This window comes from Schistocerca americana, chromosome 11, assembly GCF_021461395.2.
Source record: "Schistocerca americana isolate TAMUIC-IGC-003095 chromosome 11, iqSchAmer2.1, whole genome shotgun sequence".
Lineage (NCBI taxonomy): Eukaryota > Metazoa > Arthropoda > Insecta > Orthoptera > Acrididae > Schistocerca > Schistocerca americana.
In genome coordinates, this window is record NC_060129.1 from 156,018,477 (window position 1) to 156,162,655 (window position 144,179).

Genomic DNA, 144,179 nt, shown 5'->3' on the forward strand with positions numbered 1-144,179 from the left:
CACACGATGAGGGGTAAATGTGTGTCGTGCTCAGTGTAACTTATTTTAAGTTACAGTAGTACGTGAGCCCAGGCACCGATGACCTCAGCATTGATATCCCTGTAACGTTCTTTAACGAAAACTTGTCACACTCGTCTGTCGTTTCTGGAGTAGCAAATGATCGATACGAATCGCGAAGCTCGCGCGTAAGTCACTGGCACTCAGCACGATGACGGAAGATGTTGTGTTCACACCTCTCCTCATCCCGTGACCAAAATGCAGCGTCTTTGTTTCATCTTCGCGTTCACCAAAAGCGGTACTGGGGAATCGGTTTACGAAATCCGGTCTTTGGGGTGCCAGGCGAAGGGGGTGTGTGTTGGCAGCTGTATAGCGCGGTTCGAGATAAGACTGTGGCGTGGGTGGGACGCAGGCGGTCCGGCAGTGCCGACACAGACGTAGACGCCCTGCTGCAGCCGTTCCCTCGCCTGCCGCGCGAGCTGGCAACGCCGCCCCGTGACGTCAGCGCTGGGTGGTGGGGGGGGGGGGGGGGGCAGCCGGCTGTCTGTGCGGTCCAGTTGAGACGCAGCAGCCTGGAGGGAAGCGGCGTGCGACGTTGTCCTGCCTACCCAGACAGAGCTTGTGTATCTTGTGTCTGCACGGGAATACCTCAGAAAGGTGAGGCAGGAATTTATGGGAGCGGCGGATGTTCTGCACGCTTTTGTGTGGTTTTTGTCGCGTAACTCACTTACTGCTCTTGTCTTATACTTTGTCTTACTTTGAAAAATTACGACCGCTACGAACAAAGGGGGTGGCTAACAGTGTGTTAAATTACCGTCTTGAGTGTTCAGTGATTTATTGGTCGTTACGTGTGGCCTTGCTCCAGTCTGTGAAAACTTGAGCGAGAATAACGTGGAACGAATGGAAAATAACGCCACATTCAGTCGGCTAGTGTTTCGATGTGCCAGTGTAGATTTTCACGGAATTCACGTACAACAGGCATTTAAAATGAAAACCTCGCGTTCTTGATTATGTTCGTAGGACGCAAGTCTACGAAAACCATGAAATGCAGAACTTTGTAGTAAGCGTGTTTTAGTGCGACAAGGCGTGTAGCGGCTTGCAGGCGTGGCAGAAATTTTTTAATGTTTCGCGTAATGCGACCAAATTCAGACATCTGAAATGTTGTCAAGATGTACTCATTCAGAGGTATAATCTTAAATTGCAGTCGTCACGCAGTAAGAGGAGTACCGCAGTTGGAAAAATGGCGCGTCGCGAGGTAACGTGACTAAGGGCGCCGAAATACGCGGACGTTATTCAGCCAGTATTTCAGAATAAGGGCAGTTACCGACTTCCAAGAAACTGCACGCGAGACTAAGAGCACTGGAGAGATTTTTCCGCTACCCCCCTACTCCGGCCACGTTGTCGCTGTTCATGGAGTCAACTTAGGCATCTGACGTATCGTTGTAATTTATCAGTACCTACCTATTCGCGACGCAGTTTACAGACAGTATCCCCACACCCCGTAGCGTATCTGCAAAAATTACATCGTCGTACGGCCCACACATCAGTAGACATGACGTGTCAAAAATTTAGACGCTCGATAAACGGGCTTTTCTTTAAAAAGCAGCGCAAATTAAGCAGACCGTGTTTATCCAGTATTTCAGAATGAGCACTTGCTTTCGAACACACATTAAGAACAATTTCAAACCGTTTGTAAACTTTTATCTCGTTTACATGCTTAACGTCAGATGTTACACACGTAAACTCGTCCGCAAAGTAATCAGACGTCGGAAGCTGTTTCGTGCGTGGGCGTTGCGGATCCTGAAATCCGTTCGCGAATCACAACTCGTGGCGTGACGCCGACACGCTTGTGGCGATGAGACGCAGCACTCGCGTTCATTTCAGTATTTTCACAATTTTCTGGAATTAAGGTTATGCTCAACGAGCAATCTGTAGCTTTCCCCAACACCCTCATTACACAGAGGCGACCATTTGCGTAGTAGTTGGCGAATTCTTGAGAATTTATCGTAATGTTTGTGCTTCACGAAATAAACATTTCGTATTTTTTATCGCTCTGTCACGTCTCCTCGTTTGTGATTTGCTGATGAAATTTTTTTTAGCACTCTACAACGCTGCATCGCTTTGTTGGGCTGTTCTCGTGTTACTATTTGTCTGATGAGAGAGCCCAGTGTGTCGACAAAGGAACGCGTCAGCGATCTGTGAGACGCGCCGTGTTCTGTGCGGCCTGCGCTTCAGTCGTGTATTATGTGAGGGAAGGATGAATGTCGGTGATTCTGACGCCGTCATTTACCAGCTTCTTCATTTCACGTTCAAATTACACTATTGAAGTGCAGTGTAGATTTCTATGTGCAGGCACTAATGTCGGCAGAACCTAGATTTAATTTGTGCCATTTCCAGTGCAACAGTTGCGAGAATAGAGATAGATTTGTTGTTAGTTTCCGTCAGAGGGCTGAATCACGTCAAAATTATAACATTTGTGGGGGCATTTTCTAATTATGTTTGACAGAAACCTACAGTAAACATTATTTCGTTTAGCGAGATACTGTTACAGAAGCCTTACCCGTTATTCATGGTAAGTCAGTTTCGTAATCGTTGGTGGCCACTGACGTCGCATTTACAGACACTTCGGCGTGACAAAATACTGAAGACGACCCGTCTTGAAGAGTTCAGAAATGCCATGTGTCAGTTAGACTGCACATCGTCGTAAAACGCAAATTTGAATACCAAAACCATAAAATTGACAATTTTATCTCCGGAAACAGGTACATCAACACGACTGTTCAGTGTGCTCCCCTCATCCACTGCCAGCAAAGAAAGCGTGACGTCACGGAAAAGTGACTGTCGTCACACGTGAGGGACACGATTATTTGATAAAAGTTGCGCGAATTTTATGTATAAAAAGCAACCCGGAATCGGTGCTCTAAATGCCCTTCACTTTCGTGACATGGAACTATGTGTGGTGGTTTTCGTATTTATACTCGCCTATCACAAAATATACAACGCAATTGATGCACGCCGTATTAAAGACCTGTTCAAAGCGTATCGTGTGTAGCGAGATAAGATTTGCTGAATTGTATAAAACTGTGGCGTTCACGGATGAACAGCAGCGGCAGCCAAAACAGTTTCCTAAAAAGGTCTCCATTTAATCGCGATTGTGTGGAATCAGCTCTTTAGGTCACACATAGATATCCAATAATAAGGGAGTAAGGTCACTCGTGACTTGGGAATGTGTACAGTGTTTCCGGGTGCTTTCAATTCATTGGGTGTTCTGTCCACCAGTAAAATGTGATAGCCGCATAAAATTTCACATTGTGGTGTCTCACATGATACTTCGGCCGGCAGTAAACGTGACTCAGCGTGGAGACGGCGGCGAGGTGTCGCCCTGACACGTGGCTGAGGGTAGCCGTGCCCTACAACTGGCTGCTTGTAGTCTCAAGTTGAGCCACTCTGAGGTCCATCGTGGGCTGTGACTGCTGTATGGCAGCGAAACTTGGTATGCTAATGCGCCCTTGCGGAACCGATTTACACTGGAAAGAAATGTTCCCATATGTAATGCATTGGGAACGGAACGTGCACAGGAAGGGACAAAGAAGTGAGAAAGGCAGAATGTCGATATTATTAACCGCAACTTGCAGAACTTGTTCAGTATGAGCATCGGAGACTTCCGCGAGGTGTTGCACAGTGACAGATTCGCACCTGGTATTGGAATTGATTTCCTCCGGCGCCAACTGGTTTCGCGTTAACGCATTAGCATGTCTACAGTGTTTCGCTGCCTTACCATACTCACAGACCACAGTGGACTTCGGTCAGTAGCTGCATTTTACTTACGAGCACCCGGTACTTGAATGTCTCAGACGGAGAAAAAAAAAAGTTCGTGAAAATTTCGCTGTCACCTTGGTGGCCCATGTGGTCATAAACCATTTAGTAGTTAATCAGTGAAAAAAATCTGCAGTTTTCTCAGACTTCCGTCGTGTGTTTCACTTTCCTCAAAGCATCAAGGCTCTGCCAGTACCCGTATTTTTAGTACAGGCGGCTGCCTAAACTGGAGCAGCTCGCAGCTGCTGATAGCGGCCGTCGACATTGACCCGTGGCGTAATGGTGTGCTGCGTGACGTCACACACACTCACGGATACAACAGAACGCGTGGCTGCTATATTATTTTCTGTAAAGAGTGTTGTGGAGAAGTGATCCGTTGCTTGGCCAGAGTTCTGGTACAGGTTGTCAGGTTACAGTATGGTTGTCACTCAGCGGAGCCAAAGAAACGGAATGCTACAGTAACAATTTTTGTGTGGCACGTATTTCACGCATGTTGGATTTCGAAGAGTGTTGTATGTCCGTTTTGGTGATGCACAGTTGGAATCGGCAGGTTCAGTGCTGGGCCCGCTTGTCCCTGGTGTGGAGGCAGGTCCACACCTGTGCAGCCGGCCGGCCAGCACGGCGCCCCGCGGCACCCCCCACTCTCCGGACGAGTACAGACCGCGCTCTCCCGTCCACCGTTTTTTTTGTCTGTTTTCTGTACTGCGTCTCACGGTTACGTTGCTGTGTTTCGCGCCCTTTCAAATTTTCGCAAGCCCATTGGCCGAGTGGTCTAAAAAGATACAAAATGGCTCTGAAGATCATCGTGCATACATACCTGTGGCGCGAGTTCTCGGTAACATCCAGTATGGCCTCTATTTTGTGTAATCAGTGATCGAGTGGTCTTCTGCTAATATTTCAAGTTCATTTGAGTCAGCCACAGTGCAATGAAACCCTATTTTAATCGCTAGATTTTCGAAAATAAACATTAACAGAAACAGGGCTGTAGTACAATTATAAACATTGACTTAAATATAGGAGACAACCGCAATTACGACACACACACACACACACACACAGTTTAATTACACAAACCCGTGACCAGTTTCAGATTTTCAAGCATCCATTGTTAAGTGCTTTTGCAAGCTGATCAGTACTTGCGTTAACCGCCTACGGCCAATCCAGCGATGCGAAATTTCGTCGTTTAGGTAGCAACAAACATCGATGCTCCCTGAAGGAATGAGTAGTCCAAACAACCACAACATATCGAGGTAAGATGTACCCGGAACAGTTGTCTCACAGTATTAAAACGGCCCATTCAGCTTCGCCTGTCACACAGCACAGGATACATTAACCCTCGGCGAATCTCCTTCATGCGCCGAAATTACGTGAGGTTTTTCAGTACGGCACACTCTCACATTGCGGAGATAAACTTTTTCAGTAAAGTGTTAGTTGCTTTGTCGCTGAATGTCAGCGTGGGGGCGAAATGTCCATCCTCAATTGATCCCTGCAATGTGGCGCAAATGTGGAGGCGCCGGCCGTAACTGTCCGCTTTTAATTGTTGTAAGGGATCCAGACGGTACGGTTTGGAGTGTAACCGCCGACGCACTGTCTTCCACACACTTTGCTGCGGTGTTCAGAGTTCGTGGCATTTACGTGCTGTTGACTTGTGTTCACTGCGTACATAAATCTCGTTCAGCCCCCCCCCCCCTCCCCACCCCTTACACGGTTTTTTGCACCTGCCACATTTGGTCAAATACCTCGCATGTTACAACACACGAAAAGTCTTCCCTTGCCTTGTCGGCATTTTGGCAAGGCGCTGAATTCGTAATGGCATGCAATCATATTCGTACATCTAATACTTCGGAAAAATGCGAATTGTGGAATTCTGGAAACGAGTGAATCGTTGATGGTAGCCTTCTGTCTCGCCTTTTACCCGTCGTCTTTAGTTTCTACACCAGTACGGTGCTGAGCAGCCCAACTCATGGTCTCGATCCCCTTGCTCATTTTACACAAGGCCAAGATGTCTTTAAATTCTTAGTCTGGTTGACAACATTGCATTTACGAATTATTTCAATAACGTACGTAATATCTGTACACGTAATGTGCCTCCAGGAACACCCGCGAAATGTTAACCATCAAAGTACTTCTGTGCCCTAACAATGAATCACTGCAGCGCCTAATATTTAATTCACAGAATCTGGTACTTTCTGAACGCGCTTGGTTACACTTCACGTGCTGACTTTAATCCCAGTACATACACTGTGTACCTTAGTGTCGGGAATCGTTCCGTAAGCAATGAAAGATAATGTACGTAAGTGATGAGTATATGCCTACTTCTACTGAACCCATATTACTCCTCTGTGGTACACAAGTTAATTATGTACGTACATGTAACCGATGCAGTTCCGCGTGTAACTGACGTATACGAAGACGCAGGTATCGTTAATACGTCGAGTGTAAGTGTTTGAATTCTAAAATTGGATGTAGAAGTTCGTTATGTGGAGAGCCAAGTACGGAAACCACTGCATCAGTGGCTTTATTCTTCTTTCAAAATAATGCTGAGAAATTTATACACAAGTGCTTTCTAACGCGTAAATACCTAGTGTATGGTGAGCTGTCAGTGTTGCTGTTCATTAACTTGTAATTCACGCCCTACCTACCCTTAGTTCACTTAGTGTCACTGAAGCGTCGTTCCTTTCCGTACGTAAAACTGCGATTACAAGTTACGAAATGCCACAGTAGGTGAAGTAACGCCCTCTATAAAGCACTGCAGCACCTTTGCTTGTCTCTGAGTTGCACAGCTGATACAATGAATTTTCGTTACCACTCACGAATAATTCCGTCTCTCGTTTACTGACGATTAAAATGCTTAATACTTGGGCAGATCTGCTGATAGCAAATATCGTTCTCCTTACTGTTCATCAAAATATGTCCCCGACGTTCCATGCCTTCTTTCTTTTGTCGTGTAAATTTTGCCAACTCCAAGGAAACAAGACGACCGGCAAGTCAGGGATTTTTGTCTCCTTATCTGAGTTTCAAACAGCTGTTTCTCTTTCTTTTTCTCTTACAGAAATTAGTATTGCGTATTTCTTTATACTTACCGCGTGTACAAACTATTTCCTCTTTTTTACTTATTTACTTAAAAATATGCGAATAATCGTTACCACCTAGATGGACGTAAAACATGAAAAATATATCTATGGACGGTTAGTCTCTAAATTGGCTAAAAGAGAATTACTACCATCTTTGTAGCCTCTTTCATGTAGGTGCTTTAAAAATATATTCATTACATGATGAACGGTGCAGTTTTTTATAAACTCACGCAAAGATTTATTAACGTGACTTTTCTCGACCGAAATATTTCAGACAGGACTAAAGAAAACGATGGCGTCCACTCTTGGCAGTTTTTGTGTGGTGATCCACAGTGCGGACCTTACTGTAGTTAGTTTCTTACTGTGCTTAGTTTGAAGCGTCAGAAATTAAACTTGGTATTTGAACCTAAAGTAATTGCAGCTTGCGGGGATGACGTCATATAGCGATATTTTGCGCGGTTAGATTGTAAGAATTCGTATATTTAACTAAGGGATTCCGAGGGATTTTTTTCCTTGCTCTTTCTTCAGTACAAAGCCACTAAATGTGGCACCAGTGCTCCGGTAGTATAAAACCGAATACGGCGACCGGTCAGTCTCCTCTGCATCAACGAATCAGAGCGCAGACAACAGCCACTTACTGGGAACTGTTGAAAGTGACCAGCGCAAATATATAAGGGTTACTGCAAAAAACAGCCGCCATAAAATAAGTTCCGGCCAGCGTACTCGGCGCAGCACAAGGGAACAGACAGGAAAAATTTAGGTTCCTCTTTTGCCCACGAATGGCGCGTGGGTAGGGTGATCCTCGGTAAGGCGTCTTTATTGGCAGCAGTTTCTCGATTTTTCTCGTCGTCGTCGTCGTCATTTCGCTGCAAGCCTGGAAGCTTCGAGGAGACGCGCTGGCGCTGCGGAACAGCGGTTTGTGGGCGGGAAGCGGGCGTCCGCGCAGTGCAGACAACTGCGGGTCGCCAGTCCAGGGTCAGCGGGTGACGTCACGCGGCGAGGCTGGTGGAAACCGGCTGCAGTGAGAAACACGGTGGCAGGAAGGGCGGGGGGGGGGGGGGCAGCAGCGAGACTGACGTCACGGCGCAGCGAAGAACGGCTTCGGTGAACAAAGTACCTTCCTCCATATTCCGCAAAGTCGTGTGAGGTTTGAATCTCTAGGTGGTTACTTAGTTTTACTGCATGCCCCATCAAGACATTAATTTTGTGGTGCTTATGTTTAGATTTCATTCATACATGAGAAGTGTGTTGGAAAAGAGCACTATAACGTATTACGGTTATGCACATGAGGGTATACAGGTACATTCATGGCGGTGCATTTTGTGTGGTTCATATCGTTTGAAAGATGTTTCACGCTGATACGGAAAACACTGGGGCGTAAAATGTGTACGCCACAGGAATTTTTCAGGCAGAAGAACGTTTCCTTCAGCTTGTATAAATCATACAGAAGTGTACATGTTGGCATAATTTGACAACAGTAATTGTATAAATTTTTCGTTCCTGTTTAGATATAGTAAAAGTTGTCTGTGGACTGGCGCGTACACACACACACACACACACACACACACACACACACGAGTGGTCCTACAAGAGTTTAGTTTGTACCGACTGAGCTGCGGAGCCATGGAAACAGAATGAGGTGGCGGTGTTGGCCGGGAGATTTGCTCCCGGGGTTGCTCGGCCGGTAGGAGAAAGCCGTCCCGTTTCACTCGACTTGGCCCATCTGCTCGGCGGTGAGATGAGCTGAAGTTACGGGGGCGGCGCAAACACCCAGACCCCGAGAGAAGGAAATTAGCGGCTCTGTCGGGAATCGAACCTGGGACGCTAACCACGGACTGCGGACACTGCTGCACCGACCGTGAACACGACTGGGTCTGGGATACGCTGTGTGGGGCTCACCACCTCTCTTTCCTGCTAGAAGTAGTCAGTGTTTCGAAATTCTTCCGTTCATTACCGCCTTAACAACGTCGCGTTTTGTCTCTGTGTGGGGGGGGGGGGGGGGCGCCCAGGGGGGGGATGTGAAGATGTTCTACAAAACAAAAATCTACTCGCATTTTGACCTAGAACATGCGAATTTCTTCTCAGATGGGTCTCTGATAAGAGCCGTGCTGTCCGTTCACCGGAAAGAACGATTGTGTTTTGCGGCATCGAATATCCGCTGACAAACTTTAGGGTCACGTTATTCTGTTTACACTTGTTAATAAATGAAATGGCCATGCTAGTACTCGCAATTATGTAGGAAAATTATATTGCAAATCGCCTACTTTCAAAAAGAAATTCATAGCTCAGATCCTCAATAACAGAATTGTGGTTGTGGAATTGCATACAAAGAAAGATTAATTAAACGAGAAAGCTTATTCGTTGTATCGTGAAATATTGATGCACTATTCGAAGTCTTCCAATTATCAAATGGATGATTTTTGGGCACAGGCCACTGATGTCATTGCCAAACAGAAAGAAGAAACACGCTGCAAGTCATGCGAAAAAGCGTCAAATTTGTGTAAGGGTGTTATCAGAGGTAACCAACAAGGATGTTCGAATAATAAAGTTTTAAACCCACGTTCTGTGAACGTGTTATTAGTAAAACTTATATTTCCAACAGCTAAGACCCAGTTACTGTCCAAAGGGCTGAAATTCAATATCGCACCTGCGATTAAAGAACCACACGTGGTAGACAATTTCATAGCAGGCCTTAAATTAGGTTTGGAGTGTACCAAAACGCCAAAGAATGTTCAAACGCGGTTAGGCTAAGAATTCTGTGAAATCTTAGGAAATGAATTGTCTGTCGCTCAATCAAAGCATTACGTTATAGAACCGTGAAAAGTTTTAATCGTAAACTGGAGAATAATGGCGCCCTAGTTACGAAAGCTGATAACGGGAACTCGTTAATTACAGCTTCCGTATTTCGGTTACTTCGGCCGGCTTTAAACATCTAAAATGTTGTAATGTACTGATTAAGAGGTATAATCTGACACGCAGTAAGGAAAGTATCACATAATCGTCTTGTGGTGCAGCCCTTCTTGTTGTCTCCGTGCTTGCTAAGAAAATGGGATGAGAAGCTCGGCCTTATGCAAGACACCTTTTTTCTTTATTTCACACATACATGTTTCAGCACTTTTGTGCTTTAGTCAGTGGGTTCTATGTCTGTTTTTAACTGTAAATTTGTAGTGGTTCTAGGCGCGCAGTCCGGAACCGCGGGACTGCTACGGTCGCAGGTTCGAATCCTGCCTCGGGCATGGATGTGTGTGATGTTCTTAGGTTAGTTAGGTTTAAGTAGTTCTAAGTTCTAGGGGACTGATGACCACAGAAGTTAAGTCCCATAGTGCTCAGAGCCATTTGAACCATTTTGAACTGTAAATTTGTTCTTAACATATTAACATTTGTGTCGTTTACAACATTATGTAAAAGTTGCATTTATAACTTAATTGGCGAAAAGTGGGTGTAATCATGAGTAACATGCGTTACATGATATTATTGTCCACTTATTTTGGTAGCTGTTTTGCTACACAATATACAACTTGTCATCTGCAAACAGCAAAACGTAATTCATTTTAAATGCGAACATTTTTAGGTTAGGCATTACCGTGACTGTTACTGACATTAAATGAAACAACAAGTTCACTGTTACCAGTCACCGTTTTATTTATTTCCACGACGCGTTTCGAAGGTTTAAACCTCCGTCATCGGGTGGATTTATATTAGTAAGTATTACATTTGTGTGTTGTCTTACGATTTTTTGTTTGTTATGCATTTACGAACGGAAATAAGATTGTGTCGCGTTTTCTTTCCGTAACTTACAGTTTTGAAGTTGTGGTACGTTTCCCTGTATTGTTGGAGAAGTAAATAGGCTTACTTCTGTGCCTTTGTTCGCGTGGCAATGCAGTTTGTCAAAACAGGGGCGGAGTTTTCGCTGCCATTACGTGTTGTTGTGGCTCTGTGGCGTTCATTTGTTTCGTAGCGTGTTCTGCTGGGTGAGGCGCGCGAGCTTCAATTACATTTGGCGTTAGTGGTGTGTGTGTTTGTGTGTGTGTGTGTGTGTGTGTGTGTGTGTGTGTGAGAGAGAGAGAGATGAGTACTGGGGCAGAGAGAGATAGATAGAGAGAGAGAGAGAGAGAGAGAGAGAGATAGAGAGAGAGAGAGGATTTTGTGTGTGTGTGTGTGTGTGTGTGTGTGTGTGTGTGTGTGTGTGTGTGTGTTACTTGTATAGTTCTTCTATTGTAGCGAAGAGGGTTTTGTTGCACAGTGATGTGTATTCATTGAGTACTTTGCTTCCTTGGGCTCTTGATTTTTGGATGTGGTAGTTTTCCTCTGTAGCTAATTTTTGGTGTAGGCTGCTGCTAGTTTTTAGGATGTGAAGGTCAGTTGTTGGGTGGTGGTTGTGTGCTACCAGGTGGTCTGCAAATGTTGAGTGTGTGCTATTGCTTTTCAGTGCTCTGAGGTGTTCATTACATCTGGTTCTGAAGGTCCTGCATGTTTGGCCCACATATACAGATTGACAGCAGTTGCAAGTAAGTTGGTAGATGTCGGACTGGCTGTATTTGTCAGTGTTGGTGGTATTTCTTCAGAGTCTGCTCTGTATTGTGTTGTTGGTTCTGTATGCTATGTTGAGTCCTTGTTTCTTTAGTATATTACCCACCCTGTGTGTGATCTTGTTGTTGCAAGTCATTATGTGCCATTTGTTGCTTACTGCCTGCTGATTTGTTGTGTGATGTGTGTGTTTGATGGTTATGTGCTGTTTGCTTCTGTATTTTCTGGTTTATTTAGTCTCTCTTTGCGTCATATCCATTCTCCTTTGCAATTTGCTTTATCGTGTTCAGTTCTTGTGTGTAGTCATGCTTGTTTGTGGGTATTTTGTTCAGCCTGTGAAGTAAATATCTGAAGCTGGCTTGTTCGTGAGATATGGGGTGATTGGATTGGTTATGAATAATGGTGCTGGTGGGTGTGGGTTTTCTTTAGATTGTGAATTCATGTTTGTTGTTTCTCTTGTGTATAGTGAGATCTAAGAAATGAAGTTTTTCATCTGTTTGTGTTTCTATGGTGAATTGTATTTGTGGGTGGATGGAGTTTATCATGAAGTTCTTTTATGCGAGACAGTGGTTCATCTATTAAGCAAATTATGTCATCTATGTATCTGTACCAATATACACTCCTGGAAATGGAAAAAAGAACACATTGACACCGGTGTGTCAGACCCACCATACTTGATCCGGACACTGCGAGAGGGCTGTACAAGCAATGATCACACGCACGGCACAGCGGACACACCAGGAACCGCGGTGTTGACCGTCGAATGGCGCTAGCTGCGCAGCATTTGTGCACCGCCGCCGTCAGTGTCAGCCAGTTTGCCGTGGCATACGGAGCTCCATCGCAGTCTTTAACACTGGTAGCATGCCGCGACAGCGTGGACGTGAACCGTATGTGCAGTTGACGGACTTTGAGCGAGGGCGTATAGTGGGCATGCGGGAGGCCGGGTGGACGTACCGCCGAATTGCTCAACACGTGGGGCGTGAGGTCTCCACAGTACATCGATGTTGTCGCCAGTGGTCGGCGGAACGTGCACGTGCCCGTCGACCTGGGACCGGACCGCAGCGACGCACGGATGCACGCCAAGACCGTAGGATCCTACGCAGTGCCGTAGGGGACCGCACCGCCACTTCCCAGCAAATTAGGGACACTGTTGCCCCTGGGGTATCGGCGAGGACCATTCGCAACCGTCTCCATGAAGCTGGGCTACGGTCCCGCACACCGTTAGGCCGTCTTCCGCTCACGCCCCAACATCGTGCAGCCCGCCTCCAGTGGTGTCGCGACAGGCGTGAATGGAGGGACGAATGGAGACGTGTCGTCTTCAGCGATGAGAGTCGCTTCTGGCTTGGTGCCAATGATGGTCGTATGCGTGTTTGGCGCCGTGCAGGTGAGCGCCACAATCAGGACTGCATACGACCGAGGCACACAGGGCCAACACCCGGCATCATGGTGTGGGGAGCGATCTCCTACACTGGCCGTACACCACTGGTGATCGTCGAGGGGACACTGAATAGTGCACGGTACATCCAAACCGTCATCGAACCCATCGTTCTACCATTCCTAGACCGGCAAGGGAACTTGCTGTTCCAACAGGACAATGCACGTCCGCATGTATCCCGTGCCACCCAACGTGCTCTAGAAGGTGTAAGTCAACTACCCTGGCCAGCGAGATCTCCGGATCTGTCCCCCATTGAGCATGTTTGGGACTGGATTAAGCGTCGTCTCACGCGGTCTGCACGTCCAGCACGAACGCTGGTCCAACTGAGGAGCCAGGTGGAAATGGCATGGCAAGCCGTTCCACAGGACTACATCCAGCATCTCTACGATCGTCTCCATGGGAGAATAGTAGCCTGCATTGCTGCGAAAGGTGGATATACACTGTACTAGTGCCGACATTGTGCATGCTCTGTTGCCTGTGTCTATGTGCCTGTGGGTCTGTCAGTGTGATCATGTGATGTATCTGACCCCAGGCATGTGTCAATAAAGTTTCCCCTTCCTGGGACAATGAATTCACGGTGTTCTTATTTCAATTTCCAGGAGTGTATTATTTTGTACTGTTTTGGTATTACTATTTTGTCAAAGATTTGTTTTTCCATCTGACTGAGGAAAATGTCAGGTAGGAGGCCACTGATTGGGGATCCCATGGGTAGTCCATCTTGTTGAGAGTAAAATCTGTCGTTGAATGTGAAGTAGTTTCGTTCTGTGATGAGCCTGAGTAGGGATAATATTTCTTGTATGTTTGTTGTGGGTATGTTTCCTTGCAGTTGGAGGTTTCTTTCTATTATGTTGATGGTTTCTTCTGTTGGGGGGTGTGTGTGTACATTGAAATTATATCAAATGAAACCAATGTTGCTGTGTTTGGTATGTTTTCATTTCTTACTTTGTCTAAGACTTCTGTTGTCAGTGTATTTGTATATTGTCTGTAGCAGAGTGTGTTTGGTGAAGTGGTATTTTGTGGTTTTGGTGAAGTTTATTCAAACATATGGGTATTCTGGGTTTGTGAACTTAAGGCAATGATTTTAGGGTGGGGGCCTTGGGATTTTACTGTATCATTTTTTAATCTGTGTTTCTGTGAAAATTGTTTCTGTTTCTCAGGGTTTTCTGTAACTCACTTTGGTATCGGTTTGTTGGGTCACTGGTTAATTCTGTGATGTTGTTGCTTTGGATGAGTTCTAATATTTTGTGAATGTATTCCTGTTTGTTTATGACTATTATTGAATTACCTTTGTCAGATTTTGTGATGATGGCATTTTCTTGTGTTAATTTATTCTGTAGCATTCTGTAGGTTTTTTCTTCAGGAGTCCTAGTGTTTTCTTTTATGGTGGTTTCGTTCTCTTTGATTATGTTTCTTATTTCTTCAGCAATTAGTTCTCTTGTTAGGTTTGCATTGAATACAGGTGTGTTTAGCCTTTCTTGTTGCTTTATGATGTTTTCAGTTGCTGTTATGATATTTTCTACTGTCCTGTGTTATGTTTGGGACTCTTTTCAAGTAGGCTGCTTTCTTGTTCAGATAATGTTATGTCCATTAGATTAATCACTGTTTTGTGAAAGGTGTGTTTGTTGTATTGGTGGTGGTATTGGTGGGTGTTTGTGTGATGTAACATTCTTGTGAGTTTCTTTTGTTGGATTGTCTGTTTCCTGCCTATTATGGTATCTGTGTATGCTCTAACCCTGTACATTAGTTCATTATGTGATTAGCTAGTTCTATATGCAATCTGTATAATTCAATATTCAGAGTCAGTTTTTGGAATACAGAGACCGTATTTCTTGCTTTATTCACATGATTTCTGCTTTACGTTTTGTCTGCTGTGCTGCTGGTGACATGTTGTTTACAGTTATTGTTATATAGTTAGGTACAATTTTATAAGCCAAACATAGTTTATTGAACTTAATGTTGAGTATGGTTTTATGAAATCTGATGGTTGTTCTGATATATGTTGAAGAGCTGCGATGGAAATACCTGGCTTGGTGTAGAAATAATCATCTTGTGGTGCAGTTCTTCTTGTGGTCTCCATGATTGCTAAGAAAATGGGATGTATCACAGCTGGAAACTTGGCGTGTCTCGATATGACGTAACTCACAGTTCTGAAATACATGGTCGTCATTCACCCAGTACTTCAGAATGATGGCAGTTAGCGACCCGGAACCAACTTCAGACAACATTTCAAACACTTGAGATAATTTCCTCTAATGTCACCCCGCCCCACACACATACACATACACACACGCACATAAACATGCGCGCGCACTGGGAGATCGGCATGTCGAACATTTAGTCGCGTGAGAGACTTCCTTTTGTTTAAAAAGGAGTGTCAACTAGCCACACTGTAATCCAACTGTGTTTCAGAATGAGAGCACTTGTCCACATCGAACACACGTTAAGAATAATTTCAAACCGTTCCCAAACTCCTCTCATACATCCGTAACGTAGGATATCTCACGCGTTAACTCATTTATAAAGCAACCAGTCGTCGGGCGCTATTTTGTGTGTCGGCATTGCGTGTCCTGTAATCCACTCGCGAATCAGAACCCGTGACGTCATCCCGACATGGTTGTGGCGATGAAACGCAGCACTTGCGTTCATTTCAGTTTGTTGTTGTTGTGGTCTTCAGTCCTGTGACTGGTTTGATGCAGCTCTTCATGCTACCCTATCCTGTGCAAGCTTCATCTCCCACTACCTACTGCAGCCTACATACTTCTGAATCTGCTCAGTGTATTCACCTCTTGGTCTCCCTCTACGATTTTTACTCTCCATGCTGCCCACCAATACTAAATTTGTGATACCTCGATGCCTCAGAACATGTCCTACCAACCGATCCCTTCTTCTGGTCAAGTTGTACCACAAACTCCTCTTCTCCCCAAATCTATTAAATACCTCCTCATTAGTTATGTGATCTACCCATCTAATCTTCAGCATTCTTCTGTAGCACCACATTTCGAAAGCTTCTATTCTTGACTAAACTATGTATCGTCCACGTTTGACTTCCATACATGGCTACACTCCATACAAATACTTTCAGAAACGACTTCCTGGCATTTAAATCTATACTCGATGTTAACAAATTTCTTTTCTTCAGAAACGCTTTCCTCTCTACTTCGACATTCATCAGTTATTTTTCTCCCCAAATCGCAAAACTCCTTTACTACTTTGTCTCATTTCCTAATCTAATTCCCTCGGCATCACCCGACTTATTCGGCTACATTCCATTATCCTCGTTTTGCTTTTGTTGATGTTCATCTTATATCCTCCTTTCAAGACACTGTCCATTCCATTCAACTGCTCTTCCAAGGCCTTTGCTGTCTCTGACAGATTTACTATGTCATCGGCGAACCTCAAAGATTTTGTTTATTATCCATGGATTTTAATACCTACTCCGAATTTTCCTTTTGTTTCCTTTACTGCTTGCTCAATATACAGATTGAATAACATCGAGGAGAGGCTACAACCCTGTCTCACTCCGTTCCCAACCACTGATTCCCTTTCATACCCCTCGACTATAAGAGCCATCTGATTTCTGTATAAATTGTAAATAGCCTTTCGCTCCCTGTATTTTACCCCTGCCACATTTAGAATTTGAGAGAGAGTATACCAGCCAACATTGTCAAAGACTTTCTCTAAGTCTACAAATGCTAGAAACGTAGGTTTGCCTTTTCTTAATCTAGCTTCTAAAATAAGTCATAAGGTCAGTATTGCCTCACGTGTTCCAACATTTCTACGGAATCCAAACTGATCTTCCCCGAGGTCGGCCTCTACCAGTTTTTCCATTCGTCTGTAAAGAATTCGCGTTAGTATTTTGCAGCTGTGACTTAAACCTGATAGTTCGGTAATTTTCACATCTGTTAACACCTGCTTTCTTTGGAATTGGAATTATTATATTCTTCTTGCTCACCAGATGGTAGAGTTTTGTCAAGACTGGCTCTCCCAAGGCCGTCAATAGTTCAAATGGAATGTTGTCTACTCCCGGGGCCTTGTTTCAACTTAGGTCTTTCAGTGCTCTGTCAAACTCTTCACGCAGTATTGTATCTCGCATTTCGTCTTCATCTACATTCTCTTCTATTTCCAGAATATTGTCCTTAAGTACGTATAGACCCTCTATATACTCCTTCCACCTTCCTGCTTTCACCTCTTTGCTTAGAACTGGGTTTTCATCTGAGCTCTTGATGTTCATACAAGTGGTTTTCTTCTCTCCAAAGGTCTCTTTAACTGTCCTGTAGGCAGTATCTATCTTACCCCTGGTGAGATAAGCCTCTAAATCGTTACATTTGTCCTCTAGCCATCCCTGCTTAGCCATTTTGCACTTCCTGTCGATCTCATTTTTGAGACATTTTTATTCCTTTTTGCCTGCTTCATTTACTGCATTTTATATTTTCTCCTTTCATCAATTAAATTCAATATTTCTTCTGTTACCCAAGGATTTCCACTAACCCTCGTCTTTTTACCTGCTTGGTCCTCTGATACCTTCACTACTTCATCCCTGAGAGCTACCCATTCTTCTTCTACTGTATATCTTTCCCCCATTCCTGTCAATTGTTCCCTCACGCTCTCCCTGAAACTCTGTACAACGTCTGGTTTAGTCAGTTTATCCAGGTCGCATCTCCTTAAATTCCCACCTTTTTGCGGTTTCTTCAGTTTTTAATCTACAGTTCATAACCAATAGCTTACGGTCAGAGTCCACATCTGCTCCTGGAAATGTCTTACAATTTAAAACATGGTTCCTAAATCTCTCTTACCATTATATAATCTATCTGATACCTTCTAGTATCTCCAGGATTCTTCTATGTATACAACCTTCTTCATTTCGGTATTTTCACAATTTTATGGAACTAAGGCTGTGGTGAGCGAGAGACCTGCTGCGCTCCCCTGCACCTCGGTTAGACTGAGGCGAAGGCTGGATTAGCAGCGGGCGAATTCTCGAAGTGTTGTGATGTTTTGCTTCGTGAAATCAAATATTGCATATTTCTCTTTTCATCTGTGACGTCACGTCTCCTGCTTTGAGATTAGCTGATGAAAGGGAAGCTATCAGACACAACACTTTTTTTTGTACTATGCAACGCTGCAGTGCTTTGTTTGGCTGTTCTTGTGTTAAAATTTGCGTGAGAAGTCCATGGCGTGCTGACAAAGCAAAGCACAAGGGATCTCTCCGAAACGCCTCGAGTTCTGTGTGGCTTTTTGTGCAAAACATTTGCCGCAGTCGTGCTTGGGCGTTAATAGCATCCTTTGTTACGAAAGAATGGACGACTGACGCTGTCACTTAAAAACTTATTTACTTGAGGTTCAAATGACACGATTAAAGAGTAGTGTAAATTTTCACGTCCAGCCTACAACGACGGTAGAATTTTGTCATTTCCAGTGCAATAACGGCAAGATTAGGCGTAGACTACTCTGTTATTAGTTTTCCTGAAGGGACTGCTCCCCACATCCAATCGTGGCAATATTCAGAACTTGGTACCTCTACTTCAGCAAAAGCACCTTCCTCCGGGTTTTGTGCGTAAAACGTGCTTGGTGCTGCGTAGAGCTGGCCGCATCTTCGTCGTAAGTAGTTACAGAGTACACAGCAGGCAGGCACCGCATTCTGCATATTTTCTTACCAATTTTTAAAGGACTGGAATGTGGAAGACAGAGTCGGAAACACGTTCTCCACAGTTCTTCGACAACGGGATTGGGGATAATAGCAAACCACCTTCTCAGAATTTAGTACCTTGAGACTATAGGGATCAATAAAATCGTGCCTTACGCAGAAGGCATCTCTCCTGCAAAAACATACGGCAGTTTGTGACCTATGACACAACATTCATACGGTATTCTTAACTTACTTTTCTTCGGTTTGTTGCAAAATACTGTGTTTCGCACAACGCCACCATCAGGTATCCCGTCATTGGTTCCAAAGCCTCCATAGTGAACTCGTAATTTGCGTTCACTGTTGCAAGGAGCACCATGTTGCAGTAGCCATGTAGTTACCACTCTCCAGGAGGAGGGACGATTAATGCGCACGTGTTCGCCGTCGATATGATCAAGACATTTCGGAACTCTTTTGCATTGTAAATCCATCCATCCTGAGACGTTGGGAACTGTAACATAGGAAGGAAAAACACAGCTACATGTAACGTCAACCTTTTTTTTTTTAATTTACACATACCTCCATGTGTTCATTTATCAAAGCATAGAAAATTGCGGCACAAGTAACTGGCATAATTTTCGAGAGACCCAGTTGTGAAATAGCAACACAGTGGTGCAGATGACGGTATGTAGGGCCAGTAGCTAAGTACCTTAATGTTGGTGCTGATTTCTCATGCGGTGCCGCAGCTCTCCCCATCTGTGTCTCCCGTCTTTGTAGTAAAGGGCTCACGAAGGGGGAGCAAGTGCTGGTAAGTTTCTCCATCCATTCTTAGGTAATTGTCGAAATCACCACACTCTAAAACTGGCAACATTACTAGGTGAGAGACTCTCCTCTCTTCTTTGCAGCCATTTCTTCGTCGAAAATTTTGGTGTCCTTCTCCTCTTCTTGCTCAAGCAGCCATATAGTTTCAGAACCGGAAGTGCGCACAGCGACAGCCAAACGACGTCGTCGTCCACCCTGTCCCGCTCCACACAGCAGACTGACAGTCGGTTCTGCCACCGAAAATCCGCGCGTTTTCTGCCGGGAGAAAGTGTCCTGTGGAACAGCGCTTCGTACCAACAATTTACCCGCGGCGGGAAATGCGCGCGCTCCCGCCTACGCCCTGACAGCTTCCCCTGCCGGCAAACCGCGCATTTTCCCCCGCGGTAAAACGCCGTGTCGCATAGCGCCGACGCGTCGTGGAAACTGCCCGGGACGCTGAGCGCAGAGACGTGCTGTGGGAGGGAGGGAGTGGGAGCCGCTCCACGCCCTCAGGAGTGGAGGGACGGCAGTCGGGCTGGCAGAGGCCGAACCACGCAGTGGGGTCGCGAGTGCCAGTTTCTTCAGCTCTTCCAGGCGAATTGCGCTGGTCAACTCACGGATAGTAATATTCCCGTGTCACGACAGGGTGGCGAGCGACAATGTTACCGGATCGCTGTTGAGTGGCTGTTTCTGAGACACTCGCCACTGGCCAATCTCTATTCTCAGAGTGCGTGTGTCCGTGACGTCCACAAATGCGCTAATACTTTGTCAGTTGATTTTGATTCATATATTCTGCTAGGAAAACATTATCTCATTCTCTTCTTCAGTAGCGTTCGTATATAAGCAACTTACTTTCTGGAGTGCAGGTTTAAGAGTGCCGTTGGCGGCTGCTCCACAGGTGGTACAGGGCGGCGCGAGGCGCACACAGACTGTTTCTGCAGCGTCGTGGCGTGTCCCCAGTCCAGACCAAATGCTGCCGAAGCTGCCGACACAGGCAGCTTGTAACACTGCAACCGGTTGTACGTAGCGTGTGCAATCAGATACCAAATTTGGTATATTACGTACTATTCCCCAAAAGAGCAAATAGTCCTGTCCCGGAAAAGCCACGTATAACACTTCTGTCAAATACAGCTACTGTTATACCATAACCTCAAAACTGGAGGCAGTTCGTATAATGAAATTATTTGTATTCAAGCAATTATAGTATAAAGCAACGGAGCAATGTTACCCTCTGAGAGGAATTTCGTTATGTTGACCGTGTTGTACCTAACGGAGGTGGTTTATCGGAAGTGAAACACAAAATTACGTAAATATTTAAACAGTAACAAACAATATCTTACCTATCTACACTGTTCAAAGAATAAAGAAAACGGTCGCCAGCCTAATTAGGCAAGAGAATGATTGACATTCTTGTTCAACAAAATAGGTATGAGTAACTGTAATGGACCAACACAACATATACTTTGCCACACGCGAGTGCAATGAACTCTGGCACCTGAATATAGCATGTTAACGTTAAGGTTGGAGCTACCAAATAAGAACAAACTATTTGCATAGATATAACACATAACAAAACACACTATTACCTTGAAGATTTAGTGCTCTCAATATCGTTACTACTAATATTCACTGTAGAATCATAAATTGGACATAGGTTTTATATTACTTTTCAAACAAATTCCTATCCGACATGAAATATGGATATGGTCCACAGCAAATTTAGTTACTCTGTGTAGATTAAGTCTTTCGCTACTAAGCACCTTTCTACTTAAAATGAAAATTAAATGGAATTAACTAACAGATTACTCCTCACTATCTTTTGAACAAAGAAATTGTTGTAAGTGGACTTTCTATGAATTGTTATCTAGCATGAGCACAATAGACAAACTGTTGCTCCTGTTACACCATTAACGGTCACCTTTAATACACAAGAGGAACCCAGTATTGTACAGAATTTCACTTGAATAGCAAGAATAGTAGAAACTACTTTGAGTGGAGAGGGGCCCTTAATCATGACCACTGTAGCAGAGCATACTAAACACAATTTCAATACACTAAAGAAACAAGGCCTTAACAAGTATGAACATGTAACCTTCAATAGTATTAGTTCTCAACTCTTACTGCAGTAGAACACAACTCGATGTGGTTATAAGACAATAGCTCGTCTTTGATTGATTTTCAACAGACTGCACTGTCATCATTTACTAAGCAAACTTCATAAGCCTCAGTTTTGAGGACTTTCACTTTAGAAGTTGGCAATAAAATTTTAATAAGCAGTTTTAATAGAGAAATTATTTTCAGCAAGCATTATTTACTGTATTACTCAGTTCTGCTCAAACACTGAGCTTTAAATGTTCTTTCAATAAAGACACTCGGTAATCACTTTAGAATGGGAAGGACCCTAAGAGGTTGTGTGACTAAGGATAAAAAAATCAAGGTAGGTATAAGAGTTAGAGTATAAGTTACCTTGTATTTGTCCGCACTAAAACATCCAATGAGCTGATCCTTCACCGTACACTTCTACTATTCCTTGGTTCCTTTTCAGTGGCTGCGCAATGTGGTGGCGATTGCATGTAGGTAGGTGGATTTGCAGGTAGAATTGCTGGACCCTGTCATTTCTAGGTGGCGATGATAGATAACAATTCAAGAATAGTTCCAGCTCTTTATCCATCCATCCGAGGCATTGGAAGGCGCCATGGAAAGCCTCTCTCGGTACCAGCACAATACACAACTTTTACGTGAGCAGTTGACAGTTTGGTAGCTCGGCCCCGACTGACTCTTGGTTCCACCTTTCTGTCCATGCCCACCACGTTTAGCGCGTGCTACGGAGTTCCGTTCCCGAGGGGAACCACAACACCTGTTACATATGAAATAACTTAAGAACCCTAAGTGAAGGTCAGCAGTTAACATAACAGCAAACAAACGTTTAAAAAAACAGAACATTAGCATATATTGACATTTCTACAAAAAATTATTTAAACAAAATTACAATTATGTACATTAAGTTTTGTCTCCCTCCGAATGAGACAAATAATTTAAATGATAGATACACTACATTGCATAGAATCAAACCATGACATCAGAGTTTTTACAAAGAAAGGACTACACAATTTTGTCATCGATTCAATCAAACATCATTTACAGAAACTCAACGATCTGACATTAAATAAAAGAAAAGGCAAAATGAATCAGTAGAGCATTAGAGCTATGGTGTTACATGCTGCATATCGGCGGGCACATTTCTCTGTACGACATGCAGCCCGTCTTGTTCTCTCTAGTGTGTTAACTTTATTCACAAAAACGTGATTCCTGTTTTCGGTAGTTACATGCAGACATCAGTTTAAATACGTACAAGCAGAGACGAATTTCAAAATTATCGACATGTGCTGTGTTTTACCTGTAAGGAAGACGCCGTTTTCACATCGTTTAAGTGACATCAGAAGACATCAGTGTGTACGACACCGTCCTGCTAGCGTCATTCACGAGTGCAGTTTGCTACTGAGCTCGGAATGGAAATGAAATCTGCGTCCTTCTGTGCAAGAAATGAGAGTTGAAACTACCGCACGTGAAGCAGACAGCGTAATTTCGAAGTAGAGACAAATCGCTATCAAAGTACAAGTGGGCCACGTCACAGACGTATGCGCTTGTTCGCGCCCTGACAAGACTGCTGTGGGAAATCTTAACACAATAGTCTCCGTCTCCGTCAGTGCACGATAGTTCCAACTGCATATTCCAGTGTATTCAACTAGGTCCTTAATCGAGCTACAGTAACGCCTAGATACTCTGGAACAAATAGAACTCGATGGTTACAATGGCTGTGTCAATACCATCTCTGTATCACATTACACTGCCCTTGGGAGATGCATTCACTCTCGTCTCACGATTACAGCTGCGTAAATAAAGCGAAATGGATTCGCATTTCACGAATCTGGATTTACGTGAGCCGTTTGTGGCACATGGAAGTTTGTGCGGGATTTGGGTTAGTCCCGCTCCGGCAAAGCGTTTCATGTTTCGCAAATAGCGGACGTCAATTCGGATTCGCGAAATGGGAATAAATTTCACAATAAATGTAAAACTCTTTCCGAGCTAGATGAACCACAGATCGGTGGTAACGTTTCTACTGAGGTTATGTTTCTCACACGCAAACTGATTGTCTATCGGAAAAACATCACAAATTGCAATTTTGTAAGTTTTTTTAGTGTGTCAGATGTGACGCTTGCATATCTTCCGTATAAAGGAGGTAACAGAATGAACCGTGAACGCTGCAGGGTAGCGTATACTGTTGTAAAACTTGCTGACATTTTAATTTTGTGACGCACGACAGATGAAGCTTGCGTATCTGGACATGTTTAAAGTTGTGTCGTAAGGCGTGGGCGGCTAGCTCAGCTGGCAAGAGTGAAGGTTCCGCGCTGGAAGCCTCTTCCGGGGCACAAACGACACAACTCGGGTGCGGCTGGCGTCCTGTTGACAGACAGGCGCGGAAGTAAACACTGTGTCTGCAAGCCTGGACACTGGGGAGACACACAGCCGCCGGGAGAGAGCGGTCTGCCGCCAGGGAGCGGCCGTCCGCCGATGGAGACATCTGCGCCCGCTGCGGCCAGCCCGGGCTGCACAGAGGCCGGGACTTCCCCGAGCAGCTGACGCAATGCAGCCACACCCGCGGAAAACTACTGGCAGTAGTGGGTGAAGGAGGGGGGTAGGGGGGGGGGGGAAGGGAATGTGCGGCAGACAAGGCGGCGCGCCGGCGGAGCGCAGAAAGGCCCTGGTGCTGAAAGTACCCTCCACCACACACCGTAAAGCGGCTGGAAGTAGGTTACTTTCTCCTTTTGGATCGCACCCCAGCTGTGCCGTGGGATTAGAATTTTCTCAGGTACTTGGCAAAGTGAGTTATGACATGGAAGTTGTATGCTTTGGATTTTCCGCAATTTTGTGATTAAACTGCCCTTAATCCACTCACTCGGCTCGTACTGCTTCAGAGAGCAATTTCCAATTATTTTACACCTTGTCCATAATTCCTTCACGTCCATCATATCGAAATTAAATGATGCCTATTCATTGTCTTAAGATACTAATACCTGGTTATCTACTATATCCATCATAGATATTCTCCTAGGCTTCGTGAAGCATGTATTAGCTTCAGTAAGCATCGTCCCTACGTTGAAACAGAGATCATGAATTCCTGTCCATATAGTTGCAATATGTATAAAGTCAGGTCACTTTGTAGTTTCATCGTCTAAAACATTCCCAATGTGTGTGGGTTCCCGAAATAGCGGCTCAAGACAGTTCTCAGAAAAAGCGCAGTAGCACTTTCTCTTGCGATTCCACTCGGTTTTCTATCACATGGTTGCATCTTTCGATATCTGCTATTTTGACGTTTGTGCGATTATTAAAGGTGGAACTACGGACCAATATTCGTCAGTGAAACAGTTTTGGGAAAAGACGTTTAGTATTTTGGGCTTTTCTCTGTAATCCAAGGTTTTGAGGTTTTCTGAAGAATTGGAAGAGAAGTTAAACGTAATGGACAGTGTCGTGGAAGGAAGATACAAGATCAACAACAAAAGCGATACAATGTAGCCAGATCATATTAGGCGATCCTGAGGAAATTAGATTATGAAAAGAGACGCTAAAAGTAGCAGGTGACCTTTCCTAGTTATGCTTAACTGATGGTAGACAGAGTAGAGAAGATATAAAATGCACACTGGTAAGGGCGAGAAAAGCGTTTCCGAAGAAGAGAAATGTTTAAAATTCGAATATAAATTTAAATATTATGAAGTCTTTCCTGACAGCATTAGTGTGTAGCCTTTTCTGGAAGTGAAATGTCGACGATAAAAAGTTCAGACAGGAAAGGAACAAAGGTTTTAGATTGCAGCACTACAGAAGAATGCACAAGAATTGATGTGTAGATCACGTAAGTAATGAGATACTGAATAGAATTGCCGCGGAAAGAAATTTGTGACACAACCTGACTAGAAGAAGGCATCAGTTGACAGGACACATTCTCAGACAGCAAGGGATCCCCAATTTAGTAGTGGAGGGAAGTGTAAAAACGGGGTTTGGGGTGGATAGATGGTTTCGACCTATTTATTCACTTAAAGTGGGACTAAAACTTCCTGGTACCAGTACATCCTGTCAAGTTGGTAGACAGGATTTGCCTTCTAAATTCGTTGAATGCTGCACATAAGGCTCTCCTTACTGTAATTTAGTTCTGCTGTGGGGTTTTGGCCGCGCGTAGTTTCGCAGTGGAACTGTGTTTGCCTGCTAACGCTGGTGCGGAACCACGGCGGGTGTCGGCCCTCCGTCACCACTCTGGCCGGCGCACCCGTGCCGGAAGCGTGTCGCACAGTACTGCCGAACTCTGCCCACTGGTGCTCAAGACAGCCGCTGGTGATATTTTCATGCTGAGCCCTCACATAACCTGCCGGCCTCTGTATGCGTATTTACAGCCGTCCTGAGTGATGCTGAAGGGTACAGTTACCAGTTTGATCTCTTGCTTCAGACGTTGTTGTGGAACACAACAGTGCAGTGATACTTTAGAGGTGATTAATCTTCTACTTGTTGAATATTCTACTTTTGTAAAGTAAATAGCATCAAGGCTCGTCTGATGGACCCCGTACAACCACTCACACGAAGAAACATCCGTACCTAAAGACAGGAAAGTCGCACGGGTCACACCAATACTCAAGAAAGGAAATGGCAGTAATGGGATGAAAGACAGCCTCGTATCACTGGAATCATTCTGCAGAATAATTTTGAAAATGAGTTACCTCAAAGAAAGCGATTTGTTCAGAATAAATTTCTTGTAAAGCACAACTAGCTCTTTTTTTCACACCAAATAATGAGCGTTGTCGACAGAGGAGCTCAAATCTATTCCATATTTATGAATTTCGAGAAAGCTCTTGACAGCGGTCCTCACATGCAACTTGTAATCGAACTGCGTGTCGCCGGCCGCTGTGGCCGATCGGTTCTAGGCACTTCAGTCCGGAACCGCGTTGCTGCTACGGTCGCAGGTTCGAATCCTGCATCGGGCACGGATGTGTGTGATGGCCTTAGGTTAGTTAGGTTTAAGTAGTTCTAACTCTAGGGAACTGATGACCTCCGATGGTAAGTCCCATAGTGCTTAGAGGCATTTGAACCATTTGAAACGGCGTGTCCAGGGAGTGCCTTCCCAGTTGTGCGACTGGATTCGTCATTTCCTAGCAGAAAGGACGCAGTTCGTAGTCATTCGAGGAAAGTCATCGAGTAAAACAGAAGGTGCATCTATGGTGCTCCGAGGAAGTGTTGAAGGTCCTCTGCCGTTCCTGACGTACGTAATTGCTTTACTAGATAATATGAGCAGCCATTTTAGACTGTATAAAATGATGACATTTACCGTCCGGTAAGGTCAGCAGAACATCGAAACCAAATGCAAAATGATTTGGAGACGGTAACTTGTTTGTACGAATACTGGCAACTGATCCTACATAATGATGTGTTAAGCTATATGCAAAACCGACTGAAATTACCATTACGGACAACTTAAATTTGAAAGAACACATAGAAAATCTTGTTGTGAAGGCGAACCAAAGAGCGCATTTTATTGGCAAAACACTTATTAGATACAATAGAGCTACTGGAGAGACGGCCGACACCACGCTACTAAATTGGTGATCCCTTGACGTCTCCTCGTTCGGAATGTTTGCTGTGGAGAAGGCATGCTTACCAGATCCGATTGACTGAGAACATCGAAAAAGTCCAAAGGAGGACAGTTAGTTTTGTTTTATTACTAAGTAGGGGAGAAAGTGCCACGGATATGACACGCGAGTTGCGATGACAATAAGTGAAAGGCCATTTCGTCGGGGCGAGATCTTTTCACGAAATTTCAGTCACCAGTTTTGTCCTGCCAATACCGGAATATTTCGCTGCATAGAGTGAAAAGACCATCGCAATAAAACAAGAGAATTAAAGTTGTCGTGGAACGTCTTGAAGTGTGCATTTCTCTCGCGCGCTCTTGGGAAAGTATAACGGGAAAGAATTAGTCGCAGGGTAATTCGATGAACCTTCTGCCAGGCTCTTAAGAGTGAATCGCGCCGTAATCATGTACACGGTGAAAACGTTGTGTGGCATTAATTATATGAATGATTCATCTGGAAAACTTTGTTGCATATTGCATGGTGAAATGTAAGTAAGTTCTTGATGCGAAATTGGACGAGAAGCGTATCTATATTTTAGGGGTATCTTCGATGTACATGACCTGCGGAAGTACGCAGTCTTACCTGTCGTCTCAGAATTAATTGGGGTGAAAGTCTGTCTACTTGATATGAGAATAAGGAGCTGATTTTTTATCTTTTTATTAATCAAATTTTTATTTGATGTTTATTATCTTTGTAGCAGTTTATCGTCGGCCGAGAACGAGTGGCAGCAAAGCTAAATACTCGAACCAACAACGATAGTGAATAATAATGAAAAATGCAAAAATAATTCCCAGGCCCGTCCTGTGTGGCCGCGGTCCAGCAGATACCGCCACGTTCTGACACACCACGGCGGGGCGCGGATTTCTGAGCAGGAAAGCAACTGCTGGGAGGGAACCCACGACCCCTTACGTCGGTCCAGTAGTCAGGACTCAGTAGAGGACACGGCAGTCAAATACTGTCTCAACATGAGCAGAGGTCACTGAGGAGGTCTTTAAAAAAGTGTAGTAATTGGTGTGGTAGGCTCTGTTCTCACAGTATGAGATGCAACACCTAGTCTTTACATGACGAATAGTACAGTGTTTCCAGTTGATGCAAAAGTTTATGAACGTGGCTTTTCTGGAACGAAATTTTTCAGACAGGAGTATAGAAAACTACTATGACGTCAACAGTTTTGTGCGGTGATCCACAGTGTTGGCCTTACACTGAAGCGGCGGAAACTAAAATTTGTATTTGACCCTAAAGTAACTGCAGCTTACGGGGATGACGTTTTGGTGTTCGGTTATTTTGCGCCGTTGTATTGTAAGAAATTGCGCAGGTATATCGAGTGTTCGGTGGACTTTTTTGCTTTGGACGTAAGTTTCAATACAAAGTGAGCAAATGTGGCACCAAAGCGCGGATAGTATGAAACCGGATACGGCGACTGCTCAGTGTGTTCTGCCTCAGCCAATCACAGCACGGATGACACCCTCTTATTACGAACTGTTAAAAATTACTACCGCTTACTGCAAAAACTGCTGCTGCAAAATAAACATTTCGACCGTCTTACTTTGCGCAGTACATAGGAGCAGACAGAAAATTTTAAGCTCTTGCATGGACACCAGGGCAGCAGGCAGTCAACTGAATCGCTATAAGATGAATGGCCAGATCATGCGAAATAATTACGTTATGTACTTGTGACCTATGAGCTTCTCGGTTAAGACTGAAATCAAAATAACTACTGAAAATACAGGCGATGACGTAGGGAGAAGCGAGCGACGGAGATGTTTATTCGTTAGGCAGCGTTCTGTCGCAGTAAGCGTTGCGTGTGCTCGCTTCTCGGAAAAAGCAATGAAACGCTGCACGAAGCGCCAAGGTCGTGGCTTGCGGCGGAGGGGGTCACGTGACCCGAGAGCCGCTGCCCCGGCCCGGCCCACCGCTTGTGGGACAGCGAGGCGGCGCTCAGTCGCTTTCCTACGGCAGGACGGGCGGGTGTGCGTGTGGGCGCAGCAGCAGGCGGGGGCGGCGCGCAGTCGCCCCGTGCTGTCTGAAGAGTGCGAGATTTGTTTGCAAAAAATGTTGCAACTGATGCCGGTACTAATAGTTGAATTCAGTGTAGAGAGCGGCAAAGTACAGACAGCTGTTATAATTGACAGCATGTACTCAGTTTAATCTCAAAACAAACAAATTTTTTCGTTGTAGTGATCTGAAAAGGCAGCAACATGCATTTCACATCTCATTTAGGTGCAATAAAGTCAGCTTGCTACTAAGTGACAGAATAGAAATGAAAGAAAATTACTTGCTCCCTCAGACACGGCCTCTCGCGAAACAAACTTTATTGCACGCAACTTCCTGGCAGATTAAAACTGTGTGCCGGTCCGAGAGTCCAGAACTCGGGTCATTTGCCTTTCGCGGGCAAGTGCTCTGCTGCGGAAGTACAGCTATGAGGAGGTGTTTTGAGTTGTGCTTCGGTAGCTCAGGTAAGCCGGCACGGTAGCTCAGCGTGTTCGGTCAGAGAGGTGTTTGGCCTCTGTAATAAAAAAACTGAGTCCAAGGATCAACAAACGAGTGCACACTCCGCTGAAGAGCGAAAATTTCACTCTGGAAATTTTATTCCATGTTTAGAAGTGAAACTGTGACTGAAAGTACTCTGGTGAAGTAAGTAGGATACTTCGGACTCCGTCTTGGCTAAATAAAATTCGTTTATATCGACAAGCCTACATCAAACTAGAAATGGCCCACGTCGTCTGTACAAGCCTCTTACAAATAGTTACGTAGGTGAACCTATGCCGTTAAATAAGGCGCCTCAAACGACTTCTGGAGGCAACAAAAATTTTATTCTCAGTATTTCACTGTTATCCGGCGAATTTAAAAGTTATGTCGTAAACTGCTCGCTAATACGTCCAAACTTGTGTTTAAAGCCCTCTTACAGCGAGACAAGTATTACGCTGAACGAGACAGATACGGAGACTGTCATCGCATGTCGTGGAGCCCAAATAACCCACGATACGTTCATCCATCGTCTGGGAATGACAGCACTGGGCAACTTGCAACAAAGTTTGAACATTATCTCAAACCTCCTCAAAAGTTTCTCTCGCTTCCATGCATAACGTCAAATATTAGAGACAGTGGCGCATTTGTAAAGTAATAGATTACACGTGTAGTATAAGTGCGAGTTGTAGTCTTGACAGAATCGGGCGTGGGGTGGGGTGTATACTGGTTGTGACTTGTGAGACCTCTGCACTGTACCTCATGCCGCTGTAGGACTTTCAGCAAACTTGCAAGTCCAACACCTAAGTCTGTATGTACGTGCCGGCAAGCCGCGTGGCAGTGTGTGGCAGAGGGTATCACTGACTGCTCCCATCCGCCTTGGATGTGCCGCTCGCGAGTGGTACGTGCCTGGCGTCTTCGTCGGTAAGCCCGTGTGTAGGCTGCAGTTTCTCGAATTTTCTCGTCTCGCTCATTTCGCCGCAGGCCTGAAAGCGTCGAGGAGACACGCTTGCACTGCGGCACTGCGGTTTGTCGGCAGGAAGCGGGCGTCCGCGCGGCGGGTGCAGATAAGTGCGTGTCGCCAGTCCAGGGTCGGCAGCGGCGGGAGGTGACGTCACGCGGCCACGCTGGTGATAGTCGGCGGGGGTGGGCGGGAAGCCAGCGAGGCGCAGAGTAGAATGGCCTCGGTGCACGAAATACCCTCCACCACACACCGTAAAGTGCAGGTGGTAACTCATTTCTGCTACATTATGCATCACAATATTAGTTTTCAGTACTTCATGTTGAGATTTGATTGCTACGCGTAAGGGGCGATGTAACGAATTAACAATTATGCAGATGAGAGTATACCGGTACATTCGTAACAGGAAACACTGGGACCACTTAAAATTTACGGTTTACAGGTGGAAGAACAGTTTCCTTCAGATGGTATAAATAATGTAATTGTTGACATGCTGGCGTACTTTGACAACACAAATTGTACGGTTTTGTGGTGAGTGTGGTTCGTCGATTGGCGGCCAGCGTCCTCTTTCCTGCTCCACGCTTCCGCAGAGCGTTCCTGCCGCCACTGAGTCCACGACACTCCCACCAGAGCCCCGCTGGTGCCAGCCCGCCCGTTGCTGAGGAAGGGCCGTCTTTAGGCCTGGGCGCGACACGAGGCTACAGCGCGACGCGCACGAATCACGCGTGGCGCGCGTGACCAACGCATGTCGAGACGCGTGCACGTGTTTTGCACGCGCCGGCTGACGGCGCTCTCCGCTCACAGAAACGAAGCGCGCGCACACTGTACTCTTTCTCAAACGATTTTACAGAAACTACTCAGTAAAAATATTTAATTTTTTACTTGCTTGTAGCGTTATATGGCAGCTTCCTGGCCAAGTGCCCATCATCTCGCTAATTGTCATACTTATTTCGATATACACATTATAGTAAGACGCTACGCAAAATTCGAAAAGCCTGCAATGAAAAATAAGGGTCGCTACGATTTTGCGTTTGGTTACACTATATGTTGTTGCGTTTGAAATTTAGCCAACATGTTGAATTTTTGTGTAGACTTGGGAGGAGGTCTCCATCTGCCTCCGATCTCGAGAAAACGGATCCTATGTAGCGCGCTCACTTCCAGTCTCACGCCCGCGAGAATGAAATACGCGCAACATCTCTCGTATCTCCTAAACCGCTCGAGACATCGAAACGAAAGATTGGCGAATGATAGCACACAAGGAGAGTATTTTGCTAATTCGTAAACACAGGGAACTTTATCTTTGGCGATATATCAGTACTTATACTTCCCTTCTTATTTTTTTGACTCCATTGGTACTAATTTCTTCAGTTACCGACAGCTAGCGAAACAAGATTTTGCTAGTTGTTGTTGTTGTGGTGGTGGTGGTGGTCTTCAGTCCTGAGACGGGTTTGATGCAGCTCTCCATGCTACTCTATCCTGTGCAAGCTTCATCTCCCAGTACCTACTGCAACCTACATCCTTCTGAATCTCCTTAGTGTATTCATCTCTTGGTCTCTCTACGATTTTTACTCTCCACGCTGCCCTCCAATACTAAATTGCTGATCCCTCGATGTCTCAGAACATGTCCTACCAACCGATCCCTTCTTCTAGTCAAGTTGTGCCACAAACTCCACTTCTCCCCTATTCTATTCAATACGTCCTCATTAGTTACGTGATCTACCCATCTAATCTTCAGCATTCTTCTGTAGCACCACATGTCGAAAGCTTCTATTCTCTTCTTGTCTAAACTATTTATCGTCCACGTTTCACTTCCATACATGGCTACACTCCATACAAATACTTTGAGAAACGACTTCCTGACACTTAAATCTATACTCGATGTTAACAGATTTCTCTTCTTCAGAAACACTTTCCTTGCCATTGCCAGTCTACATTTTATACCCTCTCTACTTCGACCATAATCAGTTATTTTGCTCCCCAAATAGCAAAACTCCTTTACTACTTTAAGTGTCTCATTTGCTAATCTAATTCCCTCAGCATCACCCGACTTGATTCGGCTACACTCCATTATCCTCGTCTTATACCCCTCCTTTCAAGACACTCTCCATTCCGTTCAACTGCTCTTCCAAGTCCTTTGCTGTCTCTGACAGAATTACAATGTCATCAGCGAACCTCAAAGTTTTTATTTCTTCTCCATGGATTTTAATACCTACTCCTAACTTTTCTTTTGTTTCATTTATTGCTTGCTCAATATACAGATTGAATAACATCGGGGATAGGCTACAACCGTGTCTCATTTTATTTTCCTAGTATGAAAATAAAGATGAAATTTCTTGTCTTATGTTACTACAAACCGACACTGAGGTTTTCGTAAGCTATTGACCTCTGTGATTGCCAGTTACTTGTTATCTGAGTCACTCTGTTTCAGGATTCTGCCGCAGTAGCTGCTGTGAGATGAGTTTGCGCAAATTACACTGTGTTTTGACAAAGTACAATTAAAATTGTCAACAGAAGTGTGTCCGTTACACACAAATGGTGACGCTTCTTCGAATGAGAAAAGGTTAACTCACACAAAAATTAATTACCACTTATGTCGGAGTTTTGGTCGAATGCCCGTAACCCATTGGTGTCTAACACTGAGGGACTGGAATGGAAGCTTACCAAAGGATTTTATTGCTTCTCTTGTCTGTGCAGTATTAAAATAATGACGAGCGTTCCTTCAGGCGGAATAATACGCACCTGCCGGATGCTGGTTACTCACCTACGGCTGCGCAAACTGTGTGATGGCGAACGAAATAGTTGTTACTGAGAAAAGGAAACAATTGATCTGTCGCACAACACACTGGTCAGTGGATTGTCAGCAGCAGAGGATAATACGCGCGACAGGAATGCAGACGCTGGCCATGTGTGCCTTGTGAGCTGCAGTTCGAAGAACATTGTCATGAAAGTAGATCTCCCTTTGTCAGCAGTACATTTCAACAAATTAAATATATCTAAGCACCACACTCTTTTAGGATATTCCTACTTTCGTAATAATACCGACCATTTTTTTTCATTTGTATAATTAGTTTATTAATGCTAAATAATGTGCATGCAACAATTGAAATGCTGTTTCTCATCTTGGCGAGCCAATTGAAACACTATTTCTGACTGCTTTTCGAGTGTTTCTAGCTTGCAGTGGAAATGTAATGTCCACAGGTACATACTATAATGTCTCTTATTACACCTATATCCAAGTAACGACAGTGAAAGCTATGTACTTCATATCTTCGACGTTTATCAGAAGCAGAAAGAGGTCATACCTGTGGAAATAACGCCTCTTCGACTTCTTGCAGCAGATCGTAGAGATACGTCAGCATTACAGGCAGCAAGTAGATATCCTTATTTTAATTTCCTGCCTCGTTTCTAAATCACTTGATTTTATAATTATTCCTTAGTTCCTTATTCACTACCCTCAGGATGAATCGTCTATCCCTTCTTACGATCTGAAAACATGGCGGAGGCAGAAGATAATAATGCCAGTGGATAAGGGCTCACCAGTTACTGAACTGTCCATTGTTCTTGACAAAAGAAGAAACAAACCAAAAGAACTGTAGAGATATTTGCAACTGAAAACTATTATGTAGTAATGTAAATAGATGGAGCGCTTGAACGGCGAAAGACGAAACACTACTCAGTGTTAATAAAATTCGGTATACCATAAGGCTGTATTTTTCGGACGGGCAATACTTCCACTGCCCATACGCGCCATGCCGGGGTGAGCATACGGCAGGTCTGCCTTCCTCCTGCCCCCCCACCCCCCCCCCCTCACCACCTCCCGCTGTGCTCGCGTGACGCGCGGCGCGAGAAACTGTGCCGCAACCACAACGCCGCGCGACCTGGCGCAGGCGCGCGTCGCGTCCCAGTCGCGTCACGTCGCAGTTTGCGCCGCGGCCCCATTTGAACCTGAAGTTAGGAAAACGCGCGCTGCGCTGCGTCGCGCCACACGCGCTATATGCGTCTCAATTTGCGCCTCAATTTGCGCCTAGCCTGGAACCCTAAAAATGAAGTGAACTGACCGGGAGATGATCCCGTTTGGGGTTGCTCGGCCGGTAGGAGAAAGACCTCCTGTTTCACTCGAATTTGTCGGTTTGCGCGGCGGTGAAACCGACCGGCAATGATGGTGGCTGAACAAACACCGAGACCCGTAGAGAGGGAAAACACCGACTCGGCCGGGAATCGAACTTGGGACACTAACCACGAGACCATGGACTGCGGAAACTGCTGCACAAATCCTGAATGCCAGTCTCTGTAGGACACGCTGTGTCACATGCTGTGTGTTAGAGTGGTAACGGACGGCAGAATTTCGAAATATTGACAACGTGTAGCAGATATGAGATGAACTACAGTGTCGCATTTTGTCTGTGTGTGTGTGTGTGTGTGTGTGTGTGTGTGTGTGTGTGTGTGTGTGTGTGGGGGGGGGGGGGGGGGGACTGAAGATGATGTAAAAAAAAAAAAAAAAACAGTGCATCAAGTAACGCAGACAAGTAGGAACAGAACGCCCATGCTGCTGCCTTTACTTGTCTAATGTCGCACCCAACATGCGTATCTGGTTCGGGAGCTTTCCTGCATAACAACAAATAATAAAATGAGAAATAAAATCTATGTAGCCAACGTCGAATTTTCTACCCAAATTGGAAGTTACTAAAAGTCCATGTCGAGGAAAATTCTTTTCGTGTCGTCTGTGGCTGAAATAAATCCGATCCGATCCGTGAGCGGTACGTGATGCCTGACTCTTTTCTTGGCGAGCCAGCTGACCGGCGCTGCGCATGCGCACACACTCCGCTCCCAGCACAGCCGGCTGCCCTGCCGCTCCCTCTGGGCTGACGCGGTGCACACCGTCTGACACTACCGGAAAACCGTAACAGCAGTGCAGCGACATTTTAGAGATCGTTAATCCCTGAAAGTTCTCTTGAGAAATGCTTGAAAAACTTGTTCTCTGCTCCAGATGCCACACACAGTTCGGTTACGGTTCTTCACAGCGGTTGAATAACTGTGTTAGGTCACCCGAAATATACGCAGAATGACTGAACATGTGTCGAGGTGCGGCTTGCGCTAAACTGTAACTACGCAAGTTATAACGCAGCTGGACTTCCGTTTAATTAGGATGTTTACATGAGGCGTGCGCCTAATTTTCCCAGTTACTTTGGAAACGCGTATGTTCCGAGGAATAATGAAAATACGAAAAAATCTAGATAGACTTGTAAACGAATTGTTACTGTGCGACTGCTTTTACACAGTAACGAAAGATAAACGTATGGAATAAATAAACGTTATCAGCCATAAGCTTAGACGGAAAATAACTCGAGAACGGTCACCAGGTCAGTTCGTGAGCAAAAATTACTGTACGATTATTAATTAATAATCTCTCTGCATAAAAGGGAATGTCCTGCCTGTCTGACCCATCATGTCCCAGCCCAAACCGAAACTGGAAATCTCCAGGAGGTGCGTGTAAGAAGATTGCGCGAAATTTCAACCCTAAGGGGGTGAAATTGGGATGAAGGGCCGACCGTGGTGACCTCGCAGTTCTAGGCGCTGCAGTCCGGAACCGCGCGACTGCGACGGTCGCAGGTTCGAATCCTGCCTCGGGCATGGATGTGTGTGATGTCCTTAGGTTAGTTAGGTTTAAGTAGTTCTAAGTTCTAGGGGACTGATGACCTCAGATGTTAAGTCCCATAGTGCTCAGAGCCATTTGAACCATTTGGGACGAAGGATTTTTGAGAAATGTCTCTATTAAGGTAATTTTGGAGCTAGAACTACGAAAACTAGTGTTTGCTTTCTCTGTCAGAAAATAAAAAAATACGTGTTTGAGTGTTTCTGGAAATTCAACCCCTAAGGGAGTGGAATAGGGGATGAACATTTTTAAGAAAATATTTCGTTGCATTAAAAAGTTTCAAAGCTGCATTTATGAAAGTTGCTGTTTCACCTCTGGGTTAGGTATAAAGAAATATTTGTCACGGTATGGAACTTGCTATGGAAATATCTGCAGAGCAACGCAAAAGGCACGATAAAGAAAAACTCTGGACTCCAGCTACCGGCTACCGGAATCGCATTTTGGTCAAAACTACATTCGGAAGAGACCATGCTTACACGGCCTTAATTAGCGTGAAAACCTGTAACGGTGTTGCAGTTTGTGCAGAACGTAAAAATCTGATTAAGTTAGAACAAAAAGGTTTCTGCCGGCCGTACAGACCACGCGATCGAAGCGGCAGTCGTTTCTGGACTGCAGTCACGAACCAATCAGGCGAGAACCGAACCAGGAGCTCAGACGTCGAAACACGATTAGTACCACGAGAGAGAAAGTCGGTCGTCAGAAAACCAGGAGAACAGTTTGTGCCGAACATGCGTGTAAAAGTCGACGGTTTGCGAAACTGTTAGCGCATTGAACAACTTTGCGTTACCCACTGTGATAATAGGTGCTACCGATGTCATACATGAAAATGTTCAGAAGTACTCGTTTTCTGTTACAGTAAGTTATTTGTGGAAAGCTCGTAATGTTTCCTGTAGCAAGAATCAGTAATTTTACAGGATCGCACTCCCTTGCCTCTAGTGCAGTGTACTGCTGCGCCTATTTTAAATAAGCTACCACAAGAATTCAAACATCTTAGCAGTAATCCAAGCGCTTTCCAATCGAAACTGAAGAGTTTCTCATGGGTGAGTCCTTCTATTCTGCCGCAGGGTTCGTTGAAAAAAATTCTGCTGATTCGTGTGTTACGTTGTTGTTTGCGTTTACATAATCTTATGGCGTGCCTTTTTTGGGGTTCATAAACATTTTGTCTCTGTTGGTCGGAAACCTTAAACACATTCCCACAATGCAGCTTGTCTTGGTGTAACCACAATCCTAGATTCAAGCTTTAATTGTACAAGTGTAAAGAAAAAGGCAGCGTCGAACATAAACACCTCAAATATCATGACTTTGGCTCTATGAAGGAAGTCACACGAGCTGGAGTACAAAGTTATAAACTGATGTTGAAGAACGAGTGATCTGACACTCTCCAGTCCTCCAAGCGCAGAATCACCTCCTCTAATTATTGCTACAGTAAACCAAGAATTACCAGCAACTACTTCTGTAGTAGTACAAGAAAAATTGATCTTGCACCCTACAAAGACAACAGGCCCTTCCAGTAGTTGCTGTTGTGCTGTATTCTTTGGTGTAAGATTAAATGTATCCACACTCTGGTAAACAGGCAGTCTTGATCTTCTTGCATGTCTTCTCCTGCGGTACGGCGTGGCTGTCTGTACAGTGCGGCTGCCTCGAGTCGAATAACATGCAGCTGCCTCATATGCAGTGACGTAACTACTGATAAGATGGGCGCGGCAGGAAGTAAGCGCGCTGATAAATGCAATGGCGGCGCCGGAAGTAAGCATTCTCAGCGGATCGCGCTCTCTTAGAACTAGAGCGCGATCCCTCGTGCCCTGGTGGCAGCCAGACGAAGCTCGTTCAAGGTCACCCGCCTTTCCTAGCTGCAGCGGCTAAGTGAAGACAGCCATGCATGGGACCGTTGCTGTTCACAATATACATAAATGACCTGGTGGATGACATCGGAAGTTCTGTGAGGCTTTTTGCAGATGATGCTGTGGTGTATCGAGAGGTTGTAACAATGGAAAATTGTACTGAAATGCAGGAGGATCTGCAGCGAATTGACGCATGGTGAAGGGAATGGCAATTGAATCTCAGTGTAGACAAGTGTAATGTGCCGCAAATATATAGATAGATCCCTTATCATTTAGCTACAAAATAGCAGGTCAGCAACTGGAAGCAGTTAATTCCATAAATTATCTGGGAGTACGCATTAGGAGTCATTTAAAATGGAATGATCACATAAAGTTGATCGTCGGTAAAGCAGATGCCAGACTGAGATTCATTGGAAGAATCCTAAGGAAATGCAATGCGAAAACAAAGGAAGTAGGTTACAGTACGCTTGTTCGCCCACTGCTTGAATACTGCTCAGCGGTGTGGGATCCGTACCAGATAGGGTTGATAGAAGAGATAGAGAAGATCCAACGGAGAGCAGCGCGCTTCGTTACAGGATCATCACGAAAGCGTTACGGAGATGATAGATAAATTCCAGTGGAAGACTCTGCAGGAGAGACGCTCAGTAGCTCGGTACGGGCTTTTGTTAGTTTCGAGAATATACCTTCACCGAAGAGTCCAGCAGTATATTGCTGCATACTACGTATATCTCGCGAAGAGACCGGGAGGATAAAATCAGAGAGATTAGAGCCCACACAGAAGCATACCGACAATCCTTCTTTCCACGAACAAGACGAGACTGGAATAGAAGGGAGAACCGATAGAGGTACTCAGGGTACCCTCCGCCACACACCGTCAGGTGGCTTGCGGAGTGCGGATGTAGATGTAGAAAGAATTTTCTACGCGTATCATTTTTTCTGTTACGCAAATTAGCCATGTGGAAAACAAGGAGTAAAATTGTACAGAACGAAAGCAACATTCATTTAACGCTAAGTGAGTGTGTGTGTGTGTGTGTTTGTGTGTGTGTGTGTGGGGGGGGGGGGGGGGTCAGCGTAAACACCACCAGTCCTGCATTTTTTTTCCTTTTTTTAGTCCAAAGTGAGTTTGTGAAAACGTGCGTTCACATTTTTGAGGAAATAAAATTACTATTTCCGCTGGATGGGCAACTAGTTTAAATGTTAAGTCATTTTCTATTACTTTCAAAAAATACATTTTCATTAAAACTTAATCTCTTTTTGTACTGGTTAAAGAAACCTACGCCAATTGGCATTTTTATACATAGATCAGCGATTATAAGGAAGTCATGGAGTACACCATTTATTTTTAATCGCAACAGAACTTCCTGTTTAACAGGTTTTTAACTTTTCCTGTAGCTACAATTATCTGCAGCCCCGTTACTGGCATCATTACAACTTCATTTCTATTTGGCAACGATCCTAACAAACTTTTACCCACAGCACGTAAACCACTGCCACTATCTGCCAAGCACTGCACTTCTTCGTTCCACACTTGCAGACTGGTTACTGGCTGACTCAACACCTTCCCTTCATTGCTGGTGTCAGAACCCTGCTCCAAAAAATCGTTCACAACCTCTCTTCTATCGAAATCTTCCCTGTTTCCAGAAATTACACAGATTTTTGCAGAATTACCCACATCACTTTTCTCCCCCATACTATTTATTCTGTTCACTAATGACAGCTCAAAAAAATTTTCCGGCGTTTCGCCATTCTCCGTGTTCTCCTTCCCCACCCCCCAATCTCTCTCTCTCTCTCTCTCTCTCTCTCTCTCTCTCTCTCTCTCTCTCTTCACGATTAGTTGGCTGACCGCCATTTTGGTCACCATTTTCCTGCCTCTCCCTTATAGCCTCACAAATGTCATTTATAGACAATAGTATTTCTTCTATACTGACATCACCAATCTCTTGTAATTCTGCAGCTTCTGTACTTATTCCTTCCCCAGAACATGACTAGACTTCAACTTGGTTGCTAAGGACGTTCTCCGCTAATTCATCACCCGTTTTGTCTGCAATACAGTGCTTATTTTATGTCTGTCCAAAAAATCTTCTAGACCACCGTTAAATGTACAGATGTGTGTATATAGCTCGTTTCGTCTGTTGTTACTACCTTCTTCTGCTCCTCACACAGAGTCCCAGCCTGTTTAGTTCTAACACGTACCAAGGGTTTTGCTAGCGGGTTCAGATTACTACTTCCCATCTTGTAAACGCTAGCCCTTCACAGACGGCATTTAGTTTAACGGATTCTGTACCATTTCTTAAGTTTACCACCATTTGCTGTCACCTTGGCGCATCATCATCCTCTCGCACCGGAGAATACGGCCGATAATTGAGCACCTGCTCCCCATTATTTCGCCTATCATTTGCTGGGTAGCGCCACCTGCCGCTGTTTCCGGGGTACACACCAATTCTGTTAACGTTTGCATTCTGCCGCGGTTCTGCATTATTTGGTGGTCTGATGTTACGATTTGCATGCTCCTCCTCATGGAACAACTTGTCAACTCTCTCCAAACAGCAATGAATTTATAAACGTCATCCCTAGGAGCTGCAATAATTTTGTTTCGCCAGTTCATGGGCAATTTACCTTCCAGGCCCATAACAATTTCTTCTGTCTCGGCTTTGTTGTTTAAATATGAAAAGTTTGTCGTCCACTTTAACGCAAACTTTCTTAAGCTTTCCTTCCTGGGATTAAACGTTTCCCTAGCCCAGAAGCTATTTAGCAACTCCATTTGTTTTTGCTTGCCCCAATATTCTTTAAAAAACGCCTCTTTAAATACATATAGAGTATCGTACTGTTTAGTAGCGATAACCCCCCAAATTCTAGCCTCTTCCTAGAATTGAGAGGTAATGAACCCTACTTTTTGTCTGTCTGACCACAAAGTAGGTAGAACTCCTTCGAAGTCATTCCAAAATTCTTTTGGATGTACATTTTCTGTTGAATCAAAACGTGAAAACTGCCTGGTGGCGACATATGATATTTCAGATGATGCTGCTACAAAACTACACCCACTACTGTTAGTTCCGTATCTGAGGTTAGTTTCAACTTGGCATAATCTACTGCTGTGCTCACCAGACTTATTTTCAACCTCTTCTACCTGGTTAGTTAGCTGAAGCACATTTCCTTCTGTCACGCCCATTCAGTCGGACACACTTTTTACTTCAGTCATACATTTGGCATATTCAGAACTGATTTTACTGCCTAACAGTTTGTGATCTTAACACACACACTCTATTGCCGTTATTTTGACCTAGTTTCTGCACTCTTTCTTTTATCACATCTGCCCTTTCTTTGTTTCCAATAGCAACTTTTTTCAAGGCATCTGTTAATTCACTTTCTACAGTTCTAGTGGATTGTTGGCAGTTATTCTCAACTTCAGAAATTTTGCCATCCACTTTACTTTCTAATGACTTCAGATCATTTTCCCACATATCTTTTAAAACCGCAGTCTGCTTTTCAAGTTTTCCATTGATGTTCTGATCAGTTGTTTCAGCCAAATTAGTATGTCCCTCTTTCATAGAATCCATTAATGCTGCAAACATATCTTCTTTCTTCTATTTTCTGCTTTACTGTTCCCTGTTTATCTTTTTCCTTCGGTACTATTCCGAATTTGGTATCCACATTTGATTCAGTAACACTAGCAATATTGTCATCACGCAATTGATTGTTACCGATTTCATGCGTAATGTGACTTTTTTTCAAATTGCTCTGAGCACTATGGGACTTAACTGCTGTGGTCACCAGTCCCCTAGAACTTAGAACTACTTAAACCTAACTAACCTAAGGACATGACACACATCGATGCCCGAGGCAGCATTCGAACCTGCGACCGTAGCGGTCGCGCGGATCCAGACTGTAGGGCCTAGAACCGCTCGGCCACTCTGGCCGGCTTAATGTGACTTTCAGGATCTTCATTGTCTCCACTAGTTACATCAACTGACGTACTTGAAGCAAAGTCTACTTCACCGTCCGTAAATAACAAAGAAACATCCTCAAAAACCTCCTCTTTTACTTTAACATCTACTCCTCCTCTCTATTCAAGTGTGCTAGTTGCTCGGGCGCCCACACGCACACACACACACACACACACACACACACACACACACACAAAAACAGTTCTAACAAACTTATCTTTCGTCGAATGCTGCAGCCTCGGCGTGCAGAAACTGAGTGTCAGACCTCCTCCGTCTGCCGCCGTCCCAGTTTCAGGGTCCCCGCTTGTCGTGTAAGTTGGCAGCGCTGCCCTGCCGTATTGCTGCTCGTTGATACCGCTATGAATGAATTTATTTACCTTCACTGTAAAGCACTTTTGAGACACTTAGCACATGTAGACATGAAACTGGCAAACGACTACTTCCTTCGGAGCTCATACTACACACGACCGTACCATTGAAAGGCTGGGCTCTGACTTCTTGGATTGGTGTAAGCATTCTCCGTTTGCAAGAGAAGAGATGCGTGAAGAATACTCTGTTCTGATTGCTCAGTCTGCATTAAGGCCAATACAAAAATATTATTCTCCTGTGTTAGCGCGCTTTTTTCATGACTAACAAATCAATAAACACACTCGAACTGTACTTTTTCCAAAATATTTAACATTCTGGTACTTTATTTATACTTTACATTATTAACTGTTTTCATTTACACTGAAATTAGCTTCCCTTTACCATAAACATACTTGACACACTATAATACAAAATTCCCCGTCGTCTTCATTCACAGTGTATTAAGAATTTCTCACGTTACTTCGTACGGCGTTTGTCACTATAACAATGATCTACATATTTACTTTAGACCACATTCACGCATCATCCACACTACTAAAAACATACACAAAACTGTACAAACATAAAAGAAAAATCCTTCAAGAAATAAACATTACATTTCACAAAAACATTCCCTTGACTGTTTCTTGAATGTGTCTGTCCGCTACTGTACCCTGGTGGATGACAATTTGAACTGCGTACTCGGCTGAACCCACTTCACGACCTTTCACTGTGAACGCACGAGTCAGTCTCCCGACGCACGGGCTTCATCCCCTGTGTGAAGCAACTCCTGCAAGGGTACACGCATCACTGCTTGTTAAATGACGAATAATACAGATTCAGGTCATAAAACAGTGTTGTTTTCTTGAATAACAGGAGAAGTAAAGAGAACATCTCGTTGAATAGAGTAATACTATAGTTCTGTACAGCCTATTTAGTATTTTGGTAGACGTCTGTTTCAAACCATTTCCATACCAAATAACATTGCACTGTAGAAAAAATGATGGAAATAATGTCCTTGCCGCTTCTGGAGCTTGTTCTCCAAATGAAATATGCTGATAGAAAAGGTAAAGCTTGAAAATGGTATTATTAAAGATTTGCTGTTATTCACCAATGGCATCCGTCGGACAGAAAGGGTGTGATACTGCTGGAACCGACTAAGGATGGACTGCACAGGTTGAGTCACCTAACGTTACCGCTGGATATATTTCGTAAACCACATCAAATACTGACGAACCGATTCCACAAACCAAACGTGAGGGGAGGGGCTAGTGTAATTGTTTAATACAAACCATACAAAAATGCACGGAAGTATGTTTTTAACACAAACCTACGTTTCTTTAAATGGAACCACGTTAGTTTTGTTAGCACATCTGAACATATAAACAAATACGTAATCAGTGCCGTTTATTGCATTCTAAAATGTTAATTACATCCGGAGATATTGTAACCTAAAGTTGACGCTTGAAACATTGTCCTCACTTCATTGCAGGGGCCCAAACAGCTGCAACATACATCGCGTTTCTACAGAATGATCTGCCAACGTTCCTCGAAAATGTCCCACTGGAAACGCGTCGACGTATGTGGTATCAGCATGATGGTGCACCTCCACATTCCGCAATTAACACTAGGCTGGCCCTTGACAGGATGTTCGACGGGCGTTTCATAGGACGTGGAGGACGCATAAGTTGGCCAGCCCATTCTCCTGATCTTACACCTCTGGACTTATTTCTGTAGGGTACGTTAAAGATGAATGTGTACCGTGATGTGCCTACAACCCCAGAGGATATGAAACAACGTATTGTGGCAGCCTGCGTCGACATTACACCAGATGTACTGCGGCGTGTACGACATTTATTACGCCACAGATTGCAATTGTGTGCAGCAAATGATGGCCACCACATTGAACATCTATTGGCCTGACATGTCGGGACACACTCTATTCCACTCCGCAATTGAAAACGGAAACCACGTGTGTACGTGTACCTCACCCCTCATGGTAATGTACATGTGCGCCAGTGAAAAAGACCAATAAAAAGGTGTTAGCATGTGGACGTAATGCGCTGTTCCAGTCTCTTCTGTACCTAAGGTCCATCACCGTTGCCTTTGGATCCCTACGTAATTCGGTACTCTCCGATACACACGATCGAACAGCGGAGGAGTGGTACTCAAGCGTCAACTTTAGGTTACAATATCTCCGGATGTAATTAACATTTTACAATGCAACAAACGGCACTGATTACGTATTTGTTTGTATGTTCAAATGTGCTAACAAAACTAACGGGGTTCCATCTAAAAAAATGTAGGTTTATGTTAAAAAACATACTTCCGTGCATTTTTTTTATGGTTTGTGGTAACCAATTACACTAGCCCCTCTCCTCACGTTCGGTCTGTGGAATCGATTCGTCAGTACTTGATGTGGTTTACGAAATATATCCAGCGGTAATGTTAGGTGACTCACCCTGTATTTATCAACTGTCGCTGGAGACAGGTGTGGCTGTCACTCGTAGAAGCATCGTCAGTCACCTGTATGCTGAAACGGCTGCTCCGTGTTTCAGAATCGTCCGCAATGGAAGCAGTTAAGGACATCACAGAGACAGTGGCTGTGGACCTGGGTGCACTCCTGGACGCCGGGGACGACGCCATGGTGATACTCGAGGCAGGTGACACTCGGCTGGTGGTGCACAGGGCCGTCCTCGCGGATAGGAGCCCTGTGTTCGCGGCCATGTTCGCCCACGACACCCTTGAGGCCTGCACTGGCGTGGTGAGGATTGCCGACATCGGGGGCCCGGTGCTGAGGCAGCTGGTCTCCTACCTGTACACCCTGCGGGCCCCCCAGCTGCCCGGCGCGGCCCCCCAGCTGCTGGCTGCAGCAGATAAGTACGGGGTGTCGCGGCTGAAGGCGGAGTGCGAGCGGCAGGTGGCCGCTCAGCTGACCGTGGAGACCGCGGCGGCCGCAGCCGTCCTCGCAGTCCGCCACTCCTGCGGTGACCTCAGGTGAGCCGCCATCGAATTTATTAAGACCTGCCCCTTCGAGATGATGGCCACTCAGGGGTGGGCAGAAGCGATGCTTCATCAACCAAAAGACTTGGTCAAAGTGAGCCGGTTGCTGTACGATCCACCACCACAAACCAGGTAAGTGTGAGACAACCCACTGATTAGTGTCTCTCGGTTCTAGGTGTGTGTATTTCCAACTGTATAATTTTTCCCACTGAATTTTCTTAGATGTGTGTCTGCTGTAAAATACATCGTCATAGACAGTCATTTCACGATAGCTCACAATGCTATCATTACCCTCGTGTAGCAGTTTCAGTGAACCCCTAAACTGAACAGTGTTCATTACCAGGTATGTTAGCTAACAAAAATCATCAAAGAGCCAGTTTGTAGGCATTATATTAAGCTACATGTATACAGAAAGTGGTTGTTTAGGTTTTAGCATCAACTGTCATGACAGAGGGTACACTCACTGTGTGAATAGAGCATGAGGCAGACTGCTGTGGACACAAAGCTGTATTGCCCAGCACAGGCTGACGCAGCGATGGGTGTAGTTTGCAACAGGCAGCCTGTACTGCTTGCTGTAGGCCTGTTCCCATAAAGTAGTCTCTAAAGTTGTCCATTGCCTCTGTGGCTGATGACAATGAGACACCTTTGAATAGTGGCACGCTGCATAAAGATGATGACCGAGTAAGTCACTTACAGCCGACACCTCGAGAAAGGTAGTGTAATGCAGAATGATTAGAGGAGGGCGGCAACTTACCTACAATTTTATGTTGCTGATGTTGACCTGTGGAATTTTCTTCGTTTAGTAAAGGAGACTATCAGAGTAATCACTATTCACACCTTAGTATTACAGCTTTGGCTCTTACGTAGTTGTCTGTCACTTTCTTTCCACGTGCAAGCCATATGCCAGTAACTATTCCAAGATAATTCTTAGTTCTCTTCAAATCCAGACAGTACACGGAAGATGTTAATTGCTCTAAAGGCACATTATATAAAAGAATGCTCTGCTGTGAGGGCTTGTATGGAAGATGTTCAGAAAACCAGGTGAAGTAAGCATCGGTGCCGCAGTGGCTGACTGCTCACACCTCTTGCAGCCTGAGACCACTTCGCAGGATCACAGGCCAGACCTAGCAGCAGTTCCAGCTGGTCCCATAAAATTAAATCTTCCCACCTCATTTTGTTCGCCTCTGCACTCAGCATTACATAAAGCTCACGCAGTGCTTGGATACGTTCCCTTCTGTGACACACAGAATACCGTGCCTTACTGTGTATTCGATGAACAGGTGTCCACCCCTGTGTGTGTGTGTGTGTGTGTGTGTGTGTGTGTGTGTGTGTGTGTGTGTGTGTGTGTGTGTTTCAGTGGATCTATGGCTTCACTATAGCCACCCAGTGAACACTACAGGCTTCCATTCTCCTGTGACACACCTTATGACGGTATCTATCCCATCCATTGTTGTTGCTGTTCCAACTCTGATAGTCTGTGATGCTTAGTGTCTGTGCGACCAGAGTTACCATTTTTCTGCACCATCTTACAGTTACATATGTTCATACAAGTCTAATAGCCACTAACACTGGTAAATAATCATTTATTTTTCATTTAGATTTTAATACTTATGTAGTATTTTATGTGCTATTTGACATATTCGAAATCTTGTGTTCGAGATGACACTGTGCATTCCCTGAACCAATTGTAATGAACATAGAGCCAGTGTTGTCAATCATTCAGTGTCTTTCTCTTTTATTCTATAAAGATTAACATCAAAATTCATTGTTTAAGCAATAAACATATTACAATTGTTATTTACATTCTTGAAAAAAATTTAAAACATTATATTATTCCAAACTCGTTATACACGCTGTGGGAAATGACTGAAGCTCTTATGTTGTAAAAATATTTTGTTAACGGTAATCTTTTTACTAACAGTAATCTTTGTGTACATTTTAAAAATTCTCTTGATGATGTATACTAGATTCTTGTCGTGATCTTCACCTAGTTCACTGCCTCATACTTCCCACATTATTGGGTGTCAGTTACAGACAGATATACAATGTTTGGTTCTGGAACTGCCTCTGTCTTTCACTGATTCCACTTGACCCCCCCCCCCCCCCCAACCTCTCAAAATTATACATAGTGTCACACTCAAATTTTATACACCACATGTGCCTATGATTTTAATGATAATTAAAATAAGATGTATAAAACCACATGTAAGCAGAATTATTTTTTACTTCATACAGTGTCCACTTCACACAGTGAAGTGATAGTGTTTTCCCATTTTTTGGGGAGGATGTCTCACTATCCCATGTTCATCCTACTCCGCCTTGTATCCATGCCAGCCCTTCTAGATAGACATCAGATTCTCATGGAATTTACCATTCATACCTACTGTATGTGGAGGACAAACTTTATTTCAGTAGCAAGTTCACAGCACAACTTAAATCATCAATCGCAAACATTGCTCATCACCCCCCCCCCCCCCCCCACACACACACATTAGTGTGTGTTTTTCCATCACTGGGGAATGACACAGCTTACTTTAACTACCCCATGGTTTCATGTGTGCTTACAAGGTGAGGATGCTCACTTGAAAAATACTTAAATTCCTGTCAACCGTATTTAATGAATGAAATTTAGATGAATGTGGTAATACTGTTATGACATGTAACTGTTGCACAACCACAGCCTCTTTCTGTTGTCAAATCATGGGTTTCACTGTGCCTTACTACCTGCTGTACTGAATTCCTTCTCCAGCTCAATTTGAAACACGCTGTCAACCATTTAGTTACCTGTACCTTTCAAAGACCAGTTTTTAAAACAGGCTTTGAAGAATGTCTGATGATCAAAGTATCACATTAATTACAATACGAAATGTTTCACAATCAGACGAGTGTCGTGCCTGTCAAATTTATATGCGTGTGTTACCATGCTCAGAAGCAGCCAAATTTCCTGAACTGCATTCCACCTGGTTTGTACGCAGCCACATAACTTTCTTGCGCTTTGTCTATTATCGTCCATATGAAAACCAATACCACAGTAATGTAAATATCAGAAAGCCCTTTACCAGAGATGGTGATCCTCAGTGCTTGTAAACTCAAGTGAATTACAATAAATGACATTTCAAAAAGCAAGATTCAGCTTCAAACTACATGCTTTTGTATTGGACTGGGATCCAGGACTCCAATCTGGTCACTACAGATCTTAACTATCATTTTAACCACATGTAACATCATATGCACTTTTTCAAACTTGATATGATGGGGCATAAAGTTTTGTTTTGGGCAGAGATTGTGAATGAAGCACAATAAAATGTTATAATTTTATGTGTCAAAATTTTTCACCGCTAGAGGGATGATGAAACTGAAATGATTATACAACAAAGTATTCCCCTGCTGTGTTTCGAACCCAGCATATATCATGTTGTTTTCCAGCCACATATAGATACACAATGTCGGTTTATTTCACCACCAGTGAGATATGCTCATGTCTGAACTAGAAATTATGCGAGGAAAAGTTCTGTGCTGACTGGGACTCTTAACCCTGTATATGCTATCACCACTGGCTACACACCTGTCAAATACTTATCCACCAGCCACTAGGAGTGAAATTTATAAATCTGAAATGATAGGATAAAACGTTCTCTGCTTGTTTCATAGTCAAAATTGGCACCAATTGTTATTGTTGACGTTGCATGCACAAATGCTAAAAATCATTATTGCTTTCCACATATTACTTGCAGTGCGAATGCTACAACTTGAAATTACACAGTGAAAATTTTTGTACCCAACCAGTATTTAAAACCAGACCTTCCCCTTTCATTGAAACCTGGATAACTATGGAATGTTGGGGACCCAACAAAACGATGGAACTGTATTGTCCGAAAAGTGTTCAAAATGGCAGAAAGAGATATCCGAGTTAGAGTCCCAGTTCAGCACCAACATTTTCAACATTGCAAGTTCAAATAAGTTTGCCGTGACTTTACATGACAATTGTTTCAGGAATGAAGTAAAATTTCTGGTGCAAGAAAGGTTATAATGGTGAGCTTCCACTAGCCGGACGTCTGCCTCTGTCGTGGCCCAACATACACCGACTCTCCTCCAGCAGGTAGTGAAGGAGTGTCTGCTTTATTGTAGATTAGGAAGGAAAGTGGAACCTTATGTTGTTCAACAGAAGTCACCTGAGGCAAAGAGGATCTGTTAATACTAGTTAAGTGTTTGGCTGATCAGTGACTCGGACACAGAGCTTAAGAAAATGAAGGTAGAGCAATTTTAACAGACCACCAAACTACTTTCAATGCAGTGCCACTGTTTTGTTCCTCACTGGATGAGCGTTCCGTTTCCCTGGAGGTTTATTTCAGCCTTTACAAAACATTCTTTTCCTTGTTAATCCATATCAATGGTCACTAGTTGCCTCAGCTACCTAATGTGTACTTTAGAGTTGTTTTTGTAATCACTGAAATAAAATCACATAATTGTCAGCTGCACTACTGGCATTATTGTAGGCTACAGAAATTTGTGCAGGACGTGTTTTCTCCCACCTGAGCTGGTGTGATCTAGTACGAGTTTAAGTTACACCAACACTAGATCGCACAAAATAAACTCAGCGACAAGTATCAATCAAACTTCCAGAATGTTCTCCAGGGATCATTGTCACATTTATAACTGCAGTAGTGTGGCATTGTGTCAAGGAACGTTAATTATTTTCTAGTTCTTTATTATTGTGATAGAGGCTTATAATTTTACTAAAAGAAGAGATGCATTTGATATATAAGGAAGTCAATCATAGGCAGTGACTGTTGTTTGAGAATGCATCCATTGTTATTCTTGAAGTGGTTTCCCTTTATTATAATTTCAGAAGGAATTTATTTTTTACTTTGAAGTGGTATTAAGCTACTAAGCAGCCATGTTTATCCACTATAATAGTTTTTTGAAGAGATCATTCATTATTATAATTTCTTATGTTATTATTAACACCGTCAATCTTGGCAAAGATGAGGCTTGTCTTCAGTAAATGTAGCTTATGTAGCACAGATAATCCCTCCATATAAATTCCATGTGGAAAAAGGGGGCCTAAAAATGTACCGTGCAAGTGCATAAGAAAGTCCATCATTTTTCCTCATGTAGCATACTAAATTGATGCATGTAGCCTAAAAGGACCACCCATAATTTAACTGAAACAAGTAGATTCATGCATAATATCATAGACATTTGTCTGACGTGTTGTCATGCAGGTTGGAATAAGTATATTTATCAATCATAATTTTTTATTTGTAGCTATAAAATATTGTTGGAGTGACTTATTGAATATTGTACACTTGAAGGTCATAAGGATTGTTGTTTAAACCTTCAAAAATGCTGCATGAAGTATTTTGTGCATCACAGTATATTGATAATTTTTACTTATGGACCATCTGACAGCAACTGAATAAAACACAATTTTAGTGCCATACGCGTTTAGAGTTTATTTTCTGCAAGGCGTTATCAGTGGCCTGGAATATGAACATATGTTAGCTATTTAATTTACATTTTTGTCACTGTGCCTATAGGTTATAAACAGTTCTGGTGGTTGGTATTTCCTATTAAGTAGTAATGTTTTGAACTGTACTTACAGGTTGTGTGGACAATTTCTTACATATTACACTCCCATTGCATTTTTGGTGTTGTTCTTCTTATGAATGACAATTTGCAGTTTTTTCCCACACTCCACAGCACTATGAACTGAAAGATTGTTTCAATGCAATGTTTTGGTTTCTGTTGCCGACTGTCAAATGTTTTTACCAAAGATTGAATGTTATTGCAAAACTTTAGAGTGTAATTATTGAAGTATCTGTGATCCGTTTGTGTACGCATTTGTGTGTGTGTGTGTGTGTGTGTGTGTGTGTGTGTGGTGTGGTGTGGTATTTTTTTTATTTTGGCTCTGCTTATGTGTGTAGGTCATGGTGTACCATCTGGTTCTTTTCTGTGTGGTGTTGTCAGTGTGTGTTTGTAAGTTTTCAGCTTGTGAGTCCTTTTGTATTCTGGAAATGTGTTTGTTTTGTTGTATTATTTTGTGCATGTATGTGGTAAGTGTGTCAAAGAAATTACGTCAGGAAATAATTTTCTCATTTTCAGTTGGTTTTTGATGTGGTGGTTTACCAGTATGGCTCAATCGATCATTGCCAAATGTCACGAAATGTGACCAATTAGCCATCATGCGGCACTATAATTCAATAGGAAATGTTGAGGAAGAAAGAAAGAAGTAATTAAGTGTCAAACATCCCATCGACTGCAAGACCATTAGAGACAAAGTAGAATCTACAGCTCTGAAATGTTAGAAAGGAAATAGATAGTGCCATTTCAAAGGAATGGTCACAGTATTTGCATTGCTTAGTTTAAGAAAATAAAGGAAAACTTAAAACAGGATGGTTGGATGGACATTTGAACTATTTGGCTTTACCTTCATAAAACAAAAATGTTTGGTCCTGACAAAAAACGTAGAATGAAAGGCTAATGTGAGTCCTCAGAATGTAACAGTACACATCTGGTGTAATGAAGCTCTTTTGTGTTAAGAAATTCTTCCCACGGATATGTCCATAGTTATTAGCATCCATTGTATTCATGGTTGTCTGCAAAGATTTTCATTGTGTCGTGTACATAAAACCAGAGGAGAAAAGCAATTTTGATTTTTATCGCCTCTGCATGTCTTGTCAACTGTGACACCTGGTGTCGATTTCAAGTCTGTCACACAAAACTTTAAATGATTGCTTGAAAAGTTAAAACATGTACCTCGTAGCGAGTGGCGAAAAAGAATTCGATAATCAACATCATCTTGTGTGCAGTCAACAATGACGGTGCATGCAGCATGCAGGGATAGATTCCCACCCCACACAGAATGTTCCGTTAGGTTATTTCCAGTTCATATATGGGCACATCCTGCTACAGCTAAACTAAGCAGATGTTTAACATGTATTTGTGGTTAGAAAACAATGAGAGGTGGTGGATTCAGATCCCAGTAAAGGAACAAAATACTTTTTCTCGACAGTTCAGATTCTCATTTTGCTATATTTGGATATGTATTGTATTATTGCACTTAGTTAACAATCCTATTAGTTGCTAGGTTTGACTCAACGAACACAATGCCAAGTCATTTCAACATGCACCCACACACACACGCTTACCTGTGGCTGAAATGGTATTAAAGATCTTTCGTACTTAGTTAACAGAGACAATAGGTGCTCAATTGGAATCCTGGATGGTAGTCTTAATACAAATGTTTTCGTCACTTAATTTGAAGTTGAAACTTAGTTTCCAAAAAGTCATTTATTGCAATAAACTTGAGTTTACAAGCTGCCATCTAATTATAACAGGTTTCGATATTCACATTATCGTGATATTAGTCTGATTGTGGACTCAGTGTTACAAATCAGTTGCTTCAAGTGGGGTCTTGTAATAATCATTTTGTAGAGTGAAATGCCCATATCGAAAAGAGATCAGAGGAACTGCAAGACAGTAACATTATGTGGGTGCATTCGTCATTCCCCTACACTCTGTCAAGGAATATGGCACTTCATCATCATCATACAATTTAGGTGGAGTGGAATTCAGGCCGTTTGGATAGTTTTGATGGTGATAGCACCTGAGCTAACCTGTCCAGTAATTCTGTAATTGTTTTGTGCAAGTATTGGGCATTGTATGTACCTTCTGGCTGCACCTAGAATTGAACTACCTGTTGTATGGGGTTGAGCAACTGCCATGGAAAGCTCAGATGGTACGACTGATTGTTATTAGCTTACTGGTAATTCATTTGTATTAACTGGAGCCCTATCCCCTGTGTGGATGGTCCGGTCCCTCAGCAGTGCTGGCCGTAGTGAGCCACCTCCACATCCCCACGAAGACACGCCCAGCCAGCTCACACCCTGCCTCTCTGTATGTGCAGTGCACCAGTCGTTACAGAGCCGAGGACCACCACCACCAGCACCACAACCACAACCAGAACCGCCACCACCACCGCTGCCACCGCCACCTCTGCCAGCGCACCTCACCAGACACCTGCTGCTGCGCGGCCCACGACTCTTCAACCTGATGAGGCCACTGTCTCTCAAATGCGGTGAGTTCCCTCAAAACACACACACACACACACACACACACACACACACACACACACACACAACCATTATATGGTAGATAAGATATAAATACTGAAAAGCAAAGTGTAAATGCTCAGTCTAGATTTAATGAGGGTCAGCAAAGTGAACTGGGAATAAAATCAAAACATACAATCAGAGGTGGTATCCCCACAACTAGATCATAGTATCATGGGAGAGAGGTTAGTTAAGAATAGGTTGGTAGGAAAAATAGTTATTGTCAACAGTTCAGTGTCTTATTCACCAAGACCAGCAAACCAATGCCAATAATAATTCAGACAGATTTTCACTCTGCAGCGGAGTGTGTGCCGATATGAAACTTCCTGGCAGATTAAAACTGTCTGCCAGACCGAGACTCGAACTCGGGACCTTTGCCTTGCGTGGGCAAGTGCTCTACCAACTGAGCTACCCAGGCATGAGTCAAGCCCCGTCCTCACAGCTTTACTTTTGCCAGTACCTCGGCTCCTACCCTCCAAACTTTGCAGAAGCTCTCCTGCAAACCTTGCAGATCTAGCACTCCTGAAAGAAAGGATATTGCGGAGACACGGCCTAGCGACAGCCTGGGGGAGGTTTCCAGAATGAGTCGTGCTTGGGTAGCTCAATTGGTAGAGCACTTGCCCGCAAAAGGCAAAGGTCCCCAGTTCGAGTCTCGGTCCGGCACACAGTTTTAATCTGCCAGGAAGTTTCAATAATTCAGACAATGTCATGCCCAGAAAATTTAGTGATGGGGAGAGTATGAGTGCACTGAATGTGTAACACTGTCAGATGAGATAAATGTCTATTACTTTAGATGTATTGGAGTGGTCTAGCAGAGGTCACACATACACACACATTTATGAGACCATTTTTGGTGCTTGTCAGGAATGAGAGAGGAGAAAGAACCCAATAATTTGCTATAGTTTCTGTTAGTAACAAGAAATATACTCAGCAATCACCAAACAGAAGCAAACGCCAGCAGAGCCTCAGCTTGCCAGGGTGTGGACCACCTTGGTTGCCCCACTGTACTCTGCTGTGTAACAGCCAGTCTCGGTAACAACAGACATGCAAAGGGGAAACTCTGCCTTCTGTTGACAATGTGTCCGTCTGTCTGAGCAGCAGAATTGCAGTGCCATGAGCTCCCAGAGTCCACAATTATTTATGACAGGCAATCCTATCTGTCTTTCCCTACAGTTTTAACCTCAGCAACCAACTCTAGTTCCACAGCGGTTATTCCCTGATGCCTTCAAATATAACTTACTCTGCTGACCCTTGTACTTGTCACAGTTTTCCACATACCACACTATCCTCACCTATTCTGCAGAGATGTTCGATAGTTCTTCTGTCACGAGTTCACCTAGTTTAAACATCCGTCAATAGCACAGCATTTAGAATGCTCCGATTCCCCTCTTGTTTTTTCCATAATCCATGATTAATTTTTATGCAGTACTCTGCTTCAAGCATACTTTCAGGTATGTCTAACACAAATTAAGGCATATCTTTGATATTAGTAACTTTGTTTTGCGGGGAATCTCCTGTTTTTCCATGCTACATTATTCCTTATAACAACCGTGCTTTGACCCTCAGTGTAAATTAGCATCACATGTACCGGAGTCCCTACAAGTGGTCTACTGTGTGGTCCTTAATTCTGTAAACTTTGCCACCAATGTTACTTCTGCCACACCCCAATACTTTCCTCTTTCTTCCATTCATTAATCCTGATTTGGCACTCATTCAACTGTTTATTACATTCACCAATTCTGGTGATTCAGTCTGACTTTCGGTGAACACAGAAATATCACCAGTGAATTTTATCAATGATATCCTTTTCAACTTAAGTTTTAATTAAATTGCTATAAGTTTCTTCAGTTCCACCAATGATTCTTTAGTGTTCATCTGAACGTGTGTGGAGATTACCTGCATCCTTATCTTTAACAATCTTTAATTCAGAATACCAATTCTTGTTGATTATTGTACATATTCTATGTTACCTGCTGTTCAATATATCTTATATGTACCTTTTAAAAAAATTTCACACACTTTCATTATTTCATGCTGTCAAATGTCATGTAAAGATCTTCAAATCCAATAAAGATGCCTTGATTTTTCTTACACATTCCTTCCACTATCCCTGGATCCTTTACTCCAAATTTATCTTCCTCAAACAGATAATCACCTTTGTCTTCCATTCTTCTTCATGTTGTTGTTATTTTTTCAAAAAGCTCTATTCATGAGCTGTTTAGCTATTGCACTTACAAGTGCTTGGTTGCTTCTGTAGTATCTGGATGGTGTTTCTCTGGCATTCTGTTGCTATGACTCCTGTCTCACGGATTATGCAGACAAATGTGGATACTCGCTTGATTGCTGTTCATTATCACGTTGTCTAGAGCCTCGTAGAAGTTAAAATTCCCATTCCATTCCTGGGTACTTCGCTATCCTATTTATTTACACACTGAATTCTCATAACAGTTCTCTTAAAATTTAGTTCACTCATTATCATACCTGAATTGTGCTCTGGGTGCACATCTGTTGCTGGATACACCTTACAATTCAATACCTGATTCCAGAGTGTGTGTCTGGTTGTGATGTACTCCAGCTGGAAATGTCTTTACCAACTAAAGCTCTGCCTTCCTCCTGAAGAGCTGAAAATGCCAATATACTGAAGCAGCCATACAAATGTCACAGAACACAGGGCACAGCCTTGCAGAAAGTCAGCCACCCACATGTGGTGGAATTGTGCAGGAGGGCCCCTCCAAAGGGACTGCTTTTAGCGGTAATGTGGCCAACCATAAAAGGCAATCAGTGCTAACCTTAAACCGCTGTGAGGAATTTTTGAGAAAGTTGTGACCACAATATAACCTAATGGGAACAGGACAAACAGACTGGGATTCATTTCCAAAACACTCCAGCAGAGTATAACCAACACTTAACATTTGTGTGAGGAACAGATGTTCTCCAGCACAAAAGCAAGTCTTATTAATTACATATTAGTTATGTATTAATATCAGTCGCCAGCCTAATTAGGAATTCTTGTCAAACAATGTAATAAAGCAGAAGGCAGTGCTAAGGCTAACCTAACCTTCCTTGACACACACACACACACACACACACACACACACACACACACACCTGTTTCTTTATATCTGTTCACATTACACCAGAGCAACGTAACCTTGCAGATAAATGTAATACTAATTTGGAGGTCAAACAAATGGCCAATAAGATTGCAAACTGTAGCATATGCCTCACAACAACATGTACCTTGAATCAGGGCTTAATTTTGGCCACAATGCATTCTGGCACCTCCCAGAAACTCCCTTTCTTCTAATTCTCTCTTTTCTCCCCCCCCCTTTTTTTAACAGTACAGTACCGGAGATTTGAAGTAGTACATGTGTATTAAATCAAACCGTAACCGTAATTTTCCGCTGCACCAGCACAAGTGAACATGACAATGGCTCGCCAACATGATGTGACGGGCAGGAGGTAGAGTGTGTGTGTGTGTGTGTGTGTGTGTGTGTGTGTGTGTGTGTGTGTGTGTGTGTGTACGCACGTACAGTATACCCAAGATAATTGGAGTATCATTCTAAAGTTGTGATTGGTGCATATTGCCTTTTGTATACGACTGCCAACAACCTCAGCAATGTAGTAGCAAGGCAACATCTCATGTTATGTGTGTTAATGAGAAATAATGTAAGCCATGTTTGAATGTGAACGTCTTTATAATGTGCTTTCACGAAATCATTTTATTCCATGTTGTAATTTACGTCACAGCTAAAAATCATATGTGCGTATGGAGCAAACATGACCAAAAGTTGGCAGCCTTGCGACCCGATATGTCCCTTTGCCCACGGCACTCTTGACCTTTGTCTTTATCTGCCCGCACCCTCGTTAGAACATGGTTGAAGCTATACAGTAGAGGGGAGCTCCCACAGGGGGCAAATTTGAACTCCCAATGCAGAACGGACATGTATATGTTTGACCCTTAAGTCTGTCTGTCTGCCCCAACATAGTTCTCAAACGAAAGTTCCAATTTTAAAGCCGTTTTTTTATTTGAAAGCTGGTTTAATGGGGACGGTTCTTAGCTATATTTCTGAAAGTCTGTTCAGCCGTCTAAATGTCATCAGCTATATGAAGTAAAAATGTTTTCTGCCAGCATGCTCTCTTGAAATACATTACATAATCCATAAGAACTATATCACGTTATGTAGTACCAAACTGTAGAGCTCAAAAAGATGTACCTAAATAAAAGATTAAGGTTGAAGAATAATGATGATTTTTGTCTTCTGAAGTCAGCTGTTTAAACACCCACAAAGCAGAAAAATTGAGTGTGACTCAACTGTGAAAGACAAACATATGCTCTTGCTGACTTTTTGTGGTTCTTTTTGAGGTCTACAATTCATTAAAAAATCAAATGATTTTGCTCTAATAGTGTAAGGAGCACGACGGCAGCCCAGTTTCTTGCGACTTGACTTACAATTATAGCCACAGCTTATTTCTTGTGCTACCTAAAGTAGCTAAATATATAATAATAGATAGTAAATGAATATATCTGTGAGTTAAAGAAAGAAACAAGTAAATCCCATAAGTGGTTCTCGCATTACAGTTGCCTGTCTGTATGTCTCTATGTGAATTCAGTCTTTTTAGTCCACGATTCAGACAGGTCGTGTCTATGGCTTTTTCAATTTGAATCAGTTTACCTTGTTAGCCATCGCTGCCTCACAGAGAAGCCAACAAACAATCCAACAGGCACTTCAGGAATTCACGTTCAACAATATTACTCAATCACTCTCTGTACGTCAATCGCTTGCAGTGCAGTTGTTCTGCTCAGAACCGACAGCATTGTTTTGGTTTGTTCGTAGTGTTTATTTACACATTGTGACTCAGTGGACAGGAGAGTTTAATAGTAATGTATATCTCTACAAAAATTAGTGACTTCTTTAAACCTAAAAGACAAAACGTTAGTGAGGGCAATGAAAACCACAGTTTAGATGTAGAATCCATGACGTCAGCTGTGGCTGGAGAAGAAGATGCAAACAACAAAGCAGACAATCCTTCTCCTATGTCATTGTTGCAAAATGAAAATTTCTATAAGTTGGTGGATATGGATACAGACAAAACATCTATAGACAGTATTGATAATTGTAATGATGATGAAAAGCCAGATTGTCGGTCTGTCGAACAATGTACAGATTATAAAGCTAAAAACCCGTGGTTGATTATTAAAAAAAGGCCAAGTTTGTAGATATACACTAGGTGCTGAAAAAACAAAACGGTTAAAACTGAGTGAGCAATGGCTTTTAGGAACTGTAAGCTCATGTGGGACATGATCAAATAATGTCTCTTAGGAAAAAACTGTTTGATCACTGCACATTTGAAGCTCACGGTTTAGCAAACAAAATCCAGACTACGCAGAAAAATATCACATTCAGAACTCCGTCGCTTCCACAGTAAAGGAACAAAAAGTTGTTACTGAGCGTATTTTTGGACAGCTTATAAGCAAGCAAAGTTAAATAGACTGTTTAATGAGTTTCAGACAGAAATTGATCTCCAAATTAAAATTGGTTTGGATATGGGCCGAATACTATGTTCAAATGTTGCTTGATCTAATATAGTGATTCATATTTCTGACCAGATGACATCAGATCTAATAAATAATTTAATAAAAAGTGACTCCAAATTTTCACTTCTTTTGGATAAAGCCACTTCACTTTCACACAAAAAAGCTTTGATTGTCTATTTCAGAACATTGTTAAAAGGGAAAACGCCATGACAATTTCTTTGCGACTTTTTGGGCTAAATGACACAGCATCTGATATCTTGAAAGAACTTTTAAAGCAGTTAGAATCACTAGGACTAGGCTGTGAGTTTTTGAAAGACCATTTAATCGCTTTGACTTGCGATGGAGCTTCTGTCGTGTTAGGAAAAAAGTCTGACCTTGCAAAGCTGATGTTTTCCAAACTTATTCATCTGGCATTGTTTGAATCATCGTTCAGAACTCACCATGCATGACACGATAGAAGAAGTGGTGGGAATTAATCACTTTAAAATATTCATGGATAAAGTTAGAAATATCTTCAGCTGCTCCCCGAAAAACAGCAGTGAGTTGGCAGTTGCTGCTAAAGGTTTGGAGCTAGAAATTTAAAAATTGATCATGTGTTTTGACACTCGTTGGGTGGCCTCCAGTTTATTGGCAGTAAAAGCTGTGTGGAAAGATTGCAGGGCTCTGTACAGTCATTTTTTAGAAGTATCAGAGGACACGAAACGAGACTCAAAACAACGGTCTTCTTACAAAGGGCTTTGTAATACATTGTCATCTACAACTTTCGTCTCCAACCTAGCTGTAATCTCTGATGCCTTAGAAGAGTTGGCCGATCTATCCCTACAGCTTCAAAGATCAAGTGTTAACCTTGCTCAAGCTCACGACGACATTACACTTTTATTAAAAGTGTTTGAAAGTCTGTTTGATGCAATGGGACAACATGCAAATGTAGCTAACATTGCACTGGAAAATATGAACTTTCAATGTGTTAAACTTTCTCAAAGAACAATTATTTCTAAGATTCCTGATGAACAGTTTAATCGCAGCTTGGCAAATAATTTGTGATCCAGGTTGCTATCAACAGTGAATGCATCTGAAAGCTACGATGATGATATGAACTACATGAAGGCCATTCACCTGAAATTGTGGCCTAAAAACATATCGATCACTTATGGAGAAAATGAGATTTTTCGAATGTGTGAAAGATTTAAGATTAATAGCCCTCTGAAATAATGAAGGACTTCAGGGAGTACAAATAGGGTCTGAAACCACTACTAAGTGGAGAAGTGCCAACTGTTCTTGTACAGCCACCAATGTTCAAAAATTTTGTATCAATAATAAACAGCATTGCAGTGTCGATTGCAGAGTGTGAACGTGGCATTTCTGCAATGAACTTAATTATGACACCACTGAGATCGTCACTCTACATCTGCACTGTTTGTAGTTCATTACGCATCAGACTTCTGGGACCACCTGTAGCTGGATATGAAAATGGGCGTCTTGGATGGTGAGGGGATATCATTCTGCACTTGCTACACAGTCAAAAGCACGAAGTGATAAAGTGTATAATGAGGATAATTCTGTATTATGGAAATGTTTTTCGTAATCCATCTCCATTGATTGTGTTTGAAATAATTTCACAGTGCTTACTTTTTCTTCCTTTATTTGAGCCACTGAGTATGAACTTAGTTAAAACTATGAGTTCAGTTAATAATACATCCTAAAAAGGTACTTTTTAACAATAAATACACAATGTATATTCTGTATAAACTGACTCCTCATATGCCACTGACTTTTGTCAGGATAACAGATGTTTGTCATTTTAAGTTAATACACTATGTTGAAAGTGTAATAAAATTTAAAGGGAAATATTTAAACAAAGTTGTATACCCTTAGGTCAAAGATATATACTGCATGTTGACAGGACTTGTTATTTTATGAGTGAAGGGAAATGAAATTCATATTTCAAACTACAAAACTGTAATCTCAAAATTAACGCTCGGTACAATTTATTATTAATGTGATATTCTTGATTTGGAATCATTTGTAATTTTATCATATATGAGTTAACAGATCGATACTCAATCCCACCGATTCAGTTTATTGGTCATTAGCGGTTTAATTGTTGAACGGCAAATCGAGCTAAAAATCTACTGAGATGTGGGATTCTTGAAGTTTCAACTGCTGTTTGAAACAGTATAACATCTTCGTGCAGCCCGCTGAAGTAAAATTGTTTAAATAATGGTTTAACGTACAAACTAATTTTTTTATATACACAGTATGTTATTGGAAATGAAAAAGTAATTTTAACAGAGCTATAATGGAACTCAAGAAGCTTTGACATTTTTGTAAAATATTCGCCAAAGATGGATGATTGTTATAAGTGCGACTTTGACTGAAATGGTCGACTTCACTGTGAAGCTGATTTTAATATAAGTGCATGTTTATTTTTGTAATAATTCTCTCCCAATGCCAAATGCATTGATTGCTTTTCCTACAAGATGTATTCTACATGTAAAACATTTTTCGGTCAGTGTTAACATTTATAATAACAGGTCCCTTTTGATTTTTTGTGGTTTAATAAATAAATATTCAGTTTGCAGTGGCTACCCATGAAGTATGTTTTTCTCAGTTAAGACACTATGGGCTTATGGAAAAGAACAAATCTGCCATGTCTATGACGAGTTTATCATTTCCTGAATATTATAACATAAAGAACACTTGCCCACAAAAAGCAAAGGTCCCGAGTTCGAGTCTCGGTCCGGCACACAGTTTTAATCTGCCAGGAAGTTTCATATCAGCGCACACTCCGCCGCAGAGTGGGAATTTCATTCTGGGAACAATAGTGTTTTTTCAGTTCAATTTTTACACGTAGGGTCTCATGTTAATTAAATGGTAAAGACCTTTCTCTTTGGCTAGTAACATAGGAACAACTAAATTTTTTACAAGTGTAAAAGTTAAGTCATAGATATTTTTAGTCTATTAGTTACATTTTACATTCAGAAGGGAATTTATTTATTACCTGTATAAATAAAACTTGTGATTTCTTTTTCACTCACTATCATGAAAGTTTCAAATGACAAAATCTGACTGAAGAACATTACATATAGTCTTTTCCCATGGCAGTGTAACATGTGGGGAGGAGAGGAGACGAGAGGAGAGGAGAAAGATTACGGCAGCCTCAGGGAGAGGAAGTGGGAGGGGGGAATGTTTTAACTTTATCTTGCATTGTTATCAACTCAGGCGCGACTTAACGATCAGCTGCTATAATACAAAATGCTCACAGAATTAACATTGCGTGAAGACGTGGGAAATCGAAATTGTACTAGACCCAGATGGAGCAGGAATATCTTAGTCATTAACTGCTAAATGTCTTGTCTCTGTACCTTTACATTAACCAGCTTGCATTAAAGTAGCTAATGCAGTAAATATTTCTTTATTGAGCTCAGTTTGAAGCAATTAAACAGAATGGAAATCTAACTACACTAGCTGTGGAGGTACCTTTGCTTTGCTTCATTAACTAACTAGTTTAGCACATGAGTGCCTCAAAGTTTCATGGTTTGAAGAGCCACACTCATTAACAAATCTTCACAAGTGTGTACGGAAAATGGTGAGTATTCTCATCAATAATTTATTCATTAAGTGAAGCACAACAAACTATAACTCCTCAAATAACAAGTGTGCTTTGAAAAGTAGTCTTTTAACCTTCTCAAAATATAGTTGGGCGGGCAAATGCCAACACCATTAAATTAAAGTTCAAACACCTTCTCATGGAATGAACGGTAATAAAACTTTGTAAGTCTGATTAAAGTGCATAAATGCAACAATTAATAATCTTTTTCACTTCTAATCACTATTATTATTCTTTTAACTAACAACTTTACTATTTTTGGACAGCTTTTAAGTAAGGCAAAGTATTTAAGAAAAGTAATGCAAATCAATTTAAAAATGCACTGGAAGTGGTGTATTTCTCAAATTATTAAACTGAACTTGAAACACAATAACTCCACACATTAGAAAGCAATCACAACTATTTTTACGGCTGCTGAATAGTCTTTTCATAATAAATTAGCTCACTCGGAATTAAATTCACTAGGATAGGATTCCTGGTGAGGTTTGTGATTTGGGATAATCACAGGTGCAAGATAGAGCTTTTAGCAATACCGTGATTATTATTAAAATCAACCAAATTTCACAAATACCTGGTCCATTTACAGAGTGCCAAATATAAACATTTTGCTGGAAGGCTGGTGGCACTGCCACTGGTGGCATGATTTGCAGTGGCAGCGATGTAGTCATCGCAGTACTGTTGGCCTCGCCATGTTATAGACCTTCTGAATTATATTTTTGCAGGGCCAAAAACAATGCCTTTATACATGGTATCACCAAATGCAGCATCTGAGGTCCATATATAACACTCTTAAGTTCCTCTGCCTCAATACTCCAAAAATATGAACTTCAATGTTCTGCTACTGCTAGCGAGATATTAACCACAGCACTGCTCAAGCCAGACTCCTTAGCCGTCGCAAGGGACGAGTTGCCGCTTGCGTGAACGACACCTTTTCCATTCTGCCAGGCTACTTCTGTAGCTGCAGGGATTCCCCACATTTTTTACATTCAACCCTGCATTCCCTAACTATGGACCAAGTCATTTACAGTACATTATATAATAATCATTCCGGGAGTTATTTACATTCATAAGCATAAATTGAACATTGTTCAAAAAGTTCACATAACTGAAATATGTATACATTGTCTAAGAATTTCCGTGACAGGTAAAACACTCTGCACATGACAGATACAGCACTCTACATAAGCAACTCTACAAATAGAAATATCAATACAAAGTAGGTCAAAAATGGATGTTACATATGCCCCATGGTTCACTGAAGATTCCTGCTAGGCAAACATCAATAACACCTTAATGGTATCAAGCAGTCGAAAATAATAATCACTTCATCCAGAGCTGAGCATGAGAAGAATACATTGCAAAACACATTAAACCACTATACACTTCATTATCAAAACAAGACATAAGCAACATTATTCAATTATGTACACCTGTCACATCTGACTCTCATTTTGTGAAACAGTAAGTTGAGTAGTAAGCAAAATTTATCTGTATTGCCAAGAATATTGAGTAGCATTTTGTAAGCATTAAGAAATGTAGGTATACACATAAAAGTATACACTCTACAAATATCACAAGCAATTTGACATTGTACATGCAACACATCCTATAGCATGATTTTGAATTTACAAAGGAGGAAACTATCAATGCTGATTCTAATAATAGTAGTCCATTCTTCGATATTTACATAAACAAACATATTTAAACTGAACCTACTATTCTTTTCTTACTGCCTTTATTTGAAACACAGTCCCTCTTTGAAAACTGTAGCAAAACACATACAACACTAACAGATATGAAAATAAAATAATTTTGCTACCTGCAATAGCATCTTGCATTGCATTTGACAACATTAACAAATTACATATCACATTAATCAATTGGCTGCCCATATTGGGTTTTGGCAGTCTATTATAAACAGTTTTTTTTCCCCACTTTGGCAAGTCTTCTATGCTGCCCATTCTGTATTTAAGGCATTCCACATTTCTTTTCAATTTGGCAACATTTGCTTGTAGCCCTTTCAGTACAGGGTTTCACATATTTTACAACAGGTTTTAGAATCTGAAACTTCTAAGATAGTAACAGCAATTTTACATAGGTAACATTTTTATAGGAACATAAATTACAGTTAAATACAGTATCGTAGCTTCATAAGATAGATACATTATTTCATCTACAGCATAATACACATTTTTAGTCTGGTATGATTTCTTCATTTATTCATTCCTAGGTACATACAGTTTGAGATCCACTACATTATGGACATCAAGGAGCTTCTTTGACTCTGGGTAGATTAAATAGTAGGCATTGTTGTGAGGTGTGTCTTGTACTGTGAATGGCCCATTATATATACATAAATTTAGAAATTTCGGGGGCCCATTATATATACATAAATTTAGAAATTTCGTGGTTAAGTTCACCTGATTATTCATGGGTCTTCAGAAGAACATAGTCTCCAATTTTGAACATGGAAAACTTCAGGTTGCTCGTTTTAGATCTCGTTTCGGCTTTGTTTTTTCTTTTACCAATTCTTTCTTCTGGGCTAATCCCAAATCTGTAAACGGTGGGAACTCTAGTTTTTCCTCATTTAAACATTTGCTCTTTGTATTGAGCAGAATTTCCCCAGGTGTGAACTCGGTAAACCCATGAGGCAACGTCTTCATTAATATATTTAGTTTCTACACCATTCTGCTCCATTCCATCTTTCCAGGTTTTGAAATTAAATTGGGGCCATTATTGGGCAGTACTGCACTGGGTTTTCCAATGGTTCTCAAATACTGAATCATCCTATCGAATACTGACATTGCTGTCACCTTTTTCAGGAGATACAATTTTATAAATGTAGAAAATACTTCCGAAATCACTAAAATACATTTACAATTACCAGAAGTTGTGGGGAGGGGTCCATACAGGTCCACAGACAGTAAATCCATGGTATCTTTACGTAACGTGTTCTGCATTGGGCCTTGATTAGTTCTATTGGTTACCTTAGCTATCTGGCAGATGTCACAAGACCTAATACGTTCAGTTACCTTTCGACTCGTACTATTGGCAATCACTATAACACTAGCCAATTTATCTAGACACTCCTTTGGCCCAATGCTAGTGAAAATAATCTGACATCTGTATCAAATTGGGTAGGCCAACACACCATCCATTCTTCAGTAATGAAGCCTTTCCTCTTATACAAGATACTTTTAAAAATCAAAATTTACTTATACAGATTTCCAATTTGGTTGCTCATTTTGATGATATCGCATGGTTTTGCAAATCTGTTCAGATTCATTTTTGCCTGATCTTCTTCATGTAATTAATTTGGAAAGTTCCATCTCCATTGCATTCCTTGGGTACTTCATCAGTACCATTGGGACAATTCATTGCCACATAATTTTTTGTACCCTTTACATAGCAGATTTCATAATGAAATTTTTCCAGGTATTAAGCCCATTGGGTGAGCCTGCCATTTAGAAGGCAACAACCTTTAAGGAATGTTTGAGCTTTGTGGTCAATGTGTGAAGATCGTAAAACCCCACCAACCTATAAATTTCTTTAGGTCCCATAATATGGCCAAGGCTATCTCCTCTGATATGGTATGGTTCCTTTTGTTTCCTGTCAATGCCCTGCTGGCAAAAGCTATAGTTCTATGTGCTAAATTTCCTGTACCATTTATCTCCTGGAAAATTTCAATACCAATCCCATAGGTGCTACTGTCAGTATTCATATTGAAAGTCTCTGACAGTACTGGGTGATGTAAAACATTATCATGTCAAAGTTTAATCTTTAAAGATTCACAATCCTGCCGACTCTAATCTGTCCAAACAAAAGCACTAAATCTTTTTATAGATTGTTCAAGTGTGGATTGTTGAAGTGTTTCCCCTTAACAAATTTTCTGTAAAATCCACACCAACCTAAAAAGGCTTACAACTGTTAACTATTTTTTGGTGGGGGAAATTTTTCTAAGGCACGTAGCTTTCTCCAGGTCCTTATTAATGCCGGTAGTAGTAATTATATGGCTCAAGAATTTAATTTCTAATTTTACAAGTTCACATTTCTATAATTTTAAAGTGATGCCTCCTGCTTGAAGAGCAACAATTTGGAGCTTTTTTGCCAGTTTTCATTGTAGATAAATAAATCATCTACATACATAGTTCACCTGGAACTCAACTCCTCTCCTAACACAAAGTCCAGAGCTCTAATAAACACTGCCAGAGAGGTATTCAGTCCAAATGGAACTACTTTGTATCGATAACATTTCCCGGTAAACAGGATTGCTTTATATTCATGCAATTATAGACTTAATGGGATTTGCCAATAGCCAGCAGTCATGTCGAAACTGGTTAAATACCTCATTATGAAATTTTTGCAACATTTTGTCCAGATTTTCAGGCCTGTGCACCTCTCTTTTTACTTTGTTTAGAGTTTGTGCATCAATGGCCACATGTACTCCTCCATCCTTGTTTACAATGATAAGTGGACTGATATATTCGCTGTTACTGTGTTATATCACTCCTCGTTCCATAATCTTATCTGTTTCATTCTGTACGGCCTGTTTTTTAGAAAAAGGTACCGAATACGGTTCCGCAAAGAATGGATCCAGAGTTGCAATACAGTATCCAAAATTTTGAGCCAGTCCGGGTTAGCCGAAAATGATCTACTGTTGCTTTCTAAGATAGTATTAAATTCCGCTTTCTCAGGGCCGGCCAAAAATTCTGCACGCGTGCGGTGCTCCTGCACATGTGCAACTTCCGGGTCACAGCGTGCATGCCGCAGCCGCCAGCGTTCATGTAGTGCACGTTTCTATGCACAGATGTCGCTTTATCCACTTGCTGGGGTACTCTGTACCAGAGCATTCTAGTGCTCTTTCCACAGCTTGCAAGCCAACCATGGGGAGGTATTTTGCGTATTAAAACATTTAAAATACTGTCACAGTCTACTCATTGAGACGTCTACTTTTACGTTACCAGTTTAACCCAGTAAGACAAGTAATACAGTTAACAACCGTGGGTTTTTATTAAGGCAGCTTGACTGACGGCACGCAAATACGTGTAATGTTTTTGATCTAGTATTTAAGAAAGAGAGCAGTCAGTGACTTCCAGCGAACCTTATTCATGATTTTAAATAACATTAAACTAATGCAAGGTTTCCTATAACTAACTCTCGGTGCCCTCAGTTACACCCACATAATTTCTGTCTCACTGACCTCTGAACAGAATGATAACCGCAGACCTCTCGATCACCTGCTATTTCAATACTATTATCAGTTCCGTCTAAAATCTGCATAATAACAGACAATTAGATGAAGGTTATTGTTTATCGACTTCAGCTGAGTGTAGCCCTTCACACATTAAAAAATCCCTAAATGTAAGTATACATTGGAACAATCGGTTTAATGAGCAATTTTCCTGATAATAATGTACCATGGAGCAGAATGATGCAATAATGCACAGTTAGTAAACAATAATTTTTAATTATGAAAGGAATAAACCCAAACACGTTTATCGCTGGTCATGAGGAATGATATAGTTAATATCGGGCGTAAAAGATTAGCTCATTGACGAACGCAAGCAGTTGTGTAGATTTTCATCACTTATGCTTGACAGAAACCTTGATTTATTCATTTTCATCACCCAGAAAAACCTTTCACAAACATATGTCAACCCAAACATGGACATAAGTCTCGCGGCATCTTTGTGCAGGCGTGGAAATTCTTGTTGTGAAAAATTTTCGTAGAATTCTTTTGAACTTCCCACTTCAAAGAACTTGTCCTTCAGTCTTGTATTGCACTGTAGGTCGATCAGTTCCATCTGTAGAACATTCGGAGCATCTTCAACTGACGATGAGAATGGTCAAGCAAAGAGGCGAATGGCAGGAGGTAAACTCGTATCATCTGCAAATTGTGCTCGAAATTGTTCCTTAATATTTCCAATTATTGATACGTATTCTTGAAATCTAGCACTTTCGTGGACCAGTCCAAGAGTCGGAAAATGTGCAGTGTTTTCTGTCATTAGCTGGCGCTCCCAAAACGCAAGCTTCCTTTCAAAGGCATTTACTTTTTCCAACATGTCAGAAATTATTTTCACCTTGCAAACTGATGTTCAGGCTGTTCATGTGAGACGTAATGTCCACAAGAAATGCAAGGTCTGATATCCAACAAGGGTCTTCCAACATAGGTTCACTTTTTCCCTTCTCATGTAAGAATGTTACTATGACCAAACGTAAATCAAAAAATATTTTCAGCATTTTACCTCAACTGATCCAGCCTACTTCAGTATAGTAAGCTATGTCGCCGTACTCCGCTCCTAATTCCTCCAAGAACCGCCGAAACTGGCGATGCTTATGCCCGTGTGTCTTCAGGTAGTTTATAGTATGCACAATAATTTGCATGACGTTTGCTAACGTTACTGATTTTGCACAAAGCGCCTCTCGATGCAGAATGCAGTGAATTTCATACGTCCCATTTGTGCGCCCTAGCTTTTGGCGCATCCGTGCTATGAGTCCTCTCCGATGGCCTTGCATTGATGGTGCTCCATCTGTGGTCACTGAGACTCACAGATTTCAATCCATACCGACACCGTCAATCGCTTGGAGTACGTCCGCACCTATAGTAGTCCCTTTCAAAGGTACTAAGTCCAAAACGTCCTCTGTTACACAAAGTGCGTTATCGACACCTCGTATGTATATCACAACTTGGGCTGTATCTGAACATCTGTTGCTTCATCGAGCATAACAGAGAAAGCAACAAAGTCTTTTGCCTTATTTATTAGCTGCCTGTGCACATCGCCGGCCATAGCACTGATACGTCTTTGTCACTGTTTGTTTGGATAGACTGATTTCTTGAAACCTGCTAACGTTCGTGGGACACTCAAGTTGTGCAGCATCAGTGAGACACCCTTTCACAAACTCCCCTTCCTAAAAGGGTTTCCCAGATTGCGCAATTCTTAATGCGATTTTAAAACTTGCTTGCAGTGAAGATATAGTGTGGTTTTCATTCTTGAAAATTGAAAACAGTACATTGTACAGCATACAGTAAAATAGACATAAATGTAACACAAGAAACTAAGAAGTATCAGCTACTCTGACGTACTGTAAAATCGAGTTGATGTGTCTCATCCATTTTCTTAAGGACATTTAATTTTGCTTGCTGTTCTTCACTGTTGAGTACACTCCACTCGTCTTTGTGATATGTATTGTAGTGTCTTTCAATTGAAAACTTACGTTGGCTGCCTATTATTCGGTGGCACAGCACACACTGAGTTTTCACCAATGGCTACAAAAAAGAATTGCAGTATCCAGTCATTTTTAAACAACTGAGAACATAGATCTACATCTACATACATACTCCGCAATCCACCATACGGTGCGTGGCGGAGGGTACCTCGTACCACAACTAGCATCTTCTCTCCCTGTTCCACTCTCAAACAGAACGAGGGAAAAATGACTGGCTATATGCCTCTGTACGAGCCCTAATCTCTCTTATCTTTGGGGTCTTTCTGCGAAATACAAGTTGGCGGCAGTAAAATTGTACTGCAGTCAGCCTCAAATGCTGGTTCTCTAAATTTCCTCAGTAGCGATTCACGAAAAGAACGCCCCCTTTCCTCTAGAGACTCCCACCCGAGTTCCTGAAGTATTTCCGTAACACTCGCATGATCAAACCTATCAGTAACAAATCTAGCAGCCTGCCTCTGAATTGCTTCTATGTCCTCCCTCAATCCGACCTGTTACAGATCCCAAACGCTCGAGCAGTACTCAAGAATAGGTCGCACCAGCGTTCTATAAGTGGTCTCCTTTACAGACGAACCACATCGTCCCAAATTTCTACCAATCGACCAAAGATGACCATCCGCACAACTGCCATTACATGCTTGTCCCACTTCATATCGCTCTGCAATGTTACGCCCAAATATTTAATCGACGTGACTGTGTCAAGCGCTACACTACTAATGGAGTATTCAAACATTACAGGATTCTTTTTCCTATTCATCTGCATTAATTTACATTTATCTATATTTCGAGTTAGCTGCCATTCTTTACACAAATCCTGTCCAAGTCCTCTTGTATCCTCCTACAGTCACTCAACGACGACACCTCCCCGTACACCACAGCATCATCAGCAAACAGACACACATTGCTATCCACCCTATCCAAAAGATCATTTATGTAGACAAAAAACAACAGCGGACCTACCACAGTTCCCTGGGGCACTCCAGATGATACCCTCACCTCCAATGAACCCTCACCATCGAGGGCAATGTACTGGGTTCTATTATTATTTAAGAAGTCTTCGAGGTACTTACATACTTGGGAACCAATCCCATATCCTCATACCTTAGGAGTCTGCAGTGGGGCACCGAGACAAACGCTTTCCCAAAGTCAAGGAATATGGCATCCGTCTGATACCCTTCATCTATGGTTCGCATGATATCATGTGAAAAAAGCGCAAGTTGCGTTTTGCAGGAGCGGTGCTTTCTAAAGCCGTGCTGATTCATGGAGAGCAACTTCTCTGTCTCAAGGAAATTCATTATATTCGAACTGAGAATATGTTCAAGAATCGTGCAATAAACCGACGTTACGGATATTGGTCTGCAATTTTGAGGATCTGCCCTTCTACCCTTCTTACATACAGGCGACACCTACTCTTTTTTCCAGTCGCTCGGGACTTTACGTTGGGCAAGAGATTTGCGATAAAAGCAAGCTAAGTAAGGAGCCAATGCAGTAGAGTACTTTCTGTAGAACCGGAATCCCATCAGGACCTGGCGATTTATTTATTTTCAACCCATTCAGCTGCTTCACAACCCCAGGGATGTCTATCACTATGTCCTCCATATGGGAATCTGTACGAGACTCAAACGGTGGTATGTTTGTACGATCCTCCTGCGTGAAAGATTTCTCAAATGCTAAATTTAAAATTTCAGCTTTCGTTTTGCTGTCTTCGGTTGTCAGGCCAGACTGATCAGTGAGTAACTGGATGGAAGCCTACGACACGCTTACCGATTTTACGTAAGACCAGAATTTCCTTGGGTTTTCAGCAAGATCTTTTGCTAAGGTATGACGGTGGTAGTGGTTGAATGCTTTGCGCACCGCTCTTTTTACAGCAGCGCGAATCTCTAATAACTTTTGCCTGTCCTCATTCTCCCGATCTTTCTTGCACCGTGAGTGCAACTGCCTTTGCTTCCTGAGCATTCTCCGAATTGCGCTGTTAAACCACGGTGGGTCTTTCCCGTCCGTAACCCACATTTTCGGCACACACTTGTCCAATGCGTGATTTATAATGTGTTTAAAATTTGCCCGTAATACTTCCACGTCCATCGTACCGGAAGTCAATGAAGTCGATTCATTTACTAAGTGGGATGCTAACAACTGCTTATCTGCTCTTTCTAGTAAGAATACTCTGCTAGCCTTCTTGACGGACTTTTTAACTTTCGTAACCATAGTCGTAATGACAACATCATGATCACTAATCCCTGTCTCAACACTGACACCATAGATAAGGTCTGGTCTGTTTGTGGCTACCAGATCAAATATTTCCATTACGTGTTGGCTGTCAATTCAGCTGCTCAAGACAGTTTTTGGATAATGTGTTGAAAAGTAATTCACGCGACGGCTTGTCTGTACCACCTGTAATGAATCCATAGAGATCCCAGTCTATACTACGTAGGTTGAAGTCGCCTCCAACTAATATTGCATGATCCGGGTACTTCTGCGATACAGAATGTAGACTCCCTTTGAATGATTCTAGAACTGCCACGGTGGGACCTGGTGGCCGGTAATAACACCCCACAATTAACTTTATTTCCCCTAGCCCTGTTAAACGTGTCCAGTAACTTCACTATCACACTCTACTTCGACCTCAGTAGACACAATATTTTTGTCAACTGCATTGAAGACACCACCTAATATGGTGTCTAATCTGTCTTTCCGATACACGTTCCAACCCTCACTAAATATTTCAGAACTTTCTGTGTTGGGGTTCAGCCAGGTCTCAACCCCGAGAATAATTTGCACGCCACACACTTCCTGGAGGGCAGTAAATTCAGGAACTTTATTCTGAACACTCTGAAAACTTACTGCTGATATCTTGATAGCTGAAGTGTCTTTACACAGAGCGCGTCCTGATTTCTCTGCCTGCACGTCGACTGGTGAGCGTTCATCAGGACACCTCGCACTACTGCCTAGCCTAAACAAAACCCATGTGCATGCCACAAGTACTCTGCTACCCGAGTAGCCGCTTCCTTTGTGTAGTGCACCCCTGACCTATCTAGGGGTGTCCTAAAATTCCCCACCCAAAAGTGGAAGTCTAGAAATCTGCAGCCAAGACCGTCACAGACGACGAAGCCTCTGGTTGAGACCCTCCACTCGGCTCCAAACAAATGGACCCCGATCCACTCTGGGAACGATGCTGCAAATAGAGAGCTCTGCTTGCACCCCGCGTGCGAGGCCAGCGGTCTTCACCAAATCCGCCAGCCGCCCGTACGAACTGAGGATCGCCTCAGAACCCTAGCGACAGGCATCATTGGTGCCAACGTGAGCAACTACTTGCAGGCAACTGCGCCCCGTACGCTCGATAGCCGCAGGCAAGGCCGCCTCCACATCTCGGATGAGGCCCGCCGGCAGACAAACAGAGTGCACGTTGGAATTCTTTGCAGCCCTGTACGCTGCTTCCGTAAGGGGCTCCATTACCCGCCTCACGTTGGAGCTCCCAATAACCAGCAAGCCTTTGCCCCCGTGTGCCTGCTCGGGCCCTGCTGAAGGAGCGGTCACCTGCCCACTGACTGGACGAACGGGCGAGGCCAGCCTCCACATTGGCCCTCCGCCTAGAGAGACGCGAATGCGTTGCAGTCCGCCACTCGCCCTCAGGTGAGTCCTTTGCTTTTTCGCAGTACCTGCCATTTCTCAGTACTTCTGTCAAGGTTTTGGACACCAGGGGTAAACGGGACTGGGTGTGTTGCCGTCTTGCTTGTACCACATAAACAGGGAAGTGGAGCCGCCGCCGTTCATTTAGGACACACGTCTAGTAACAGATGTGACTGTAGTTTGCTGCCGCACATGTGCGCACATGATCAGCACATCCGCATGTCTGCACACTCATTTCCACTTTGACCTTTTTAATACATGACACATGGTCGTGTGACTGTTTTCATTTCTGAAGAAGTCCAAAGTACGATACATGTGAATGTGATGCTTTCAGTTTATCTTGTTCTCATCGTGACAGCTGGTTAGTCCAAAGACTGTGTTTATGCATACATTTTCTGGGAATTACCTTTTATTTTGAGTAAAGAGGTCCACGTGACAGTTTTAGATTATGCTCCGGTAGCGCCGAAAATAAGCTGTTGCGATCCCGCAGTTGCTATACTCAAATTCCTATTTTTCATGCTGTCCATCCACCCTACACTTTTCGTCAAACTCTTTTTCCGCGCCCTTTATAATGTTGTTGGATGGCAAACCTCGCTCAACCAGCACTGCTTAAATTATTCATTTCTTAGGTGCGTTATGCATTATCACTGAATGACCGCCAACCCGGGCGTCCGCCTGTATTCCGCCAAGAGTCAGCAGCTCGTGGTCTTGCCGTAGTGTTCTCGGTTCCCGCGCTCGGAGTCCCGGGTTTGATTTTCGGCGAGGTCAGGGATTTTCTCTGCTTCGAGACGATGTTGTGTGCCCATCATCATGTCATCATCATTGGCGTCAACTAAAAAGGATTTGCAGTACGGCGGCCGAACTCCCACGCGTGGGGCCTCCCGCCCAACAATGCCAAATGATCATATCATTTCATTCCGCCATGTCACTAGAAAGCCAGCACACTATCTACAAAATCACGAAACCAGCACCATACTTGAATAGTGACACATTACTGATTGTAAGCACATTCAGAGATTAATCACAAATTCACGTGGTAGTAATGCAGAAGCCGAGTTGACTTTTCCGTTAATTCCCCGTGTAATGCAGCCCACAGACCTTTGTCGCTACCTCAGCGAATGATTGTTGCCGCTAGCGCCGAGGAAAGTTGAAATTTTAAACTCTCCCGCAAGGACCAAAGACACTCTAAAGTTAGTACATACTGACAGCACTGCGTTGGGCGAAGTTCGAACATAATGTACGAGGTAGGACTGGCAGCTTGCATTACCAAATACAATTTTTTCTTCTGTTTGACACAGTTGCACTCAAAGATTTTGATTTGTGGGGGCAATTTCTACATAACACTGTCTATCTCAAACACGTGCCTGCAAACAATTTATAGCCGTTAATGTGATCTTCACAAAATTTTTCATTCCAGAAAAATTAGACGTTTCCCATTAGTGTAATTAACATTGGACTCTGTCGTTGCAAATGCTAATGTACAAAGCAATTAGGGCACGCGTATATAATAGCAGTAACTGGTATTTTTATATTTGTACGGATTAGTAACGCTTATTCAGGTTCCAGTAACGTTACTAAGACAACTGGTGTAAGTTTCACCTAAACGTACTTGTTGTACAATATACTGAATACGACACTGCAGAGCCCGTGTTATTCCGAATCACAGTGCGAAGTTGCGCTGCATATGCTTGCGTCTCCAATGGAACAGGCACTACGGCGGCTACAGCGTGTGCTCGTACATCTGTACAGGTGAGGCATTTTACCTGGAAGTCGTTTGCCTGATGTCGGCGAATAAATACGATATTGCGACCGGTCGCGATAAGCGGGAAACACGGCTTCGAGTCCCGGTCCGACACAAACTTTCACTGTCGTCATTCCACTGTACATCTGACGGTTGTCCGTATTCGCGACTGCGGAAGAGTTTCTCGTATTTCATAGCACCTGTAGTCGCCGCTTCGCCCGTTCCTTCGGAGGTGCACAGGAACTTTGCATCGTAATTCGGAATACCACAGGCGCTGCAATAACGCAAGTAAATTCGATGTTAGTCTGTACCCGTAAAGATAAGATTGTGGCGGTAACTCTGTCATTGACGCAAAGTTCCGATTACCCTTCCAGGAAAAAAAGTCAAATGTAAATACAACGCATCGAAAGAAGCAGAGCAATGGGCAATTCCGTTAAGTTTTTAGTACTCAAAGCGACATAAGTGAACTCCTGTATCGTAGATCGTAGATCGTATCTCTGCTTAGCAACGTAAACAGAGATCGCAGTTTGGTTCGCACTGCTAAATAATTTAAAAATATATTTATATTACGGACATTTGTGCTTTGGGCGGTGTCAATTATCGTTCATAGCCTTTCGACAAGCAATTACACAAAAGTTTCGTTTGTCTGGGACCAGAATAGCGGCTTTTGCGGCCGTCCTGACCGTGCGCGCTGTGGCGTTTCTGTTTGGGTTTTAAGACTTTACGTTCAGTCGCTGCGTTACAGTGTTGTGTAAAATTGATTCTGGTGATGCAGCATTTTAGTTTCCTTGTTTTCGCGAGCTGTTAACTGCTGACATGGCAACCACGTTTCCCAGAAAGCGTACCCCAAGATTTGGATTTGACAAAGCAGCCCATAATGTTCAGCCAATTTAACTGGAAACTCATGACTGGATCAGACGCACACTGCTTATTATAACTTGGAGCAATACTGCTTTTTTGTGAAGCTGCTTTCCTCGTTGGTGCTGGAATGGATTTTGCAGAAATTTGAAGGAAAAGCTGAATTCCGCCATCGCGATAATTTGGTGAGTAGAGTTACCATTTCAAATGCTGATGTTGATTATAAACAAGTCAGAGAATTTAATTTGCCCCCTGAGGTAGAAAACTGCTACTTAAAAGACGTATTATCTAAATATGGTGACATCAGGCAAATTTGTAATGAACGATGGTCAAGCCAGCATAGATTGCAATGCTTTAGTGGCGTTTGTTCTGTCGATATGCATGTCAAACAAAACATTCCATCTAATATTTTGGTTTGTGGCTACAAAGCGCACCTTATATACAATGGACAGACTTTGACTTGTCATATATGAAAGTCTGCGTCTCCGGCAAAATGGTCCAAAAAAAAGTGTTTGTATTGCAGAATAATCTACAACAGCGTAAAACGTTATCACTGGCTGATCTTGTGACCGAAAATCAATGACGGGTGGTGACCTTTCCAGCATTACGGGAAATGTGGACGAAAGGCCACAAAATACTCTTGAAGCATTTCCACCTTTACTCAGGAAAGACACTGTAGACAATCCGGCTGGAAAAAGTAGTATAGCCACTAACAAGAGACGTCGAACTTGTAACGGCAGTAGCACAGATGAAGAAGATACCAGCCTGTCGCTGAAAGCTGTAGGTGACATTCAGAAAACAGTACTGGGAACTACTGTTTCAGACAATATTGTCAGCATAGATTCAAACTCTTGAGTCAAGTGCATCAGTAGACAAATCGAATTCGCCACCATCACCGGAACAGGTCAAAGTGACACTACAGTCCCACTCTGTAGCGCTGGGCGCGCCAGTAGATGGCAATGCGCTCGTCTTCGTGATGCCACAGCCCCGCTGCAGTAGCCGTACGTCAACCAGCACAGACAGATTCACTCGCAGATGCAACTGAAACCAAACGTGACGAGGTAGCGAGTGATTGTCAACAACAGGCGACGTCACAGCCCAAATCCCAAGGCGAAGAAGCGGAGTTTTACAGCAATAACACACAAACAGCAAACGAAAGTGATCATAGAAGTGACGGGGCGTTGGAAGAACGTTTGCAAACTGCGTCTGCGCCGCCTTTGGCAGACGAGACGAGATGGTGGCACACGACTGCCCCTCAGATCCACCGACACCGCCCTCAGTGGAGAACTGCTCAGGGGGTGGGCGGAGCAGACATTCGGTGAAGGCCAGAGTCAATGCAAAGCGCAAGTAAAGTAAAAAGAAAGGTTCTAAAGCAAACCGGGACGGTGGTCTCCAGTCGGATTCTCAGGAAGTATCCGGCATGGAGTGGCATGAAATGATAGACAAGCGGGAAAAAAGGTCACTCCCCTATGTTAGTCATATACGATTACCACGTTAAATATTAATAGGATACAGTCGGATGTTAAAATAGCTGCTCTGAAACAGTTTCTGTATGAGTCAGCGACGGATATTGCTCTCCTACAGGAAGTGGTATTCCCACAATTAAATTTGTCCAGTTACGTCGATTTTTACAATATTTCCACTGAAAAGAGTGTTGCACGGCCATTTTAGTTAGAGAAGGCATCCCCGTACATAACGTTGATAAATTAGAATCGGGATGAGGTATTTGAATAAACGTAGCAGGAGTCACTATAGTCAGTTCATATGCTCCTTCTGGCAGCAGTAATAAAGCTGCAAGAGCCACATTCTTTATTGAAAGCGTCATTTCTTTACTGAGGAAAAACCCCCTCCAACTTAATAGGGGGAAATTTTAATTGTGTATTGAGTCGAAAGGATCAAATCCCCAACTTCAATTACTCACGAGACTTGAGACATCTCGTTGTTGATTTAAAATATGCGTGGGAAATAAAATAACCAACAATGGTGAACTTCACTCATTGTCGCGAATTAATGTAGTAGAATTGACAGAATTTACGTAACGGAAAATTTAGCAGATACAGTACTGAAAACAGAAACTGTTCCCGTTAGTTTTTCCGATGACAGTGTGTTGTTGACCTGCGTAAATTTAACACCACAACCTACCAAAAGAGTAAGAAGCCAGTGGAATCTAAATATTTCGTTATTATCAGAAGAAGACTTAGAAGATGCCCTGACCAGAGCTTGGGAAATGTGTCTCCATTCACTGAACAACTTTCCAAGTGTGATAGAATGGTGGACCCAACGAGCGAAACCGAAGTTAAGGAAAGTTTTAATATCTTTCAGTATAGATATGGCCAGAGAAAGGAAACAGACTGTAGAATTCTACTACAGCGTGCTAACGGAACTCTACGATCAGACAGATGCAATTCCTACAAGATTAAAAGACATCAAGCAAATAAAAGCAAAATTATCAAGTCTGAAACGTAAGTAACTGGAGGGACTTGAAATGAAAAGCAAAGCAGTCAGTCACTGAAGATGAGACTGCTGCACTGTACCACCTTGTCAGACACGCCAAGAATAGTAGTAGTTTCGTGGATGAACTTCAGATGGATGATCGTACCATATTCACCACCCAGAAGGAAATAGAGAGATCTCAGTGTATTATGAACGTATGTATGCGTCAGGGGAAACAAACGAAGAAGAATACGATGAGCTCTTTGGTGCATATCTTCCACGAATATCGCGAGGAGATGATAACATTTCTTCGGACATCACCAAGGAAGATGTGTTAGAAATCGTGTGCAGCTCCCCCGCTAGGAAATCTCCAGGACCTGACAGACTGCCCATTGAATTCTATAAACGATTTTGGACCCTAATAGGAGAAAGTTCACCGAAATTGTCAATGAAGTCTTACAGGGGAAGCCAGTGCCTGCAGAGTTGACACAATGCAAAATCGTGTTGATCCCGAAGAACACAGGCTGCAAAAAAATAAGTAACCTACGGCCGATTTCGCTTTTAAATTCGGATTATAGAATTATAGCTCGAGTAATTAACAAGCGCTTTACACCATGCACCGCCGACATCATAGGCCAACAGCAGACTTGTGCTTTCAGAAGGACGATTTTACAAACTGCGGCTTTGTGTCGCGATGCCATTGCGCTAGCGCAGGCAAGTAACATAAAATGTGGACTGCTTTTCATAGACGTCCATAAGGCGTTTGATCAAATTAATCACAAATACCTGATAGAGACAATGCGTCGAATGGACTTCCTGGCAAAAACCATCGACATCCCCGAGAACGTGGCTATGGGCGTTACTGCACAAATCTCCGTTAGCTGTCAACTGACAAAAAAAATTGAAATAAAAAGGGGTGTTACCCAAGGAAGCCCCTTATCCATGCTCCTGTTCGTTATATCGCTGGAACCTTTCTTGAGACAGACACAGCACAGGCTGACAGGCATTACCATGACCGTGGTAGGCGCTTACGCTGATGATGCAGGCGTAATCATCAGAGACCAAACAGATGTGACGCAACTAGAGATGGTACTTGCAAAATACTGTTCCGCATCAGGTGCCGAGGGTAAATGGAAACAAAAGTAAATTTCTAGATATAAAGCGGCTTGCTAACATGCGCATTGAGTGGGCGAACCATGTTAATGAAAGCAAAGCCCTTGGAATAGCATTGACAACTTCCCTTTTAAAAATGATCGCAATAAGTTGGCGGGAGGTGGCAAGAAAAATCAAGGGAGCTTTGATTGAAAACTGTCAACGTAGCATAGACCAGTTCAAGAGAATACTGTTTATCAACACGTATATTTTATCCAATGCCTACTACATAGCACAGGTTCTCCCCATTCCATCAATGGTGGAGAAGGCGATCATGTCCACCTTAGCAAAGTTCTTGTGGATAGGGGAATTGTTTCGAGTGCCGGTGAAGACAGCAGTTTTGGATCCAAGCAATGGAGTAATGGGTCTGACATAAAGTTTAAAGCGATGGCATTGTATGTTAAACGAACATGGGGCATAATGTGTAACGATCCAGGGTGCACTACAGCGAAACTATAAGACATTGTCAGGCCAGAAAGTGTAGAGCCGCCGATAAATATACAAAAAATAAGTTTTAAGCTAAAACACATTCGGGAGTATAATATTGAACTAAGTTATCTCAGCAAAAAGCTTTTAAACTCCAAAAAAGTTACAGCAAAGGTGATTTTAGCTGAAAGACGGAAGCATGAAAATACGGAAAATGAATTCGAGAAAATACTGAAATATCAGAATCACAATAAGAAATGTGGCAACATGCTCCGAATTGTCTTCAGAAGAATGGGTATTGGTTAGGAACTGGATTCCTAGTAGAGAGGGAATGGGTTGGGTTCCCGACCCCAACCTCACCTGCAAGTCGCACATGAAAAATAAATCAGTAGTACAGCAGATACAAGAATGTGACGCCAAACATCTGGTGTCTGATACGAAGGAAGATCTTGAACTCCCCAAGGATGAGTTTAGAAGGCTGGAACTGACAAACATAACAAGGCAGTGAAGGATTTTGCGATGTCGCTGTTCGGGACTGCTCCTCTGTCCACATAATTTACCCTGGAAGGAACACACGTCAAGGATTTACTGAATGATTAATTTGGGTCCGGGAAATTATGATGAGGAACCTCAGGCTGCAGAAGAAGAAAATGTGCGTGCTGAACTGCCAGCTGTTGAAGGTAACAGTGAAGGTGCGGATTTGTGCTACTGCTAAAGACTGAATGATTCCTCATTCTTTGAATGTTGTAATTTATGACTGCAATTATCTGTCACCTCATCTATGTCATTTCTTTCTTTTTGTCCAACAACACAAATCATGGCGGTGGGTTTTCCATTTTCCATTGCAAAGTATATGAGGAGAAACATTGGTTTTTTAATCAGAATAACAAAGTCGATTGGGAAAAATTCAATTTTTATACATATAATAATTATAAACAAGAACCGCAGTGGTAATTATCGTAAAAACAAAGCAGTAATTTTTGCGACATCTTGCGCAACATATAAAAACGGGCGTTCGCAATAAATCTGTACAAAAACATGCCCCATTAATATTTACGAAAATGTTTCTAGTTTCTGATAATTTTGAGGCAAACCAGTCATACTGAATCATGTCTCGGAATATTGGTGACGATGATTGATGGAGAATTATAGAATGAATTTTGATGCAATCTTCCCGGGAATTAATTTCACGATTCTCCTGTTACAATGCGCTGCTATTTTGCAAGCGGTTTACGAAATTTTTAACTTGCCTGTAAAAGTAAACATCACAAGGTTGCACCAAAGAAGTGCATTTTTGAGGTATGACTTTCAGAGACCAAGTTGGCATATTTCCGTCATCTTGAAAAATTGCATCATATGTCTCCGGAATCGTTTGACCTCCCCAAGAGTCAATGAGAAGCAAATATTTACTCTCCCCGACGAAAGATTTTAAACATTTGCGGAGAAAATCCATGTATAAAACTGTTGTTCCTTTTCCGGACTGCGATGGTTACGATGACGTTCGTATAAGTATTGCCATAGCCATCTATTAATTAGTGAATACGAGGTCCGAAATGACCGGTCGCTTCTTGTAAGCATATGAAGACATGTGGGAGCAGTTTTCCGGATAATGTTATTGAATATTGTGCGGTGTACGAATGAGTCACTTCATTCAAATCCGACTTTTTCACGAAAACTGTTTTACTTACTTTTTCAGTGAGATTGATATTGGTATCCTAAAACAATAGTATTTTTAATATTAAACAATACTCGAATGTGTATGTAAATATATTTTTCTATAATTAAATTTGAATTGATATATTTTACATCGGTAAAAACATTTTGTACGCACAAAACATGTATTTACCTGTTTGGTCAGTATTTATCGCATAATCCTCGTCGTGGTATTGAGGGATTAACCGGCACGTCTGCCGACGAAAGGCATCCGCAGACGCCTGGATGGCCTCCATTGACGCCGCTTCTTTTTTCGAAACCAGTTTCGTGAGCTTGCGTTGTGAAATTCTGTGCTTCTGTTTAAATGCCGTGACCTATCGATCAGACGCCTAGAATTAGAAATCGACGAATTGTGCAGCCGCAGCCAATGTCCATTGCTGTAAATTTCTTGTCGTAACTTGCTGATATTGCAGTCTTGCTTCCACAAAACGGTCGTAGGTCCACGAATCTATCCCCTCAAATTTATCCATTCGCGTACCACGACTTTTAATATCTTTCTCCCATTAGGAAAGATATTCTTTTCTCTTCAATTGGCGGCATCCTTTTTTTTTTTCCAACGTCGCCAAGGACCACGTGAGGTGCGCTTTAGCAATATTCACGACTTTGTAGGCAATGGGAATCATGTCACTTTTAAATCTTTCCGGTGACGGTTTATATTCGTCTGGAGGCGAATCATTTTGTGGCACTTCGAACTGTTCGTCGTTCTCCTCACATTCTTCGCAATCCTCATGAGCGTGAATCAATTCCTCTTCAGTTACGAATGTTTTTTCACCCAAAAGTTCCAGTGTATTATTATAAAGTTCTCCGGCCAATAACATAGCATCGTGAGAGATTTCTTCCGAAGATGTCGATGCAATTAAAATATTTTCCGTCAACAGCTTTTCATAATACACCACTGCGCCCTTCAATCGTAATTTTGATAGGTCACTATGAACGGACTCTTCAGGAATTTCTTCTCCTATTCCAGATGAGCCAGCAACTTCTTCAGTCGACGTGTTTAACCTCGGATCGGAATAACACGTCGAAATTTCCAAACGGACATACGAGACGTCACTTTGCTACTTGTTGCGCGAGAGTCCTTCTAGGGTGGGCCATGACAGAGACCTAACCATGCCAGGTTGAAAGTCAGTCACCAGTAACCTTTCTTACGCGAGAGTGTTTTTTGATGAATGTGCCACTCATCGTGCAAGATCACTGGGCGGCTGAATCTTATTTTATTTCGGCATGAGATGTGCAAAATATCGGTGCTGGACTGAGATTCGAACTCGGATCTCCCTTTTCGTCACGTCTGATGCCTTTGTGTTGATACTTTCCACCGTTCGCCGCGCGGTCTGCGCGGCTGCCCCCGTCGGAGGTTCGAGTCCTCCCTCTGGTATGGGCGTGTGTGTCGACCTTAGCGTAAGTTAGTTTTAAGTTAGATGATGTGGCGGAGGGTACCGTGAGTACCTCTATCGGTTCTCCCTTATATTCCAGTCTCGTATTGTTCGTGGAAAGGAGGATTGTCGGTATGTCTCTGTGTGGGCTCTAATCTCTCTGATTTTATCCTCACCGTCTCTTCACGAGACGTAGGAGGGAGCAATATACTGTTTGACTCCTCGGTGAAGGTATGTTCTCGAAACTACAACAAAAGCCCGTACCGAGCTACTGAGCGTCTCTCCTGCAGAGTGTTCCACTGGAGTTTATCTATCATCTCCGTAACGCTTTCGCGATTACTAAGTGATCCTGTAACGAAGCGCACTGCTCTCCTTTGGATCTTCTCTATCTCTTCTATCAACCCTATCTGGTACGGATCCCACACTGCTGACCAGTATTCGAGCAGTGGGCGAACAAGCGTACTGTAACCTACTTCCTTTGTTTCCGGATTGCGTTTCCTTAGGATTCTTCCAATGAATCTGTCTGGCATCTGCTTTATCGACGATCAACTTTATATGATTATTCCATTTTAAATCACTCCTAATGCGTACTCCCAGATTATTTACGGAATTAACTGGTTCCAGTTCCTGAGTTGCTATATTGTAGCTAAATAATATGGGATTTTTCTTTCTGTGTATTAGCAGCACATTACACTTGTCTACATTGAGATAAGATTGCCATTCCCTACACCATGCATCAATTCGCTGCAGATCCTCCTGCATTTCAGTACAATTTTCCGTCGTTCCAGCCTCTCGATATACCACAGCATCATTCTCAAAAAGCCTCAGTGAACTTCGGATGTCATCCACAAGGTCATTTAAGTATATTGTGAACAGCAACGGTCCTACGACACTCCCCTGCGGCACACCTGAAATCACTCTTACTTCGGAAGACTTCTCTCCATTGAGAACGACATGCTGCGTTCTGTTACCTAGGAACTCTTCAATCCAGTCACACAATTGGTCTGATAGTCCATATGCTCTTACTTTGTTCATTAAACGACTGTGGGGAACTGTATCGAACGCCTTGCGGAAGTCAAGAAACACGGCACCTACCCGGGAACCCGAGTCTATGGCCCTCTGAGTCTCGTGGACTAATGGCGCGAGCTGGGTTTCACACGATCGTCTTTTTCGAAACCCATGCTGGATTCCTACACAGTAGATTTCTAGTCTCCAGAAAGTCATTATACTCGAACATAAAACGTGTTCCAAAATTCTACAGCTGATCGACGTTAGGGATATAGGTCTATAGTTCTGCACATCTGTTCGACGTCCCTTCTTGAAAACGGGGATGACGTGTGCCCTTTTCCAATCCTTTGGAACGCTACGCTCTTCTAGAGACCTACGGTACACCGCTGCAAGAAGGGGGCCAAGTTCCTTCGCGTACTCTGTGTAAAATCGAACTGGTATCCCATCAGGTCCAGCGGCCTTTCCTCTTTTGAGCGATTTCAATTGTTTCTCTATCCCTCTGTCGTTTATTTCGATATCTACCATTTTGTCATCTGTGCGACAATCTAGAGAAGGAACTACAGTGCATTCTTCCTTTGTGAAACAGGTTTGGAAAAAGAGATTTAGTATTTCGGCCTTTAGTCTCCCATCCTCTGTTTCAGAACCATTTTGGTCGCAGAGTGTCTGGACATTTTGTTTTGATCCACCTACCGCTTTGACACAAGACCAAAATTTCTTAGGATTTTCTGCCAAGTCAGTACATAGAACTTTACTTTCGAATTCATTGAACGCCTCTCGCATGGCCCTCCTCACATTACATTTCGCTTCGCGTAATTTTTGCTTGTCTACAAGGCTTTGGCTATATTTATGTTTGCTGTGAAGTTCCCTTTGTTTCCGCAGCAGTTTTCTAACTCGGTTGTTGTACCGCGGTGGCTCTTTCCCATTTGTTACGATCTTGCTTGGCACATACTCATCTAACGCATATTGTACGATGGTTTTGAACTTTGTCCACTGATCCTCAACACTGTCTGTACTTAAATCAAAAGTTTTGTGTTGAGCCGTCAGGTACTCTGAAATCTGCTTTTTGTCACTTTTGCTAAACAGAAAAATCTTCCTACCTATTTTAATATTTCTATTTACGGCTGAAATCATCGATGCAGTAACCAGTTTATGATAGTTGATTCCCTGTTCTGCGTTAACTGTTTCAAATAGTTCGGGTCTGTTTGTCACCAGAAGGTCTAATATGTTATCGCCACGAGTCGATTCTCTGTTTAACTGCTCAAGATACTTTTCAGATAAAGCACATAAAAAATTTTCACTGGATTCTTTGTCCCTGCCACCCGTTATGAACGTTTGAGTCTCCCAGTCTATATCCGGCAAAGAAAAATCTCCACCCAGAACTGTAACATGGTGGGGAAATCTACTCGAATTTTTTTCCAAATTATCCTTCAGGTGCTCAGCCACAACAGCTGCTGAGCCAGGGGGCCTATAGAGACATCCAATTACCATGTCTGAGCCTGCATTAACCGTAACCTTCACCCAAATTATTTCACATTTCGGATCTCCGTCAATTTCCTTCGATACTATTGCACTTCTTATCGCTATAAACACGCCTCCCCCTTCACTGTCCAGCCTGTTGTTTCTGCGGTATACATTCCAATCTGAGTTTAGAATTTCATTACTGTTTACATCTGGTTTCAGCCAACTTTCTGTCCCTAGTACTATGTGGGCATTGTGACCGTTTATTAATGGGAGCATTTCTGGGACCTTTCTATAGACACTCCTGCAGTTTACTAATAGGTTATTAATATTGTTATTCCCCGTTGCGTTTTGCTTACTACTACCTTGTCGCGTCTCAAGAGGGGTCTTGTCGGGCCTAGGGAGGGAATTCTCTAACCTAAAAAACCCACATGTGCACTCCACACATACTCCGCTACCCTTGTAGCCGCTTCCTGACGCCTGACCTATTCAGGGGGACCCTACATTTCTCCACCCGATAGCGGAGGTCGAGAAATTTGCACCCCAAATCTCCGCAGAATCGTCTGAGCCTCTGGTTTAAGCCTTCCACTCGGCTCCAAACCAGAGGACCGCGATCGGTTCTGGGAACGATACTACAAATAGTTAGCTCAGACTCCACCCCGCGAGCGAGGCTTTCCGCCTTCACCAATTCCGCCAACCGCCTGTACGAACTGATGATGACCTCTGAACCCAGACAGCAGGAGTCACTGGTGCCGACATGAGCAACAGTTTGCAGTCGGGTGCACCCAGTGCTCTCTATGGCCGCCGGCAGGGCCTCCTGCACATCTCCGGTGAGACCCCCCAGCAAGCAGAGTGAACACTGGCCTTCTTCCCAGACCTTTCCGCTTTTTCCCTAAGCCTAACGTTGGAGCTGCCAATAACTAGTAAACTCCTCCCGCCGTGTGCCTGCTCGGACCTTGCTGAAGGAGCGGCCACATGTCCACTCACAGGCAGAGCGGGCGATGCCACACGGCCAGCCTCCACATTGACCCTCCGCCTCGTGCGCCGCGAACGCCGCTGAACCCGCCACCCCTTGGGGAGAGGGAGGCCCAACCGCGCCCGGTACCCGCGAAGATGTCTCGACAGCAGGGACAGTGGGTGACGCGTGTAACACCTGGGGTGTACCAGACTCCACTGCCGCTACACTCCGAGGCAGCAGCCTGAAGACGGCTGACCGCGGCCATCAACACGCTCAGCTGTTCGCGGACAGTGGCCAGCTCCTCCTGCGTCCGTACACAGCAGTCACACATCCTATCCGTCCTAAGGAATCAATTTACTGAAGAGAGTTAATCAACCTTTAACTAGACTGCTAATCCAGTAAAGGCGGCTGATAACTGACTAAACTGTGGTTACCAGACACTTCTTGTAGAAAACAATAAAAAAGCACTACCTGTCTAAGGACTGTATTGAAAACACTAGCACTGCTGGCACTATGGCTGACTAAAGGGACTCTTGAGATGAGTTATTGTCCTGAATGGTGGTTACAAAATTAATGGTGCGCGTTCTTGCTGGAGAGTGAAAATGATAATGCATGAGGTGACTGGCCCGTATCGAACTACGGTGGGTAGAGGCAGATAAAGTATTCAAACTGTCCGTGAATATAGCGACATGGTAGCTGCGGCACATGTTGTCACGCTCGAGTGCGCTGTAATGTCGCTCGATTTCGGGAATGCTTTCGATAGGGAGAGTCACCAGTGCCTTCTTGAAACAATGACCGTACTGGATTTTCTGCAATATTTTGTCAAGGTAATTGTTATAATGTTGAAGAACAGCAGTTTGCAAGTCATGATCAGTGAGTGGTCAGCTAACCAGGCAGCTCGCACTCAAGAGTTGTGTGCGCCGAGGTGGTCCTGTGTGGAGGGCCTCGTTCGCCACTGCCGCTGAGGCCCTGCTAGCCGCTCTGCAGAAACAGCTGCGAGGGCTGCACGCATGGAGACACACACACACATACCGCCAGAATATCGTGTGTAGGGCGTACACAGGTGACGGGGTCTCGTGATCTCCGGCGAGAGCGAGTCGCAGAAGGCACTGCAGGTCACCAGCAAATACCAACTTGCATCAGGTTCAAAGCTAAGCAACACTAAAGCACACGTCATGAATGTGGGGTGCGGAATATCTTTGCGAAACACGCGAGACCTCAGTCCAAGTTCTGCCTCTGGACTACAGGTCTAACGTAAATCGTACTGCAGCTGCAAACTCTAAGAAAGTGCTTGCCAGCGTGCCAGTTGGAGTCAAAGAACATAGAGAAGGCTTGACGACATCCAAAGGGCACACTTTGCACATATGTAGATGGTCTCTAAAGTCAACTGTGTGGCACAAGTTTTACCCATAACAGGTGAAACAGCAGCAAGATTTCTGTCAGCTACGAGACATTTTCTAACTCGTGGTAATATTTTTAAGATAAAGTTTCACACGTTGACCATCTCGGGCGGAAACGGGGGAATTAAATATCGCCGACTTTGGGAGAAAGTGAGAAACTATATTCGTGTGTTCGACACACGAGATGCGGAAGAAGACACACACGCCCCTCACGCCGCACTTACCACACGAAATTACTCCCACTGTCTGGAATCCACCCACAGATGTACGGCACGTCGCCAATGGCTTTTATCATTTTGAACAATTTTGATTCCAACTCAGTTATACTCAAACCAGAGTTGGCCGTCGAATATGGTAAAAGTCAAGAACATGTACGTGGAATTAATGAGAAGCAAAAGCGGAAACGTGACTGTACAAAAGTAGCCACACTACGGCTGGAGGGCCATCTGGACAAACATCGGCACCCCTCACCTACCAACAAGTGTGAAAACTACTCGGTAGAGGGCAGTAAACAGGAAAGTAGCAACCAAAGCGAAAGTTGAGGCAGTCCACCTGGGTGGTCGGCAGCACGTGAGAGAATTACGACCTGATAGCAGGCGGGGTTCGTACTCGCTCAAGTGGAGAACATCTGGTGAGTTATCAGACAATTGTTGGCCACAATAACACGAACTCTACTCCCAGTACCTTGCCTTCCAATTGTTTTGAATCGTAGCGACGTGCCGTGTGAATAAAGGAATGCTGTAAACTGGCTAAGAGGACAGACAACGCACCACCTGCCAGCAGAGGGAAGCGAGACGGGCGGGCGCTGGGTGGGTCGCCGCACGCACGCCGGGCACAAGCGGGCCACGGGGCGGCGCGTGCGTCGCTGAGGCGGGAAACTGCGAGAGGAACTTCGCAACATGTTTCAGTACATACAGTTACGTGAAACAGCGTGCAAACTGAATAGAAAAAGGCGTAACGCAAGAACATCGTAATGACTCGTCCTTAAGCTCTTTTGTGTTAAACGGTGTTTCTTACTGACTTATTTATTTTTAAGGAAACAGAAATCTAATTTGAAATACATAGGTCAGAAGCACTCTATTTTGTGTTGAAGGAATCTCGGAGGAAAAGCTGGTCCTCACGACAGAACACGTGGTACTTTTTAGTACACTTTATTTCACTTCATTATGTATGTTAAAACTCCTTTTAACCATAAGGGACTGCGCTGATTTCTGCTGTTCTGCGTTACATTCATCGTCACCCGCTGTATCAGGAATCGCAGCACGGAGCTTCCAGCGCGTGCAGTGGTCAGCGATGGCAGAAGACCAACTTTCCAAACGAGCCTCGGGAACTGAGGCATTGGCCGAGTTACAAGATGTTGAGAAATAAATCGGAAAGCAGACCATCGTGAACACAGCTTGGAAGGCGTCGCTCTCAGCTGAGTTAGTTTGTGTGCAAACATGGTCTTTCAGATGAAGTGCTAAAAATAAAAAAAACTTGCACACTCTTTGTTACTTGTGACTGAAACCGTACTTGAGATATTTCTTCTTTACTTGTTAGATTGCATTCCCCAATGATAGCGCAGTAAGAAAACTTTCGTCGTGTCATTTAAAGGAGGATGCTGCTTTCTGAGCTTTCATTTATTACAATAAGTTTGAATATGCAAGCGTAATGGCTGTGTAATGTCCAATAACACGATTCCTGGTATTTGCATCATCGAAGTGTCAGTTTGCATGTAAACCGATAATCACACAGAGCAGTTTTCTCTTGTGGGCTCATGTAGTGAACATTTTGTACAGGCAAAGACTGCATAGAACAACAACAAAGAATGAAAGAAAATTTCCGTTAACACAATTAATTAATGAAGTCCCCAGCAAGTATAAAATCTACGAAGCCAACAAAGCACAAGTGTAGCTGTTCTGTGTGTGGAAGTGTGATTCAACGTACACATCTGGCACAGTTCTTCTTCAATAAGACAAGAAATTTTAAATGTCATTTATACTGAAGTAATTAAAGAAAATAGAAATACTATAATTACGCAAGAAAACCAGAATTACACTCTAATACAAGAAGACAAGCCAGATGCTTTGTTGACTGAACCTGTAATGACGCATTATTCAAGACATTGAAATAATGAGAAAAAAAGCGAGTTTTGTTACCTTCATATATATTGATGAAAAGCACTCTAATCATTTCAATATCTCCATTAGAACAACATCTGCTGTCTAGCCCATCAAACAACTGCATAAAACATGGAACAAGCACTCCCTACTAAAACATCTCAACACCGACTCGCTACTACCACATCTCAACAAGCACACTCCACCACGACCTCTCGACAAGAACTCTTTGCTACGACATCTCAGCAAGCACTGACAACTGCCACATCTCGACAAGAACTGCCAGTGGAGGCGGCGGAATAAAACTCTTTGGCGCAATCTCTGGCGCTGTGGCTCAGTGTAGCCACCTTTCAACTTGCAGGAATGAGTGTGACAAAATGTGGTAATGAAATTCTTTCAGAGGTTGTATAATGCTATTTGTAATGGACGATGAATGAAGATTTTCTTATGAGGGGGGATAGAACAGATTTGCTGTAATTTAATACACACACACAACTGCGCACTGTTTTGTACTGTGGGGGGGGGGGGGGGGAATACGGTAGGTTTGTTTGAGGACAGATTTGTATTCGCAACAGTTGTTTCGTCGTGTGGCTGTTTTCCCCATTCTGTGTGTTGTGTGTTTGTAGCAGAGAGTGGCAGTTTGTGTGTTTTGTGCAGGAGCCTCTCTGCAGAGGAGAGGGACAGGAGGCTGGTCCAGGCGGCTAAGCAGCGGGCAGTGGGGGAGCTGAGGGCGCTGATCGCCGCAGGGGCCGACGTGTGGGCGAGGGGCGAGTGGAGGGGGTGGACCGCCCTGCACTGGGCAGCAGCCAGGGGAGACGTCGAGGCGGCGAGGCTGCTGGTGGGGGCGGGGGCGGCGGTGGACGCCAGGGATGACGGTGGGTGGACGCCGCTGCATCACGCGGCAGCCAACGGCCGCGCAGAAGTGGCGGCTGCGCTGCTCGTCGCGGGGGCCGACAGGGGGGCCACAGATGGTGGTGGGCGGACAGCGCTGGACCTCGCCAGGCACTACAACCACAGGCGGCTGGTGGAGATGCTGTCATGAGGCAGGCAGTCCAGCGAACTCTGTGCAAAAAAAACAGGAACTGAAAGAGGTTGTACCAGAGCAATATTCATAATTTTTTAAATAAAGATCCAAAAAAGTCAATCCTATTGTGACTCACTAATTTCAGCCCTCCTCGAGTAGCATACAGCACACAAATACTCTAACCAATGCTGTAGCAAAACTGAGACAACGCCAGATAACAGCAAAATAATTCAGGTAACAATGGACAATCCTTGTTTCAAGGAAAATCTCAAGAGTACACTTCCAGAGTAAACATGGCAAAAGTCAACAGTTCATTGTGAACAATCACAACTGCTCTATAATATCTGATCGCTGAAAAGTATTTCATACCAGTCAGCAAGGTGCTGCATCAGACTATTCTAATTTGCAACATACCGAGATTAATGCTATATCAGTTCTATCACCAGAATTATCGCTCCTGATACCAGACTCAATTTACTTCTCCATATTCAGCAAACATTCTACTCTACCGTACCTGTTGTGTTTAATAACAATGAGATATTAGTAGCAGTATTCACACTACATAATGCGACCATCATCTGCAACCATACAGTCAGTCCACACTTAACTAAACACAATCAGACCACAACATGACACGCATACAAAATGTGAATGAAATCCTCTCTATCTGGTACTGTTGTCTCTACTTGACGTAAAAGATTGCAAGAAGCAAAGCAATTCTAGTTGTATTGGAGACAGAACACCGAGGCTCGAGTTTCAGCACACGAAAGCAATTCCGCAACGACGCACACGAGTCTCCACACTCATCGGCCACAACGGCACAGCTGAGACGGTGACGCAAGTCCTGGAGCTACAGGTAATAAAATTACACTTACTTTGACTCGTACATCGAGTAAATAAGTGTAGTGGAGAGTGTACGCCTGTCAACTCAGCTGCTGTCGCCTCACTTCACTGCCTGCGGCCGCAGCTGACGCAGCTCGCCGCTCCCCGCCACTCCGTGGCTCCTGCCACAACTGTCAGCGGCCCCTCTGCTTGTGAGGCGCCAGCAGGCAAACGGCAGAACAGTCCGTGAGGCCGTCACTCACACTTCACTCACAAAGAGTACTGACAAGGCGCAGACACAACATTGCCTTCACGAATCTTTCCAACAGTAAAATTTCCTCTCCGAGACCTTCGCTATTAACGTCTACACTGTAGCAAGATTCATCGTTTCCCACAAGCTCTTGGACCGGAGAATCGTGTTCGCTTACGTAGTTCCACGGGAAACGGAATGTGTCCGTGTTGCGTGTGGCTGCACACGGTACATTCAAGTTCCCTACAGCTGTGTAATAACGTGGCAAACATTTAGCGAGCTATGGTTTAAATCGTCCCCTGATGCTTCATCAACAAAGCGTTTTCTTCTGCCTTGCCGTTTCTCTCCGTCATCAATCATTACATTCAGTTCAGGTGATATTCCAATATTTTCTGCTACTTGGCAACTTCCTGCGTAAATAGTATCCCAACATTTCTCAGCTGATTTAATTCTTCAGCGTGACTCTTATTAATACTACTTGAAACATATGTTTCTCCGGTTTGAAGTACAACTTTACGTACGTTTATTGCAGCTAATAATTTCATATACTTATGAATGCTCCTTAGTTCAATGTGTTGCTCCCGCAGTCGACGTTATTAGCAAGTTCAACCGCCCATTGTAATCCTGGCCAATTCTCGGCAAATGGATGCATGGCACCTACCCATACAGACCCTCTCGTTGCCGATATTTTCTTTTAAAACTGTCCGTAGCTGCCACTTTCATTTTAAATGAGTTCCTTAGAAACAGCAGTTGTACTGGAGACAGAGGAGAAACGTCATGGGGAAGTATCGCAGTTAACTCGAGTGATTCTTTTTGCCACGTCTTCCCCACATGTGGCACATGTAAGTTGACGTTTCGTTGCTGTGTGTGCAACTATGACTGCCACATCAGACACAATCTTACACGCCTCCGCCGTGATATTAAACGCTCTTTGTGGAGGTAACAGAGGGCCATGTTGTGCATCTCGCCGAAAGTTCGGGACGCGCCTGACGCTCTCCAGCTGGTGTTGTCTGCTACTGCGGCTCACTGGAACGGCACAGCACGCTACAGCAGAGGGGAAACAGCCCAGAACTCCGTCCCCTTTCCTCGCATCGTCAAACACGCCGGAATTCACTGCTCATATCGCTCAATAACCGGACACCAAATAGTCTGAAACGTGTTCCTGTTTAAAATCGTGTATGTAAATGTCTGGTTGGTATCTGAGAAATTGGTAAAATTTATTTTGATATGTAAATAGGTTAATCTCAGAGCGGGCGAGCAGAACGGTTTTGAAATTAAATTTTGATCGGAAGTATGTGAAGCACACGCTACACGATGCGAAATCCAGACCAGCCAGCACGTCAAACAATTCGCCTGCGAGAGAGCGTGGCGTTTTCAGTGAAACTTACAAGTGCTATTTGATTGCAAACAAATGACTCAGGTTAAAATGTTGGCCCTGAATGTTGTTAATGTTTATCTTCAGCCTCGCAAAGAATCACTGTACCAGCAGTTTTACGGTAATTACAGAGCAAATGAACACAAAATTTTACGCATCCAACTTTGTGTTAAAACTGTTTCAAAACTCACAAGGTAACACCTGTCTCAGATCATCTACCGATTTGAAACCTCTGAAGTGATGTACTTTCGCAGATATATCCCGACAAATACACTATCTGACAGTGGGCAATGGTAATTAAATATGTTGGCCTACCTCTGAGAACGGAAGGTTCGTTTCTTCTGCAATCTATTTAGTATTAGTATAATGACAGAACTGTCAAAAACCAAAAAAGAGGAACTGAAGTTAACGACTGACAAATGAGAGGAAGGTTCCAAGTATAACTATGCCTCACTAAGCCACAACAGCAACACACCCTTCCGTGAATTACAACCACACATGCCAGCACACTCCCTGGTGCGACAGGCTTACATACTACGAGTAAAATACTTAAAACGACTCACCACGCAGGAACTGGAGAATCTATTGTGATTTCGCGCGCTGCGTTGATAGCTACAGTGCTGTGCTATAATGCAAAACACATTGCCCACCTTGCCACCATGATTGTTACATCGTTTCATATTTCGAATATTTTGTGGTATGTTATTAGTTTCGGGGTAATTTCTACCTTTTGTGTTTTTGCTGATACGTCTGTAGTTGACAGCCTCCAGCTGTTCCAGCACAATGTCTCCAGAACTGAGTCTGAATGCAGTGCTGCACGGCCCAGACCGTACATGAGAAAATCATTACGAAATATTATCAGCCCTGTATATGTTTACTTACAGCTGCACAGTAAAGGCTGATATTAGGAAAAATACTTTGTTTTTCTCGCATCTCCAGTTACAGAACAGTTCTTACAGGTAGCGACAATCTGTAGGAGACTACAGAACAATCAGGTGAAGAAAGGTTCAACCGTAATTTCGAAAATGTAGTGTATTTCAAATGACGCAACGGATATCCAATTGTGCAAAAAATGTCTTAGAGCTGAAGTGGAAAAATAATTAACATAATCGGTGTTGAGCGCACCGCCTTCGAAGAAAATGGAAAAATCTACAAAGTAATGGAGCTAAATAACTGCAAATATTCCAAGGTTTAGTTTTCGACCTCTTTCCTTTGGCAGATTCTTAAAATAAAACGTGGTATGTATGTCTGTTTTCACCTCTGCAACTGAATGTAGCCCAGTCAACTGGTTGTTGTCCCATAACGAAACTGCGGAAGATCTTTTAATGACGTGTTTTGGCCTACTAAATAATAATTTCGTGGTTGCTGCCTTGTAGCAGACTGGCTTCACAACGAGAGATCCAGAAAGCGTCAAAATTTTCACTCTTCTCAGATTTTCGTTCGTTTCACGAAGACTATGCGTTTCTCGGAGTTGAAAACCCTGAACAAAATTACAGTAGCCAAACTCTTCTACAAAACGCACCAATCAGGTCTGATTTTCTGACAGCGAGCGGTGACGGCGCTAGAGCGCGCTGAAGAACGGCGACTGCCGAAAATTCGGAACGCTCCTTTAACGGCCTTCGTCTGTTGTTCTCTGGTATTACGGCGCACTGCAACGGTACGGCACGCTTCAGCAGAGGGGAAACAGCCCAGAACTCCGTCTGCGTTCTTCCCATCACCAAACACAACGGCATTCACCGTATATATCTGGCGATGAAACTAAAGTGATATCTTTTGAAACGTGTTCGTATTTATTTAAACTCGTCGTTTAAAGTGCCTGTCTGGTGTCTGAGAAATTATTGAAATTTATTTTGATACCGAAATATGTAAATCTCAGTGCAGAGCATCAGAAGTGTGTAAAAATAAAATTTTGAACAGAAGTATGTGAAGAACACGCTACAGGCTAGCCAGTACGTGAAACAATTCGCCTGCGAGAGCGCAGGCGGTTTTCGATGTAATTTATATACGCTACTTGTCTACAAAACAAATGACTCAGATTAAAATGTTGGCCCTGGATACTGTTAATCTTTATCTTTACACTTGCAAACAATAACTGTACCAAAAGTGTTTTTGTATTTATAGTCCAAGTGAACATAAAATTTAACAGATCTGAGTTTGTGTCAAACGGCTTAAAAAATTGACAAATAACACCTTTCTGAAACAATTTACCGATCAGAAACGTCTCAAATGATGTGATATCTTCACAGGTGCATTCTGGTGTCTGACGGAGGATACTCTGAGTACCACAGGTGTTTCAGCCTTTTCCTGTTCCAGTCGCCAATGTGTTGTACTCTCATAAAAAAGTTTGAAATCGAGTGAAAAACTTTACGCCCACAAGAGTTAACAGCTTTCATAAGTTTCAGCTCAAAGTATCAGTTCCAATTACGATTAGCCGAAGTGCCAAGCGCATCCTTCACGTACTTCCGTTCAAAATTTAGTTTTTATACAGTTCTGTAGAACTGCATTGAGATTATAAAATTGCATTGTCCTCCTTTTCCAAAAAGCTGCTTCACAACTGTAGTGGACAAGGTTCATTCTCACGCTAGGCTTACTGTAACTCAGGAACCAATCGAGAATGGAGCTGAAATTATGCCGTTTGTACTGACATACTTCCCATGTATCAATGATTCGGAACGGAGGACTGTAGAATATTTGGTAAGTAAAAGGCCGTGCCAGGTTAGTCCTCAGGGACGGTGCGAGAAATATCTTCCGACTACTCGTCTGTTAAGAGCTCTGTCTGGTTTTTCGTCCTTTGGCGACAGACCGACGTTGGGCGGCCATTGCTCCCAGAATCCACTCAACTCGTGACGTGTTTATTGCAACGGATCCAGCGCCGTCACGCATGCAGCACGCTATAATCTGGAGAACATGGCCTTGAATTGTTCTCACTGTCTCAACATGGTATTAGTTAACTGCAGCAGCGTCTGCGGAAAGTTCTCAGAACTAATCTCGCTTATAAGCAGTAACAATGTCCACACAGCAGTAGGGACGGAAAGCTGGGTGAAACGCGAAGTCAGTAGCAACGAGATTCTAAATTCCGGTCGCAACGTAGGTCGTAAAGAGAGGTCGACCGCTGGTGTTTAAAGCAGTGAAAAGTAGGAATGCATGAGAGAGATCAGTGGAGATGCCGAATGTAAGATAATTTGTATCAAGAGAAGCGTGAAAGCTGGATCAAACGTGGTGATCGGACGCTTCAATAGACTCAGCACCAACAATGGCGGAACAGTTTGAGGGGAACCTGGAGAATATTTCGCGTGAATTTGCTGGCCATGTTATAGTTTTAGGTGGAAACTTAATGTTGCCATGTATACAAGGAGACTCAGGTGGCTAAAACTGGTAGTAGGGCCAGAAAATCATAATAAATTAATCCAAATGCTTAACCGAAAAACTACCTTGAGCCATTAATCTGAGAAGCGACTGGTGAAGATAGCATCTTAGGCCTGCCGGTAACAAAGAGACCCGAACTTTTCGAATCTGTTGGTGTAGAACAGGGAATCAGTGATCCCAAGACCGTTAGAGTGTCACTGAATACGACCGTAAACAGGAATACAAAGAAAGGTGGGAAGGTCATTCTGCTCAGCAAGAGCGACGAGAAACAGGCTTCAGAGTACCTGAGCAGTCAGCACCAAAATTTCCTCTGCAGCGCAAACAGCGTGGGTGTCAGTGGAAGAAGTTGAAGAGCATCGTACAGTACGCTGTAGGATCACAGCGATGAGTTTAAGGCCACTGATTTCCATAGAAGTGCGCCTCGGCGCACGCCAGAACACGAGAGAAGAGTCTACAGAAATGTCAGACATCCGAATGTCAACTATGGCACTCGAGCCAAAGAAAGAGTTCTTTGTAGGAAGAGAGGCACACCTGTAACAGGCTGCGTTACTCTCTACGTGACGAAAACCTGCGTAAACATTCGGTCTGGTGATTTAGGCACTTTACAGCACTTTTATCCACGTACAAGTAGCTTCAGGGGGCGACATTTACGCCGCGCGGGGAAAGTCGCAGAATGCGGGCAGCGAATCCGGCCGAGGGCCGCGCATGCGCAGAAGCGGCGGGCGGGACGGGAACAGGCGGTAGGGGCGCTGCGAGCAGAGAGAGGGGGGAGAGAGAGAGAGAGAGAGAGAGAGAGAGAGAGAGAGAGAGAGAGAAAGAGAGAGAGAGAGAGAGAGAGACCGGCCACACCACACCGAGGCCGAAAATAAATCGGGATTATCACTTAGCATATAAAATTTGCAACACTGTTTAGCGATTAGAGCTCCAGTTCTACTCAGCAGCTTAAAATTCAGCCGTGATCGCACACACCAGCGTCCGGCTGGCAGTTAATGTCATGATATTAGAAAGATATTTTCTCCCGATCTACCAGTAATTTCGCCGTTGTATCTCAGCAGTTTACGTCTACCTAATGGCCGTATACTGTGTACTAACACTAAACACTATTTCGACAACAGTTGTTTCACTTATGAGATAAAACGTTACGTTGCAATATAAAATTTCTGCTGAAAACTTCAGCCATACGCAATGTCATAACAATAACAAACTACACAGTTACAAGTATGTGAAATACGGAAATGGTTTCGTTACTCGAAGTATGTCGGTACAAAGTCCCCCTGATCTAACGCTGTGTCCGGCACACGGCAGGCCAGCTTCCAGCCGAGTACACAGCCAGACCGCCCGACACACACACTGCCTGCTACTGCCGTGAAAGGAAGCAACACCTGTGGTCTCGGCAACAGACCTACAACGAATATGGTTGTACCGATACTACAGAAGTTGATTGCATTTGTCAAATTCACGTCTTCATTCAGATTTATGGCGCAGACTTCTAGAAAATTGGCACAGCAAATAGGACACCCCGTTTCCATTTCTCATTTAAGTGCCAACACGAGATATTTCTGCATTATGGGCATTTTCCAAAAAGCGTGAGAATACAGTTTAATGGGAATGTCATCTCCGGAATCCAATCGAGGGTGGAACGGAATAGCGTACAGTAGAAAGAGACCAACACTTCACCACCACTTACACACGTAATTTCAGTACCGCATCCTACACAATGCAGGAAGGCCATCCTTGCATAAAATATTGCCCGGTTTCGGCCGACAGTTGTGAATTCTGTACGTCTGCAGAGACGCCCACACGGCCGCACCTCTTTGAATACACAGATTCTCGTCCGCCGACCCAAGTTAAGCTACTCTGGATGGCGAGCGCCTGTTGGCTTTAGTTTTGCTTTTTCGCGTCCTCTGCTATTTATACCCAATATTGCGGTAGTAACTGCATTACACATTTCGTAGCACGTCGCACGCAATCTTCCACACCGTCGCCGTGGTGCTGGACACCCTGTGTAGAGGCGACACAGCGCACTCCTGTACCCAGCTGCCGGCTGTAGCGAGGTGTGAGAGGTTACGGCAAAACACACACCGTGTCCACCAGAACTCAAAGTAGTGCCGTTAAGTCGATATCACGTCGTACACAATTCCCGCCCCACGCCCACTGCTTACACGTTTCGTCATTTATCCACAGCCACAGCTACACAACGCCCAGTAGGGAATAAATCCTTACCAGCACCTCATGAGCGTAATTCGTGTTAAAAAAATTCTTCGCATTCAGTCTCGCCACCCAGGTCATAGGGAGTGCGCTGAATGTTTCGCAGCTTGCTACGGAGATTTAGTCTAGACGCCAACTGAATGCATCAAAATGAAACACTCATCAAAGGCAAACGCCTGTAAGGACTGTGTGAAGAACAAAATTGTTGTTAACCTCCCAGATGACCGTTTAAGTAGTGCAGCATGTGGTTCGTTGGGACTGAAATGCTCGATAAAACAGACTGCTGGTTCTCCGAAGTGAAGAAATCGCAGGCAGTTACTCTCGTAAAGAAACGGCCAACGATAGTGACGTAGATGACCAGTAAATGTTTCCGAAATAAATTTAAGAGTTAAAACTTCCATGCCGCAAGTACGGAAAGTGTTGCTGTATGGGATGAAAGAACGTGCTGAGAAGTGTGTGGTAAGGAATGCTTACATACTGGTAGCCCTGATGGAAAGCAATCCGATGAATAAGAAGATGCAGAATAACGTGAAATCCGGTCGTTAATATTCGCGACGTTTAAATACACACTTTGGACCTATTCCTATGCAGCAATAGAAAAGTCAATCAGTGACAGAAACAACATCTTGCATGACATGGTTTCTGATATTGCTAACGATATAAGGAGCGAAAGAATTTGTAGCTTCACCAAGCTGGACTATCCGCTCCCAACACATCGCAGAAATTCACGTCTAGAAAGATAATAAAGAAGGTAGCGGGAAGAAGGTCTTAAAAGTATATAATTCATATTTAGGTGTTGGTACGTTTTGTCTGATATGTAAAGAATAGGACCGCTGTTCACAGTGAGTCTACCGTGAACAATGAAATCAGTCTTTGAATTTGCGATAAAAGGACGCTTTCATTGAGAGGCGTGAAGAGGCGGATTTGGAGTCAGTATCTGCACCCACATTTCTATACAGGGTAATACACATTATCAGTCTGCATGGCTCAGGTGTTCGTTGTTACCTGCGTCAATCGGCTGGAAAGTGCAGGTCTTGTGGAAAGGTCAACGTCACCCACAGACAAAGTAGTGATAGACTCATCGACATCCGGAAAAATGGGAACATAAGTGTTGTTACAGTTGTAATGCGTCACGCTTTTCTTCCGCTTTCAGGAAGCAAATCCCTCTTCATTGCAGATTTGTGTTTAGCTGAAAGAAATGAAACTAAAAAGCTACTGCCACTCACAACCGGAACTAACTATCGCAGTGTTGCCAGAAAACAGCTCCACTCTTCCGCTAAACAGCTACTTTGTACATTCCGCGTCATACGCTGATAAATTAAGTTCAGGCTGTGTCACATCTCTAACGGAAAAAAGTATTTTCTATTTCTGGCGACAATTTTGTGGGGCCTTTCGTCTCGCTACGCCGCAGAGGTGTACAAATTCCCTTTGCAGCCTGCTTGCCCCTAGCATCTCTGCAACCATTCATGCAGGTCAGCCTGCCGCGACGTAAACACAAGAGTGCGCGTGTACTGAGGCATAGTGGGTAATGCGGCCGACTTGGGCTCCCGCAAGCCCGGGCTACCTGGGTTCCCGCAGGCCTGCCAAGCTTCACGGGACCCGCTCAGCTTGCTGCGCCTGACAACAGGTTGCGCTGTCAAGCTGCCGTGACTAGAGTAGCCAGGTAGTTAGCCTGCAGTTCATTTATCGCAACGGTGGAGGCAGCACAATGAATAGGTCGAACTTTAGTGAGATTGAAAAAAAATTGACAACTGGCGAATACATGCTGGTAACGAAACAGAGCACAAGTGCCGCATGGGAAACGTTTTCGTGTGTTTACGAGGCCGCTTCAAATAAATCGGTAGGTGTGTCTCAATGCAAACTATGTAAAAAGCTCTTAAGTACTTATTCGGGAACCTCGAGTATGTTACGACATGTGTGCAAATTTGACAAGCAGTTCCCTCACTCCGTAAATATCTTGAAAGAGGACAAAGATTTAGTGGCCGAAAAGTGCGTCGAAATGTGTGCTAAGGACCTGAGACCATTTAGCAGTATAGAGGGAGAAGGATTTCTTAATTTAGGGCAGACACTGATCGACATAGGTAAAAAATATGGCTCAGTTGATATTAAAAATGTTATGCCTTCCCGAGTGACAGTAGCTAGGAAAGTTCAAACCTTAGCTGATAAAGTGCGCAGCAAAATGCTCCCAGATATAGTGCATGCGATTCGTTCTGGTATATGTGCCAGTACAATTGATCTATGGACAGACAATTACAAAGGGGTGCATTACATGTCCGTGACAATGCATTACATAAATTCAGACTGGCGTTTGAATAAATATGTACTAATGTGCTCTGCGTTTCCTGACTGCCCAAAAACTGGCTCGAATATTCGAAACGAGTTGGAAGATGGCTTAGAAACTATGGGTGTTTCTCGTGAAGACATTGCCAAAACTACGTTTGGCACAGACCAGGGCAGTAACATTGTCAAAGCTCTCGAAGTATATCAGCGTCTTCCATGCATGGCTCATAGTATAAATACAGTCTTGAAACATGTTCTGAGCGAACAGTTTTTGAAAGAAAATGTTCCAAATATATTAGCCATTCTTAATACAGTGCGGGCTACGGTTTCGTACTTCAAGAGAAGAGGTCTCTGTGTGAGACTGAACTCATCTTTAAAGCAGTGGGTTTCAACTCGTTGGAATAGTTATTTTGACATGCTTGTATCAGTCCATTCTCTGATTGATTCAGTGAAGGCTGTTTTACATAATGAAGGTGCCTCTGATAAGATGCTGGGTTATGACCACCATATAACTGGCCAGCTTATAGAATTTCTTAAGCCGTTTAAAGAAGCCACAGTTTATCTAGAGAGTGACAAGGGTCCAACCCTACATTTAGTTCTACCGTGGTTTTACGCCTTAAAAACTCACTGTACCGTACGGGATAACGATGAAGAGGTTTGTAATTATATTCCATCTGAATATTATAGAACCACTTGTGAAATATGTATGTTGAGAAAATGTATTTTCAGGACATGAAACCTTTGAAACAAGCCGCTGATGCCTTCCTAGAACAGAAAATGTGCGTTAGTATGTTGCATAAAATTGCAACGTTTATGGTGGCTAACTACCGCACATTAAGAAAGTTAACCGAGGATGAAAAAATTGAAGTTTACCAAGCAGCACGACAGATGTGTGCTGAAGGTAAGCTCCTAAGATAATGCATATATTCTTCATCTACATGTACATGGTTACTCTGCAAGACACACGCAAGTGCTTGGTTGAGGGTTCATCGAACCACTTTCAACTTATTTGTCTCCTTTTCTCGAATTTCGCGCGGGATAGAACACCTACAGCTCTCCGTCTGAGCGCTGCTTTTTTTTATTTTATTCTGATGATCATTTCTTCCAATGTATATGGGACTCAACAATATCTCTTCGAATTCGGAGGTGTAAGTTGGTGATCGAAATTTCATATTTAGATCGCGCCACGTCAAAAAACGCCATTGTTGAAATGATTACCACCCCAACTCTTGTGTAATTTCCGCGACACTCTTTCCCCTGTTTTACGATAATACCAAACCAGCTGCCCTTATTTAGACTCTTTCGACCTCTTCCGTCAATAGTAAGGCTCTCCAACTTCGTAGCAACGCTCCAAAAGAGTGTTTTGTCCTTAAAACGCCTACAGCATTTTCTGTGTGTCCATTCCTATTTAAGTAGGTCGTAATTGTAATCAGAGGTATTAAGTAGAATCTACAGCCTTTAGATTTGACTGGTTGATCTTATAAACGAAGTTTAACAGACTTAGTTTAGTACACACAGGGATAACCTCGCTCTTGTCATTATTTATTGCCAACTGCTAATTTTCACACCAAAAATATATACCTTATTTAAATCGTCCTGCAGTTAGTTTTGATCTTCTGGTGACTTTACAGGACGATAAATGATAGCATCATCTAAAACCTATTATAATTTCAACTATGTGTAGTACGATCTTCACATTATTCTGCAAATATTAATTGGAACCTGTACAGTTTCAGTACAAGTGCCCAATCACAGCAACCAAGAAACAAATCCAGGGCCGTACAAAATGGCGAAATTTGAGGACTGGGCAGAAGAGCCTCCTCTCCTACATGATGAAGACAGCAGATACTTGCAAGAATACTGTGTGAACGAGGGAGATATTCTACAGTGGTGGAAAAATAACTCCCAACGACTTCCTCGACTTGCGTGTGTGGCAAGAAAAATATTAAATATACCAGCCACTAGTGTGTCTAGTGAGAGAATTTTTAGTTGCGCTGGAAACCTAATTAGCGAAAAACGATCACGTCTTAATGCAGACAGACTTAACGATCTCGTCATAATTAATTCAAACACTAATCAGCAGACACATTGAAAATAGAGTAGAACATTAAACGGGAAACTATGAGTTTGAGCGCAAATTTACTAATTAAGAGTGCAGATTTCTTTCTTGTGCTTTCTGGGCGTCAATTTCTGAGATAGAAATTTTGTAATGCATACAGTTAATTTTTATTTTAGACTAAAATTTTTTATTTCAGTTGTTCCAAGTGACATTAATTATTGTTTGTAAACCATTTTCTGTTACTTGGGTTTGCAAAAGTAGCCAAATATTTTTAGGAGTATCTGGTTTGGCCTAAATAATACTTTCAGGGGAACTGAAGGAAAATTTGTAAAGATTTTATGTTGAAAAGTGTTCTGCAAAATAAAATATTCATTTGTGGAGTAAGGCAATACACATTATGAGTTTAAATTACAATTTATTTTGTTGAGTTCCACACACATTGCAAAATGTAATTTTATTCTTGTATTTCTATATTAAGGGGAATCCCACATGCAGAGTCAAGATGCTGAAAACCTAGACACTACAAATACTCCTAAAATGAAGAGCGTCTTTTTCCATGAATGTATTGTAGTAGGAATATAATGGAAACTCTGAGCCACTCTCCACAGCGTCTATATCTGCGTCATGAGGATTCAGACTCGTCGTTTAGGTCTGTGTTATGAGGGTCTAGAGTCGTCGTTTAGATTTGCATCATGCAAGTAAACACTCGTCGTCTTAGTCTGCATCATGATGGTCCGAAATATGGTCCCTCATGATGCAGACCTAGACTACAAGTGTGGACTCTCATGACGCAAACGTAGGAGCCGCGAAAAATGGCTCAGGGTCGCCATTGTATTCCCAGTACTATAGTTTTTAGACGAACTGGATACGAAACAAGTCCTTCGATTTTGTTAAAATGCATTTTGGCAATTTAGAATGATTTTTCCAACTTCGAATGAATTCACAGAACCAGTAAAATACATCCTGGAAACGTAGTTAAATGTTTATATAATTGGTGTCATACTTGGCTGAAACATACTAAAGTTAAAGAATCTAGACTTCCAAAATCTTAATTTGGTTCTCATTGCAGTACAGTGGTTAATAGGGGCGTAGATAATTTATTCTTCTGGGGAGGTGACCAATCTTCTTTTTGGGGGGTGGAGGTTCACTTCTTTAGTACAAATATCCATCCGTTTCGGTGTTGAAAAGTGCAGCACAGACTGCATTGCGTTGCCTGGGCATTTATTTATTCCATACTCTCGTAGTCCATCTTCCCTCCCGTGTTTTCTCTCTATCCATTTAGTCCTCTCCCACTATCTCTTTGATCACCTCCACCCCCCCCCCCCCCACTCCCCATCCCTTGGCCGGCCGAATTCGCCAAGCAGTTCTAGGCGCTACAGTCTGGAACCGCGCGACCGCTACGGTTGCAGGTTCGAATCCTGCCTCGGGCATGGATGTGTGTGATGTCCTTAGGTTAGTTAGGTTTAAGTAGTTCTAAGTTCTAGGGGACTGATGACCTCAGAAGTTAAGTCCCATATTGCTCAGGGCCATTTGAACCATTTTTGAACCCATCCCTTGACCCATCTCCCCCCCCCCCCCCCCCCACTCTCTATCCTTCTCCTCGTCCTCTCTCTGTTGGATTCCGCCACCTCAGTTCATCTCCTCTTCACCTATCTATGAAAACTCATATATATCTGTCAACTTTTGTGGTGATCAGTGAATCAGTGTCAAAGTTTATTGCTAGGTAGCATTTATTGTAATACTTTTTGATATGCAGCATTGATAGTTTTGTTTTCTGGTGCGTAAACAAATGAAGTTGAAGGTGTCCCGACAGGGCAATATGCGACATACAAATAGCCATGTGAAAAACATGATTTTCAAGATTGATGCCACAAACATATAACAACTGCCCCTGCGATTTATCTATCGACATGGCAAATGTAAGCTGCACTGGAAATTATAACCGTTTAAAGTCGAATGGCATGTCGGTCGGAATCTTAGTGATACTGGAATCAAACTGTCCTCACCTTTGTACTTTCCTTTTAAAATTGTGGCTTCGATTACATTGTTCATTAACTTCTTCCCCGCAAGCCGGGTACCATTACAAAGACGTGGCTGGTTTACCTTTCGCAACATGATTGCCGATCCGACTTAATTACAGATTGGGAGGCGGTAATCCAGGGAAATCCAGCGAATTTAAAAATTCTGTAGGATAGTTGACTACATCATGTTGGTTAGTAGCGGAATAAACCGACTTGTATGTCAGCAATTCGCCAGGTGTCATATTTTGAATCTGAAAATTCATTTCGTTAACATCAAGGTTTTTTGCAGCCAATATAACACGTTCACTCAACCAAAAATGGTTTGCAACTGTTAAACGACACTTGCTGTACGCGAATTGTCCAACACGATGACTGTGAATGTGTCAGACAGCTCTCAAATTTCAAAAAGATCATAGACATTTCGTTTAAAAGAAATGTATATATATATATATATATATATATATATATATATATATATATATATATATATTTCTTTTAAACGAAATGTCTATGATCTTGAAGAGAGTACCTTACAAAAGATTTTGACATCGTTTGTGGGTTACCATGAAAGTTCACTATGTAAGCATGTTTCCATGGAGAAGGTTTTTGAATATTTACATGTGCATGTATATGTATATATATATATATTTATATATGTTTATGTATATATATGTATATGTATATGCGTATATATATGTACGTATATGTATATATGTATTTGTCTATGAGTATATATATATATATATATATATATATATATATATATATATATATGCAGATGTAAATATTCAAAAACCTTCTCCATGGAAACATGTGTACATAGTGAACTTTCATGGTAACCCGCAAACGATGTCAAAATCTTTTGTAAGGTACTCTCTTCAATGTACTGTCCGAAATATTATGTAGACAGTGATGTTCCTCTGGATGGTCAAGTGTGCAAAATTTCTTCAAGATCGGAATAAAATTGTAGGTTGGTGTAGAAGTGTGTACGTAAAGTACCCTCCGCCATGCACCATTCAGAATTTTAAGCAGGCAACGCCCTTCATCCTGCTTTGAATATCAAGTGTGCCAAATTTCATCAAGATCGGGATGAATACGTACAATTTGTCGAGTTCCGTTATGTAAAGGAACCTCTGCCATGCACCATATGAAATTTTATGTAGACTGTGACCTTCCTCTTGGTTTCAAGGTATAGTGTGCAAAATTTCATCAAGATTGTATGCAATACAAACACACGGACACAATGAAAACGCGCTTTCAGTTTTTGTCAAATTTTCCAATTTTTCGGTCGATTTTCGAAAAATTTTATTTCATAAAACCTTGTCCTGAGAATTACGAACACAGCAAAAAAAATTTAGCCGAACTGGTCCAGGCGTTCTCGAGTTTTACGCTTATCAACACATTTGGCAATTAATTTTTATTTATATAGATAAGAAGCCCGAAATATACGCGTAAAGGAAGAATATACAAATAAAACCAATATTTTTTTATTTTTTTTACCTGAAATTAATACATATATATATATAATGTTGGGGTTTGTCTTTTGGTGCTCAGGTAAAATAAAAACTTTTGATTAACGTTCATAATACGACAATGACGCGCGCAGACTAAACGGCTGCGTAGCGCAGCTCAGCAATAATATGGGCAGGCAAGCAAGTTCCCCGCAGCCTGCCCGTTCTGTTGACAACGAGCGGCGGCCTGCCCGCCTGGCAAGCATGGGCGGGTTAAAAGCGGGACATGTACACCTCTACTCTACGGCTGCTTACGTCCGCCTGAGCAGCTGCCAGGGAGCGCCAGCAAACAGGCGCCACTGCGCACGCGCGGCGGCGACTGCGTGGGAAGCCCGAGGTTCCTGTGAGCAGCTGCCAGCGCGTTGGTGCGCATGCGCAGAGCTGAATTCGCGTATGAGCAGTGCCTTCTCCCGCTCCTGGCTACTTGAGACGCGGCTGTTTGCCGTATGAGCAGTAGCAGCGAGCAGCCAGATGCTACCCAGATAAAATTTTCTGGCGCGCCCAAGCTCTCAGATTCGCCCATGCGCAGACTAGAGGAGATATAGTGGGGGCTCATTCTCCACGAGACCCGTGTGTATGATTCATGATATTGCCGGTCTCCCTCCCTTACAGCTCCCACGTCAAATGAAAACGAAACACATTTCTGTGTCTGGCAGCCATCAAGTGAATTAATATACATTCTCATAACAATGAAAGACTGAAATAAGTCAGTAGGTTCAATTTTCTGATTTTATATTATTTCCACGTTATTAACAATGAAGCATGAATCTCTTAATGAAGCTATTTCTGTCACATCTGTGGAGAACTTTGCTTCTATTAATTTTTTTCCGTTGAGGCAGTTAGTTTATTTGAAACGAAGTCTTTCGTTCCGCACTATTGGCGATAACAGGCAAATTTGGTCAGTAGATTTGAAGTAAATGTTTTGTTTAAAATACACACATCAAAAAAAGTTTTGCGTCACCCCGGTTCCGAGAACTCCTGAAGACAGACGTCGGCTGTGGATATTGTATCAGAGACGCGGTCGCTTTGACTGTTCAGAGATGTCACTAAACCGACCCAAACATGTAAACAACGATGCATGAGCAGCGCCAATTAGAGTGAGCGGGTCCGACAGTTGATCAGTTTGTAATGTCTCTTTCAACGGTCTCTCCGCGATATTTTCAGAAATTTTATAAATTATATAACTCAGTACATATCTGAAAATATCTCTTCTTATCTTACCGATTCCCAAACTCTAATATACGATGATTATCAATCCAAAGTAGTTTCAAGTCCTATTATTCTTTGGAGCGTGCATTTACTCCATGGAATAGCTCCTCTGCTGTCTACGTTTTCTCTTATGAAAAGGGGGATTCAGATCTTGCCCATCAGCCGTGAAAGAACGAAGATGTATATGTGTGTATTGTTGAGCTAGTCGCCATCTTGATGAGATTCTGTATGAGAAGGAATTTAATACACGAACTAAACCAAAGTAAGTGTGTTCGCGTATTATTTAACTGATTATTACTGACAGTGTCTGCTTACTATGCTGTGTTGCACGGGATCAGTGGGGAACGTCTGATTTACACTGGACGAACCTGCCTTTTTGTACGCTCAAGATATCCAGTTTATTACATTCAATAAATGGGCCAACACGGTCTTACCAGCAGATCTCCGGTCTTCCCCATGTGGTCACCGAAAGTTAATAATTATTACAAATGTTTTCAGGAGATGGACTGACAATTTTCGTCGCACCGACACATCGAAATTTCTTCACTGCCTTATGGAATTTAAGTTAAGCTCAATTTAATCAGGATAGAACAGTATTGAACTGTGTGAATGTGATAAGGCTGCTTTGTCAATGAAAATTCCCTTAATATACGAATGTTTTTTACTATCCTGATCAGTGAAGCTAAATCAGGCCGGTGTGAGAGAGGTTTTTAAATTTCAGATCCCACAAAAAATATTAAAAGTTCCAGTCGTTCCACCAGGAAGGAGGTACACGGCTCGTGTTGTCTGTAGTTCAACCACGCCTAGACGGCCAATACCGCGGATCGATTGCGTCAGCATTGTTACTTTGTGCCAGGAAGGGCTCTCAACAAGGGAAGTGTCCAGGCGTCTCGGAGTGAACCAAAGCGATGTTGTTCGGACACGGAGGAGATACAGAGAGAGACAGGAACTGTCGATGACGTGCCTCGCTCAGGCCGCCCGAGGGCTACTGCTGCAGTGGATGACCGCTGTCTATGAATTTTGGCTCGGAGAAAAACCTGGCAGCAACGCCACCATGTTGAATAATGCTTTTCGTACAGCCAGAGGACGTCGTGTTTCGACTCAAACTGTGCCCAGTAGGCTGCACGATGCGCAACTTCACTCCCGACGTCCGTGGCGAGGTCCATCTTTGCAACCACGACACCGTGCAGCGCGGTACAGATGGGCCCAACAACATGACGAATGGACCGCTCAGGATTGGCGTCACGTTCTCTTCACCGATGAGTGTCGCATACGCCTTCAACTGGACAATCGTCTGAGAGGTGTTTGGAGGCAACCCGGTCAGGCTGAACGCCTTAGACACACTGTCCAGCGAGTGCAGCAAGGTGGAGGTTCCCTGCTGCTTTGGGGTGGCATTGTGTGGGGCCGACGTACGCCGCTGGTGGTCACGGAAGGCGCCGTAACGCCTGTACGATACCTGACTGCCATCCTCCGACCGACAGTGCAACAATATCGGCGGCATATTGGCGAGGCATTCGTCTTCATGGACGACAATCCGCGACCCCGTCGTGCACATCTTGTGAATGCCTACCTTCAGCATAACGACATCACTCGACTAGAGAGGCCTGCGTGTTCTCCAGACATGGACCCTATGGAACATACCTGGCATAGGTTGAAAAGGTTGTTTATGGACGACGTGACCCACCAACCACTCTGAGGGATCTACGCCGAATCGCCGTTTAGCAGTGCGACAATCTGGACCACCACTTCTGAAGGTCTCGCCGTATGGTGGTACAACATGCAATGTGTGGTTTTCGTGAGCAGTAGAAAGAGCGGAAATGTACAGTTTCCGGAACTCCCGGAACCGAGGTGATGCTTTTAATATATAGAACGTAATAGTAAAGATGTTAACCAGATGTAATTACTTACCGAATGAAAGAAGGAGGTACTGATTCCTGTGTGTTTAAAAGCGTTCTTTCGGACAGAGCATCTTCATTTTGCAAATAAAACACAGTTGTTGACAGAAAAAATAGTGGCAGCCAGAAGAAATTCATAAATGTGCTGAAAAACAACAGGAGTTCATAAGGGAATCTGTAGACAGCATTGGAGATAGCTGAATGTAATGTTAAAAATGTAGCCATATGTTATTGCTTACCAGAGTAAAGAAGGACGTAATCATTTCTCTACATTTGAAAGCCTGCTTTGCAAATAAAACGCAGTCGATGGCAGAGTAAGTGGCGGTACCCATAAGATGCTCATTAACCCGCTGATAAAAAGAAGGTCAACAAAGCCATTGCTACATTTCATACAGGACTCTGTAGACAGCATTCGAGGTTCCAGGATGTAATATTAAAATCGTTAATCAGATGTAATCGCTTGCCAGATGAAAGACTGAAGTACTTATTTGCCCATCTCTCATTGCCAGTTTTCTAGTAGGTCATCTTTATTTGGAGTTAAAACCCAGCAGGTGGCAGAGTAAATGGTGGCAGCCAGAACACACAGCTTAACCTGCCGAGAAAGAGCAGGAGAGCAAACCTGTCACTGGACAGGTCTACTGGGAGTCTGTTATTTGCACTTCTGGATTTTGTACGTACTACGTATGTCTAAGACGCTGAGAGACACTTCTGAGTCGCTCATTATTCGCTCGCAGTCTTTGCTCAGGGCAACTGTGTCGCTGGAAGGTGTGCTCGTTTTTGTCATCGCTGCTGGGGTGAAGGAAACATTTTTTTATTTGGTGGCACTGCAGTCGCGCGTAGTTAGATTCATTGTTGAATTAGACAGTCATGTGAGCGGAATTGAGTTTTTTCATTAAAGATTGTTTAATTTTCACTGTAAAGATTTTTTCATGTCTGTCAATTATTTTTCTAACAATTGTGAGAGTAAGCATTTGACATAAATGTTGTCCTTTTTCAATGTTAGTGCATGTTGTAACATAAATTTCATAGAATTAATAATGTATCAGATTCAGTGGTGTGTACAACACAGTTTACTTGCTGGCTGGAGCATCGGCAGTAAGCTCTCAGCAACTGCAGTCAGAACTTTGCAACTGGCGTTCGCAGAGAAGCAAGCACTGCGTTTCCAAGCAACTACATTACGAGGTGAGACATTTCCATTTCACGATCTGTTTGATATGAAAATGATCAGCGCACAGGGACCATTTCATGTACAACATTATTTGGCAGATCATTAAAGCACAGGGACAACTTGGTTTAATTCAAGAGATTAACAGTACAGTTTCAGCAGAGCATTTCCATCGAGGAACAGGAAATTAACAGATTGGAGCTTTTTCCACGCGCAAACAATACACAATGGTATACACAATTTTTCACTGACCCATCTTTTGTTCTCGACAATATAGGTGAAGAATCAAAGCCAAGGTAGACACTTGTGAAGCAGCAACAGACGAACCAAACAACACACTGAATGGGACAGATATTTCAGCACACCGTTCATAGAATTTCTAATGATTCAACTTTGCTCTCGCTGCATTTAGTTTTGAAGAATAAAAATCCGCCAGACAAAATAAAAGAACTTCTTTCTTTCCCCAAGTCACAATGTATACGTCATCGTGAATTGATTGACATTGCAATTACTAATACAAAAAAAGGCAGCTGAGGAAAGGAAAATGCTAATAAAAAAGGTAAGTCACAATAGAAAATTCAAAGTTGGACAAAAAGTTTTAGTTCGAGCGCACCCGTTGTCTTCTAAAGCAAAGAACAGGTGTCAAATATTTCTAGTCCTGTATAACGGACGATTTCGGAGTCGACGAATCCCACTTCCGAACGTAGTACATCTTGAAACACTCAGAACGAAAGTTTCCAGAGGTTTCCATCACCTCACCAATATAAAACCTTTCATTGTATAATTATTTGACTTTCTACTCTTCCTTGAGATGACTACACCATACTAATATATAACACTTATGTTCTGACAACACGTATTTCATTTTCTTATGACGTCAACCGGTTGCGCGTTGTAGTTAAGCTTTTTCTACAGTTTTTGTTTCACTGACATGTATGTGTACATGAAAATTACAATTTTTTCTCATCCAGTACTATAAGTACAAGCCACTTTGTATGTTAATTTTCACTGTCATTATTTTTATGTAATAGATACAACAGAGCACATATCACGTCATGCTCTAACATAACTCACCCCGATCTTTACATTACATCATTGTACAAGCAGAGATTACGTAAAAGAAGAGAGCAATAATTTTTTTCGTCAATGACAAAGGCATCACAGAACATAAAAGCAACACGAGAAACAATAAATCGAATTTTGCGCGTCGTAAAGCATTTTCTCTTACAGGGTAACGTATAGAAGTATGCAACAACGGATTCCAGACAGTACTGATAAAACAGATAGAGTATATATTTTTTCACAGGTATAACACGTACTGTCAGTAATCGGAGGAGATATTCAATTTAAGCGTCTTGCACTGAGATACTCAAAGACTGAGATATAACCAGGATTTCTTCATTCACTGTCAGAATTTTATTGTAGGTGTCGTATGTGAAGTGAAGACTTAAGGCTTCATTATAGATGAAGTATGTGTAGCAATGATTTATAGATTTTTATAATGAGAATACGATGAGATAATAGGAAGTGAGAATAGCGAACTTTTTATGGTTATTATGCAGGCGTTTATTATTTATGACATGAATTGGCATATTGATGTTAGGTATTGTCACGGACTGCGTGATGATTTCGCCCTTGTTGCATTCCTTGTTGATTGTGTTTTGGTGTGTATCTCTGACGAGTAGTACTTTAATGGTTTGAGAAAAGATGTTGCAAAACGATAATACAAGGCTACGAATTTACAGGAAGATAAACACATTGTTTCAAAAATATGCAATTTTTTGTGAACAGCAATGAGAAAGTTTGAAGACGCTTATTACGATGTACTTGTTTTGATGAATTTCTGACTTTGCTTGCGCTAGTGTATTTTTTTCTCATTTACAGGGTAATACCATTTCTCATTCTTATTCGCCTCTAGACAATAGACTTAACCGGAAAGAGATAAATTCTTAATTGTTTTCGTTCTGCACCTTGACTTTACTTCTTTACAGATATTAAGTACTCTTCCTGGTACCACTTAAATTTTGCATTTGGGGCAGTTATAAGTAATCGGCACGTGCATACGTTTCGTGAACACATTTTCATTTGCTTTATGTTTTGTGACTCAGAGGCAAAAGACAGATGTAATAATTTCTTTTTTTTCTGCAGAAGTAAAATATTGTTCACATTTCATTCCTTTCCTTCCCTTTAGCCTATATCGTTATGGGCATCTACTCGAGTATATAAAAACATACACGCTGCAGAAATCAGTATTGTACGCTTGCATAACAACACGAGTGGCAGACGCATGCTCGTGTGAAAAGTAAGAAGACAGACGGCAATGTTTGCCTACTGATATTCTCACAACGCATTGTACATGTAACGGTTACTATATTTTAATGTTTCTTGTTTCTCACAGCGTGAAACCGATTTTGATTACGATTATTCTGTCTGACATGTCACTGCCGACACAGCAGTGTATATTGTAATTTGAATATTCGTAAGAAATGCTTGTTATCCTTTGTTTTTTAATCTGAGAATTCACCATAATTTATGTAGTTTTAGATAAATGTAAAAGATTCATTTTCTTTCACTGCGTTGTAACAGGATACACGTACTTTGAGAAAAGAGCACATTGATGGACTCGAGTAGAGTTATTCTCTGCACTGTGAGACAGTTGGACGTATTATGGACGTTTTCCTTACGACAGCATGCCACATCGATTATCGTGATTTTAGATGGCTTCACAGACATTTTGTTAAAGTGACGTGGAAGTACCCTTTGTGAGCGGCCTGACTCTGAGTTGTCTCTGGGTTCATTATGGACAGGCACAGCATCCACCGAGTCCGCCCTCAGCCGCCCCCCAAACAGTCAGGGTACGACGCTCTCACCTGGTCAGATATTACAGCGTTGTGAGTGCTGGAAGACACTCCAGCATGAGCTGCGTAGCGCACTGCGTACACTCGTGCCAGCAGCTCCGTGTACGAAAACCACGAAAAGACATTGCTTCGATACACATTTGCTAAGACAAGCAGACGACGTAATCACAGCCAGTCTCACGACATTTTGTGCAAAATAACGACAAAGGAAAATGCCGTGAATGGCATTTTTCTCACAGTTAATGACTTTACAACTAGGCCACACAAATCTAGTGGACAATTTTCTTTAACTTGTGCACACTGCCTTCAAACGAAATGTAGCGCATTCTAAATACACCTAAACGCCAGTGTAATCAACATTTGTAACTTTACTTGGAGTGCACCTGAGCAAGAATTGGACGATGATTTTTGCAATTTAATTTATCAGCGACGGAGCACTGCCACTTACAAAACAAAAAAGTTTTTCATGACTTGTTTACACTGCATATATGCCAGTCACATGTATATATTGCATATTCTGTTATATATTTATGTTTCTTTATAATATACTACTCTACTTCCTACTATTTTTGTGTAATATTACGCAGACGAATTTTTCAGTACAATATTTGACATGTGCAAACATGCTCGTGCAAAATTCTAGCTGGAGAGGCTGTGGGATAGCGAAATAGATTGTGAAATAGGTCTACTGTAAGTTTCTTCTTCTTCTTCTTCTTCTTCTTCTCCTTCTTCTTTCGAATTACCCATTTGGAGGGTATGATGAATCAACTGTGAGTACTCTTCATTGTATTAGATTGCCTTAGTTTCCAAATTTCCTTCACCCTTTCAGAGTGTCGTTCCCTTTCTTCTTGAGCCCCCTTTCGTCTAGTTGTTTTCTTTCTCTCCTCAAATTCTCCCTTTTGTGCTGATATTCTGAAATGTATTCTCTTTTCTGTTGTGTGTATTGTAATTCCAGCGTTTTCCATGTCCTTTCCACTCTCTATGAACCATGCGGGCTAGGATTTGTAGCTATAGAGTAATCTGAATATACGTTTGGTTAGTCTGTTGTTATCCATTCCGAATATACCTCCAAAAAACTGTAGTCTTCTCTTCTACATTACATCACTTAGTTTTTCAATTTTCAAGTACAGCACTCTGTCTGTTCTTAACCTGTGCTCAGCATTATCGTTTCTTTTAGTTCCATGTATTTTCCTTAAAATTCTTCTTCCGACTTTCTGTGAGTTTGCCATTTGCATTTCGGTATTTATACGTACTATGTGTGCCTAAGACGCCAAACGACAATGTTGAGTCTCTTATTCTTCACGGGCAGTCTTTGGTCAGAGTCTGCCTGGCAGCGAGGATCGCTGGAGTTGTGGCGTCAGAGGGGTAGCGAGGCAGGCGCCGAGCAGCGGACTCGTGGCAGAGTAGGCGTGGAGGCGGCCGTGGGTGCGTCTGAGTTAAAGTGAACTGTGTCTGAATATTGTGAGACGGGGGGGGGGGGGGATGATTTGACTAGTGATTTGGAATGAAATTAGAGCAGGAAAGAGTATGAGGTGGATTGAAGTGGAATGAAGGCAACATTTCCTATTTAGTGACACCACAGTCGCACGTAGCTTGAAACGTCCCCTTAGAAAAATTATACATGACTGTGCTTAAACTGACACACAATATTTTTATTAGCGCAACGCAGTCTGACTTTGAGAAATCCCTATAACGGAATGGCCCTGACTAAATTAACCTATTCGTTTCACAAATCACTTACCTCACAAAAAACTTCGTTACTCGAACTATTGCAATACAGTGAGCACTACTACTGCCAGCTAAATAAAAGATTCAAACTACAGAAGGCACTAACTACTGATAGGCATAGTTAGCAAATGAAAGATTTTAATAGAGAACAAACAATGTATTTACCTTAATGGTCATAATATACATAGCAGTTCATGACATCCATTCTTACAAATGTACTGTTTCTCTCACTTCCCCATATCCACTACTGCTGGTGGCTCGCCTCCAACTGCACAACGCTACGCGCTGTTCACAGCCAACTGCCCAACGCTACAATAGCGAGTATTACAACAATGCCAACCAACCACAGACTGCACAGAGCACAGCCAGTGATTTTCATACAGAGCGCTACGTAGCGGCGGTGTTAGCAATTTAAGAACCTAAACAGCTTACTTACATAGCCCCCATGCTCCCCACAAAAAAGTTTTACAAATTGTTTTGGGCAGTGGCCAATAATGATTTGATAAAATTTTTCATAATCACAATAACAAAGATATCAAATGCACACACTTATTGATACAAAGTTGTTCAAAAGCTAAAATTTTCTCACAGTCCGTAAAGACAGTCCTTATCATTCATCACAATAAAATTGCAGTGTTTTTTTTTTCAAAGTCTGAGCAGTAAAAGAGAATGCACATGGAAATAATGGATTTCCATGCAGTCTTGAAATAGTGTTGTCCTTCCAACGGAAAGACAGTGCTGACTCTTGACATGCAGACAGGTAATGGGCCACAACAGAGCAAACCCACAGCAGAGTCAGTCGAAGTTTTGAAGAATATTGGTAGGTAGGTTATCACAGAGCAGACCCACTGTAGTCTTGGTAGAGATTATGTTATTGCTGTGCCACCAGAGGTGCAGTCCTTGTAGAAATAATGGTACTGGTGAGTCATCAAAGGTGTAGACCCACTGTAATCCTTGTAGAAATAATGGTATTGGTGGGTCATCAAAGATGCAGACCCACTGTAGTCCTTGTAGAGATGGCCAGCAGCCATCTGTTGCGATTGTGCAGGTGCACAATCACCATTGAAGAGTCTTGCGGGTAATATAGCAAGTCCATGAACCACCACTTGTGCACTCACAAAATTTTTTTTGGAATGTCCTTCGAATCAGCAATGCTGTTATCCAGTCCCTTGCTGAATTATTAACACACATGCAAACACTATCAGTCCCTACTTCTCACATATTGTCCATATACTATGACCAACAGAAACGTGTGCAGTGAAATGTAACTTACAAGTTAGTTCATTTGATGAACTGGTGTCAATTACAATTTTATAACATAAGAATACAATAACAAAGGTACAAAATACATAATTAAAAACATAAAAATACAGATAACATTTGTAGTAATACAGGCTTTACGAAACAATAGAAATGAACATATATACATCAGTGTTACAGGAATTATGACATAAGTAAATCCATAAAAGATCAGAATAACTTTTGAATCATCAACTTCTCACATGAGCATTAAAACAAAACAGAATAAATAATGTCTAAACATATTTACAAAGTAAATATATTATTAATACCAATTATATTTGAGGATAACAGTATTCCTCATCATAGTGAATGTAGCTTAGTATTAGAAGAGAAAGAAATTCTATGAAACAGTACACAGAGACAGGAAGAAAACAAATACACAAGGGTACACAAACACATAGTGGGATAACACAAGGAAAGGACAGGGTTTGTTTTACTACAGTATTTTGCAAACAAAACTTTCTTTGTTTCTCGGAGATCTCCCTTCATTCTTCATTATTTCCAAAAAGTCCTATCTATACCTGCTTTCTGTACTTTTTTAGTAAAACTTCTCAATGCATTTCTTCCAATTCATCGCAACTCATTCTCTTATATAGTCTACCCCTCTTAAGTTAACTTAAATCTACTGAGCTCAGATGCTAAACTAAGGGACGAGGCAAGGCAGCAGCACAAAACAATTAATACAAACAGCAATGAAAAAAAATGGAAATTGTCAAAGCAAGCAGCATAAATTAGCAAATCAAATGCAATATTACAACTAATATAAGGCAATGCGCAGCAAACAAGAAAAATAAATCCGTAGTAAAACTGGCTTAACAGTGTAATACAAAGTCAAATTCAGCAACATTATGCCTGGCAAACAGCAGCAGCAAATGTAATAACTTGTATCTAAACATGACAAAGCTCAAGCAGAAAAAATATTACAGTAAAAATGGCCATGTTTAATACCTATGTCACATCTTAACACTAGAGTGATGCATCACCTTAACTTACACTACTAAATAAGTTACCAGTCATTGACAAAAATTATGTACGCAATTCCTGTGAAGGGAAATGTCTTTTTGTGCTCCCTCATTTTTTTGGAATAGATTATAAAGTTATTATTTACTGGATCTGTAGGCATAAAATATTTATATTAGTACATCTATAAAATTTTATTTTAACCAATGCTGCAGTCCAGCTAGAAACTAGATATTAAACAAAATGAGCAATCTCTCAACTAGAAAGACAATAGATGTAAAATGTTTCTCATCATTTCATTAGGCATTTTAGTAAATATCATAAATTAAGAGCTCCACAGTGTAATCATATGTTTTCGAGTTTGAGTGTGTCATATTTGCGATGCTTTCGACAAAGAAATGTCAATAGCGAGGATAATGGCATCTTTTTTTTTTTCTCCACCTAATGGCTTTCTTTTGTCAGACGACTATCTCTCAGCTGGGCGCCCAAACCGCATTACGTCAAGTCACTTACCTTTCTTACTGAAATATTTACGACAGCAGTTTCCGCTACAGTGACAGTCTCATATAAAAATATTTTCACAGGTTGAGAATTTGTTACAAATGTGTAGAAACAAAATCCTGTAAATATAACAGTGGCCAAAAAATTTTCATCGGCATTGTGATACATTCACGAATATACACACATTTCATAACTCTTAAAGTACGATTCTTGTTTCCAACATCCTTTTCATAAATCAGAGTCCCTAACCACTACTCCTTATTCCATACCTTATTACACATGTACATATTCGTCGACACATCAATCTTGCAGCGACACTTTAATATTTCATCATAATAAATACATAACATAACCAAATTCCTCATATAGCATCAGATTATTGATCATAAACATACCTCAACAGCATAATACACATCGTTGTCATAATAATAACATCATAACAGATCAATCACATCTCAAAATCGTCGTAGCTTTCTGAATATTTTAAAACCTACAAAAAATTCTCCGCTCGTTTCAAAAGTGTCATCTACCTCAAACGTACTTTAAAAATCATGATCCCATACCAAGTACGACATTCAAAGCTCTCATAGTATCACAATGGTTCTGAAAAAATATGAACAATTCACAAACTACAGACAAAATACAATTTCATAAGTGTGAAGTTATCCAACTGTGTAATTGCGTAAACATGTGTCACTGACGTAGGAAAAAGAATGTTTGTTTCTCTACCAAATAATCAGATATCTGTGTAATTCTGTGTTACAGAAATATGGTACCGATGTGTAAAGTTGTATAAGCAAATGCCATATTCGCTAGGGCTCCTTGTGTTTGCCAAACACATGGTACACAAAGTAAGCGTGTACCCCCCTGAGGTTTAATGTAATTATACCCTCAGGTGTTACAGATTACAGCAATGGAAAGAAATGTATCATGGAAAACTTTCTTTGTAATTAAAAAATCTTGAAAAATAAATGGTTTAAGTACAAAATTAATCACTCAAATGCGTGTCCTATAGCGCTAAATGTGCGTCTTGCTGTAAGATAATTCTGTGGAACTGTCGTAGTTATCGTCCTCTGTAGGCAAAGTTCTGCTGAAGTTTATGTACTTACCTCATCATAAACGAAAGTGAAATGCTTTGCGTATAGATATTGTAGTTATTACATACCTTACTGTGATAAAGAAAGTACTATAATGTAACGTATTGTTGTGCTACAAAAAAGGCAGTCTCATTGTAGCTATACCACAAAAGATACCACTAAAACATATTTTACTTTCCAGAATAATACAGAAAAACTGTGCAGATATGAAACAGATTCACAGGAAAAGCAACAATATAAATTGTGTGACATATTAGTAGCATCGTGATATAATCGTGTAGCTGTCAAAGAAATCAAATGCTAAGTCATCTTTAATCTCACTGAATGTACTTCAAATAAAGAGTATCTTTTCAAGTACCAAAATGTTGCATTAAAATCTCATTAGCAGTATATGTTCTAAGTATGTAAGCCTGATAGTCGTTACGTAATCGCACAACTAACAAGCAAGAATGTACAAATAACAACACTGTGTCGTCTGTTCACTATAACAATGCATTCGCAATTTCTGTTTAAATAAGTTCTCTTGAAACTTGACTGGATATTTAACTTCAAAACATTGTTGCATGTTAACAGTTTCTCAGTGTGACGAAGAGTACTAGTAACGTGAAGTGAAAAATTTTATAGCAAAGACAAAGTTAAAAAGCAGATTATCTTTCAATAAACGGTTTTACATGTGAAATGTGATGCAATCCTTTACTCTTCCTAGTACGCAGAGCAATTATGATGCAGTATACGTCAGTAAAAAATACTGGAATTTTTCTTAAGGTCAGCGTCTATGTTATTTTTCTCTGTGCCAGCCGGCGCACGCGGCTGCCTGCGGTGTGAGTCATTGCCTATTGTGTCTTTGTTGGCGCACGTCGTTATTGGGATTAGGAGACCTAACTTCTACAAATTCACCTTGTCGAGAGGGCCCTGCCCTGTTTGAACCACGCCAGTTCTGATGAAATTCAGGTCTGTCGTTTTGTCGGTAGTTTACATATTTCATTTTTTGTCGGTCATGTGGTGGAGAATTTTTCCCAGAATCGTAACTGCACGGTGGACCGTTGCGTCTGAAGTTATTCTGTCACCCTTGATAATAATTGTTTTGGTTCCCATATTGTCTCTTTCTGTGCTTATCTCTGTCATATTCATTACTACGGAAGTACGATCTTTCTCTGTAGCTATTATTCTGCCAACGGTTGTCATATGGGTGGTGTCTGTTTTGGTCACGATTTGCGTTGTGAGAATAGCCTTGTCGTGTCCAGTTATTATTTCTGTCATCGCGGAATTGTGACCGATGTGACCTGTAACTATTGTGTTCCTGTTTTCGCGTTCTGCGATTGTCAGTGTCAATTTCCAATTCTTGTAACAGTCCGTGAAAAGCTTCAATGTCGTCTTTGCAACGTCCTGCCAAAATAATATGTCGTAAATGTTCAGGTAGTTTGATTAAGCAAATGCGGATGAGTTCTGAGGGACTGTATGGGTTGGACAGGTACTGATTCTTGTGCAACATGTCTTCAAAATTTTTCACAAGACTGGAAAATTCAGATTGTTCGAAATGTTTCATCATTATGATGCTATGTTTTACTCGGTCTTGTGTAGCTTGAAACCAATATGCTGAGAGGAAGCCATGATAAAATTCTCCTTCACTGTGACAATCGTGAATGACCGATCGCATTCTTTCAGCTGGTTCATTCTCTAAGTAGCCACACACAAATTTTAATCTGTGCTCTAATGACCAGTTGGGAGGAAAACAATGAGAGAATTGATGGAGCCACGCTTGTGGATGAATGTCGTTGCCAGAATTCGTAAATGTTTTGAATTTACGTGTAGTAATGAACAGCTTATAGTCAAAATCATCGTGTCGGCGAGTAGCATATCGGTCACTGTTACGTCGTGTCGGCGGTTTCATCTCAAAATTCGGTGCACCTTGCCAATTTCTTTCATAATTTTCGAAATGCCCTGTGTTATTATTTTGCGGCTTTTCCGTATTTCTATGTCCCTCTTCCCGTATTGGGGCGCGAGTGTCCTCTGAAATATGTAAGTTTTGTATTACTTGTGGCAACTGATCTTGTACTTCCCGAATTTCTCTTTTGTGTTGCGTATTAATTTGATTCTGATTTTGTTTGAATTTCTTAATTTGTTCATACTCTTCTGTGTCAGTGATGGCTACAGGTCTTTTTTCATTCAGATCATCATCTACCTTTGCAGATAAGTTAGTGAACTGATCCGAAAGTTCGGCTACTTTCTCCGATAGTGTACTTATTTCCTCAGTGTGTTTTTCTAAACCAAATTTCAGAGTGTCCATTTGTGTTGAAATAGTATCTACTGTGTCCTTTAAGTTTTCTTGAGTTTTTGTAAGTTGTGTAACCGAATCGGTAGATGCAACTGAGTCAATTTTACCCCACAAGGTCTCATGATTTTCATGAACAATCGTTTGCAGTTCTTTTATGGCGGCTTCGTGATTCTGTAATGCATTTTCATGCCGCGAAAAAATAGGTTGAAAATGCTCACAAATTTGTGTTTTTACGTCATTACAGACTTTTTGACATTTCGATTCATTGTTATGTAACTCAGTAGTTAAATCTTCACGTGTTTGTTCAAGCGTATGTTCCACTGAGTCTAACTTTTGAAGATTTTGTTCCATTGTGTCTAACTTTTGACGCTTTTGCTATGTTTGTCCCTGATTATGTTCCATTTGTGCATTAACTGTAATAACAATGCATTAGTGTCTGGAATCAGTTCCTCTACGCTTTTTGGCAGTGCATTTGCACCGGCAACATTCACATTTTGACAAGCTGAAAATGTGTCTTGACTTATTTGAGAAAACGGTGAGGACGCAAAACCTGAATCTACAGTATTTGCAAGATTGTGTCCTGTCATTTCGGATTCCTGAGGCGAGCTGTTGCCGACCGATCGATCGATAATGCTTCCCTGTTCACTAATTGTTTCACTGTCTAGACCATTATTTGCAGCCCGCTCCATTTCCCTATGCACAGTTATCAAATTACTACTTTGAATGTCTGTTAATTCATTACTCGGCGGCGCTGATAAGCTACGCTCGTCGTCACTATTATTTCTCAGTTTACTTTGGAGCCTAGTGTTACGTTTTTCACACGCCATTATTGTCACAATATTTCACACGATAACACAGAAAAGCACAATTTGAAGAGCAAAATAAGAAAACACATTAACACAGCATTGAAAATAATATCTCGTTAATTGCAAGCGCAAGTGCAAATCTACATGCATGCCACAACTGTTTTACTGTACAAGAATGAAAAACTACAACTACAAAGGAAAGTCTCTCTACAATTACGCGCTAGCAATAAACAAAGGCTGCACTAATTGCACAAACTACAAGAAAAAATCAGAAGATTCCAGTGAGGTATCCTCGGCTAAGGGTCGACGTATGAAACGTCCCCTTTGAACAATTCTACGTGACTGTGCTTAAACTGACACACATATTTTTTTGCGCAACGCAGTCTGACTTTCAATAATCCCTATAAAGAATGGCCCTGACTAACATTAACCTATACCTTTCACAAATCACTTACCTCACAAAATCTTCGTTATTCGAACTACTGCAATACAGCGAGCGCCACTACTGCCAGCTAAATAAAAGATTCAAACTACGGAAGGCGCTAACTACTAATAGGCATAGTTAGCAAATGAAAGATTTTGATAGAGAACAAACAATGTATTTACCTTAATAGTCATAATATATATAGCAGTTCATGACATCCATTCTTACAAATGTACTGTTTCTCTCACTTCATCACATCCACCACTGCTGGCGGCTCACCTCCAACTGCCCAACGCTACGCGCTGTTAACAGCCAACTGCCCAACACTACAATAGCGAATATTCCAACGATGCCAACCAGCCACAGACTGCACACAGCACAGCCAGTGATTTTCATACAGAGTGCTACGTGACGGCGGCGTTACCAATATAAGAACCTAAGCAGCCTACTTACAAGCTAGATTCACTGTTGAATGAGACATCCACATAAGGGAACTTTAGATTTTTCATGAGAGATTGTGTAATTTTTACTGTGAGCTGTTTTTGATGTTTATTAATTATTTCTCTAACGTTCGTGAGAGTAAGAGTTTGTTATCAGTGTCGTCCATTGTCACTGTTAATAAATGTTGCAATATGAACTACATACAAGTAATAATATATCAGATAATTCTTAAAAAATGTCGTTAAAGGCATATTTCACCTAAGAGCATTGTGCACATGCTCGGTCCAAGTTATTTTTATTTAAAGGAGTGTCTCAGTCAGTCATGTGTATGAAATGGTTTACTTGCTGTCTGAAGCACTGGCAGTAAGCTCGCAGCAAGTGTTCGGAAGCGTGAGGTACTTTGTCTCGGTGGTATCTACTCCGAATACAGTATAAAGACGCACACTGCGTGGAACAGAAGTTGCAACGTAATATCGAGTACGCATCTAACACACGGGTTTCCAAACGTTTCCTCTGACTTCTTTCCACTTCGAGAATCTTGGTAATTTTACGGAACGCCTTGTTTGTTTTGAACGTTAATGAAACTTTAAAAAAAGAGAAGCATTTGTTTTATTCGGTGATTACTTCAATGTAGCTCATGATCAATAACACAGGAACCATAATAAAATGAAATAAAAATTACTATCGTCAAGATGTTGACGAAAAAAACTCCATGTTATAAACATTTTTTCGTGGAGCACATTTTCTGTCCTCGCGGAGCACCAATGTTCCACAGGACACAGATTGGGCAACCCTACTCTAAGAAAATGCTCTGTGTTGAGTGCAGGGTGAAAGAGCACCGGTTAGTTTGAGACACACTGCGAATCTGTATGTCATCCTCAGCAAACTAACAAAACACAGTTGCACAGGTGCGTCTAATTTTGGCTTCCAGAATGAGATTTTCACTCTGCAGTGGAGTCAGCGCTGATATGGAACTTCCTGGCAGACTGAAACTGTGTGCCGGACCGAGATCGAATCTCGGCACACAGTTTTAATCTCCCAGGAAGTTTAATTTTGGCTTACTGAAAAAGACACACCGTCCAAAATACAGGGGCGAAAAATTCATTAACTGGATAGAATTGGAGTAAAATTTTTCCCAATACGTATATTGGGTAACATGGGACTAGTACCATCGCCGTAGTTGTTTTCAAATCGATAGTTCACTTAACTTTTTTGTTATGACTGACAGTAAACATTGAATGACGTTCGCTACGAGACTGTTTTTCCCGTCCCGGGCTACTTATCGTTACAACGCAGAAGCACTGTAACAGTGTGTGTGTGGGCGGGGGGAGGGAGGGAGGGAGGGAGGTGTTCGTGCTCGGTTCCTGTCTGAGCTGGCTGCGTAGGGTTAACTGCCTTTGGTTTACTTCGAACCGGCGGCCATTTGTGTAGCCATTCGACATCTGCCTTACTGCAGCTACGTTACAGTGTACTGTATTAAGCGAGGTTCGAACGACGACCCCGAGCTGGCGCCCAGGCAAGAGTTGAAATGCGATTAATTCGTTTTGCAAAAGATTTTAATTGGGATGAAACTAATGCACTGCTAATGGCACCATTTGTAGTTGCACCGATAGCATTTTATGTGCAATAACATGCAACTGTACTTTTAACTTGCATAAATGGGTTCAAATTTTGTACGAAGGTAGGTGAATGGATAAAGTCAAAACGAGGCAAGGTACTAGCTACACACGGTTTCAGTTTTCAGTTGCTACGACGTGCTATTTTAGGTGTCCACACGTGCGCCTTTACATGTGTAAGTCAACAGGCGCGACTGATACGTGCCCGTGTAAACTCCGCTTAATGTACCAACTGCATCCTAGAGTCTGAAATGACTCCGCCAGTTTGCTGTTTCGGTTGTGTCTTTGCGCTACGACATACCCGACAGACCCAAATGCACAGGGTGTCTCAGCAGGGACGTTCGATATTCGCGGATATTCCAGCGGCAATCATTCGAAACAAAAAAGCCTTAGCAAACGTGTGCTCTAAAGCACATACCTTAAGAGCTGTGACCTCCTCTTCATCTTCGATACTGTGAAGCAAATCGCTTCTACTGCCAGCTCTTTGCTTTCCATATTTTGAGAGGAGGTGTAAATAGCGATCAAAAAATTTCAGTATGAGGGTATTGCTGCAATATATATGAAAGCCAGCATGATTCCGATGCTTGTATATAATCACTGACGTGTAATCAAGGGCGTAGTGTGATGATGGAAACTAATATGTTATAGTGATCAGTGAATGTTTCGTTATGTTTTCTTTCTGTTACCCAATAATTGTATTTTGTTACGCCTCAGTCGGGCAGGTAGTTTAGAAAATTTTTAAAAGGGAAGTGGATAAGTTAAAGTTAGATATAGTGGGAATTAGTGAGGTTCGGTGGCAGGAGGAACAAGACTTCTGGTCAGGTGAATACACGGTTATAAATACAAAATCAAATAGGGGTACTGCAGGACCAGGTTTAATAATGAATAAAACAATAGGAGTGCGGGTAAGCTACTACAAACAGCATAGTGAGCGCATTATTGTAGCAAAGTTAGACACGAAGCCCATGCCTACCACAGTACTACAAGTTTATATGCCAATACGCTCCGCAGACTACGAAGATATTGATGAAATGTAAGATGAGATAAAAGAAATTATTCAGATAGTGAAGGGAGACGAAAATTTAATAGTCATCGGTGACTGGAATTCGATAGTAGGAAAAGGAAGAGATGGATAAGTAGTAGGTGAATATGGAATGGGGGTAAGGAATGAAAGAGGAAGCCACCTGGCAGAATTTTGCATAGAGCGTAACTGAATCATAGCTATCACTTTGTTCAAGAATCATGAAAGTAGGTTGCATACATGGAAGAGGCCTGGAGACACAGCAAGGTTTCAGATAGATTATATAATGGCAAGACAGAGATTTAGGAACCAGGTTTTAAATTGTAAGACATTTCCAGGGGCAGATGTGAACTCTGACCACAATCTATTGGTTATGAACTGTAGATTAAAACTAAAGAAACTGCAAAAAGGTGGTCCTTTAAGGAGATGGGACCTGGATAAACTCCAAGAACCAGAGGTTTTAGAGAGTTTCAGAGAGAGCATTAGGTAACGATTGACAAGAACAGGGGGAACGAAACACAGTAGAAGAGGAATGGGTAGCTTTGAGAGATGAAATAGTAAAGGCAGCAGAGGATCAAGTAGGTAAAAAGACAAGGGCTAGCAGAAATTCTTGGATAACAGAAGAAATATTGAATTTAATTGATGAAAATATAAAAATGCAGTAAATGAAACAGGCAAAAAGGAATACAAACATCTAAAAAATGAGACCGACAGTAACTGCAAAACGGCTAAGCAGAGATGGCTAGAGGACAAATGCAAGGATGTAGAGGCTTATCTCACTAGGCGTAAAATAGATACTGCCTACAGGAAAATTAAAGAGACTTTTGGAGAAAAGAGAACCACTTGTATGAATATCAAGAGCTCAGATGGGAGCCCAGTTCTAAGCATTCCACTAGAACTATTGACAGCCTTGGGAGAGCCAGTCCTGACGGAACTCTACCATCTGGTGAGACAGATGTATGAACAGGCGAAATACCCTCAGACCTCAAGAAGAATATAATAATTCCAATCCCAAAGAAAGGAGGGGTTGACATATGTGAAAAATACCGAACTATCAATTTAATAAGCCACGTCTGCAAAATACTAACGCGAATTCCTTACAGACGAATGGAAAAACTGGTAGAAGCTGACCTCAGGGAAGATCAGTTTGGATTCCATAGAAATGCTGAAGTACGTGAAGCAATATTGACCCGATGACTTATCTTAAAAGACAGATTAAGGAAAGGTAAACCTACGTTTCTAGCATTTGTAGACTTGGAGAAAGCTTTTGACAGTGTTGACTGGAACACTCTCTTTCAAATTCTGAAGGTGGCAGGGGTAAAATACAGGGAGCGAAAGGCTATTTACAATTTGTACAGAAAGCAGATGGCAGTTATAAGAGTTGAGGGGTATGAAAGGGAAGCAGTGGGTGGAAAGGGAGTGAGACAGGGTTGTAGCCTCTCCCCGATGTTATTCAATCTGTATATTGAGCAAGCAGTAAAGGAAACAAAAGAAACATTCGGAGTAGGAAGAAAAAATCCATGAAGAAGAAATAAAAACTTTGAGGTTTTTCGATGACATAGTAATTCTGTCAGTGTCAGCAAGTTGTAAGTAGGCTGTTTAGGTTTTTATATTGGTAACGCCACGTAGCGCTCTGTATGAAAATCACTGGCTGTGCTGTGTGCAGTCTGTGGCTGATTTGCATTGTTGTCGGCCATCGTAGTGTTGGGCTGTTGGCTGTTAACAGCGCATAGCGTTGCGCAGTTGGAGGTGAGCCGCCAGCAGTGGTGGATGTGGGGAGAGAAATGGCGGAGTTTTGAAATTTGTAAGACTGGATGTCATGAACTGCTATATATATTATGACTTTTGATGACTATTAAGGAAAATCATTGTTTGTTCTCTATTAAAATCTTTCATCTGCTAACTATGCCTATCAGTAGTTAGTGCCTTCTGTAGTTTGAATCTTTTATTTAGCTGGCAGTAGTGGCGGTCGCTGTATTGCAGTAGTTCGAGTAAGGAAGATTTTTGTGAGGTAAGTGATTTGTGAAAGGTATAGGTTAATGTTAGTCAGGGCCATTCTTTTGTAGGGATTTTTGAAAGTGAGATTGCGTTGCACTAAAAAAATATTGTGTGTCACTTTAGTGAATGTTTGAGTACGTTCAGTTTTGCTCAGCTGTTTGAAAAGCGAATAATGTAAGAGGTTTATCAGCACAGTAATTTAGAAATTGTTCTAAGGGGACGTTTCAAAGTTAATTGGAAGGGCAGCTGAGCAGTACGGACGGTGTCTTGAGAAGAGGATATAAGATAAACATCACCAAAAGCAAAACAGGGATAATGGAATATAGTCGAATTAAATCGGGTGATGCTGAGAGAATTAGATTAGGAAATGGACACTTAAAGTAGTAAATGAGTTTTGCTATTTGAGTTCAGTAGGTACTGTGAGATGAAGAAGCTTGCACAGAAAATTGAGTAGCATGGATAGCTGCATCAAAGAAGTCTCTGGACTGAAGACCACAACAACAAAGTATAATTTAATTCCTCAAGTAAAAGTGTGTGAATTCAAAAGCTGGACACAAACCGTAAGTTTTCGGCCGTGGGTTTTTGTCCAAAATATTATGTACCCACTCCCATCTACATGTATTAGAAGTTTGGAACAGGAATTTCAGAACACCCTGTAGCTCAATGCAATTACTAATTCACGATCGCATTTATTCCGGTAGTTCCACATTTTTAGTATGTTAAGCTGTAAAGTCTAAGGTCTCGACATTAGAGTGTACGTGTGCATGTGGTCACATTCGAAAAACCACCCGAAATCACGACAAAATCTTTTTCCCTATATGTCTACTTTCCAGTGGAAATTTCGGTAAACGCAGCGTTAATAAGTTTTGTAGAGCATTTTTCTGCAAACTTGCATCTACGATTTTTTCTCTCCATTATGGGTTCCTAGATATTATGCTTTAAAAATATGTATGAGTTAGGAGAGTAGTTCTTTCCAGGGAAATTTTGAGAAAAATTAACTGACAACAATGTAGTACAGCATAAAATACCCATAATACGTATAAGCTGCAATGGGTTAATCCTGAGCCCTAGTTAGAAATGCCGAGATAAGGGAAGAAGAGCAGTAGTTTAAGTCTGCACACTATTTTAGTTGATATGTTACAGTTTCCAGTCTGTAACATCCCAAAAGAACGTTAATGCATTTAAACTCTTGTTTTGCTGCGGGTATTAATCGACATGCGAGATTTTGCTCATCACTCCAGGTAATTTTCGATAGCAGGTGTTCCAGACTTTGTATCGTTCGGATTACTGATTAAAATTGCTATATAAAACGCTGGTGTGTTTTGTGACCAATAACTAGCAACAACTGCTGGTGACATTGCCAGCGAGATATTGCACATGTGTAGGCTGCTAGATGAACTCGTCGTCGGCGATCCTATCAGATAATAGGATGCAAAAGTGTGTAAGAGGTCACAGGTAAATGATGCTCACTGCTGTATGTTACATATCACTGAAATAAAATACAACTTTAATCAATGACGATCACAGCTCTTGAATGATATTTCCGCCTTCTGACTGTACACACTTCCTTGTTCTATATTAAAATCATGATTTTGGCCTTAAGTCATTATCAGGTTCACTGAGTATAATCAGACATTGTTAAGTGAAGTCATCGTCAAGGTCTATTGAAATGGATGTCTCAGCGTGCAGAAAGTCCAAAATCGTCTAAATCTGTGACAAACAGGTAGCAAATATGTTTTCCAGTCATTAAACAATCGAGCCACAGAATGAACATTAGTACAGTAGTTACATGTGTAGTGAATTTGGTCTGAAAATATACTATGGAAGATACTGATGGACTAATGCCCAAAGATGAATAGCATAGGTTGTATGTCCCTGTACGATAACACATGTTTACAGGAAGATCATAGGTACATAAAATCATACATATTTGGAAGAACTATGTTTTCTGTGATTACACTTACAAATACATCTTTGGAAGATCAGTGTTTTCTGTGTCTACAAGGTGTAAACAGCATGTCCATAGCATGAAAATGTGACACCATGCCGAAAGGAATACCCACATGATACACAGGATTAAATGAGAAACATGTCCATGTGTCATACATACCATACTACAGAAAATTACGAGAATTTGCCTTTGCCAAAGTCGACAGCGAAATGAATCAAAGTATCAGCAGCTCGAATTCGTGCAGTCTCTACCATTTCAGTTCCAGGGAGATGAGAAGCCAGCATAACGTGACAGTATTGCACTGGTGTTAAGGATACGAATTTCATTGGCGCAAGGACGATGAAGACGCCTCATTTAATGATACACAAACGGTAAAAAAGCAGTGAATAAATTCTAGTGCCCCGTTTCACCCTCGGCTTTGACCACAGGGTGAGCATTCGGATGCACGGATTTAATTTTCTGTTGTCGACACACATTACCACAGTGGGCACGTGACCTCGGGGCGGCGTAGGTCTGTCCGTAAAACGTCCCACAAAGTTGGAATGCCGCCATATCCTTAGTACCGATAGAGACCCTTCGTATGCGCTGTGTATTTGGGACAGGTGTTTTGTAGACGCCATAACAATTTGCATTCGATACCTGGAATAAATTCTTCTCTCAGCTTAGATGAGTAAAATGAGCGGACGTCATCTAACTGCACCGTCAAGTCAGCGTGTGTTTACACTGTCTGTCACGTCATGTAGCGTCAATTCCCTTAGTCTGTGTGAGAGTACAGTATTGCAATTGAGGAAACAAGGTTGTTAATGGCCAAAGCAAACCAAATAAGGCATGTTCTTGATCAGTTTTGTTTGTGCTAAGACGTGAAACAACATTTCAAAACGTCGACATTTCTGTGCTGTGGGAAAGTGGGCATCTGTTCTGCTACTCTCAAACCTAAATAGTTTTGTCGCTTTCGGATATCTCACACTGCTTGTGTAAAAACATCCAATGCAAAAAACCTGCAAGTCAGCATGAAACATTTACAATTTGCCACGAAAATAAAGCACAATAATAAAAGAAATATTAAGAAGATACAAAGCACAATATCCACTACTATAACACGCGTGAGTGCGGCAAAATAGGTTAACTTACGATGTTAGCAGACGATGATACTGTCAACATTTTCTTCCCGAAAATCGTTGACCTGCCGTGACGTGACGAGATGTGACGGTCTGTTGACGACTTGACTGAATGCCGCCATTTGAAATGCATTGTGCAACGTTTGGCGGGACTCAATGGCCAAGATGAACTGTTCTTAAACAGAGTCATGCCGAGATCACGTGATAATTTCTGCTTAATGTTGACAACGTGAGCATCACGCAGTGACCACTCCAGAGATTTTTCTACTCCATGGCTTTGACCGATGTCATATCTAAGTCACAGACGCTACATCTGAAGGCAATGAGGTTTATTCCTAAACCAAAGAATGTATCGCAGAAAAGAAAGATAGTAGACATACATACAATAAAATTTCATAGCAGCTCACGCGAATTAAATAGCCACAAGATATATCGCAAAGAAATTGATGTAACAAAAAAGAAAGTAACAACCACAAAAAACAAACAAGCATAAAATAATTCCAGAATGAGATTTTCACTCTGCAACGGAGTGTGCCCTGATATGAAACTTCCTGGCAGATTAAAACTGTGTGCTGGACCGAGACTCCAACTTTTTTTTAACGTATATAGACTTTTATTTACAAAATAACAATTTTCGTTTTACAATTACAGTTTGCGTTTTACTTCTAAAGACGAGACAATCCATTCTTTGCTTTTATTTTTCTGTTACTGTACTGTCCAGGTAATTATTTCATTTGGTGCTTTTTTATATATATATTTTTCGAGAGTCTGTCAGTCACATTTCGTTAGTTGTTTCTTGCACTGTTTATTGTTGCAGTTTAGCTTTTTCTGAGTATTTGTACACTACATCTGTACGTGTGGTAGAATGGATTGGGAATAAGCATTGATTGTACGATCTAGTTATTTACAGAGAAAAATTAGCAAAAAAAAGTTGTTTTGTGGGAATTTTACTTATTACTAGTTATGGTATTATTATTATTGTTATTTTTGTAGATATTTTGAGTTGTGGATGTGCTCTATTCATTTTACAATAATGTTGAGTTATTACTATCTTCTTAGTAAATCTTGTGTTAGAAAACAAGGGGGAGGCATTTTACGTTGGGTCTTGAAAACGTGAACTTAGTGGGACATGCACTAGGCATGAAATCAGTTTGACAGAAATATTAACGAGTCTATCAATTGTCCGCTGTTGTTTGATGAGTGAACTCACAGCTGTACCTCTGGCAGTACCTCGTCTCCTACCTTCCAAACTTCCTGTGTTTGCAGGAGAGCTTCTGTTAAGTTGGGAAGGTAGGAGACGAGATACTGGCAAAAGTAAAACTGTGAGGACAGGGCATGAGTCGTGCTTGGGTAGCTCAGTTCGTAGAGCACTTGCCCGCGAAAGCAAAGGTCCCGAGTTCGAGTCTCGGTCCGGCACACAGTTTTAATGTGCAAGGAAGTTTCATGCATTAAATTAGTTTATGCAAGCAAGTGCAAGAACCATAGACGGCCTGTCAAGTCCGTAATATCACTCGTAGTAAACCCTTAATCTATATTTACACCTACAGGGATACTTTGCAAATTACATTTACTTGCCTGGCAAACGGTTTATCGAACCACCTTCAGGATAATCCTGTATTATTCCAGTCTCAAACAGCGTGCGGAAAAAACGAACACCTATATCCTTCTGAGCGAGCTCTGATTTCCTTATTTTATGATGATGATAGTTTCTTCCCGTGTAGGTCGGCGTCAAAAAATTTTTTGGCATTCTGAGGCGAAAGCTGGTGATCGAAATTTCGTGATAAGTTTCTGCCGCAACGAAAAACGCCTGTGTTTTAATGATGATCCTGTATCGTGTCAGTGACACTGTCTCCCCTGTTTCTCGATAATGCAAAATGTGCTGTTCTTCTTTGAACACTCTCGATGTAGTCCGTTTATTCTGTCTGGTAGGGATCCAACACCGTACAGCAGCGCTCCAGAAGAGGACGGACAAGCGTGGTGTAGGCAGTCTCTCTAGTAGATCTGTGGCATCTTCAGCCAATAAAACGCAGTCTTTGGCTCACCTACCCACAACATTTCCTATGTGTGCTTTCCAATTAATGTTGTTCTTAATTGTGATTCTTAGGTGTTTAGTTGAATTTACAGCCTTTAAATTTGACTGATTTATCGTCTAACCAAAGTTTCACCGATTCCGTTTAGCACTCATGTGGAGAACCTCACACTTTTCATTATTTAGGGTCAACTGCCAATTTTCGCAACATACAGATATCTTTTCTAATCGTTTTGCAAATTGGTTTTGATATTCTAATGACTTTACTAGATGGTAAATGACAGCATCATCTACAAACAAGCCGGCCGGAGTGGCAGAGCGGTTCTAGGCGCTTCAGTCTGGAAGCGCACGAGTGCTACGGTCGCAGGTTCGAATCCTGCCTCGGGCATGGATGTGTGTGCTGTCCTTAGGTTAGTTAGGTTTAAGTAGTTCTAAGTTCTAGGGGACTGATGACCTCTGAAGTTAAGTCCCATAGTGCTCAGAGCCGATCTACAAACAACCTCAGACGATTCATCAATTGTCTCCGAAATCGTTTATATAGATAAGGAACAGCATTACCTTGGTATCATTAAGTGCATAAGAATCACGTCGGGGAATTTATAACGGAATGCAGAGTTCAGTAAACAGTTCATTCGCTTATCGCCTCACAGCAGCAAAGCAGAACTCGGAGGTCGCTTCTGAGGACAACAGGTCGAATCGCCAGACTGGCGTACAACTTAGCAGTCAGGGTGCATGGAGTAACCACGAGAGTGATCCAGCCTTCACACGAAGCCACACTGCAGACCGTAACCCCGGGTGTCTAGGAGGCAGGCAGGTCGGCTGCAGGCACTCAAGTCGCCTCCTCCTAGTCGACTCCCGGCCGTCACTGGCACCGAGGTGGAACCAGCCTCCACCACAAAACACACGACACCTCCACCCTGCTGCACTCCACTGAGTTCTCGCTTGACACCACTCAACTCTCAAACGTCGCTGGTCTGTGGGTAGTAGAATGCACGCTACAAGGCATCCACCTCAGACCTGTTCCTGAAGTAACCACTTTGTAACAGCTCATTGTGTCATTGTGGTGCCAACTACCACCTGAGCTGCCGCTGCAGATGCAGTACGGTACGCCAGAGCCATACGCCAAACACAATTGTTTTCCCTCTCTGCAGTTCCACGTGGCCGTTTGGAGTCCAATCTTATTGGCTCCGTAGTAGATTGTCGTGACTGTTTCTGGCAACGATGATGTACAGTGGCAACATTCGGGGCAAGTTTTCCTGTAATGTTGCAAAAGGAACATGGACCTTCTTGTAGCCCTAATACACAACCTCTTTCAGCCCCAGTGACAAACATCAAATGGCAAAGTCCAATTTCAAAGATAAATGAAATGTCGTGTGACTAGGGCCTCCCGTCGGGTAGACTGTTCGCCAGGTGCAAGTCTTGCGATTTGGCGCCACTTTCGCGACTTGCGCGTCGATGCGGACGAAATGATGATAATTAGGACAACACAGCACCCAGTCCCTGAGCGGAGAAAATGTCCGACCCAGCCGGGAATCGAACCCGGGCCCGTAGGATTGACATTCTGTCGCACTGACCACTTAGCAACCGGGGGCGGACAGTTTCAAAGGTAATTAACGCTCACGAACGTTGCAGCAAGTATTTAAAAGAAACTTGACTTGCATCCCCATAGAGGCACTGCTAGCCACACTCTTGTGCGACTGGCACTGCTCTTAAATTTGGATAGACATCATCATTCCGAAGCAGAAAGACGCCTCCAAACTTACGTTTCAGTTGCAGAACTGCTCCTTGGTGTTGCGATTTTCAGATCCGAGTATAGGGGTGCAGCTTTCTCCATTTCGAAGGAATCCCCCCCAGGCGTACCCCCCCTCTCCACCCCTCCCCTCACAACCACCACCTACTCTCCCCCCCCCCCCTCCCCCCAGCTGATGTGGTGCCTTTGTCTTTTCAACTAATATCCAAGTAGCGCAGTTTTCTCGCCAATAGTAGCCATCTCGACACCTCACACTTACTACAATACGTACACACACTAAGCGGTACCTGGCGGCATTCAACTTCCCGGACTGCCGTGGTGGTCATGTGTTCGCTCATTAGCGTATTTCCTGCATAACGTATCCATCGATAATCATTTTGATCAACAAATTTATTTTTGTTACAAACGCAGTTATCGACGGGTTTATACAACGATACGATATTGCAGTGCCTGTGTTATTCCGAATTACGACGTGAAGCTCGCTTCGGCGTGCCTGCATCGTAATTCAGAATAACACAGGCACTGCAGTGGCGTATTCATCCTCCGACTGTAGGCAGGCGACTTTCTACAGAAACGTCTCCCCTGTGTTGGAATACACTTAATGGAGGTAAGAGTACAGCTTGCAGACACATGGTTGACAACAAACAGGTGTTTGCGGCTGGCCGCGGGTCTCGCTCGGATAGCCTAATGGCAAGGCGGCCACTCGCGACGAGTGGGACGTCCGGGTTCGAGTCCCGGTCCGGCACAAACTTTCACTGTCGTCATTCCACTCCACAGCTTATGGTTGTCCATGTTCGCAATTTCGAATTGATATAATGGACAAAGGGCGTTATAAAGTATTGCACAGTCGTCTCTTTTTTTTATTTCTTGAAGGAGGAGAATGAAATTTTTTGTGAACATACTTGGAACATTTAGCTCTACATTGAGCCTACACTGTGTAGCCTCCATCAGCTGTGACGCATCTGGCCCAACGTTCTTACTATGCACTTTTGTAAAATTCTGGGGATTGACTATTAACCATCGCGTGACACAGGAAATAAGTCCCACTATCAAATGTTTTACCGCGCAGGCGGCCCTTCTGACGATCAAAGAGGTAAAAATCCGCACTGTAAGGAGGATGAGGAACAATTTTCCAACCCATTGTCCTCATTTTTTTCTGAGGCATAAGAACTGTATGGGGTGTGGCATTGTCACGGTGTAGTCCGATGAACTGACGCTGAAGCTGTGGTCTGTGGGTCTTGACGGCACGTCGCAGCTTGTCCATTGACAAACAGTAATGGTCCCGATTAACTGTGGAGCTAGGTTCCAAAAAGTCGATGAAAACGACACCACACTGATCCCGGAAGAACGAGGTCATCACCTTTCACCCTCTTGTTCGTGAACGTCTTTTTTTCTTCTCCCGAGGGGAACCCGGACGGCGCCGCTCCATGGATTGTACTTTGCTCTCAGGTTTGGACAAAAACAAGCATGTTTAATCCTGTGTAATGATGCCGTCAAGACACTGATTCCACTCTTCGGTAAAGGTCTTCATGAGACCCTAGCACACATTCTTCCTCATCGGTTTCATTTCGCTTGTCAGTAATCTAGGCACCCAACGTGCAGAGACTTTTCTGTACCCTAGTGACTGTACCAGTGATACCACACTACCCAATGACAAACGAGTCATTTCAGCAATTTGTCGTGTCGTCACACATCTGTCTTTTGGATGATTTGGTCAATGGTCTCCTTATTCACGTCACTCACTGCCGTCGATGGTCTACCGCATCGTGGATTTCCCAGTAAAGAGAAATCAACTTCTTTAAACCTCTGCAACCACCGCTGGATACTGCTGCGATTCACAGAGTCCTCCCCATTAACAGGGAGAAACTTCCTCTGAATCAATGTGGCAGAGTCATCGCCTGTCTTGAAAGGGGAACTCCATCATCGACCGTAGTCGCCACCTGACATCTACTTCGCGGTCCATTATGGCTCACCTGTAAATGAAAGGAAATACTTTTATATACCAAGTTATAGCTGAATGTTCCAAGTATGTTCACAAAAAATTTAACTCTCCTCCTGCAAAAAATAAAAAAATTAGCGACCACTGTGCAAAACTTTTTGAACGCTCTTTGCAGATCTACAATGAAGCGGGAAAGAAACTGTTATGGACATGCATATTCAAATACAGAGATATGTAAATAAGCAGAACGCGGCGCTGCGGTCGGCAGCTCCTATGTAAGACAACAAGTGTCTGGCGGAATCATTAAATTGGTTATTGCAGCTACAGTGGCAGGTTATCAACATTTAAGTGAGTTTGTCGGCGTACGAGCGATGGAACACAGCATCTCCAAGGTAGATAGGAAGTGAGGAGTTTTCCCCGTACGATCATATCGCGAGTGTACCGTGAATATCAGCAATCGGGTAAAAGATCAAATCTCTGACATTGCTGCGGCCGGAAAAACATCCTGCAAGAACGGTACCAACGACGGCTGAAGAGAATAGTTTAACGTGACAGAAGTACAGCACTTATGCAAATTGCTGAAGATTTCAATGCTGCACCATCAACAAGTATCGGCGTGCGAACCATTCAACAAAACATGATCGATATGGTCTTTTGGAACCAAAGGCCTACTCGTCTACCCTTGGTGACGGCACAACACAAAGCTTTACTCCTCGCCAGGGCCCGTCAACAGCGACGTTGGGCTGTTGATGGCTGAAAACATGTTACCTGGACGGACGAGTGTCGTTTCAAGTTCTAGCAACGGATTGATGTGTGCAGGTATAGAGACAACCTCATGAATCCCTGCATGTCAGTAGCGAGGGTTCAAGCTGCTGGAGGCTCCGTAAGGATGTGGGGCATGTGTACTTGGAGTGATATGGGACCTCTGATACGTCTATATACGACACTGACAGGTGACACGTACGTAAGCACCTTGCCTGATGACCTGCATCCATTCATGTCCATTTTCCATTCCGACGGACTCGGGCAATTCCAGCAGGACAATGCGACGTCCCACACGTCGAGAATTACTACAGAGTGGCTTCGGGAACACATTTATGGGTTTAAACACCTCCGCTGGCCACCAAACTCCCCAGACATGAACATCACTGACCACATCTGGTATGTGCTGCAACGTGCTACCCAGAAGATATCTCCACTCCCTCTTGCGGACTTATGGTGTTCATTCCTTCCAGCACTGCTTCAGACATTAGTCGAGCGCATGTGGCACTTCTGCGTGTTCGCTGGTGCCTTACATGATGTTAGGCAGGTGTACCAGTTTCTTTGGCACTTGAATATGCATCAGTTCCCAATTCATTATTAAAGACTGGCACGTCATGAGATTTTTGTGTCGGAATAGTAAATCAGTACGCCTGGACATCTGCTACAAGTCTCTTAGTGTAACTTGATGTCGTCCTAAGTCCACGTTGCAGGCGTATTTGTGAAACAAATACTCTTTTGTGACGAATGCGTGTCCGCAGTTGATGTCTGGTAAGGTAAAGGGAAAAATGAGCGAGTCACGGGTGGGAGACGTCACGCTTCCTGCGGTTTAACCTTCCTGCGGAAACTCTTCCGCTGCACGTAGCGCACACTCAGTCAGTGCTCCCTGCGGTACGCACCGCCTGTGTTCGTTCGCACCTCTGCGTGAGTAGCTGACAATGGACCCAGCGGGCGTAGCTACGTCGCTGCTGGTTTTGCTGGCAGCAAATAACACCTCGGTGCTCGACTGTGTCTGTAACCACGTCGCCAGCGTCACCGACGAAATGAGTTACGGCGATGGACTGATGTGGGAGACGTACTGCCAAGACCTCGGTGAGTACATCTTCGTACAGCGTCGATTCACTCGACGTTACGCAGTTACACAGTTATGTACTCAAACAGGCGGCTTGACTTGCACATAGTGCTGTGAAACAAGGTAAAACGTTCACAGGCCACCAGTGAAGGACTACCTGTACGTCTATATCTATATGATCACTCTACAATTCATATTTAAGCAGTTCATCGAACTACATTGTACCTTCAAGTTACGTGGCTAGTGTTCCACTCTCAAACAGCCTGCGGGAGAAATGAACATTTAAATCTTTCCATGTGAACCCTGATTTCTCTTCGTCTTCTCTGTGTAGGTGGGCGCCAAAAAAGATATTCCCACACTCTGAGGAGAAAGCTGGTGATTGCAGTTTCATGAGAAGAACCTGCCTTAACGTGAAAGGTCTTTTTTTTTTTTCATGACAGCCACCCCAATTCCTGTATTATATCCGTTCAAGTGATTCAAATGTCTCTGAGCACTATGGGACTTCTTAGAACTACTTAAACCTAAGTAACTTAAGGACATCACACATACCCATGCCTGAGACAGGATTCGAACCTGCGACCATAGCGGTCGCGCGGTTCCAGACTGTAGCGCCTAGAACCGCTCGGCCACCCCGGCCGGCTATTATATCCGTGGCACACTCTCCCCTATTTCGTGCTAATACAGAACGAGTGCCCTTCTTTGGACATTTACGATGTCCGTCAATTCTACCTGGTAAGAATCCCACTCAATACAGCAATATTGCGGAAAAGGGCGGACAAGTGTAGTGCAGGCAGTCTCTCTAGTGGACCTGCTGCAGCTTTATAATCTTCTGCCAATAAATAGACGCCTTTGGTTAGCCTTCCCACACACATTACCTATGTGACATTTCCAATTTAATTTACTCATAATCCTAATCTCTAATTGTGTAACTCAATTAGATTTCCGCAATTTATCGTGTTACTGAAATTTCGCGGACATATTTTACTGCTCATGTTAATGACTTCACACTTTCCATTATTTAGAGTCAGTTGCCACTTTTCAAATCACACAAATATCTTGACTAAATCATTTTGAAATTTTTTTTGATCATCTGATGACTTTACGACAATAATAAATTACAGCATCAGCAGCAAGTGGCTTGTAGTGAAATAGCGTGCTGACGGAATATCGTTTCAATTATGCGACTGGATTCGTGATTTCCTGTCAGAGAGGTCGCAATTCGTAGTAACTGACGGAAAGTCATCGAGTAAAATGAAGTGATTTCTAGCGTTCCCCAAGGTACTGTTATCGGCCCTTTGCTGTTCCTCATCTACGTAAACTATTTGGGAGACAGTCTGAGCGCCGGCGCCGTGCGGTTCTAGGCGCTTCAATCTGGAACCGCGTGACCGCTACGGTGACAGGTTCGAAACCTGCCTCGTGCATGGATGTGTGTGATGTCCTTAGGTTAGTTAGGTTTAATTAGTTCTAAGTTCTAGGGGACTGATGACCTCAGAAGTTAAGTCGCATAGTGCTCAGAGCCACAGTCTGAGCAGCCGCCTTGGCTTTGTTTCCAGATGATGTTTATCGATTAATAAGGTCATCAGAAGATCCAAACGAATTGTAAAACGATTTAGAAAAAATATCGGTACAGTGCGAAAATTGGTAATTGTCGCTAAATAATGAAAAGTGTGAGATCATCCACATGAGTGCTATAAAGAATTCGTTAAACTTCGGTTACACGATAAATCAGTCAAATCTAAGCACCGCTAACTTCCACTATATAACTAGGAATCACAATAACCAACAATTTAAATTTGAAGGAACACATAGAAAATATTGTGAGGAAGGCTAACCGAAGACTGCGTTTCATTGGCAACACACTTAGAACATGTAACAGGTCTACTCAAAAGACTGCGTGCACTACGTTTGTCCGTCATCTTTTAGGATACTGCTGCGCGGTGTGGGATCCTTACCAGATAGGATTGACAGAGTACATCGAAAAAGTTCAAAGAAGGGCAGCACGTTTTGTATAATCGCGAAATATGGGAGAGGGTGTCACTGAAATGAACAGGATTTGGGCTGGACATCATTAAAACAAAGGCGTTTTTCGTTGCTACGGAATCTTCTCACGAGATTTCAATCAGCAACTTTCTCCTCAGAATGTGAACATATTTTGCTTACGCTGACCTACGATAGCCATAATAAAATAAGGGAAATCAGAGTTCGCACTGAAAGATACAGGTGTTCGTTTCCTCCGCGCTGTACGAGATCGGAATAATACACAATTATTGTGAAAGTGGTTCGACGAACCTTCTGCCAAGCACTTAAATGTGACTTACCCGTGTGGATGTAGATGCAGATGAAAAATCTTTGTGGGCTGTTCAGATTGTCTCCTAAATGATTCATGTAGATGAGGAACAACAGAGGTCCTATAAATATTCCTTTGGAATTACTCGAAGAGTTTCCGTCGATTACTACGAACTATGACCTTTCCGACATGAAATCACGAATCCACTCGCACAACTGAGACACACGTAATTTGATAACATTCCGTCTGTGGGGAACAGTGTCAAAAGCCTTCTCAAAACATAAAAGTATTAAATCAATTTGACATCCCCTTTCGATATCACTTATTACTTCGTGAGGATAAAGAGCGTGTTGTTTCTTCACAAGAACAATATTTACTGAATATGTGTTAGTTATCTCTCGATAAAACGCCTTCTTCCAGGTGATTCATGATGTTCGAACACAGAGCATCTTCAAAATCATACTGCAAATCGTCGCTACTAATGTGGATCTGCAATGCACAGGATTACTCCTGCTTCCGTTCTTAGTATTGGTGTGACTCGTGCAACTTTCCAGTCTTCGGGTACGGATCTTTCGTGGAGCGGGCGGTTGTACGCGACTTCTAAGTACGGAGCTGTTGCATCAGCATACTTTGTAAGGAACCTGGCTGGTATACAGTCGGGACTAGAAGAGTTCCGTTTCTTAATAGATTTGAGCTGCTTCGCTACAGCGAGGACAACTACTTCTAAGTTACTCATGTTGACAGTTGTTCTTTATTCGAATTCTGGTATATTTACCTCGACTTCTTCGGTGAACGAATGTCGGGAAACGATGTTTAGTAACTCTTATTTACTGGCACTGTCATCACTAACATCACCATTGTTAACGCGCAGTGGAGGTATTGATTGCGTCTTGCTGCTGCTGTACTTTACATACACTCCTGGAAATGGAAAAAAGAACACATTGACACCGGTGTGTCAGACCCACCATACTTGCTCCGGACACTGCGAGAGGGCTGTACAAGCAATGATCACACGCACGGCACAGCGGACACACCAGGAACCGCGGTGTTGGCCGTCGAATGGCGCTAGCTGCGCAGCATTTGTGCACCGCCGCCGTCAGTGTCAGCCAGTTTGCCGTGGCATACGGAGCTCCATCGCAGTCTTTAACACTGGTAGCATGCCGCGACAGCGTGGACGTGAACCGTATGTGCAGTTGGCGGACTTTGAGCGAGGGCGTATAGTGGGCATGCGGGAGGCCGGGTGGACGTACCGCCGAATTGCTCAACACGTGGGGCGTGAGGTCTCCACAGTACATCGATGTTGTCGCCAGTGGTCGGCGGAAGGTGCACGTGCCCGTCGACGTGGGACCGGACCGCAGCGACGCACGGATGCACGCCAAGACCGTAGGATCCTACGCAGTGCCGTAGGGGACCGCACCGCCACTTCCCAGCAAATTAGGGACACTGTTGCTCCTGGGGTATCGGCGAGGACCATTCGCAACCGTCTCCATGAAGCTGGGCTACGGTCCTGCACACCGTTAGGCCGTCTTCCGCTCACGCCCCAACATCGTGCAGCCCGCCTCCAGTGGTGTCGCGACAGGCGTGAATGGAGGGACGAATGGAGACGTGTCGTCTTCAGCGATGAGAGTCGCTTCTGTCTTGGTGCCAATGATGGTCGTATGCGTGTTTGGCGCCGTGCAGGTGAGCGCCACAATCAGGACTGCATACGATCGAGGCACACAGGGCCAACACCCGACATCATGGTGTGGGGAGCGACCTCCTACACTGGCCGTACACCACTGGTGATCGTCGAGGGGACACTGAATAGTGCACGGTACATCCAAACCGTCATCGAACCCATCGTTCTACCATTCCTAGACCGGCAAGGGAACTTGCTGTCCCAACAGGACAATGCACGTCCGCATGTATCCCGTGCCACCCAACGTGCTCCAGAAGGTGTAAGTCAACTACCCTGGCCAGCAAGATCTCCGGATCTGTCCCCCATTGAGCATGTTTGGGACTGGATGAAGCGTCGTCTCACGCGGTCTGCACGTCCAGCACGAACGCTGGTCCAACTGAGGCGCCAGGTGGAAATGGCATGGCAAGCCGTTCCACAGGACTACATCCAGCATCTCTACGATCGTCTCCATGGGAGAATAGCAGCCTGCATTGCTGCGAAAGGTGGATATACACTGTACTAGTGCCGACATTGTGCATGCTCTGTTGCCTGTGTCTATGTGCCTGTGGTTCTGTCAGTGTGATCATGTGATGTATCTGACCCCAGGAATGTGTCAATAAAGTTTCCCCTTCCTGGGACAATGAATTCACGGTGTTCTTATTTCAATTTCCAGGAGTGTATGATCGGAATCTCTCAGTTTTCATTCAGATTTTTAGAAAACTATTCAAGACATGTTCCATCGAAGTTCCCGCTAAATTTCGAGCTTCTGTATAACTTTGACGATCTAGGTGTTCTTTCGTTCTTTTAAAAATTTGTGTGCTTTTTTCTGTTGCTTCTGCTACACCGTTCTGATATGTTTTGTGTATCGTGGGGAATCTGTTTGATACGCATCTCTCAACTGCGGTCGATGCCATTTCCTAGCATTCAAACTCCGTCTTGTCTGTATTTAGATATTGCGATCGAAAAGAGTGGAAATTGCGTGAAGCGGATTTTTATCTGCTTGTTTAAGTAGATGTATTTTGCATGTACACTATGTGCTCAAAAGCATCCGGACATGCCAAAAACACGCGTGTTTCATATTTGATGCATTGTGCTCCCACCTACTGCCAGGTACTCCATATCAGCGACCTCAGTAGTCATTAGACATCGTGAGAGAGCAGAATGGGGCGCCTTGCGAAACTCACCGACCTTAAACGTGGTCAGGTGATTGGGTGTCACTTGTGTTGTAACCTCCCCACAAAATTTTAAAAGAAAAAAATGACAATACTTAATAGAAATGGGAGCCGAGTGTAACCTCCCCACAAAATTTTAAAAAGACAGAATATTATTTAAGAATGCTAATGGTCATTGCTCTATGCGTAACCTGCCCACAATGAAATGTACTGACAATGGGAACAAAAATGTGAAATTCGCAATCTGACTCAAATATAAATTCTTCACCAAAAAATTAAAGTCCATTCAGTGATAAGAAAATTCAATTAAACCGAAATATCGGTCTTTGGCCCTGTGTAAAACA

At 42.7% G+C, this 144,179-nt stretch overlaps 2 protein-coding genes and 1 non-coding gene across 3 annotated transcripts; 2 read left to right on the plus strand and 1 right to left on the minus strand.

Annotated features, from left to right (window-relative positions):
* The first annotated feature begins 565 nt into the window (after window positions 1–565).
* LOC124553662 (protein roadkill-like) lies at window positions 566–53,258 on the plus strand. The gene is made up of 3 exons (XM_047127542.1): window positions 566–654; window positions 44,712–45,150; window positions 53,066–53,258. The coding sequence occupies exons 2-3, from the start codon at window positions 44,723–44,725 to the stop codon at window positions 53,238–53,240; spliced, it is 603 nt and encodes a 200-aa protein (XP_046983498.1). The 5' UTR covers window positions 566–654; window positions 44,712–44,722; the 3' UTR covers window positions 53,241–53,258.
* A 356-nt stretch (window positions 53,259–53,614) lies between these two features.
* Window positions 53,615–53,689, minus strand: Trnaa-cgc. Its single transcript has one exon. It is a non-coding gene; the product is annotated as a tRNA-Ala (tRNA).
* A 23,414-nt stretch (window positions 53,690–77,103) lies between these two features.
* Window positions 77,104–90,931, plus strand: LOC124553420 (26S proteasome non-ATPase regulatory subunit 10-like). The gene is made up of 2 exons (XM_047127283.1): window positions 77,104–77,216; window positions 90,547–90,931. The coding sequence occupies exons 1-2, from the start codon at window positions 77,104–77,106 to the stop codon at window positions 90,929–90,931; spliced, it is 498 nt and encodes a 165-aa protein (XP_046983239.1).
* The last annotated feature ends 53,248 nt before the right edge of the window (window positions 90,932–144,179 follow it).

What these genes read in the sequence shown, in the direction of transcription:
- LOC124553662 (XM_047127542.1), top strand. Translation starts at nt 44,723, where the DNA reads ATGGAAGCAGTTAAGGACATCACAGAGACAGTGGCTGTGGACCTGGGT. An exon ending in CACTCCTGCGGTGACCTCAG is followed by an intron (nt 45,151 to 53,065) that starts GTGAGCCGCCAT and finishes CTGTATGTGCAG; the next exon opens with TGCACCAGTCGTTACAGAGC.
- LOC124553420 (XM_047127283.1), top strand. Translation starts at nt 77,104, where the DNA reads ATGGTGGCACACGACTGCCCCTCAGATCCACCGACACCGCCCTCAGTG. An exon ending in AGAGTCAATGCAAAGCGCAA is followed by an intron (nt 77,217 to 90,546) that starts GTAAAGTAAAAA and finishes TGTTTTGTGCAG; the next exon opens with GAGCCTCTCTGCAGAGGAGA.